This window comes from Musca autumnalis, unplaced genomic scaffold (assembly GCF_047663935.1).
Source record: "Musca autumnalis isolate F117 unplaced genomic scaffold, ASM4766393v1 scaffold_5, whole genome shotgun sequence".
NCBI classification, from domain to species: Eukaryota; Metazoa; Arthropoda; class Insecta; order Diptera; family Muscidae; genus Musca; species Musca autumnalis.
In genome coordinates this window covers 155,410,936-155,555,114 of record NW_027412088.1, presented here as the reverse complement: position 1 = coordinate 155,555,114, position 144,179 = coordinate 155,410,936, and the positions used below count along the sequence as shown (strand labels likewise).

Genomic DNA, 144,179 nt, shown 5'->3' with positions numbered 1-144,179 from the left:
AAACCTGTCACCGGTCCCATCGTGCATTGGTCCGTTCAATAGTTATCGTTCGCAATAGAATGGTGGACGGACAGGACTAAATCTAAAGTCGAGGGACATTATTTCGAGGGAGCACATTATTGTCGTATCAAATTGTATATGTATATCCTCGTTATCCTAAAGGTTGAGAGTGATCAGTGTCAGCATGAGCCTTTTAAGCTAATAATAGATCTTTCCTAGTATCTACCACGTCCTACTTCCAATATCCCTGTGCAACAATGTTGTTTAGGATATAAAAACCCCATCACATTCAATCACTCCATACCTAGACAGTCAGTCTCACCTTATCCTTCTACAGAATTTATTGGCGAATGGATTTTTTTTATTTTACCACAGTCATAAATAAACATGTGGACATTAAACTTTACAAAGGTTAAAAAAGAAGAACTGCAACAAAAAATTTTATTTTGTTTCAAAATTGATATCATTTTAACACCCCAACAACATTCGTTAACCCGAAATAAAATTTAATCCTAAAATGGCAAACATCAGCCAAGGCAATGAATTTGTGTTGTGGGTGATGGCATTGCGATTGTTATTGGTTAATAGAATTCATCAGACATGTAAGATAGATAACACATTCATACATACTCGTATACACCTTCATACATACATACGTACATTGATGTGATGGATATGAAATGTGGCAATAGTAGGTGGTGGGAGTGACTGACTGTTCGTTAGCCTCATAAATGGCACCTTAAGTAACACGCGTTTAAGTCGTAAAGTTAAGTCCTTCACAAATATTCCCGACAATCCCTGGAGTTCGTTTTTCCTTTTGGTGAATCGTAAAAATAAAAACCTCGCAAAAACAGCCACAAAGGAAGATAGACGTCTGTCCGTCCATTCACTTTGATGTTTGTTTGTCCGAATTGCACGAATAAATGTTTCTATTTCGGGAAGTGCGTTGAATATCTTGGGTTATTTTTGATAGCTTCTTCTTATTTTTTGGCGAAACCACCAATGGTCATAAAATGTTTAGCCATAAAACAATGTCAATTATGTTTTGCGACCACATTTAATAAATTATTTAAAGCCGAATTTGTTGTCGTTCAAATTGATCTCATAAAATTTGTTGCTCACAAACATGTAGACATAAATAAAAAGTGTTACTTTGGAGGAAAATGGTTTTAAAAGAGTTACCATTAATTTATAAAAATGATAGATTAAGGAGAGGGTTTAAATCCTAAGGGGTGGTAGTAAATGGTTTATTTATATAATAGGTGAAGTTGGGGATGTTAAGTATAAAGCAACCTTGGATTTGATTTTTGGACAATTGTACGATCTTTAATTCTGTTGTCCAAGGTAATCATTATCTTCTTGGTCTATGATTTGAAGACAGTTGCATTATTGAGCAGTCGTGTACATATGACACAAGTTTAAATTCAGATACCTTGCTTGACCCTACCATCTTAATCTTACGACTCTTGGATTTAAATAATTACACAACCGACCCTAGGATTTGTGAGTCAGCATGGACTTAAGAGATTGTCGTCCAGTAGAATGGCGTAATAGCAGAGATTCCAAAACAGTTGGGCAATATGGGAGTCTACCATCGCACTGTGGGACCAAAGCCAAGGTTTTGAGGCAACAAATCACAGGGCAAGCAGGGCAAAATTCCGTGTAGATGTTTATAATGTATCTAGAAACTAATTTGTAAAATCTAATATTTTTTACAAAATACAAAAATATATGACAGTCGGATTATTAGTTTTCGAGCTAGAGTTGGTACCGCAAAACGCATTAATGGAAACAGCCTGTTTATGTATTTCGAAAAAAATGTTTACGCATGAAACACACCCAAACTTTAGTTTTCGAAATTTTATTTCCTTTGCTATTGCTTCAAAACAAAAAAACGAATTTGAACAAGTAAAAAAGTATCAGTCGGCTTTGCCGTATGAACCGACAGAAATATGGATTGGATTAAAGCTCAAAAATTTGCGGGGGGTATCGATAAATAGGGCTTTTGTACCATACTAGCCTACGAAAAGCATAATATCGGGGTACTAGGAAAGCCTTCGGTAAAAATGTCCAAAGGATCCTCGAACAGACCCTTAAGTACACAAATATGTTGAACATTTGTATGGGTGGTACCCCACAAATATGTTCAACATTTGTATGGGTGGTACCCCAAGGATTGGACCGATAGGACCCAAATTTGAACATAAACTAAGCATGGACAAACAAATTTCGAGATCGAAAATTTGGACCAAATCGGTTGCTACATTTGTGAGATATTGCGCTTATCATTTTAGAGAATGATTCACTTTGGCAGTTTTGTTGAGATGTGTACTTTACATACTATTTGTATGTAAGTCAAGCTTAATCTTATATTTGTTGTTATCAAATTTAAAAACAAAAAGTTTAAAGTGGGATGTAGTTAAAATTGATTACTTTAGGAAATGGCAGAGAAGATTAGTTTCGTCCAACGACTCATCAGTTCTCTCAGTTCTTTGTATTGAAACAAAGAACCCTTCCCCCATTTTATGACGATTCGAGCTCAAGAATAAGTGTGACTGATGAATTCGTTTAAATGCGAATTCAACCGAAACACCTAAAAACACCTCGTAGCCGCATATGTAAACCAAATTAACTACTCCCACTGTCATGTGTCTCCACATTGTAGAGAATGCACATAACTATTTTGATAGTTGTCGAAAAATAACAACAATCAATCGTCCTCGGTGCTTTGTGTCTAGTTTTAGATTCACTTTACTTACTATTTGTATGTAAGTTAAGCTTAATTTCATATTTGTTGTTTTCAAATTTAAAAACAACAAGTTTAAAGTGCCATCCCCAAAAGTAATCAATTTTACCTACATCCCACTTTAAACTTGTTTTTTTTTAAATTTGAAAACAACAAATATGAAATTAAGCTTGACTTACATACAAATATAACATTTTAGAGAATGTTTTCGAAATTTTGTGGGAGAGGTACCGGAAGCAGTGGACCTAAAAGCACTACCTAATATTCGAAGAAATATTACGATATCCAAAGTGTGCACGAACGCAGTATTCGGTTCGAGCTCTACAGCCACTACATATGGTGCCATAGGTGTTTTATTACTCCTTTCGGGCTGTTTTCTTAAGAAGTATGGAATTGCCCCTGAAAAAACTTTTACTGTCGTAATTGAGGCAGAGAATGCAAGATGCTTCAACAAAAATCAATATGATTTGAGAGCAGGTCTTAAGTGAATTTATCCAAAATTTTGTGTGGGAGGTACCCGAAGGGGTGAACAAAACAAATATAGTCCATATTCGAACCTGATCTATATCTGGTAAATATATTAGGATGTGTAAAGTATGGACCAAATCGGTCACTCCCATCCAGAGTTATAGTTTGCACATTTTTGAACTTTTTTGGGGAGGTACCTGAAGGAGTGGACCGATATGGCTTATCTTCGAACTTAAACTAAGTTTGCACAAAATATTACGAAGGCCACATTTTGGTAGATCCGTTCGAGCGTTATCTTGCGCTCATAGGGGGTTTTTTGCACCTTTAACATGCACATGGTTAAATCAACTCCAAATTGTCTGAAACACATTTCGTCCAAACATACTTGTGGTCTAACATCATTATTTCGATGAGGCAAATTTTGCCCGTATGAATGTGTATAAGCATAAATATATACCATAAATGCTGAGGGTATAAATAAAACACACTCAAATTTGGTAGTTTTTCTTACTCATTCATTTTCTTATCAACTTACATAAACAGCCCCTCAATATTTTTCAACAAAAAATTCAGAAAGCAGATTAAGTTAGTAAGTATTTCAGATGAAGGAAAATATCTATCACAAAATCTTAGTGGTTTTCTTCGAAAAAAAAAAAAAAAAACAAAAATCATGAAAAAGGGTTTATATAATTTTCTTTTTTAGGCTGGGTGTCACCTCTTAAGGCTCTCGAAGAACTCTAAAATGTTGGCTTGTATCCATTTTAAAACCTGGTCATGAATTGCTTATAATTTTATTGCGGGTAGTCCCTATGATTTGTATTAACCCCATCATATTCACATATTTTCTGACGGATAAAAGTTCCTTCCAGAATATTGTCCTGCCAAAAACGGACAAAACCAACAAATACTCGAAGGACTCCCTTTTAAATCCTGGTCATAAATTGCTTATAATTTTTACTGTCTCTAGTCCTTATGATTTGTATTGCCCCTTCATTTTCTCATATTTTCTGGCGGATAAAAGCTGGGCTTTGGAGTCGGAGTCTAGCAAATTTTGCTGGAGTCGGAATCGGAGTCTGGAGTCGTGAAAAAAGCTCGACTCCGACTCCGGGCAAAATGTTTTTTTCTACATTTATCAAAAGAGTTTTTATATTTTTTATGATAGAGAGATGGACTTTTATAAAATTTTGATAAATCGTTTATTCATTTTATAGTAAATCTATGAGTAAAGTTGTAAGCAAAGGATTTATTATACATATTTAGTAATGTTCCATGACAATAGAATTATAATTGCATCTTTCAATATGAATCGATTTCTTAATATACCATCACATTTATGACAATACTTATATACACTCTGGAATACTAGTTTTAGATTCCACATACTTCACAATATAATGTGGAAAAAGTATTATATGTTTATTTTCTCCACAATTAGGGGGTTATGGTCAGTTATTGTGCACGAAAAATGAAATTTTCATGAATTTTGCAAGGAATCTACCATTTTTTCCAAAAGATATTTTTTTCATCTGATTGATAATACCTTGAGCTACTTTCGCAATTTTTTTTTGTTGAAAACTATTGCACTGTTTTCTGACAAATGGCCGTCTACGAAACACTGTTTTTACTAAAGCAGTTGGGGGTGACCGCTGTAGGTCGAAAACGAATAAACCGATCAGCATATGTTTTTGTGGGATCATTAAGAACATAATAATCTTGTACCTAAGCCGAAACGGATTAAAAAATATCCATTTTTGAAAAAAATGTGAACTATAGAAGTCAACATTTAAATTTTACCTAAAAAGTTGATAGTTTTTTCGCCATAAATCCGACAAAATTTTTTTAAAAAAGTCTCTTGCTTAAGTACAATCTTTTTATACGTATAATAATCCCTAAATGCCATTTTGAGAAAACCGTGTTTCAAACTTCTATGTTACATACAAATCACAATGAATTTTCTCTTTCTAACGCTCATATCTCAGCTAATTTTTATCCGATCGACATATTCTATTCTACATGTACTTTAAAATGAGTCAGCAAAAAATTTTCGCTTTCGTAAAATCTGTAAGTAACAAATTAATGTAGACCCCCCTTTTGGCATACCAATCCAAAAAATCCAAAAAAAAAATTAATCAAACTCGTCAGTTCAACTTGTTTTTGTTTTAAATTGATAATCTGAGGGTATACTCGTACATATATTTCGGCAAAATCTACTGAAACTTTCTAAATTCTTTCTGTTGTTTCTTTTCGATATAAGATACAGCAGATTCAATACGGAACATCAATTTTACATCGCATTGCATTACAAAATGCCTTAGAGAAAACAACAGATAAGCATATAGGGTCCTAGTATAGGAAAATTTGAAAAATTTAGCATATTTTATTAATTTTTAGGAAATTACCCTCGGAGTCGACTCCGGAGTCGGAGTCGAAGGAAAAATGGATCGACTCCGAAGCCCTAAATAAAAGTTCCTTCCAAAATATTCTCGGCCAAAAAAGGGGCAACACCGACAAATACTTTCTAGCTTGTATTTTGTTGCTTTATTTTCCAATGTAAGATTCAGCAGAAACAATATACACGGTGCTCTTGAAACAATTTTAAATGGAAGGAGCTTACACCTTGGAAGTTTTTGCGGATTCTGAAAGTACAATGTTCATAGATGAGAAAAATCACAAAACAAAAAAATCGCCGGAGCGCTTTTTCAATAAATCGCGATGTAAGTTGACATTTTTAGGGGTTGTTTAGGTTTTCACGATTCTGCTTAGAAACCGCATGTCGTATCAAAATGGGACTAAGGAAAATTTTGTAGCTATGAAAATTTTCTACAAGATCGGCCTTTATGGCATTTTCGTAGTTTTTACCATTTTTGAGATATAGAAGTTCAGATTGGGACAATGCACTGACTGTATCGCCGCCTTGTAAAACAATGTCATGAAGGGTGCGCCTTAACTAACTTTTGGTGAAAACCGCTCACACAGGGAAAGTTTTTGTGAATTCTGAAACAGCAGTGTTCGTAGATGAGAAAAGTACAAAAACAATAAAAAATCGCTGTAGGGATTTTTAAATAAATCGCGGTCAAAATTCACATTTTTAGGTCCAATCGAAAAGGAGCTAAAGAAAATGTTGTAGCTGTGAAAATTCTCTAGCGGAGTGACGTTTATTATTTGTTCCCAGCGTGTACCATTTTTGAGATAAAGAAGTTCAGTTTACATTTTTAGGTTTTTTTGTTAGGGATTCGCGATTTTGCTTGAATACGGTAAGTCTTATCGATATGGGACCTGAGAAAACCTTAAAGCTGTGAAAATTCTCTACAAGACTGTCTTTAGTAACTTATCCTAAGTTGTAACATTTTTTTAGATATATAAGATTAAGTTGGGAATTTGCAGTCATGTCATTGTTTTATAAGGGGGCGATACAGAATTGAATTGAATTTGAATTGTCTCAATTTGAACTTCTATATCTCAATCTTGTCGAAAAATTTCATAGCTACAACATTTTCTTTAGTCCGATTTTGATAGGACTTGCGGTTTCTAAGCAAAATCGTGAAAACCTAAACAACCCCTAAAATCGTCAACTTAAATCGCGATTTATTTAAAAAGCGGTCCGGCGATTTTTTTGTTTTTTTGATTTTTCTCATCTATAAACATTGTAGTTTCAGAATCCGCAAAACCTTCCGAGGTGTAAGCACCTTTCATTTAAAATTGTTTCAAGAGCACCGTGTATAGATATGAATTTTACTTCATTTTTATACCCTACACAACTATGTGGAAAGTTTATTTTGGTAAAAATTCATGTAACACCGCAAAATATTCGTCGGAGACCCCCAATGTGGTATACCAATCTTTATATCTCGGCGAGATAAAGCTATTTTGAGATGTGTGTCCGTACGTCCGTCCGTGTGTCCGTCTGTCCATTATAAATTGTAATCAAACTTCTGGCCGCAATTATGGACCGATCGTCACGAAATTTGGTATGGAGGTCTGTTTCACATCAGAATAGATCGCAATTTTAATTGGCGATGATCGTGAAATATTTAGCGGTTGAAATGGACCAAAAACATAATTTTTATCCGATTTTGTAGCTGCTGTGTAGGTAATAGTCCGATCGCCTCGAAATTTTAAATAAGGTAAGAGTATATGACAAAGAAGAAGTTTGCTATTTGGGATGGCGATCAGATAATATTTAGAGGGTTAAATGCACCACAACTTTTGTAAGTTGTAACATTTTTTTAGATATATAAGATTAAGTTGGGAATTTGCAGTCATGTCATTGTTTTATAAGGGGGCGATACAGAATTGAATTGAATTTGAATTGTCTCAATTTGAACTTCTATATCTCAAAAACGTTAAAACCTACGTGAATACCATAAAGGTCAATATTGTAGAAAATTTTCATAGCTACAACATTTTCTTCAGTCCGATTTTGATAGGACTTGCGGTTTCTAAGCAAAATCGTGAAAACCTAAACAACCCCTAAAATCGTCAACTTAAATCGCGATTTATTTAAAAAGCGCTCCGGCGATTTTTTTTGTTTTTTTGATTTTTCTCATCTATAAACATTGTAGTTTCAGAATCCGCAAAACCTTCCGAGGTGTAAGCACCTTTCATTTAAAATTGTTTCAAGAGCACCTTGTATAGATATGAATTTTACTTCATTTTTATAACCTACACAACTATGTGGAAAGTTTATTTTGGTAAAAATTCATGTAACACCGCAAAATATTCGTCGGAGACCCCCAATGTGGTATACCAATCTTTATATCTCGGCGAGATAAAGCTATTTTGAGATGTGTGTCCGTACGTCCGTCAGTGTGTCCGTCTGTCCATTATAAATTGTAATCAAACTCCTGGCCACAATTATGGACCGATCGTCACGAAATTTGGTATGGAGGTCGGTTTCACATCAGAATAGATCGCAATTTTAATTGGCGATGATCGTGAAATATTTAGCGGTTGAAATGGACCAAAAACATAATTTTTATCCGATTTTGTAGCTGCTGTGTAGGTCACAATAATAGTCCGATCGCCTCGAAATAGTAAATAAGGTAAGAGTATATGACAAAGAAGAAGTTTGCTATTTGAGATGGCGATCAGATAATATTTAGAGGGTTAAATGCACCACAACTTTTGTTAGTTGTAACATTTTTTTAGATATATAAGATTAAGTTGGGAATTTGCAGTCATGTCATTGTTTTATAAGGGGGCGATACAGAATTGAATTGAATTTGAATTGTCTCAACTTCTATATCTCAAAAACGGTAAAACCTACGTGAATACCATAAAGGTCAATCTTGTAGAAATTGTGAAAATTTTTAATATACAGCTTTTATTTTTTTTTTTCCTGGAAGAGACATTCCGGGCAAGCAAGCTACACTTGGAAGAGAAACGCTTGACCTTTCTATTGATTTCAATTGTGTTGGTGTACATGATAAGATAACAGAGTTACAGCCTAATATACCCACTTATTTGTTTGTATAGTTATCATAAACACGCTATAGTTCGCAATTATAGTTCAATAATCACGAAAATTTGCACGAGGTAAAAGTTTAGGAAGAAGATGCTTAAAATTTTGGATGAGGATCTGATATTATTTAGCGGGAGAAATGTCCCATTATTTTTGTATGAAAAATACAAAAAAAATATTTTTGGTCTATATTTTATTTCCTGGAGGGAATATGTCGGCAAAGTAAACTACATATGGAAATAGAACTACTGATCTTCCCCCTGATGCAAATTGCAATCACGTGTCTGCTACATAACGGGCATACTGCTTAATATATAATGTGTTTTGTGTAGAGAACCACATTTTCATATTCCCAGTTTTTGCATTGTTGCAAATTACATGGTGCCCTAACGTTTAAATTGTCCAATTGGATTTTTATACATACATTGCAGCCAGGCAAAATCAAATTTTCAACGGTGGCAAAATATCTTTCAGTAACGTTTGCGACATTTTCTGAGTATTTCAGCCATATAAAACTTCTCTACAAGTGGAGTCTTAGGGCACGCCGTTCGGACTCGCAGATAAGCTGTGGGTCCCATATCATTGAGCGAATATGAATCGGGGTACACTCACTCATTGATATGTGAGAAGTCTCTCTTGTCCCTTCTGAAACAATTATTATATTATTATTTATGCTTGGTGTGATACAGTATCAGAATCCACAAAGTTATTTCTTAAGCTGGGCACTCAGCTATCAGTCTGCCCGACAGCATTTGTGATAGTATGTGTGAATTTTCAAAAATTTGAGAATGTATGTGTGATCTTTTTTCTGATGAAAATCAAAATAGTTTTGATTTCAAAATGAACCCCCATCAGTCTGGGTGAATTGTGTTTATTTTAAAATTTTAAATTAATTCATTTCTGGAGGAAAATTTCAAGATTTCGAGAACTGAGTGAAGGCTCGGCTACACACTTGTCATGCACACATATACAAAAAGGGTTCATCGGCCCGACAGCATGACTGATAGGTTAGTGTCCAGCTTTTCAATAAGTTTATTTTTTCCATAAAGAAATTTTGATTTGTGAAAAGCTACTTCCTAATGGTAAAGGTGTAGAGTATCACATGGCCAGCCCCGTCCGACTATAGTCTTGGCTTACTTGTTATGTTCTGTATTTGAGTATTATATTCGAACGGATGCCCTTTCTAAATACTATGTTAGTAAAAATCAATATATTAGCCTATATGGGCACAAATATAAGAAAAAGTTAAAAATTGGTGCACATTTTATTAATTTTAGCGGTATAGGAATTTACCCTCGGAGTTGGAGTCGAAGCCGGAGTCTTAAAGAAAATTGAGCCAAAAATACAAAATAGCTTGCGCAGAAAATAGCAAATACAAAGCATGCGGAAAGGACTAGGAAACTGTGGATCGCTTCCTCTGTCCTTGCCTGGGAAGCTACACAATTCAGCAACTTAATCGAATTAGGGGAAAAGATAATTGGAATAAAATTTAAAGGCCTACCGCCTACATTTTTTTTTCGTTTGACCCAAAAACCTTATATATGAAATTTGGTGGCATGTCATAACGTCCAGGGTCATAATGTCCATGGACGCTATGACACCAAAAAAAGTGTCGTAGCGTCCATGGACATAATGACACATTTGGGAGTGTCATAAAGTCTAAAAATTTGCGACACTACGTCCATGGACATTATGACACTTTTAGAGTGACATAATGTCCAAAAATATCAAAACATAAAATTTCGATGAAAAGAACCGTTATTTAGTGAGTAGTCTACTCAGAAGCTGTTTTGTGATGTGCTATTGAATTGGAGATTCATTCTGAAAGTGTCAATTGAATAGTGCGGTAGAAAATTGGAAAAAAAAATAAAAAAGAAATGGAAGTTGAAAAATTAAATTTGAAGTTCGAATTCATGTCGGGATTTCGCAAGAATTCCAAATTACTTGTACTAACCGACGAAAATCAAATTTTTAGGCAAAAAAATGTATACACATGTTATACTCGCTATAAATGTTATTTTGAAAAATGCAGCGTGACTGTGGCATTAAAAAATAATATTTCTGAGCATCTGAGTGTTGACACCCACCATAACCATGCCCCGCCTGGGGACTTAATTAAAAAGTTCAAAATGATGAACAAAGTGAAAGCTGAATGCGGAAAGAGAGCTGCAAATAAAGAAAAGGTGTACGGGACATTTTTGATGAAGAGTGTTCAAAGGATGTGGAGCTTTGCTTCATCAGTGTCGTCCGTCTTTATTCGTCATAAACAAAGGGAATGAACAATCGGCGGCCGATTTTTCATTCCCTTTGTTTATGACGAATAAAGACGGACGACACTGGGAAGAAGTCGGTGGGGAAAACCGTATATGCAAATGTAATGAAAAATCGGCCGCCGATCAGTTGTTTTACCGAAATACTCAACAAAGGCGTTATGACTCTATCTGAGTTCTTCGAAGCTATTATAAACAAGGAAAACAACATTGTTAATAATGACATCATAGAGGATGCTGATAACCATGATATTTCTGAATCGGAGACTCAGGAGGATGCAGAAACATCTCCGAGTCAACCTACAGAGGTCCTTAAATGTGTTATTTGTGTGCAGGAACCGACAAATATTTTGCTTCAACCATGTAAACATTTCAAGATTTGTTCGAATTGTTTTGAAAAGTTGGATGCAAAGTCCAAAACAAATCGATCACCTTTGCTTTGCCCTTATTGCAGACAAATTGTTGAAACAAATTTAAAAATTTATCAATAAAATTATGAATTACGAATAAAACTTTTATACCATATTTTTTTTATTTTTAAAGTGTCATATCGTCCATGGACATTATGACCTTTGCAAAAGTGTCACAATGTCCATGGACGATATGACACTTTTTTTGGTGTCATAGCGTCCATGGACATTATGACCCTGGACGTTATGACATGCCACCTGAAATTTTTTGATTCCCATTATTTTTTGGTGTGTTGATACGAGGGCGGTTCGGAAACTTCTTAGCCTATCAATGAAAGAGAATAGTTAGTTTTTCAAAAATATTTTTATTTTTCAATATAATCTCCTGAAACTTCAATACACTTAGTCCAACGCTTTTCTAGCAATTCTATCCCTTGATTAAAATAGTTTTCCTCAAGGTCTTCAAAATAGTGGTTTACAACTGTAATTGCATCTTCATTTGAGGTAAAACGCTTGCCAGCAAGGAATTTTTTTAGATTTGGGAACAAGTAAAAGTCACTGGGAGCTAAATCAGGAGAATAAAGTGGGTGGTCAAGCAACTCGTACTTTAATTCGTTGATTTTAGCCATTGTTAAAACACTCTTGTGCACTGGTGCGTTGTCTTGACGAAAAATTATTTTTTTGTGTTGTAAGCCAGGACGTTTTTCTCGAATTTGTACATTTAATTGATCCAAAAGGTTGCAATAGTACTCTGAATTTATTGTTTTACCCTTTTGCAGATAGTCAATCATTAAAATACCTTTGAAGTCCCAAAAAACCGTTGCCATAACCTTACCAGCCGATTGAATTGTTTTTGCCTTCTTTGGGGCACTTCCTCTAGCTTCAGTCCATTGTTTGGATTGTTCTTTTGTCTCTGGAGTATAGTGGTGGATCCATGTCTCATCAACAGTTATGAAACGACGCTTAAAATCCATTTTATTTCGCTTAAAACGATCCAAACAAGCTTGAAAAATGTTCATTCTTATGCGTTTTTGATCGACTGTTAACAAATGCGGCACCCATCTTGCAGAAAGCTTTTTCATCTGTTGTTCTTCATGCAAAATTAAATGGACTCGATCATTTAAGATGCCCATGATATTAGCAATTTCACGCACTTTTATTCGTCGATCATTTAATACCATATCATGCACTTTGGCTACAATTTCTGTTGTTGTTGCTGTTTTTGGACGTCCACTACGTGGTTCATATTCAATGCTTGTACGACCACGTTTAAATTCAGCAACCCAATTTTTTACTGTTGCATATGAAGGAGCACTTTCACCTAACACATTCATTATATCATTATGAATTTCTTGTCCGGATAAACCTTTTTTATGTAAATATTTAATGACAGCACGCATTTCTAATTTTTCCATTGTAAAAAAATTGCGGATGCGTCTTTTTTGAACACCTGTTTCTATATGAAGGAGTTGTCAGATCGAAACAAAATTTAACATGTGTTCATAACAGAGGTGGAAGTTTCCAAAACACTTAACTTTTTCTGTTTATACCTCGCTTTTTGTGCTAGGCTAACAAGTTTCCGAACTGCCCTCGTACTGCTCATCAGCAAAGCATTTCAGTATATTTTCAGATTACTTTTGAGTAACGGTTCTGCACATATATACAGCAAGCCATACAAGCTTTAATCATTAACAGTGTTTTGACCTTATATTATAGAATTCTACTCTCCTCACATCTTTCTAAAGAATTTGCGGAATTTGAGTTTAGATGTACATACATATGTACATCAATCCATATATCTTATACAGCATAGCTTATCGTTTCAATCAAATCCTAAAATTCCAACTCTCCCCGCCTCTCTTACGCGTTTACAACAATTAGAGGGGTGCGTGTGCGCTATTACCATAAGATGAAATAAAATTTTCAATTTCTTGATGTCTATGTGGCGTCAAAAGTCATAAATTTCCTGTCTTTTTGTGTTCTTATTGCCGTTGTTGTTGTTGTTGTGTAATTTCGATGCCTTGAAGAACATTCAAAAGATAATAAAAACCACCACAATTTAGTTTCACATCGACAAGATGTTGAAAGTCCGTAACGTTATTTGAAAAAGTTCCAACGAATGAGAATTAGTGAAAGATTGTACTGCTGGCTAAGCTGAAAGTCATTTCAAGGCTTGTTAATTCTTTTGGATTTTAGATTTTATTTGCCCCCATCTTAGCAATATTTCAGTTCAGCCATGGAGTAATTGGTGGGTGGAGGTGGTGAAAAGCACAAGATTTTCATAGTCTGGCCTTCCTTTTGGCTGTTTTAATCTTAAAATCAAATGAGCAGCAATTTCTTTTTCTTCCGTTTTTGTAATTTTATTCCTTGTTTGTATTTCATCTAACAAGGATCATTTGTTGTAACGGCTACGGTAGCGCATCCTACAGGAAGTTGGTTTTTACAGCCTTTTAATTATATTTTCATGTTTCATTCTTGGTCATTCATTTGTCGACGTTCACATCAAATCAGTTTATTGTCCGCTTTTCGAAAATATTCACCACCACTTATTCGCCCACTCACTCTTGTAACACAAAACTAAGTGTCCTTTTGCAAGTGCCATTCATTTTAGCATTTTTGTTTTAGACTACTTTAGATATTTCCCTAAGATTTGTGGTGGAGTTCTTCTTTCAGGTATTTATACTTGGTTACTCAATTTAATTCTGTTCAGTTTGTCGACTGGCCATTCACAATTTTTTGTTGAGTTTTTTGTGAAGCCACTTGCCAAAGGCTTCATCACTTGTTGTCTGTCACCTTGCAATGAGAAATCCTTAAGGCTTTATGTCATTAACTTAAGCCCTTTATGCTTAACTATCCTTACCAAATTAATTTGCTGTTAATTAGTATAACATTGTGTCGGAGAGTGTACTTTTTTAATACTCAAACTACACAGTCGCATATTGTTTTGCCGTAATTTGAATTATGGCATTAAGGAAATAAAAGCTTGAATGCAGTTATTAAAGGCTTTGGAGGAATGATAAGAAAATTATGTCAAATGCAGTTATTAGAAAAAACCGTTTATGGGGAAGGTAGAAGAAATAGATGCAGAATCTACCTTAACTTATACAGCGATATATTTGGGTGTAGAAGTCCATACTTTCTATAAAAACATCACTAAAGCTCTTCAACCCCTACCCAGCTCTTCAATTGCTTTGACATTTTTACCGCTTGTAGCACTTATGGTCCGATTACAATGACATATTTATTTAGAGGAGAACACCTGAGAAGGACATACTATCCAAAAATAAAACAAAAATCCTCACAAAAATTGATACTACTTAAACGGAGCATTAATAGTCATTATCCTAAATTCGTCAACATCAATATCTTGAAGATTTATCATTAAATTAAAGTTAATAAATATGATAAACATATTTAGGAAAGAATGATGAAGAGTAACATTTTGTCATCACTCTGCCAAGCAATCAACATAATTTATGAAATCTCATGGTAAACCGAAAAACAAACAGCTCAGGTAAATTCATTTACCTAACTGGACAATATTTGCTGAAGAAATTGACCGAATATTTTATGTGTTGTTTCTTGTCCGGATAAAAAATAAAGATTATTTCAAATAAGATTTGTGAAGAAATTGTGTTGACAAGATGTGTCCAAATTTTAGGGAAATATCATGATTTGTAACAAATGTGATTGGCAACGAAGTTGCTAAGAATGAAGATAAAATTGTAATACGTAAACCCTAATACACCTCATCAAATTTGTTACGTTGGTTAACAGAAATCTGAGGAAGAATGCAGTTGCCCCGAAATTATACAGTCGTAATAGGGGCCGCGATAACTACCTGTTGTAATCATTTCAAAATGATATGAGATCTGCTCATAACCTGGACTTTTTTGAAATATTTTGAAATCAGCCTGCCTTCGAGAGGCGTGCCATTTAGCGAGATGTACCGATGTGATCCATCCCCGAAATTAGATAAAGTATTACGAGAACCAAAGTTTGGACTTAATCCCTGAAAATAATAGTAATAAACCCCATGGAACGGTACCATTCAATTTTTGTAATTTTAAAGTTTTTAGCTACATTATCCAACTGAAATAGCTATTTAATCTCATTTTGAGGTATAAAACATTCCCGCAGAAAATGGTCGGTGCAGGGCCATGTTTTGATATAGCTCCAATAGAACGGAAACTTCTGACATTCGGTATTTTGAAGTTTTCAGCCTCAATATCTCACCACAACGGCTGGAATTTGGTATTCGCTGGAGGTATTGAACATTCATGAAGAGAATTGTCGGCATAGGTTTGCGTTTTAGTGTAGCCGCCATTCAACGGTACTTCCCGATTTTGGTCATTTTAACAAAATAGCTGAAATTTGGGTATTTAGTCTTCGTTGCGTGTATAAAAATTCTGGCAGATTATTGTCGGTATAAGTCCACGTTTTCATATTTGTTTTTGTTTTGCAGCATGTGGACATACAACCTTACTAACACACTGTCAAAAATTGGTAATATTCAGAATTTTGTGTGCTCTCTTCTTGGTCGGCTATGGTCTAAACACGAGTGTTCCTGTCGACTCGAGACAATCGGGTGGCTGTCGACTCGGCAGTCGTCGGGTGTGTGATTCGGCGGCTCCGTAGCAGGTGGAAGCGATCGGTCGGTTAAAGGGGAGCTGGCTAAGAGTTTTGAGCTGGCTATGAGCTGGGAACTTACTTAGAGCTGAGAGCGTGATATGCGCAGGATCGAATCGTGGCTAACTAGTGGCGAGACTGCGAACGAGCCATACGTCTATTCGTACTTCGTCGGGCAGTTACTCGAAGTAAACGAGAATTATTATTGAATGAGGTTGTCGTTCACTGCATTGAACCTAACATATGCTATACAATATGGACAATATTAAGTATGGGGTAAGTTTGTAAATTTAATACTTACGTTATAATCGAAATATTAAAGTGGGATAGTTATTAATGCGGATCAAAGGAAGGTTTGAAGGTATTATTAGGCATTCCTACCAAAAATTGTTTTTATAGGTCCTCGTTCCCCCATATAACGCGATGCGCGACTTCAATGAATTTTGAAGGTATTGTCGTATTTGACCAGCGAATCGGTTGTAATTTGGGATTTTCTGTTTCCGATGTAAGAGAAAATTTTCACAAAAAAACTGTCTATATGCCACCCCAAATAACGGTTCTACCCAATTTCTGGTATTTTGAAGTTTTTGCCTACTTTTTCGGTATCAATTGGCGTTCATTTGTCATTCAGTGTTCCTAGTAGTTATAAAATGTATCTATTAAAACTGTAGCCATAAGTCCACGTTTTGGTATAGCCCCCATATAACGGTTCCACCCGATTTCAAGTATTTTGAAGTTTTAACTGCACATTGTTACCAAATTATCTATAACTTGGGTAGAGGTTATAACATTTTGTGTAGAGGTTATAGCCATATAGTGGGTTATTATTGGCCACTGCGCTTCCACATAAGGTTAAGATGAGCTTACACGCAGAGAAAAACATATGATTGATCCAACAATATTCGAAGAGCAAAATATGTATTGTAAAGATATTGTTAAATTCCAAATGTAGTATTGTGATTCCAACAATTGGGTTTTGTTAAATCCATAATTAGTTTTTGCCAACTGGACAATAGTTCTCTCTTTTCTTCTTAATGTTATCTCTTCTCTCGCTATTCGATGCCGTGTTGAAAAAACAATTATGGTGAGTTTTGTTTGTATGACATGATGCCATTATCTTTGTTTTTGTGTGTATGTATACCAACAATGAGACTCTTGTTTTTATTTCTTTCTGTTTTGTTTCATTCTTCTATCTTCATAGTGCTTTGAGGTTTGGTGTTATACCCTCAGTTTGTTATGGTGTTTAATTATTCCTTATGTTGTGGTGGGTGCTTGTGGCTTTTTGTTTGTCTTTGTTGTCAGCCAATGCAGCAAACCATGTATTGTGTTCATCAATGATTGCAATATTATACGCGACATTTATATCCAAGTTATGTGAAAAGTGTATATGAGAAGTATATACACTCAAATCAAAAATTTCTGGGCTGGTTTTCTGGGTTGACAATACTTTTTGTAAACAAAATTAGATTATGATAGTTCCTACAATCGGTATTGTTAACGATTTTTACAATATTGCGGAAATCCGAAAGTTGTTTTTGTTTTCTATGTTTGGAACAAAATATGGTATTTTTGGATCTGGATTACAATTTTTGAACAAAACAAATACATTTGTGGAACCAAAACAGATATTTTTGTTCCAACAAAAGCGAAAAATATTTTTTCTCTGCGTGTAGTAGACTTGTACTATATGTTGTGTTTTCAGCTTCCCGACCTTCAGCTTCCGTCCTGTTTTTAGATAAACTTTTGCTTCAACATTAAAGCGAATGTGTACCTTGGCTGCAACAAGGAAATAGTATACTTCTCCAATCGGTCGGACCTCGGACCTTCTCTAGGCGATCGCAGAAAATATAACTGGGCTGTTCATCTTTCTCGTTCGTTGTGGAGTGAACTCTGATCAGATAAATGTTTAAGAATTTTTCTTTTACATGGATTGTGGCAATTCTCTTAAATTGAGAACCTATGTATAGTTTCATGGCAGCTATGTCGACCCGATGCCATCGCACTTCCTGTAAGTCCAGCTTTGTACATTCCACGCACATTCACCAGAGTGCAAACTACACTTACTATTTAAAGATTACGAACATTCCAGGTGCAGATTCGAAGATCATGGTTCTTAAAACGATTTCGTCAACTTTAGAGGGTTTTGTTATAAACTACATCACTATTTGGGAAATACTTATAACATGGTTTTGGCTCAAATGTAACGCATAGAAATAATGGCCGTAGACTCCTTTATGTGGGTGTCACCGTAGTGCAATGGTATGCACACTTGCCTTACACGCTGAATGTCCTGAAACGATTGCCAGGCTAGGCAACATACAATTTTCAACGGTGGCAAAATACCCCCCTGCTTAATGTTTGGTGACACTTCCTGAGTATCTTAGCCATGTCAAACTTCTCTACAAGTGGTGTCTTAGGACACGCTTATGTGAATCGGTGTGCACTCAGTGATATCAGAGAAGTCTCCTTTGTCTCCTTTATATCCCCTTTATGTATACCAAAATGAATGTATCGACGAGCTGTCACGAAAATTTTAGAGGAGATGGGTATCCCGAAAAAGAGGGATTCCATTCAATTTGGTCAGATAACATTCAGGTCGGAATGGGCACAACACTTATGTGGAGAAAAAATATTCCATGAAAGAAATAAAATCTCACATTTAGATTGACGTAAAGTGGTAAAAATTCCGACTTACTGCCTTTTATTAGGATAGCATTAATTTTGTTTTCTTTTAATAATTTTATATTCTTTTCTAAGTCGATCCATCTGTCTAGCTGACTTCCTGGTCAAAAACATAAATCTCAAAGGGAGTAAGCGGTTTGTTCCAAATGTTGTACATAGTAATATGCATTTCCAATTTAGATGAACTGCTCAATAAAATTTCAATTTCAATTGAGCTCAGTTTAAGGACTCGTTTTGGAAGTTTTCCCGAAGGTAATTCTTGTGGTCTTGACTAAATGATATAAATTTTTTCTGAACAAGTCCACACCTCCGGAGATAATGATCCGAAAGCTCGAAGAAATCGTACCGGTAACAACAAAAATTATTGATGAACACGTTTATGAATTGTACAAATTGTTCAACCCATTTTTTAAAATTTTGATTTTGTCTTCGATTTAGTCCGCGCTGTTTGAAAACAAATTGCATCTCTCTCCTTCCAATTGAAAACTCGACCCGTTTCAAAATCGGGCTTTTGTCTTTAAACAAATACCACTGTACAACAAAATTGATTTTTTTTTAAGTTACAAGAAACCCCACACAGATTATGAAAGAGGACCGAAAAAAAGAAGACACGTGTATCGGCGTTTTGAAAGTTTACGTCGAGAAGTAACCTAAATAGGCGTGGCAAGTTCCGCCCATTTCTTTCTACTGGTTTTGAAATACAGTCGAAATCGCGTATAACTTCGTCGTTTATAACGTCATATCGCTTATAACGACGAAATCCCAAAGTCCCGAATTTCTACCCTTTATATTCCACACAAATAAATATCGCTTATAACGTCATCGCTTATAACGTCATATCGGTTGTAACGTCGGTTTTTTGTGAAATATTTGAATTTTGCTATCGGTTATAACGTCAAACCGTACAAACAAAAAACTTTTCTCTAAATATTTTTTGTATGTTTTATTTTCAAACTCAAAAAACAAGAAAATACTAAACATATGCACAACATGTCCAAAGGTGGGATTGGACAGCTGAATTACGACTTACATGTAGGTGGTATCAAGTCAATTAAGGATTGTTGCCACCCAATGACACATCTGTTTTACAACCCATGGACCAAGGTGTAATAAAATCATTAAAATCGCATTGCCGGAAACCGTTAGTGCCAGTGCAGTGGCGTGTTTAGCTGAAGAAACTCTTCAAAAATGTATTTACTCAGAAGATGTTACAAGCTATGAATGTGTTTTGGAAACCCTTTCAAAACTCAGGTCTGTGTTAAATTCAAAACTTATGTTGAAATTCAAAAGACCAAACTAAAATAACAGACCATTTTATATAGAACCATATCCTACATATATTAACGTAATATATGTGCTGCAGAATTAATTTAATATCGTTATTTTTATTATTTTGTTTTTAAAACATTTGAATTGAATTTTATATTTACTTAATAAAACAACGTATTTATACCCAAAAGTCACTATACATAATATAATTTCACCTCTTTTATAAATATCGTTTATAACGACTATCGCTTATAGCGCCCAATTTTTGTCGGTCCCTTGGCCGACGCTATAAGCGTTTTCGACTGTATTCGACATCAGATTCCTTGAAATCCTTTCATTTTAGGTGTAAACTGTCTTTGGCAATATTACTGACAACAATACGCGGTATCTTTTTATGAAAAAATTAACCCTCATGCAAGTCACTAAAGGGGTCTTTTTGGTCCATTTTTTAGAAAAGTTTAAAAACTCCTTTAAAATGAGATCGCATCAAATCAATATATTCCACAAAATTATTTGTCATAAAATTTTACTATAGGTCCCCGAATACACCAAAACTCTAAATCGTACCTAAACGCCAGGAATCTGCCAAAAGTAAAATCACGTTTTAGGGTTAATGTTGTACTTTATCTGAGTTTATTACGTTTTGTCCCACAAAGCTTCATTCTAGATAGAAGACGTCAAAGACAAAAATATTCTCCATCAAATTTCAATATAAGTCGCCAAATAAATGAAATATGTATTTACAATATATATCAAGAAAATATACACATCAAGTTTGCCAACAAAACACCCAAATATTTTTTCAATAAGTTTGTTTTGTTCTTTTTTCGCGTTGATGCATGGAAGTAACATGAAATTTAGTTTTAGACGAAAGTTGTTAAAAGAAAAAATATTCTACACAAAATTTCACTATAAGTCCCAGAACAAACTATATATCTAAGTAAAATACTTTGTTAAGAAAATTACGTTACAATATTAGATACTAGTAGACCCGGCGAACTTCGTCTCGCAGTCTGTTGTACACTGAAATTAAAGATTTTAATTCTATTAATGAATAGAATTGCAATTAAGTATCAGATTTCTTGTTATGAAAAAAAGTTGCTCCCTTCGAGGATTCCTTTTATTTAGACGTAGATCGTGGTAAAACTGGTATAATTGTCTCAAATTCATCGTACATAGATCTTTTGTAATTCGCTTCAATTGGGTTAATCGCAAGCTTATGCGACATTAGATATTCGTAACAAATAATAATTTGGCTAACACTCAAAGCGTTGACAGCTCCTGAATGTTCCGACATGTGTGTTTTAACACGGATTAGTCATTAGGCAAGTTTCACTATTTTTCCCGTTGAAGCGTATTATGTGCTAACCCTTTAAGAACTCTAGACAAACAATCATATGAACAAAGTATTATCAGCGCTCCCAACCTATGAAATGTATGTACTATAGACATTTGATCATGAACTTCTGTAGAAATCACAATCAGGATTATTTATGGTTCGTGAAATAGGTGCCTTCGACTATGCATGGTGATTATGGGTCGACGACGCCACACGCTCTGTGAATCTAATTTACAATTTCAACTAAATGTTGGTCTTCATCAGGTTCGGGATCAGGGATTTCGGCAAAACAACTTAGTTTGATATTATTTTACAGACATACCTAATAATAATGTTGGCATGTGTCAAGCTCTTTTCTACGTCCAAATTAGTACACTCAATATGGTGTATTCTCCCAGACGCGATCCCCAGAACCGAAACAATAACTTGGTATTTGCGAAACAATTTACATACATACATATATTTTCCTCTGTATTTATTGTTCTTCATTGATCAAGCTGAATCCACTGTTTCGCTGAATCCAGTTCATATTCCAACAACGGAAGTCATTCTGATGCATGCTATATCGCTGAGTATTAGAAAGAAAGTGGCGTGGCATTGGTGTTCTACAACGTAGTAAAGAATACAATGGCTTTGGTGGTATGAACAATTGTGTTAATTTTACCAAGAAAACTAAAAAACACCATGGGTGAGAGAATCATCCATTAGCCCAATGTAAGTGTTGTGCTCATTTGAGCAATCATAATAAAATACTAAAGCGTTGATTAAGATTTCAGCGTGGTCTTTGGGCATTGATCCAAATTTTGACGCTGTTAATAAACTCTACGATGTTTCATTCCTTAATGAATTCATTCGCCTGTCTTTGTTCTTGATTGTGATCCACGAATTCTGTCAATTCCCGTGCAGTTTCGTGATCATCACTTTTCAACTGATGTGCAATATTGCGATAGTGTGCATTTCTGGTCGGACGTCTACATTTCATATTTTGATTAGCGCAACTGTAAGGAATAATGGTAAATTACTTGAAGCATACCGCAACTACATACATAAAAAACATTACCACTTATTACTTAATTAAATAATCACAATAAGTCTTGGGGTTTCCACCAAATGTATCAATCAGAATGAAATGAACGACGAATAACTCTTGACTTCACAAACAAACAAAAATCCAATACCGTAAGTCAAACTGAAAAAATATTTTATACAACATTGAATATTGACAAAAAAAGAAAACAGGAAAAATCAAAAATACCCATTTTCTTCAAGAATTTTTTCGCGGATTTTTCACGATTTTTTTTCGGTTTTATCCTTTTCTGCCATGAGACCATTCCGAATTGGTGCGAATTATACAAATCTGTTCAGCCGTTCTTGAGTTATAAGCGTAGTAACTAACATCATCCTTTTTTATATATATAGATTATAAGTAGAAATTATTTGCTAACCTTTAAGAATCTTAATTGAAATTTATTCCATTCTTAGTCAAAATCTCCTAAAGTATTTCACTTATTGGGGATTGTGTCAAAAGAAGAAATGTCAGAGCAGGATTAGCTGCCATCATTATAGTATTTAGGACCATGCCAAAATCATGGATGTTAGGACCCATATGTAAGATATATATTCACTGGACAATATCTGTAGACTATCCCCGCATTTTCACATACAATATCAGGAAGCTATGACTTATCCTGATGACGTTATTTTAGTTTATAGTAATAAAATACGTAATTTTTCAAAGTCCGATCTGGGTTATCAATATTTTTCCTATATATATATTCACCATAGATATTTCAGAAAGAGTTTGGATCGAGCACGCATAATCTTTTGAAGGAATTTATTATGAATAAACATCAATAAAATATATTTTGTGACCGCAGATAACGAAAATGTGAATAAAAACGGTAGAATATAGTCCTAAATCATATATGAAAAGCGAAAGCTTCTGGAGATGTTAAATATTATAGCTACTAATTTCTTTTATTCAGAGACTCATAATGAAATTTGATTTGGAACATTTTTATCTTTTGACACAATCCCCAAAAAGTGAAGTACTTTAGGAGATTTTGACTAAGAATTGAATAAATTTCAATTAAGATTCTTAAAGGTTAGCAAATAATTTCTACTTATAATATCTAATTTTGTAACGTAATTTTCTTAACAAAGTGTTTTACCTAGATATATAGTTTGTTCGGGGACTTATAGTGAAATTTTGTGTAGAATATTTCTTCTCTTAACAACTTTCGTCTAAAACTAAATTTCATGTTACTTTCATGCATCAACCCGAAAAAAGAACAAAACAAATTTATTCAAAAAATATTTGGGTGTTTTGTTGGCAAATTTGATGTATATATTTTCTTGATATATATTGTAAATACATATTTCATTTATTTGGCGACTTATATTGAAATTTGATGGAGAATATTTTTGTCTTTGACGTCTTCTATCTAGAATTAAGTTTTGTGGGACAAAACGTAATAAACTCAGATAAAGTACAACATTAACCCTAAAACGTGATTTTACTTTTGGCAGATTCCTGGCGTTTAGGTACGATTTAGAGTTTTGGTGTATTCGGGGACCCATAGTAACATTTTATGACAAATAATTTCATTTTAAAGGAGTTTTTAAACTTTTCTAAAAAAATGGACCAAAAAGACCCCTTTTTTGACTCGCATGAGGGTTAATTTTTGACATAAAAAGATACCCCGTATTGCTGTGAGTAATATTGCCAAAGACTCTTTATACCTACAATGCAAGGATTCCAAGGAATATGATGTCGAATATTTCAAAACCTGTAGAAATGGGCGGAATTTGCCACGCCTATTTAGGTTACTTCTCGGCGTAAACTTTCAAAACCCCGATACACGTGTCTTCTTTTTTTCGATCCTCTTTCATAATCTGGCCGAATTATCTTGTAATTATTTTTGTGTTGTACAGTGTAATTATAAACTAGGATGGCTAATAATTTTAGTACCTCCTAAAATGATATGTTGATCCGTGAAAACGAAGGCTATCACATGGTCGGCTTTGTCTCTACTATAGACTTTGCTTACTTATTTGTAGTTGTTTTTGATTGGGAAGGCCTTCTGTAGTGCGATTCTGTAACTCGTTTTATGAGTTACAAATGTCGGTAAAATTAAAACGCAAAATTATAAGTGAAAAGTTCAAATAAATGTTGACAACACTGTTGCTATCGCTAGAATTTTGCGTTTTTTTTTTTGTCGCTAACTTACCGAAAATGATCGTTAAGTACCGAATTTATAAGCATTTTAAATTTACCGATTTTTATCGCTATAGCCTTATACAGACGGCAGCGTTAATTTGCATATAGAACTGTATTTAATTTTACCGTGACAGACGGCAGTTCCTGCATTTACGAAACATTTGATTGCTGGCAAACAACTGTTTTGTTGTTGTTTGCTGTGTAAATTGTGTCTCAGAGCATGAATATGCTCTCTCCTACATGAATATGGGCTCTATTTTACAGAATTGCCATATTGAAATACCTAAATTCAGTTTAAATTCCCTTTGATTTTGTGCATTACGAATGTGGATAATGCACGAATTAATTTGAATTAAGCCAGTTAATGCAAATTAACGCTGCCGTCTGTCTAGTGTATAACACAATAAATGTGTTAGATAATCGCACTACTGCCATTTCGAATGTCTCTTTCAATTATGTCCCACATAAGTGAATCCCTCAAAATATTTTCCCATAACTAAGACCACAAATTGTTGTATCTTTTCATGTTTCTGCAAAAAATCTCTCATGTTTATCTATTAAACGTGTTTAAAATGTCAAAAATCATATTTAAACCTTTTATCCGAAGAGAATAAAACAATTCACCTTTGTGGCCCTCAGCATTTAAACAAACAAAATAATCATCCAGATCCCGATATCTTTGGGTATGTAGCTGAGCAACATGAGCAAAATATGTGACATATTTATATATTCAGCTGCAGTAAACGAATTAGTGGGGATTTTTCGGTGGCTCTTTGTGTAACAAAAGGAACGGGAGGGTGCGATTTATGTTGTCGTTGCAAAAGATTTGGAAAATTTTGTTATTGTTGTTGTTGTTGATGAATATGTTATTGCTTGGGGTTTTTGTCGGTTTTAAACATGTTTTGTCAAATAATAAATCAATTTAATACCTTGACTTTGCTTATGGTAATTTCTTTATTCAGTGATCCCCCATGCCGCCACCATTGCATGGAGAAGTGAGACGTGAGCGGTAGAATGTTGGGAATATTCATTTATCTTCGTATAATAGGTGTGTTTTTTGATAAATTGAATCTGAAATTGTATTGTTAGTACGTTAGTGGGTTAGACGATTAAGACTTGTGGTAAGATAGACCAAGAATAATAAGAAGATTTGCCTCAATAGCCTATGTATGTATTTCCCAAGAACTTTCTCATACGAAAGACTACAGCTAGATTCCTTAAGCTCAATGTTGTGGAAATAATAGCCCAAATAATAAAACGCATCGAATCTACCTTACCTTAGAATCCCCTTACACTTCTTTAAGACTGAATATGTGTTTAAGTGTGTGTGTGTGATGCTCCTATGAATGCGTGATATATGGCATTATCTTGTCTTACATCAAGAAAATGTTAAACACAATTTTATTTTGTCATTTGTCAACAAAATATTCTATGAACAACAGTGGCTGTGTATGGAATGAATGTGTGTGCGTTTTGCTTGCATATCCTTTGTTTGTATGAAAGTGTGTGTGTCAGTGTCTTGATTAGTGATATATAATCATCATAAGGATTTTTAACAATAGACGCAACATCATAAGTCTTCACGTATGTTTGTATGTGTGTATGAAATTTAACATTCCTGACTCTGTTGCATGCAACATGCCATCAGGTTGACGGTATGAGGGATGACTTTGTGCAAAAAAATTGAGATAAATTGTCTTAAGGTTTGTTTTTGCCAAATGTAAATCAAGATGTTCATTATTAAAGATAGATTTGTAGATTTGAATGAATTTCTTAGGCAGTAAATCATTCTTCAATTTGACAAAGATAACACACAGTCACATAGACATCGAGACAAATGAATGAATCAAAAATAATTAAGTGTTTATTGTCATAAAATTATATGATCACATTTAAGATAATAGTAGTATTCGTTTCCAAAATCGAAGTGGAAGGGTTTTTGTGGTATGTTGAGAGAAGTATAGAATAAATACAGAGTGTTACCAGTTGTGGTTATTTCCAAAACATGGACCAATATTTACAATTTTCGTTTGTACCTGTAATAATGTGTTGTACTAGCGAAGAGGAATAATTTGGCTAAAACTTTCAAAATACCGAAAATCGGGGGTACCGTTCTATACCGACAAATTTCTGGTGGAATAATGTATGTCCCCAACTAAGACCAAATTTCAGCCATTTCGGCGGGATGTTGGAGCCAAAATCTTCAAAACGCAGAAAATTGGGAGTGACCGTTCGAAGAGGGCAATATGAAGACATGGAGCAATAACGGAACATTTTAGGTGGACAATTTAATACTACAAACTAAGGCTAAATACTAAATTTCAGCCGTTTCGATGGGATATTGAGGGCACTATCTTCCAAATAACGAAAATCGGGAAGCACCTTTCTATGGGGGCTATGTGAAGGCGCGGACATTAGGGTTATGACTTTTCGACATTTTTTCTTAAAAAATTATTTCCTGTAGCACTGATGAATGAACTTTCCCTAGTAATACTAAAATAACGTTTATTCCGTTGAAATATAAAAAAGTTCACGCACAGATTGATTTAAAAAAAATTGTTTACAAAATGTATGTAGTCCTCCTTGAAACTTTGGAAGAATGTTTGGAAGACATATAACGATTTGCAAAGTGTCGTCCAAATCGGATACGCAATTCGTAAAATTGCCTTCTCATCACTCATTTAAGGTGTTATCGGCAGGATTTTTTTAGTTTTTTACCATTATCTCAGGATGTATGGACAACGAAAAAATTATATATGAAGGACTACCTTCGGTGAAAATTTCAAGATTAGGTTAGGTTGAAAAGAGAGGCGAGTAATCGCCACATACCCTGGTGAACATACACTTAAGTCAGAAGTAGGCCTGTTGTGCACTCTTGACTAGGTTTTTTTGAAGATGGCGACTCTACTGTATTTTATTTAAGAAACTCTGTGCCCTTAACAAAATCTGTGCCCTTAACAAATTGTTTCAGGTCGTCTACAATCACCTGATTAAGATCTGGTATTGTGTCGTTCTCTAAAAACTGGGATCTGATGTTTGCAAAAGCGGGGCATTGGTAGAGAAAATGCTCCAGTGTTTGCCAAAACGACAATCTAATTGAAAAATATTCATAATAATGATTTCAAGATAACTTCATAATCACATCAATAAGGCGAGAAGTTTATCTGGGCCATTAGGTTCATTAGGCAGGATTGTAGCCCGTTCAAGGTTATATCGCATTTTTCCCAATTAGTTGGGCATCTCAAGTTAATGTAGTCCTAAGGGCAAAGGTATAGTTACACCCTAAGCCTTTATGTTTTGTCAAAATCCATCAGTCCAAGTCTGTCTGGCTCTCAAAGGGATCAACTCATTTGGGCCCAACGTTGCACATTTTTATAGTTTGTCCAAACATAAATCAAGTTCAAAGTCCACTACTTTGGGTACCTCACACACAGCATTTTAAAATATTTCACAAAAGTCCGGACAGATCTCGGTTCGTTTTAAAATTTTTGCAGCAGATTGTCATTGTGGTCCCTAAAAATGCTGACTCCAACTAAAATGACTGATAAGCAAAATAACTTACGAATTGAGTATCCGATTTGGTCAAAAAAATTCACATCGTAAAAGTTCTTTAAAGGCTGTTTGAGGAACGTTTTGGAATTTTTACCGAAGATACTCCTTGTGGTCCTGTTTACAACGATATCAAGGTCCAACCTGTGCACATTGCAATTTTTATCAAACTTAAATTAAGTTCGAAGATGAACTATATCGGACAACTCCTTCCTGTAGCTCCATCACAAAATTTCAAAGTGTTCGCTTAAAAGGGTATGATAAGGATCCAAACCAATATGTATTTTACCTATATTAATTTGATCCATGAGGTTGCCGTCCCGTTCCGATGGAGGTTTATTTGGATGATTTCGACTATTGGTCCTTCAGTAAACGGGCAACTCCCAAGAAGCCCGTTTACTGAAGGACCAATAGTCGATTTCTGTTTCAGTTCCCTGTTTTTTATTGCTTGGAGGTAATACCTCCTGGCTGTTTTTATTGGCTTTGTCGTTTAGGCCTTTCTCACTTTGAAGCAGACAGCGTTTGAAACGAAGAAAGTCCGGCCTTTTTTGTCAGACTAGCATGGGTGATGATCAATTCCAATCACAAGGAGAATACCCTCCACTTGCTCCTCCGTGTTCAAGACTTTCCATCTCTTCACGTCTAAAATCCTGTTTTGGCGTCCAAAGACTTCGAGCATGCGTTCTGCTCTGCTTCTGGATCAAGTGTTAAGTAATTTTGTCATTTCATTAATACATTTTCTAATTTCCGTGAATTGACTTGAAGTCAAACAATTGAAATTGGGATTTGCAGAAAATTAAAAAAAAACACATATTGCAAGTTAAAACTGCCGTCACCTCCACGTGTTTGAGCCAAGCATCCATGATAAGCAGCCACAACAAGAAGAAAACCACCATAAGCTCGTCCTCAGTCGCCACGGAAGCTGCTGAAATCAGTGCATTTCTTTCGAATAACATCCCCTCGACTCTCTTGGAACTCGCAAACGAACCTGTGCGGCCACAATTAATTTGTCTGTTGGGGTATAAAACGGACTTTGGGTCTTGCTAGTGGCAATGTTTCTTTCGCCGATCATCATGAGGATACCAGAAGAATGATAATTTCTTATCACCAAGTACCATAGCCCAGAAATAAGAACCGTCCATTTATCGCCATATCGTCCGCTCTACATAAATAAGTCCGCCCCATGCATTGTCCGTACATCATAACAAATTAAAGAAAGAATACACCATCATCAATATGAAAACCTGCTCCGGCAAATCAGTCCGTATCATGAACAATTGCCACCGTCATCCATAGTCATACCAGCCACCCAAGTACGCTAATAATCATCATCAAGCAACCATCTCATCATGAAGTTTTCAATCGGATTTAAACATCAGTTCAGCTTTTAAACCATATTGTATCACATTCACCACACCATTGTGCATAAACATCATCAGCGCCATAGACCATAATCATTTTTTTCCCACAACGTTAAAAAGTACATCATCATCAAGCCGTTCAACACCTCGTGTAGCCACCATTTCATCATCCCCTTCAGCAGTAGCAGCAGTTGTGATCGTAAGTTAACCACCAGCCTATCATGTAAACAACATTCCAGCAGACCAACGTCACCATAGAACATCATCATCATCATAAGTACTCATCATCATTGTTGAAGACGACCATATATGCATAACATCGTCAGACACCGACAGCAGTCTACATCAACCACCGTCATCACCACTAAACCTAACTCACGTCATCAGTGGAACAGACTACACACCAGCAACGAGATCATTCATTCGTCATTGAACAGAGGATTTGGATAATATTGATTTAGTAAGGTAGTTGGTAGCAGAATGGTAACAAACTGTGGGAAGACTGTAAGTTAAAATATGTATGTAGAAAATCGATGTGATAGTATTTACGTATTATCTTAGTAATTATTATTAATGCTATTTTGTCTAAATCGGTATTGTTTACATTTTCTTATTTTGAATTATTATGATTTTTCTTCAATTTATTGTGATTGACTATTTTGGCCTTCTGCAACAACATAATTAATTCTAGTTTTCCATTCCCATGTCTGTTCAGTGGGAACAGATACATCAATTCCCAATAGAATCTTGTTTTTCGAGTACATACATAAAAATCTAGCATACCTTGAGGCGTTTGCATAAAACAATTAACATTTAAGGAATTATCTATAAGATTATTGATTTATTATGCTATTATTGGTTGCCCAATGATATCCCATTTCCTTCTTTTTAAACCGTTGTCGTATTGGCAAATATTACACTGCATTCCTTTCTAATCGAGCTCGAATAGGTAAGGGGGTAAATAATAATAATAGTGCAAAGTGGCGCTGGTAAATGGGATCACCATTAGGGTGAACATTATTTAAAGTCGTTTTCTATCGTTATAAGAGAAATTATTCTGAAATTTGTTTTTATCACTGATCATTCACGATAGTGACTATTAAAACCAAATCCATATTATTAGCCAGTTGTATGTAAATTTTATTTAAGTTTAAGGACACAATGTCCATTACCTTTATTAACAATAAATATTGTCATTTATGAATTTTTGAAATCTAAACATGAATATGTTGAACTGAATCAATTTTTAAGGTGAAGTAAAGGTGAGATTTCGGTCATGTAACGATTAGGGAGCACTCATATGAATGAGGCTCGTAAGGGGATTCCAAGCAGAATCCATAGGGTGGGCAGAGATAGGTGCACAACAACACCAGTGTATCCTACTATAGCAACAACAACATTTATTAGAAAAAGCGAAACAAAACGTTTTTTTTTTATTTATTCTACTCATTAGCATAATATGTTTGTACAGTCTCGAGTGTGACATGAGCAAAGCCGGAGCAACATGAACAATAAGAAAACGAGTACCAACGTTATCCAGGTACAAAAATGCGCCGATCACACATTGAGGGCTGTTACAAAATGGCGCCCAACGTAGAAGCAAATTTTGATTTTGTTTAGATAGATTGGTTTCGGAGTCCTGATTTATTGTTCGATTACATTAGTCAGTAGCTTCGCAGCTGAATCGGAGAAGGGAGTTAAGCATATACAACATCGTTTGCATATTATTTTGTACGTCTTGAACAATTGTCTTTATAACAGTTTTCAACTATTGCGACAGAATAAAGGTCAAAATTTCTACTTTTCATATTGATTATATACACTTTAGTTACAAATTTGTTTTAGTTACGTGTCTTGGTTTGTTATTATACTATAAGGAACCAACAGCAACGTAATGTGAAACAAGATAAATTTATTCCTAAACTTCTATCGTCAAGGAAAAGCAGTTTGTTGCCTTGTATAGTTCGTTTTTGTGCGACGAAGTTCAATGGTGCGACAACATGCTAGTATAAAAATTCAGTATAGGTATTGAAATTATATAGTCATTCGCGGATGATAGCTTATGTTCACCGCAGAATTAGCGATAATGGATATATCTTTTTTATGCTGTGCTTTTGAGGTAGAATTTATCTTGATAAATTGTAGGATTATACAGTTTTATATGAATGATGTTGTTGCTTAGTTACATTGACCGAATCAAACTTTTACCTATAACCTTAACCATATTTATACATCTTTGATTTTGGAAATTTATTTAAGCAAATATTTCGATAGAATTGCACTCATTTTTGTCAATTTAATAACTATTGAATTCCGGTTTAAAAATTTTGGATTCAAAGTTTCTGTGAAAAATAATTTTGATTCTGGGGGATGCTAATTAAACCAACGTTAGTTGAAAGCTTCTACTTACTACTTCCTAAACCTTTTTGACCTACAATTATTTGGAATTTTCCTGCGAATGATTGAAAATAAATCTTGACGTTGATTCTTTTTGATTGACGTTGATTTGCTGGATTTTCTACCGTGGTACTAATTATCATTCTTTTTCCGATTGCGTGAGGCATAGGGTCGTCGCCCTCAAGACTTTTGTTTTTCCTTTTTTTTTTTGTATTAAAAGAGGGGTTTGATAGGCTCAAACTACCAATTGCTAGTTCTTACTTTTAAAATATATAAGCTTTAAGTAGTAATATATTTTTGTTTTGGTTTCACGTACACACAGGGTGTACACAGAACTGGACTAACTGTAACCGAAGACTGGTTTTCAGCCTGACTCGAGGTCAACTGAAGTACCTTAAGGTTGTAGGAGCGGTTAGTCTGGAGAGCCTTCGGACGGCAGCGCTCAACCTTGAGTTGGAGCATTTTCCGTAGAACTGGTTGTTGTCTGGTTGTCGATTTCTCAGTGTATCTTTAGAAAGCCGTTCTATGCTTAACTAAAGATACACTGAAGAGACCTCGAGAAACTATTTGAGGAAATTCTAACCGGCAACAATCACTCCTACGTTTCAAACAGTTTACCTCATAGAACAATAGGGGTAGGCGAAGAGGACTGAAGAGCCTATCGAAGTCCTATTTTTTTTTCTTCACCAGCTAAGACCTTTCTTTTTCTGATTCGAATATTATTCGAACTAATTTTACCCGGACTTACGTACATTTATACTGATCTACCACAGCCTAGAGAAAAATAATTTATTGCCTCGATTTATTCTGTTATACAGAATTTCTGAGCATTTGTTCTGGTTTCGAGATACTTTGCAAGATTTATTGATTTTTTGGTTCGATTCTTTTCGAAAATACCTGACCTGTTGGAACCATTTAAATTTTCATATTGAGTTTTGTTGCGTATGAGATTTTCTATATTGGACTTTTCGGAACCTTAAGGCAGTAACCGTGATTGACTGTTTCATCTATATATCTTTGGTATTTTTGTTGAATTTATGGTATCATACCTACCTTTTTGGAAACCTGTCGGTCATTAGAGAAGACATTTTTGGATTTTGAGCTTTTTATTGAAATTTCTTGTTGGACTGAGTAGTACAAGGACTTTTTTTTGTAACTTTTGTTGATTTGTGGGACATCATGCAGCCTGCTACAGGTGCTAAGCCAAAAACTTACAGCATTATTACCAGGTCGACAAGTCAAGCAGTGGGAGAAGCTGCTGGAACTGAACCAGGTACCGGATCAGGTATCCCAGCTAGCGCTGATGGCAATGATCCGCCTACACCAAACGAATTTGCAAGTCCACCTACTCTTTCGCAAGTAAATGAGCAACCAAGCACAATTGCTAGACCTTCTTTTAGCCCTTTGACTATTCGTGGCAATGATGAAGATCAGGTTGATAGGCTTAGTAGCACAGGAGTTCTTGAGGTAGTTCAGTCCGCCTTAGAGGCCACCCAAGCATCAATGGTTGAAACCATGAAAAAGGAAATGCAGAAAGCGGTTGCTGCTGCAGTTCAAGCTGCTTTTTCTCAATCTTCCGTTCCTCCAGCTAATCCTATTAACAGACAAGAACCACATTCTCAAAGCATTGATTGGCCTCATGATTTGCCACCACTACAAACCGATACCAGACATGCAGGATCGGGTAGTAGAAACCAGGAAGTTCCAAATCGAAATAGGGAAGATTTTAGCAGGCCCAAGTATCCATATCTCAGTAAGTGGGGCATTAAGTTTGATGCCACCCCAAAGACACCAAATGTCGAAGATTTCATCTTTCGAGTAGAAAGGCTTCGAAATAGTTATGGCTGTCCAGAACAAGAATTGGTTGATGAATTTCATCATTTACTGGAAGGCCGTCCTTGTCAGTGGTACTGGGGTCTGATCCGTCAATATCCAAATTTGAACTGGGAGATGTTAAAGCTGTGTATAGTTAGGGAATTCCAGCGTTTTCAATCAAATCTTGATGTAATGAGGCAGATTATGGACAGGAAGCAGGGGAGAGATGAGTCTGCTACACAATATATAGACGCTATAAATAATCTGCGTACTCAATTAAGGGAACCTTTGAAAGATTTTGAAGTTATAGACATCCTCAAAGCTGGATTGAAACCCAAACTTGCCCATTTAACATTTAGTGGCACTTTTTATTCGGTGGAACAATTCCGAAATGAAGTTAGGAAAGCTGAGGAATTTCTGGAAAGGGAATCATCACTGAGATTTAGGACCAACCAACCCCCTCGAATGATAAATGAAATTAACGATTCTGATTTTGATGATTTAGTCCATGATGTTGAGGAGTTGCGTTTACGGCAGAAGCCAACTGGTGTTTCCAAAAATGAGCCTTCACGGTGTTGGAATTGCGGCAGCAATGGCCACATTTTTAAGAATTGCTCCAGTTCTCATCGTTCAGTATTTTGTTTCCGCTGCGGATCACCAGGGGTTACCACCCCACAATGCAATAACTGCAAACAAATTAGTCGTTCTAATGTTTCTAAGTCCGAATCCATAGCTACTCAGACAGTGGATTGACTAGCCTCTACTGATGTTTCCACGTCTACAGATCCAATTCTTTCTGATCCATGTAGAGTATTACCCAGACCTTCCAATAACTTAGCTAGATCCAAACCAGATTTGACACAACCATTACATATTCGCATGGCGAATTACCTGAAGGTCCGTAACAGAATTTTCAATTCCGAGATTTCAATTAAACCTGTTGTATCCAAAAGAATTTTAAAGGCTCGAGAACGATACCGACTTCGACGCTTAAGACGATTATCTATTTCTTCTGCTCATATTTCTGATTTTAAGAATGATCCTCGACCATTCCGAGAAGTTTTGGTAAACGGCATACCTGTTTTAGCATTGTTTGACAGCGGTGCAACCGTTACGTGTTTAGGCAAAGACTGTTTTTCTCTCGTTGATGAATTAAAGGTGAACGTTGTTCCTGTTTTCAAATGCAGTGTTGGCACTGCTAGTGGTCAACGTGTTCATTGTACCGGTAAAGTTAGAGTTGATATTTCCTTTAATGGCGAAACGAAAACCATGGACGTTTATTTGATTCCAGGGTTGGAAAATGCAATGTATTGCGGTGTCGATTTTTGGAAATTATTTAGTATTGCTCCCAAATTAATCGGTAGTCTCGAGTTAAGCCCAAATGTTGTTGATCCTGACATGCATACTTTGTCTCCAGACCAAATTGAAGCGCTTGAGAAAGCCAAAACTAGTTTTCGAGATTTCGGAACGTATGGTCTTGGGAAGACGAGTGTTGAGGAGCACATAATCGATACGGGCAATGCGGCCCCTGTGAAACAGCGCCACTATCCGGTGTCTCCTGCCGTGGAGTCTTTAATATACCAAGAGCTGGATAGGATGTTGAGTTTAGGCGTAATCGAACCTAGCACCAGTCCGTGGAACTCACCGGTCACATTAGTTCGCAGAGGCGAGAAAAACAGGCTATGCTTAGACGCGCGTAAGCTTAATGAGGTTACGGTTAAAGACGCTTACCCTTTGCCATTTATTGATGCTTTATTAGGGCGATTGCAAGAGACATATTTCATTTCGAGCATCGATTTAAAAGATGCGTTTGGCAGGTGCCCCTAGCGACTGAGAGCCGTCCGAAAACTGCGTTCACAGTGCCGGGGAGACCACATTATCAGTTTACCGTCATGCCGTTTGGGTTGTGTAATGCTGCCCAACGGCTATGTCGGTTAATGGATAAAGTGATCTCACCGGACCTGAAGAACAAAGTTTTCGTATACCTTGACGACTTATTAGTGGTCTCACCGGATTTTGAGTCTCACGTCGAACTCCTTCGCAAGGTAGGCGAATCGTTGTCTAGGGCAAACCTGACCATCAATTTGAATAAATCGAAATTTTGTCGTCGCGAACTGAAGTATTTGGGCTACATCGTGGGCGAGGGTAAGTTGAAGCCGGATCCTTCAAAAATTAATTCCATTACTGATTTGCCGATTCCAAAGAACACTCGGGATGTTCGTCGATTTCTTGGCATGGCCTCATGGTTCAGACGTTTTATTAAGGACTATGCAGAAATCACAGCGCCAATGACAAGCACCTTAAAAAAGGGCAAACCGTTTTCTTTTGATGAAAAAGCAATCGAGGCTTTCGAAAAAGTTAAAGTCGCTTTAACGACTAGTCCTGTTTTACACCATCCGGTATTCGATAAGCGATTTTATGTCCAATGTGACGCCTCTAATCTGGGCATCGGTGCGGTCTTGTTCCAGCTGGACGCTGCGGGTCTGGAACGTCCCATCGCCTTTCATTCTGCGCAGCTCTCGAAGGCTGAGCAGAATTATAGTGTGACGGAGCGGGAGTGTTTGGCAGTCATTAGTGCGATAAAAAAGTTTCGGCCTTTTATCGAGATGATGCCATTCACTGTCGTGACGGATCACAGCGCTCTGAAATGGTTGATGGGACAGAAGGATCTCAGCGGTCGGTTGGCAAGATGGAGTCTGAAACTCCAGGCATTTAACTTCGACATCCAGCACCGAAAAGGGTCACAAAATGTAGTCGCGGACACTTTATCCCGTTTACATATGGATGAAGTAAATATGTTTTTGGATGATAAGCCTTTGATTGATTTGGATTCACCAGAATTTAAGAGTGAAGAATATTCACAACTTGTCTCTTTGGTTCTCGAAAACCAGGATAGTCTTCCGGACTTAAAAGTTTCTGATCACTTTGTTTATAAGAAAACACTTCCGTCGGATGGACAACCGGTCCACGAAAATTTTATTTGGAAACTCTGGGTTCCAACCGGGTTAACCGAAACACTTATCGAAAACGTACACACTTCAAGTAAATGTCATTGCGGTATTGGAAAAACTATAGCGACGCTTCGGCAATATTTCTTTTGGCCAAAAATGGCACGACAAATTCAAAACTTCATCAATCGTTGTATCGTTTGTAAGGAGACTAAAGCTCCAAATAAAATATTAAGAGGTAAAATGGGTAATGAGACAGTCACTGATAGACCTTGGCAAAAGATCTTCATCGATTTTATAGGCCCTTTTCCGCGGTCGAAGTCAGGCAATTCATTTATACTCATTGTTTTGGATCACATGTCAAAATTCATATTGTTAAAACCACTCGCGAAAGCCAACTCAAAAAGTGTTGTAAAATTTTTAGAATCGGAAGTCTTTCACAAATTCGGCGTGCCTCAGTTAGTCCATTCGGACAATGGGAAACAATTTGTTTCTCATGATTTCACTTCGTTCTTGCAGAGGTACGGTTGCAAACAAATCCGAAACGCGGTTTACTCGCCTCAAGCGAATGCTTCCGAGAGGGTCAATCGGAGCATTATCGCGGCGATTCGATCGTACGTTTCGGAAGACCAAAAAGATTGGGATAAACATTTATCCGCGATTGAATGTTCTTTAAGGTCCACGCGACACACAACACTTGGCTGCTCGCCATATTTTTCACTGTTTGGCACTCACATGATCACGCACGCGAGTGAATATGAATTGGCGGGAAAACTTGGCGTTTTAGAAGACGGCACAATAGAGGTAATTCCGAAACAGGATATTTTGAGTTTGGTCAGAGATAATATTAAAAAGAAGATGCACGATTGTTATGAAAAAACGGCGACTCGTTACAACATCCGATCACGCGACATTAGCTATAAACCGGGACAGGAAATATTAAGACGTAACTTTGTTTTAAGTGACGCTTCGCGCCATCTTAACTCGAAACTGTGTCCGAAGTTTGTCAAATGTCGAGTTGTCAAAAAGGTAGGGACCTCACTCTATGAAATCGAAGACCTTCAGGGTAGAAGTATAGGGGTCTATCATACGAAGGATTTACAACATATGGTACCGACGAAATAGATGCCCGGCTTTTGATATTCCTTTTTCTTTTTCTCTTGGATGTTTGCAATCTCAGGGTCGCGGTTCTTCCCCACGTTCTCAAAGACAGGTTGACTTCCCGAATCAGCATTACTTCGACTGGTCTCCGTAGACTGTTCGGGTTTGTTGTGTCACCCTTCATGCACGCAACGAAAGCACGTTACGTCGTGCTATAATTGCCCAATATTGATTTGACATTTTTTTTTGTTAGTGCTGGCAATACTCAGGGGATGGTGACGTGGCACTGAACTACAACCAACTTCAGGTAGCACACGAAGAGAAAAATGATCCTTTTCCTTGTGGTTGCGCAAGCAGAGGAGCAGCAGAGAAAAATTTGCAATCTGCAAAACGAGGTGGGAAAGTTCTTTTTGGTTGAAGCTGCACACGAAGCAAGTCGCGCAATAGCCCCCGAGTTCCAGGTAAATACAAGTGCCTGTCAGCTGGGCCAACAACGAGCAACTTTGCAAACTCCCTGTAAGGCAGCAGCGTATAACATCTTGCTGGAATAAAAGTGTTGGCAAAAATTTATTGCAACAGGCAGTTTATTGGCAAACCACCCGTATTTCATATTGGTGCAAATTATACGACGAAAGTGGAGCCTCAAAATTTCCGGATCGAGACAGGAGACCACTCTCTCAGCAGTGATTTGTGGTTTTTGACGCTGTTGTTTTTTTTTAACATGCTTTCTGCCTGGCCGAAATGATGAAGTCAAACAATTGAAATTGGGATTTGCAGAAAATTAAAAAAAAACACCTATTGCAAGTTAAAACTGCCGTCACCTCCACGTGTTTGAGCCAAGCATCCATGATAAGCAGCCACAACAAGAAGAAAACCACCATAAGCTCGTCCTCAGTCGCCACGGAAGCTGCTGAAATCAGTGCATTTCTTTCGAATAACATCCCCTCGACTCTCTTGGAACTCGCAAACGAACCTGTGCGGCCACAATTAATTTGTCTGTTGGGGTATAAAACGGACTTTGGGTCTTGCTAGTGGCAATGTTTCTTTCGCCGATCATCATGAGGATACCAGAAGAATGATAATTTCTTATCACCAAGTACCATAGCCCAGAAATAAGAACCGTCCATTTATCGCCATATCGTCCGCTCTACATAAATAAGTCCGCCCCATGCATTGTCCGTACATCATAACAAATTAAAGAAAGAATACACCATCATCAATATGAAAACCTGCTCCGGCAAATCAGTCCGTATCATGAACAATTGCCACCGTCATCCATAGTCATACCAGCCACCCAAGTACGCTAATAATCATCATCAAGCAACCATCTCATCATGAAGTTTTCAATCGGATTTAAACATCAGTTCAGCTTTTAAACCATATTGTATCACATTCACCACACCATTGTGCATAAACATCATCAGCGCCATAGACCATAATCATTTTTTTCCCACAACGTTAAAAAGTACATCATCATCAAGCCGTTCAACACCTCGTGTAGCCACCATTTCATCATCCCCTTCAGCAGTAGCAGCAGTTGTGATCGTAAGTTAACCACCAGCCTATCATGTAAACAACATTCCAGCAGACCAACGTCACCATAGAACATCATCATCATCATAAGTACTCATCATCATTGTTGAAGACGACCATATATGCATAACATCGTCAGACACCGACAGCAGTCTACATCAACCACCGTCATCACCACTAAACCTAACTCACGTCATCAGTGGAACAGACTACACACCAGCAACGAGATCATTCATTCGTCATTGAACAGAGGATTTGGATAATATTGATTTAGTAAGGTAGTTGGTAGCAGAATGGTAACAAACTGTGGGAAGACTGTAAGTTAAAATATGTATGTAGAAAATCGATGTGATAGTATTTACGTATTATCTTAGTAATTATTATTAATGCTATTTTGTCTAAATCGGTATTGTTTACATTTTCTTATTTTGAATTATTATGATTTTTCTTCAATTTATTGTGATTGACTATTTTGGCCTTCTGCAACAACATAATTAATTCTAGTTTTCCATTCCCATGTCTGTTCAGTGGGAACAGATACATCAATTCCCAATAGAATCTTGTTTTTCGAGTACATACATAAAAATCTAGCATACCTTGAGGCGTTTGCATAAAACAATTAACATTTAAGGAATTATCTATAAGATTATTGATTTATTATGCTATTATTGGTTGCCCAATGATATCCCATTTCCTTCTTTTTAAACCGTTGTCGTATTGGCAAATATTACACTGCATTCCTTTCTAATCGAGCTCGAATAGGTAAGGGGGTAAATAATAATAATAGTGCAAAGTGGCGCTGGTAAATGGGATCACCATTAGGGTGAACATTATTTAAAGTCGTTTTCTATCGTTATAAGAGAAATTATTCTGAAATTTGTTTTTATCACTGATCATTCACGATAGTGACTATTAAAACCAAATCCATATTATTAGCCAGTTGTATGTAAATTTTATTTAAGTTTAAGGACACAATGTCCATTACCTTTATTAACAATAAATATTGTCATTTATGAATTTTTGAAATCTAAACATGAATATGTTGAACTGAATCAATTTTTAAGGTGAAGTAAAGGTGAGATTTCGGTCATGTAACGATTAGGGAGCACTCATATGAATGAGGCTCGTAAGGGGATTCCAAGCAGAATCCATAGGGTGGGCAGAGATAGGTGCACAACAACACCAGTGTATCCTACTATAGCAACAACAACATTTATTAGAAAAAGCGAAACAAAACGTTTTTTTTTTATTTATTCTACTCATTAGCATAATATGTTTGTACAGTCTCGAGTGTGACATGAGCAAAGCCGGAGCAACATGAACAATAAGAAAACGAGTACCAACGTTATCCAGGTACAAAAATGCGCCGATCACACATTGAGGGCTGTTACAGACTCTATTTTATTGCATACTGTGCAAACGATGACTGCATTTTCTTTATCGGATTTTTTTTAATCGCTACATTCTTAAAGTCAATTTGACCTGCAGTTTTATATCCTTCACCATAATATGGAGCAAAATAAATTGGAAGTAGTGCAATGTGGACTAGTTCTTTCACGGCATGTTTTGATGCAATTCAAACGGAGTCGTGAAAAAGGCACTCCATTCCTCACATTTTAACCGCATTTGGATGCAATCCAAAGAATCACATCCATTGTCACATTTTAACAACATCCGGATGCAGTTCAACGGAGTCGTGAAAAAGGCACTCCAATTCCTCACAATTGAACAGCATTCGGATGCAGTTCAACGGAGTCGTGAAAAAGGCACTCCAATTCCCCACAATTTAACAGCATCCGGATGCAGTCCAAACGGAGTCGTGAAAAAGGCACTCCGTTCGCTACATTTTATTAGCAGTTGTTAGAGATCCATACATGTACATAAATCAGTTTGTACATCTCTACAGTCAGCGGCATACATTTTCCAAAAAGAGACAAGCGTGTTAACATTTCCAAAAAATTGTTAATATAAAAAATATTTAATTTGTGAGCTAGAAGAAAATTTCCCAATGGAGTGCTGTTGGAGTACATGTCGAAATCTTAACTGTTGATGGGAAGACAATATCAAACCCATTTAGCAGATGCAAAAACAGTTCAGCTTGGATTAAATGGAGAGCTGAGTAAACACGCATGGTTGCGATTGAATTCAATGGAGAATTTTCATAATTTGTGTTAATGTAATAAAGTTCTTAATATTTTTGTTTTACACAAATAATAAATGCATTTTATTTGTTCTGGGATATTTTGTAATGGCTTGCAGAATGTCTGTATCAAAACACGTACTTTGGACTGCATCCTATTCTACCCCAAAGGTTAAAATGCAATGCTAAAGGGTCAGTTAAAATGCAGTGCCAAAAGGTCAGTTAAAATGCAATGCAATGGAGTCCCTCTTTCAGTAGTCACGCTCTTGTAAAAATCATGAGTGAAAATGCATAATTTGATGCACTTCCAGATCACTTTTACATATGATGACTCTTTGAAGGCAAACTTTTTGCTGCGTATAATTAAATTTGTCATTCCGTTTGTAACAGATCGAAATGTTCATCGGAGACCCTATAAAGTATGCATATTCTTAATCAGAGGCAAAATTCTTAGTCGATTGAACCATGCTCGCAATTTTTAAGATAAATCTTTGTATGTAGGTATAGAAGTTTCTATTACTCCTAGGATGTTTGGTATTGGAAATGGGCAATATCGGTCCACGTTTTAATATAGCCCCCATAGAACGGTACCACCCGATTTTCGGTGTTTTGAAGGGTTAAGCATCATTATCACACCGAAATGGCTGAAATTTGTTACTAAGTCTTCGTTGTGGTAACAAAACTTTCCCCCAGAATTCTGTCGGAATAGGTCCACTTCTTCATATAGCCCCCAAAGAATGGTACCTCCGAATTTCCGGTATTTTGAAGTTTGTAGCATCAATATTCCATTAAAATTGTTGAAATTTGGTATTTATTATTCATGTGGGGTATAAAATTTCCCATATGAAATTTGTTGATATAGGTCCGCGCCTTCGTATAGCCTCCATAGAACAATACCTCCCGATTTTCGGTATTTTGAAGGTTGTGGCATTGATATTCCTCCGAAATAGCTGAAATTTGCTACTAAGTCTTCGTTGGGCGTATAAAACTTTCCTCCAGAATTTTGTCGGTATAGGTCCACGTCTTCATATAGCCCCCAATAGAACGGTACCTTCGGATTTCCGGCATTTTAAAGGTTGTGAGCACAATAATCCATCGAAAAGGCTGAAATTTGGTATTTAGTCTCAGTTGGGGGTATTCAACTTTCCCCTCTAAATTTGTCGGTATAGGTCCACGCCTTCATATAGCCCCATATTTTGAAGGTAGTGGCCTCAATATTCCGCCGAAATGGCTGAAATTTGGCATTTAGTCTTCGTTTGGGGGTACAAAACTTTCCACCTGAAATGTTTAGGTACGTATAGGTCCACGACTTCATATTGCCCTTATAGAACGGTACATCTCGATTTTGTGACCACAAACATTCAAAATGCCGAAAATCAGCCACTGAAATGGCTGAAATTTAGTATTTAATCTACGTTGGAGGTAAAAACCTTTCCGACTAAAATTCGTCGGTATAGGTCCACGTTTCGATATAGCCCCCATAAAACTGTACCTTCTGATTTTCGTAACTCTGAGGGTTGTGACGTCAATATCCCAACGAAATGACTGAAATTTGTTATTTAGTCTTTCTTGGGGTTATAAAATATTCCAGAGGAGAATTATCAGTATAGGTCCACGTCTTCCTATATTCCCCATAAAAGCGTACCTCTTGATTTTCGGTATTTTGAAGATTTTAGCCACATTATCTTACCCAAATATCGGAAGTTTGGTATTTAGTCTTCTTTGAGTCTAAAAACTTTCAGCCAGAAATTTGTCGGTATAGATCGAAGATTTGATATAGCCTCCATAGAACGGTACCTCCAGAATTTCGGTATTTTGAAATTGATGAAATTTGGTTTTTAGTCTTCTTCATAAACGGAAGGAAACTAATTGTTCCATTTTACTTCAATACTACTCGTGCTGGAGGGTATAACAAGTTCGGCCCGGCCGAACGTAACGCCGTTCTTACTTGTTCTTATGGTCGGTTAGGAAAAAAACCAGACATATTGAGATGAGTTGAATGGTTTTTAGTAGCACTCACAATGTTTGACCGATCTTCATGTAATTTTGCATGGAGTGTAAGTTCTTGTTCAGCACAACAACAACTGTCTGTTTTATTTATTGGAAGACGAACTGCTTGAAGCTCAAAGAATGGTCTAAACATATGTATGTATGTTCCCTTGTATATCGAACATATTGTATATTCATATATAAACTAAAAAATTGTTTTCGACATCAAAGGCTACAATATTTGCTTTGTCTTAAAGTCATGTCCGCTTGACTTAGTCAAATCTGTCTATCACTTTAGGCCTTTTTGTGTTGAACGTTTTTACGCACGTTTTTTAAATTACTCGCACATCAACATACTATAAATTATCAAATTTTCTGGGCATTATATACTACACATACCACAGACACACACAAGCATATCGGCGTGTACTTTTGCTGTAGCTGTTACACGCTTTTTATACATTTCCGTTTCCTGGTTGTATCACCGCCATTGCCTCCCCACCACAAACATTACATATGTTGCGTATCGCCGAAAGTGTTTTCTAGTGGCTTAATGTGGTATAAAAGTGGGTGCGAGAAATATCCCATTTCTTCACGTTACATTCCTGTTACTTGTAAATATATGGATATGTGTGAATGCTTGTGTGTGGGTGTGTCTGTATATTTATCAAGTACATTTCCTTTTGTTTTATATTCGACAAATATTGCCATGCTGGAAAAATACCATTTATCTGATAAAACATTTACTCTTAAAATGTTCCCTTTCTTTGCAGTAAGAAAAGGTCTTTGCCAAAAAACAAAAATTGGAAAATTTTTTCTTGTTGCTGTTTCTTTTTTCTGTTTTCATGTATTCAATCTCCCCCCTTGTTAACCTTTAGGCCTCAATTGTGCGCTGAGCTTCTGGGTATTTTGTTTTCTCTCTACAATATCCATTAGCCATAGATTGAAGAAGATGAAATCATGCATAAGGTTAAGAGAGGTTAGTTGAGGGGCGCAACCAACAATCTGATTATTTTATTACAACCTATGCGATTCACATGCTTTTCGTATTACACATCTTACACAAGAAATTGAGAGTAAATTTATGTAAATACTTCGTTTACATCTATGTCAAAGTATTTTATTTGCAAAAACAACAAAATCGGAGACCAAATCTACCTAAATTGAGGATAATAAATATTCGTTGCTGGTTTTAGGTTTAAACGTTTTAAACGATTTCGAGTTGATCGGCCTAATATTGTGAATTGTAGAACGAAGACAAAAATAGGAAAATGTTTCAATCTTGGTCCATTTCACTCGATCATCGCCAAAAACTATGGGTTTCGGTTAATCCACTATGGCCGGTCCAGATTCACTTGGACGAATGTTCGACCAGGGGCATCCCGACAATTATACACTCCCGATCATCTGAATAGGTTTGAACATTCCGATAAATCCTACAAAAAATTTGACCCGTTTTTGTAGGATTTCATGCCCCTTTGTGTTAAATTTGAATTACAATTTTCTAAATTTTTTCTACATTTTTCGAACATTTATAATAAATGTGGACAACTATGGTGGAGTTGTGAGCATGATACTACTTAAATTTGTACTGCAAGGATAGTTAAAAAATGAAACTTGAGTTAAATACCAAATATTTTCAATGACCTTTATAATTTATCGATCCTAATATTATGGTTAACACTTGATATTTGCTTTCAGACAATTTTCAAAGTTCAGGAGGGGTCTTACGAAATCAAAAAGTCTTTTAAAGCATTTTTAAGAAACGTTTTTGTTGGAATATTTCTTGAATTTATCTGAAAGTTCTTGGTAACTTTTCCTGTTTGAGAATTGAACCCACGTTCCAAATAGGGCGGGTCAAATTTGTTGTAGGATTTATCGGAATGTCCCATTTTACAATTTTTAAAATTTATTTGATTCAAATCTATTCTGATGATCGCAAAAATTTAACACTTTTTTGTGCATTCTTTATTATAATTGGTATATTGTCCGTAAATATGGCAACACCGTTATGTTTTTCTTGTGAATATTAGCATAGTATAGGACTTTCAAAAAATAAATAGTTTGGATCTGCAATACAAACACATCAGAAGAAACCTTAACATATAAAATGAAAAAGAAAAATCTAACCTATTCAGATGATCGGGAGTGTATGTTTGTGTATTTGTTTACCATGAAAGTTACAATATAGCGCGAAATGCCTGCTCCGAGCTATTTTAGTCCGTGCCGGAATAAAGAAAAGCTTACGGCCTTGGATATATTGCATTTGGCAGATCCGCTTTCAACACATGTCCATATAGTCAGATGTAATGGATGTAGAAAATTGGTGCACATCCGAGGTAGCTCCGATCTTAGCCGACTCAAGGATTACTGTGATAGAAGTTATGTTACTGCATGCTACTTGCTGCGCCCGAACATCTCCCAGCGTGTCACCAACTTTGCCGTCAGAATCATCGTCATCGTTGAAACAATAGATATTCTCTCAGACTCACTAACAGCAACAAGCGCAGTACCTTATATCCTAAGTTGTTGTCCAGCGCCCCAGAAATTCATAATTTCTGCAACTCAATTTCAACGGTCTCCGCGAAAAAGTCAGTGAGATTGTAAACCTTATGAGTCGGAAAAAATCATGGTCGCAGCGATCCTGAATACAAGGCTCTATGTTACCTGTAGCTTGCAACGTTGCGATGGTTATAACGTTTTGTGGATAGATCGTAAAATTTTAACGGTCTCCGCGAAAAAGTCAGTGAGATTGTAAACCTTATGAGTCGGGAAAAAATCATGGTGGCAGCGATCCAGGATACAAGGCTCTATGTTACCTGTAGCTTGCAACGTAGCGATGGTTATAACGTTTTGTGGATAGATCGTAAAAGAAAGCGGAGTATGAGGACAAGCCTTCCTTATACACCATTCTGTCCAGTACAGAAGTTATGTTGCTGCATGCTACTTGCTGCGCCAGAACATCCGCCAGCGTGTCTCCAACTTTGCCGTCAGAATCATCATCGTCGTCGGAACAATAGATATTCCCGCAGACTCGCTAACAGCAACAAGCACAGTACCTTATATCCTAAGTCCCAGAAATTCATAATTTCTGCAATTCCATTTCAACGGTCTCCGTCAGTGAGATTGTAAACCTTATGAGTCGGAAAAAATCATGGTCGCAGCGATCCAGGATACAAGGCTCTATGTTACCTGTGGCTTGCAACGTTGCGATGGTTATAACGTTTTGTGGATAGATCGTAAAAGAAAGCGGAGTATGAGGACTAGTCTTCCTTATACATCATTCTGCCCAGTACAGATCCATCTTGCATGAGGTTAACTTTAATGACCAATACATGGAATATGTACATGGGGTAGAAGTAAAGTGTGAGGCAGCCGATGTAGAATCGCTCAATTTGTACACAACGCCAATGATTTGATGTACCTTGCGTTATATGCCTAACATTAGTTAGCGTTTGGAGAGAAAAACCGTTTGGTGCTAGGGAGATTCAACTTATTATGAGCTTTAGCGTTCAGTTCTAGGCAATTGGCAGAGAGGTACAAAGCTTCACTAGCAAATTGATAGCTCTGCTTTTTGAACTGTGATCGAAAACACTCCTACGAGGATAAGAGGAGATTTTCACAGCTCACCAGTAGTGGGATTCTCTAACGCATTTTTTGGTTAGCGACAAAAATCGGTCAAATTGAAACCCAAATATATGAATGAAAAGTACAAATAAAAGTTGACAACGTTTTTGCTATCGGTAGGACTTAGCGACAACTTTATTTTAGTGGCTAACTACCGACAAATTTCGTTAATTACCGAAATTACAATAATTTTAATTTGTCCGATTTTTTTCGGTAACCAGAAAATGCGTTAGGGAATCCCACTACAGTCATTCCCATTTTATCTAAAAAATTACATGTTCCGATAACCCGCCATTTCGCTTGGCTCAGACCACCTTCCTTCACTTCATAACCTCTGATCCCCGTACTTTTGGGAATCATGGGAAAGCTTATTGGCAGGGGTTCAGGGAATTTGCCAATCACATCTTCAGATGGCAGTCCATTCTCTCAGATCCTCGGGTAGCTTAGAGAATTTCCCGGCACTTCATAACAGCTGGATCCGCTAGCCACATACGTGCTGGTCGAATAGCCGAAACTATACCAAAATTCCCAGCAGAAGCGACGTTACTAGCAAATGAGATTGATGACCTTCTTCGTACGAGCTTTGAAGACCCAAGAGTTAAGGAATAACAGGCTTGTAGGCGGCAGATGCGGAAATAATGGCTAGATCACCTGAAGAAAATGAAACTTTGGAACAGGATTGACTAAATTGTGAGCCGGTTAAAGCACACTCGAATCCGGGAAAGAAGGATGATAAAATGACTCTTTCAAAGTCGTGACAGTGGAAGATCCGAGGGAGTGTTATTTTAATAGACAGTTTATAGTTCACCCCTAGAGTTATAGGACGAAAAGGAGTGTAAGGTTGCTGTCGATGTCCAAGGTCGAGAGGGTTTTCAGAAGTTCAGCAGCAGCTTTGCAATGATGTAGATTTATCTGGACAAAGCTCATCCTGCTTCCCTCCTATTGGTGTTTCGGAGGGATTCGGAAGCGTAACCTTCCTAGCCCGAAGCTTAGTTTTCGATGTCTTATAAGGTTTCGACGAAGATCCACTAACTGAAGAGATTTTAGTCTCTTCAGTAGTGATCTTTTCACTAACCTTCTTCGTCATACGACGTAGGCGAATGGACCGGCAGGAGGCTGTTTTTCGGACGACCTCAACCACTGGTTGTGATTTTTGATTGGTCGATTGAGGATCACGGGCCTTTGAAGTAGTTTAGGCTGTCACACCCCTATCGTCTGTTCGCATTTCAACATAAGTCGGGTGGTTTCCCTTTCTTCATCAGCTAGCTCACTTCCATCACCCTTTTGTGGGTTTCTGGAGTTGAGGTAGATGAGGAGCCAAGTATAACAGTTCCTGAGGATTTTCTTTTTCTCAGTATTTTTAAAGCTCTGACTGTCTTGGGCGAATATGTAAGGGAACTCAATAGAGGTACAACCTGTTCGCGAAGTGGGAACTAACCTCTATATTTTATCAGATAATAGTGTCCTGGTCTTTATTTGCATACCTATTGCAATATGTAATTGGCCTTTAGTATGAGGCGAACAGGTATAAAGCGTTGGACCCACACGGAATCTCAATGAGCTCTAAGCAAGTGGATGAATTCGGAGTTGAGTATTTGACAACTGTTCTCAATATACCCTCAGCCACCCATATCATATGGTTCCGCTGCTGAAGCCAGGCAAGGATGCCAGCAGAGGAGAATCGTACAGACCGATTTCTTTTCTGTCGCCAGTAGGGAATATTCTAGAGGCACTCTTCCCAACACGCCATACCAACAAACATCTGAACCAGAGCAGGCCGCGCCACCGAGCTCTTGACATATCGAAAGACTTCGATACCATCACCCATGCCAAACTAGTAAAGAACGTTTGTGGAATTCAGGAATAAGAAATCAAAGACCCGTAGAGTTAAACAGGGAGATTCTCGCGGCTGCACCGACGTAGAAAAGGGTAATTTCTTAGACATTTTTTATAGTTTACTTGCAAAATTCAAATATTGTCCATTGCGAAACCCGAAATTATATCGAAATGGATTTTTGGCTTGGTTATATATTCTTTCTGAAATGTCATACCTTCCGGACGACATATAGATAGTAATGTATGTGGGTGATTGTACGATTCTGAAGAATATGAAAATATCAGCCGCTAAATGTACTACCATACACTTCACCACCTGGATGGCTGCAATGAGGTTCCCCTGAACATGTTGTTCGATGGTGTCCTGATTACGGCCACTAAATATCCCAAGATATTGGGTATAACGTTCGATAAAATGTTTAATTCATCCTAGTTGATAAAATTATAAGTGGGAGATCAAGATCCATAAGCCCGGCCGGCATAACTGACGATGCTTACAACATCTCATAAAACAATAGGTCGTTCTGAAGTAAGCTTTGTTGCCCAGTGTGTTATGTAAATATTGGCGCAACGCTATGAACGCAACTGCGCATGTGCCTCCTCATGACACCAATGAACCAGCTTCAAGAGAATGCCACAGCACTTATGGTGCTGAAAAATATACCATGTCAACCTCTTATAAAGCAATAGGTCGATCTGTATGATATTGCCCAGTGTGGTATGGAAAAGATACCGAAACGCAATGGAAGAATATTGCAACCTGTCAGAATACCGATTTAGGACTCCAGCAGGATGTCTCCCCATGACACCAGTGAACCATCCGCAAGAGGATCCCACAGCACATGGGGAGCTAACAAAGAAACTGTGCTTACTTCTTTTAGAATAATAGACCAGTCTGTGGTAAACTGCGCGGCGTCAGTGTGGTACGCAAATGTAAGCGCTACGCACTGTAAGAGGAGGCAAAGATTTAATCTGTGCATCAGCACAACAAGATATTGTCGATGAAGTACCTACTCTGATGTTACTACCATGAGCATCCCTGCCACAATCTTGTAGCTTGCTTCCCCGACGAAGACACGCCAGGAAAAGTCTTCATAATGTAGAAAGTGTGGTTTAAAGATATAACGGTTGGGCTGGCAGTACCAAACTTGTCGATTTGCGGAACCATTGACCATCTACGAACCCTTAACCAAAATCACGTAGTGATACATGACAGCTATAATACATTGCGTCAGCTTTAGAAGTGACGGATCCGTTAGTCATTAAGTAACCCATTACAAAGTAATGTAACTACTTACTAGGTAATGGGTACGGTGTCACAGAGCCTGTGTATTCGACTACAAATCCTAGGGTTGTGTATTCAACGCTCACCGTCGCACGCGAGTTTTTTTAACAATAACAATATAGAAGACAGTTGGTGGTGCAAATGTAAGCGTTTAAACAACCTTTAATAGTATTTTCGGCTACAAGTCAGAAGTTCGCATGATCAAATCCAGCAGAGAGCAAAATAAAATAAAAATATCATGCGTGTTTCAATTGAGAACAAATTCCACCTCAACTGTTCCAAAAATAGATCATATGTTTTTTTTGGTTATTCTTCAACTTCATGTGGCCATAGAATAATTAGTTATTCAATGCGACATGTCCTTGTAAAAATAATGGGTTAGTAGGGGGTTTTGTATTTGGTAATGATTTTTTGCTGGGTACCATCGCACTTGCTGTATGGTGATGATATCACTTATGCACTTCTAAACTTCATCCACCAGTTCTTAATTTCAGATGCAGATTCGGAGGTCGTGGTATGTTTAAGAGGAACGTATCCCAGAAAGGGAAGTTCAAAACCCCGATGGAGAGCCTACATCATTATTACGAATAACACTAATGGATTAAAAAAATGTTCACTAATTTATGTAAAATAATAATCCACATTAAAAATTCCCTACAACAACATATAATACAATTACCATTCCGAGGACGTAACTAACACAAGAAAAAACAGGTAAAAAAGAGTTAAGTTCGGCCGGGCCGAACTTTTCATACCCTCCACCATAAAATATTCTGAACTGAAATGGAATAATTAGTTTTCATTCCTTAAAATGTCAGTTTTTGGTGAGAGCCTTTAATGTCAAATAACTCCTAATTCGGTTATTAGAAGCCTCAAAATACCGAAAATCGGTACATAACGTGGGAACTTCAAATGTCATTAACAGCTAGTTCGGAGGTATGTGGGCTATACGAAAATATGAACTTAAATGAAAAATTTTTGTTGCAGAATTTTTGTTGGCTTTTAAATTTCAAATTACAGAAAGTTCGTCCAAAAAATAAAGCTAAGGTACGGAAAATCGGGAGGTTTGTTTTGGGGCTATACCAAAACATGGACCTACGTTGGTTAAACATTTTAAGTAAAATCCTCAAAGGACCGAAAATCGGGAAGTATCTATATATTGGGGCTATGTTGAAAATTGTTGATGCAGATGTGTGGTGACCACTACAACCTTCAAATGTCAAATTACAGTTAGTTCGGTTAAAAATTGTAGCTAAAATTGCAAAATTACTGAAAATTGGGAGGTACCGTTATATGGGAGCTATATCCGAACATGGGCCTATGTCGACAATTTTTGATGGAGAGGTGTTGTGACCACTGAGAACTTCAAATGTCAAATTACTGCTAGTTCGGTTTAATATTGTCGCTAAAATCATCAAATTACTGAAAATCGGGAGGTAAAGTTATATGGGGGCTTTATCAATACATCGACCTTTCTTGACAATTTTTGGTGGATAGCTGCGGTGACCACTTGGAATATAAAATGTCAAATGTTCAAATTACAGATAATCCGGTTAAAACTTGTAGGTAAAATTCTCAAAATACCGAAAATCGGGAGGTACCGTCATATGGGGCTATACCAAAACATGAACCTATGTTCATAATTTTTTCGAATATAAGTTTTTTTGTCACTAAGAACCCTAAATATCAGATTATAGCTAATTCGGTCTAGAAATGTGACTTAAAACGTCAAAATACCTGAAATCAAGCGGTAACGTTATATGGGGGCTATACCAAAACGTGGAACTATGTCCACGACTTTTGTTATATAAGTTTATTGACACTTAAGAACCCTAAATGTCAAATTATAGCTAAATCGGTCTGAAAATGTAGCTAAAAACGTCAAAATACCGTAAATCGGGGGTACCGTTATATGGGGGCTATACCAAAATATGGAACTATGTCCACGACTTTTGTTATATAAGTTTATTGACACTTAAGAACCCTAAATGTCAAATTATAGCTAAATCGGTCTGAAAATGTAGCTAAAAACGTCAAAATACCGTAAATCGGGGGGTACCGTTATATGGGGGCTATACCAAAACGTGGAACTATGTCCACGACTTTTGTTATATAAGTTTATTGACACTTAAGAACCCTAAATGTCAAATTATAGCTACATCGCTCTGAAAATGTAGCTAAAACGTCAAAATACCGTAAATCGGGGGGTACCGTTATATGGGGGCTATACCAAAACGTGGACCTATGTCCACAAGTTTTGTTATATAAGTTTATTGACACTTAAAGACCCTAAATGTCAAATTATAGCTAAATCGGTCTGAAAATGTAGCTAAAAACGTCAAAATACCGTACATCGGGGGGTACCGTTATATGGGGGCTATACCAAAACGTGGACCTATGTCCACAAGTTTTGTTATATTCGTTTATTGACACTTAAGAACCCTAAATGTCAAATTATAGCTAAATCGGTCTGAAAATGTAGCTAAAAACTTCAAAATACCGTAAATCGGGGGGTACCGTTATATGGGGGCTATACCAAAACGTCGACCTATGTCCACAAGTTTTGTTATATTAGTTTATTGACACTTAAGAACCCTAAATGTCAAATTATAGCTAAATCGGTCTGAAAATGTAGCTAAAAACGTCAAAATACCGTAAATCGGGGGGTACCGTTATATGGGGGCTATACCAAAACGTGGACCTATGTCCACAAGTTTTGTTATATTAGTTTATTGACACTTATGAACCCTAAATGTAAAATTATAGCTAAATCGTTCTGAAGATGTAGCTAAAAACTTCAAAATACCGTAAATCCGGGGGTGCCGTTATATGGGGGCTATACCAAACCGTGGACCTATGTCCACAATTTTTGTTATATAAGTTTATTGACACTTATGAACCCTAAATGTCAAATTATAGCTAAATCGGTCCGAAAATGTAGCTAAAAACGTCAAAATACCGTAAATCAGGGGGTACCGTTATATGGGGGCTATACCAAAACGTGGACCTATGTCACAAGTTTTGTTATATAAGTTTATTGACACTTAAGAGCCGTAATTGTCAAATTATAGCTAAATCGGTCTGAAAATGTAGCTAAAAACGTCAAAATACCGTAAATCGGGGGTACCGTTATATGGGGGCTATACCAAAACGTGGACCTATGTCCACAAGTTTTGTTATATAAGTTTGCTGACACTTGAGAACCCTAAATGTCATATTATAGCTAAATCGGTCTGAAAATGTAGCTAAAAACGTCAAAATACCGTAAATCGGGGGGTACCGTTATATGGGGGCTATACCAAAACGTGGACCGATATAGCCCATCATCGAACTTGACCTGCCTACAAACAAAAGACGCATTTTCCCATAATTTCAGCGTCCTATCTCTATTTTTGTGGATGCTAGAGTGATTACCACAGACGGACGGACGGACGGACGGACGTGCACAGATCGACTCAGAATTTTACCCTGATCAAGAATATATATACTTTATAGGGTCGCAAATGAGTAGTTCAATGCGTTACAAACGGAAAAACAAACTTAATATACCCTCCATACTATGGTGGAGGGTATAAAAAAAAACAGAACGTTTGGCATTTGACACCCAATTTCAAATCTGCTACTCATTACGAGTAAAGAAAGTAAAAGAACAATTGTCGTTCTCATGCAGAAAAGAATGAAATGTCTTTTAACAAATCCATCCAACACACATCCTACGAATACAGACACATATGCACACAGAAAACAATCACTCTGTAGGAGGAAACACAAATGGAAATGCAGAAAATTGTGGAAAATATCTTTCCATTAAAAAACACACGACAATAAATGTTTTTAGGAGAAGGGAAGTAGTTCTCAAAAAAAAAAAACGGAATTGAGAAGAAAAGACTGTCAAGCCTTCCGGTAAACAGTAGCAGCAGCAAAAACATCGCCATAAGAATATTTTGGGTTTAGGCTAAAGACGATTGAATGCGAAGAAGCAAACCCCAAGAAATGTGAAAATATTCTTTGGGCCTAATACAGATGCCAATATACCGACGATTTCAAATGCTGACACAGGCGACTGGGATAAGAACATGCTACAAGGCGTTGAATATTCCAGAGATGATTACGATATTTCAACAGCCTTGATATGCTTCATTCAACATTCTTTCGCTTGACAACAATGACAACAAGAAAGTTTAAATCACGTATGATAAAATGCCGAAAAGAATAAAAATAAGAACAAGACAATTTATAAACGATGTACGAAAAAGAATTTTCCTCTTTATTTGCCTATGTATGTGAATGTATGTATGTATGTGTGCAATTGAAGCCCTTCGGGCTGCAAAGCATTTCCATAGAGTTGTAAGAAAATTCAAGGAACTTTTTTGTCATATTGAAAAAAAAAACAACTGTTCTTCAACATATGTTCATGTGTCGAATGAATTTAAAAAGGACAACAAAATTCAGGGGACATACGAAATAAATAAATGGTTTGTATGTTGGATAAATAGCTGAGAGGATGAAATATTAAATATTTAAATGAAATGTTTTAAAAAATAAAACAATAAATAACCCAGATGAAGAAATTTCAACTGCACATATTGGGTACTTGAAAATGAAAAAAATCAATCGCAAACAGTTGAGCGGATCCGGGGAAGTCTCAGAGTAAATATGTTGCGATGTTCCGTTATTGTTGTTAAACTGATGCAGTGTATCACGCGGTACCAATCCACATTCAAGGCATGTGTTGGGTATCGTACTGACAATTCGAGTCCAATACGAATTGAGGCGGCTGTAATCGTCCGGATCATAATTGGACTAAAAGCGCTCTTGTTTGCCCTGGCAAACTGGCGATCTTCTGCTCCAATGGTTGTGATGGTCTCTCAGTACGGTATTTACGCTATTCCTTTGAACTCTTTGTGCAACTGCGTCAGTGTAAATGCTATATAAACCTGCCTGATAGGCTCGTTAATTTAGAGGTTCTCGCTTATACCTCTCTCTATATCATGAAGATATATTCTGACGTGCCTGAGTGGGGGAAGCCTGTGCACAAGATTATGGCGTGGATACTCACGGCAATAACACCCAAAGGGGTACTACATCAGTTGTGTTCCTTTACTTACCATTTGTACCATTTTTAACCTGCAAAGCGTTCCTTAACCCCTAAAAGTGGTGAAACTGGAAGCAATTTTTAAGAGAGAGAGAGAGCAAGAATGCCTTTCTCTTCTACCACAGGCTACCGACAAATTTCTTCGGGTAAAAAATTGTAGAACTGATTTTTCGACATTTGTTTGACGATTATTTGACAATGAAGAAAAAATGAACAAAAAAAAAACAAAGCAAAAAGCGAACGCCGACAAAACAAAATTTAAAACTGCGAAATAAAAGAAGAAAAGTGAATTTTTATGTTTCTTTTTGACATTGCTACCAGATCTACTATTTTTTCGTTCCTTTACTTTTCTGGTAAAACTGTTCATAAGAGAGAGCAATTATTAAAGTTTTCTCTTTTACCACTTTTACCGTTAAAAAGTAAAGAAACAAAGCTTTCGATAACATCTGAGTGCTCATGCACTGGTAAAATATTCTACTCTTCATGAGGATGGTCCACAGATGTTATAAGGAGGCTCCCTGTTGCAGTCCTCAGTACGGCATTCTGGCAGATTTGCATAGCACACTGGCGCCGCACCGTTTTCCACAGACTATTGCTTTATAAGTGGTCGCCGGCCGAGAGAGAGCAATTTGTGTGGAAGGAAAAAATCTTAATAGGCCCTTCGCGTTTCTGATTCCTGGGATTGAACTGAGCAAAAAAGTCTACTGGACCATATGTCTACAATGAAAATCGAGCCTCCCGATTTTGACTTTAAGTTTTTTTTAGATTCACTTTTGGCAGTATTGTTGATATGTGTATTATTTTATTGTTGTAAAAGTTTTTTATCTACGTTTTTTGACATATTGGCATATAACAGCCAAACCATTGAGATTTTAGAGCCAACACAAAGACAATTGTAGCCAAGACAGTAATTAAGAACTCTCTAATACATTTAAGAACCCCGTTCCTACTTCGCAAATAGCTGTGGTTTTCTCAGACAACTGTGGTTTTCGAGTTCGTACTCGGGACACCATTTCAGGCGTCTAGGTGGTAAACTGTGTGTCAGTAGATTAAGCGGCGGATTTTTTCATATTCTTCAGATGAAAAAACTGCACTAAGTCAGCTATGTAGATTAACGTATAATATCGTCATTGACGTATTATCATACATCATCCCTATACGTAACGTTATCTATGCCGTCTGGATAAGAGAGGAGGAGGTTAAGCACTTAATAAGATATCATCCCAGGGAACTCCCTGTTTCACTCTACGCGTCTTCGAATTCTTATTGCTGACTGGAGTCTCAAACACGGCTGCAGGGAAATCTTGCCGTTGCACACTTGTACACTTGTCAAATGCTCCACTCCGGATTCACTCAGTTGCTTAGACATTACAATTAAGATTCCTGTAGGCCCAACGCTGTGGATGATTTAACGTATCGGATGATATCTACAACATCGCTCATAGTAAATTGTGGAGGTACCTCCTCGGCTAAAAGGACTCTCATAAGGCGTAGCACACTCCTCTTCGCCCTATCACTCTCGGGATGCTCTATAAAATGCTGGTTAAAATAACACTAGCACCTATTCGAATCTGTCACTGTCACGCCGGTGAAAGTAACAGCTGTTCTATCATCCTACTTTCTCGGATTCGAGAGTGATTTAACCGTTGCCCACAATTTGCTGAATCGACTACGAAGGTGGCATTGCTTCAGGTGGCCTAGACACTTTTCCCGCTTATGTTCGTCTACTAGCCTGATGACTTCAAGAGTAAGTTCTCCAAATCTTGGGTCTTCAGGGTTCGTACGACAAAGTTCATTGCGCTCATTTGCTAGGTATGTAGCGATCGGCTGCTGCAATGATGATGTCCCGGAAAGTTCTATCATCTACCCGAGGATTTGAGGGAGTGGGCAGCTCTCTGAAGCGGTGATTGGTAAATTCTCTGAATCCTTGCCAATAAGCTTTCCCATGGTTCCGAAAATTACTGTTTTCAGAGGTTATAAAGTCGGGTGGTCCACTAACGGAAACTATGATAGTAGGATGATGGTCTGACGGGTTGCCAAGATAGTTATTTATTAGACTGGGTGCGGCAATGGTGACGACTGGCGAGCTGTGGCAGTCTCCTCTCATCGTAGGAGCATCTTCATTCACCGTGCCAAATGTGGAGCTATCAATTTGCTCGGCCAGCACTGCACCCCTCTGGTAATTGCCTAGAACAGAATGCCAAGGCTCATGATGAGTATTAATGACTTCAATACTCATCATGAGCTCTCTGAAAGCGAACAAATATCAGGCATACAAAGCAGGGCACAACTATTCATCGGCAGTATGTACACATTAAGCAACTCTACTTCGGCAGTCCCACTCTTTAATTCTATCCCCATACATTCCGTTTATGTGCCACTAAAGTCAAGCGAAATAGGTCTGTGCTGGAAGACTGGTGTACAAGTAAGGCGGACCTCATGTCCTTCTGTTTCCTGGATCGCCGCGACCATGATGATTCTCAGACCCATAAAGTCCACAATATTTGTTGTTTTTATTTATTTTCAGAAACAAGCTCGTTGTGGCAGTATGCGTTTTTTTGGGTGGATTTTTTATACCCTCAGCCTTTAGGCTAGAAAGGGTATTCGCACTTTGATACGACCAAAAATGTGCCTCATCGAAATAACGGTTTTAAATCCCAATTATGTTTGGACGAAATTCGTTTCAGACAATCATCTCCACGAGAGTGGCAAAGTTCGCATGCGGGCCCAAATAGAAAAAATAGGTCGCCCTGTAGCTCACTGCAAATTATTTCAATTGGCTCACGCCTCTATCAGCGCATAACATAGCTCGCCCTTGTATTGCCTTTGAGATACTTTGACGTAAGTTAATGGCTGCTCCTTTCCACTGTCATCTTCTTCTTGTGAAGTTCCTTTCGCAATTCCCAGGAGTTACATTCTTCATGACCGAGCTCACTGGGTTTCTTTTGTCTCTTCTGTGTGGGTCTTGACCAGATTTACTGGGAGCAGTTGTTTCACACTGTTCTGCTCTTTGGTAGATTTTATCCTCTTCGTTTATTCCGAGGAAGTAGAGGGAGTGTTTTTGATCTCCTTGGAAACATACTGCCGCTTTTTTTGTTTCAATGACTTGAAGTTCTTCTCAAAATTGCATCGTTGTGCCTCGCTTCTTCTTTGTTTTTTTTTTTAGAAACAAACTCGTTGTAGCGGTTGGGCGGGGAATGTTTCGAATGTCTCCGATGAGATTGAAAGGGTTGTTCGATTCTCCTTCCTTTCCTTCATTGTTTGTGTTGTTGGTATTAATTGTAATTGGGTCCAAACTTGACCCAGGACCCTTATGAGAAAATGCGTTCAGAGTCAGACCTGTATAATCCAAACCAGACCTTCACATCCACCAATTGCTCAGGTTTCAGAATACCACAACTGTCATTCGGAGGCAAACCATCAAGTAGCCCACTGTGAGTCAGACGCTTTTGGACTTTTTTAAACCAGCAAGCCGACCCTCCCGAAGAGAACTATGCTATGGGCATTTGCGAACGCGGACGGTATATGACATCAAGATGTTATACATGATTTTTGCCTTGACAGATTTATTCATCGTGCATCATTGCACGGGAGAGTTTGGGGTGTTTTCTTGGGTTTATCATTGCTGGCGAACGGCAACCTATTTATGTGTGAAAGTGCCCTCGACAAGACTGTAAACATTTGTGATTATATATATAAATAACTGTTGTCTCATATCAATGAGTCCACCCCGACTCATATTAGCTCAATGATATGGGACCTACTGTTTTGTTGTAAAGTTTTATATGGCTGAAATACTCAAGAAATGTCGCCAACATTACTGAGGGGTATTTTGCCACCCATTAAAATTTGATGTTGACAGGCCGGGGAATCGAACCCACGCCCTTCTGTGTGCAAGGCGGGTGTGCATATCATTGTATCACGGTAGCACCCAGAGAATATCTGTGATTTAGATTCCCTAATTCTCTGCTGCACCAGGAGAGGGACCTCTGGTTGGATCTCGTATCTGAGTTACCGGGAACCAACTGCTAGACTGAGGTGCGAGATCTTAGAACCAGTTGCCCTTTTTAGAGAATGCCCTTGTGTAGCTGCTGCTGTCGGATTCAGAAATTGAGTCCCTACCTGTCCGTAGATTGTACGCTTGTAGCAATACCTTTGTCCATATATGCTAAGGCCCCACATCTGCGGGAGAGATTTGCTAGCGATCCCTGGACGACAACGAGGTTTGATTCGCTGGCAGATTACTCATCCCCGCCGGTTTTGGGCCATATAGACCTTCCACCATGATTGTATATATATAAGGTTTCCAGAGGCAGATGATCATATTATTCTTTTCCTAGTCAGGTCGTATCACAAGTGATTTCCTAGTTCGGTAGAGGTGCAAGTCCACCTGCTGTGGGGATGTAAACCCGTTAAGTGAACTCACAAACACCCAGAATTTAAGATTTAAGATGAGACTTTGTGATTCTCAAAACCATTATCGTTTTCCTTTAAACACCTATAATCATATTTAATGCCTATATAAATATACTTAACCAGTTTATGGTATTTTTATTCTCAATAGCGCACAATAACACTGCAAAAAATTACCTGTCATTGTCCTCTCTCTGATTATGTGAAAAAATAATAGCCAAGATAAAATACCACCCGATTGCTGCAGTAACAATCTATTACTTTGACATTAGATGGACACATAACTTACAAAGCTGTCAACATATCGTCGGTGTCATGCTTAAGTGTTCCATACGCCATTTTTGACATTTTGAGATAAAGGTACCTTGCAAGGTTTTCAACCATGCTCTTTCAGATTTTTTGGTCGGTATTTTTCTATCTCTTATAGTTTCTGAGATATTCAGATGCCAGTATGTTCCATATCCGCTTTGTGACCCAAAAAATCTTGTCGTTTTGTTCCATATCCATCAAGCCTGGCGTATAGAACAAAACAACTTTGAACTTTTTAGTTCCATATCCATGTCGTTTGGCGTATGGAACAAAAAGAGACAAAAACGAATTGTTCCGCACCAAAAATGATGGCGTTTGGAACAAAAAATTGCCCATTTTTGCCAAGTTACAGAAAAGTGTGGCGTATGGAACAAATTGTTTTAAAGGACTTGGTTTAAAAACTGAAGAATTATAGTTTCTAAATCCAAATATTTTTGAATATTGCTTTGTTATATGAAAACGAAAATTTATCAATCGTTTAAACCAAAAATCCCTAGTTTAAAGACAACATTTTGATGTAAGTCCACAAGAATATACGCAAAAACGTCCATTCGACTTGAAGCTAACCGACTACAAAAATGGTATTATAAGAAAATCGCGTTTTAAATGTTTCATGTTACCTTAGAAATGCAAAATATCAATCCGTTTTGTCCGATCGAAATTTTTACAAAAAAAAAAAAAAATAGTGATAAGTGGAGGAAATCCCTTAAATAAATGTTAAGGAAACCTATAATAATGGTCCTTATTGTATTTATATGAGAAAAATAAATGTTTCATTTAAAGTCCTGATTTTTAAACTCCACCGTAGCACTTCATATAAGGGAGGTGGAACACGATTGATAAAAAGTGTTTTGGTTGAAATGTGACAAAACGTGTTCCATGTCACACAAACTGCCAAAAACATGAAAAAAAGATTCCATGGAACAATTCAGCAACTTTTTGCAATTATAAAAATTGGCCATAACTTCTAGACTATCACAGATATCTGACTAAAATAAACTACTGATATATTCTATGAGTTTAGTTAAGTTGAACTGAGCTCTTAAAGTATTGGATTATAGCACCATTTTTATCCTGTATGACCTCAAACATTAACTTGAGTTTTTCTCGAATCAGGCAAATGGCGTATGGAACACTTAAGCATGACACCGACGATATGGCAATGGCAAAGTCATCATTATAAATACCAAAGCCATAAGTCTGACTGACTGCCAGAGAACACATCTGCCACCTACGAAAATCTTCTACCACTATTGAATCTAAAAGTGAACATGAAAATAATATTCCTTTCAATAAATTGATGAGAAAATCGAAGGCAATGAATTCTATGGCTGCTCTAAGTTATTCTTACTTGAAGAGACATTTGTGTCTGTCGTCTACTAAAAGAAAGGCACATTACAATTTAACATCGTTTCTTCGAAGACGAAAGGGCATTAGTTTTATGCGAATATTATTCTTGAGGCTGCGTACTTTCACATATGGCTGAGTGTGTGTTTGGCCTCAGTAAATTGCATTTGTGCACTGTCGTTAAAGTAATTTGTACGATTGTCATCCACATAGCTCTCTCCCGCACAATATCTACATTTGAAAACATTAGTTTTTCGTTATACGGAACATGGCATCTTGGCATGTGTGCCACAATGCAACAAAGCCTTCAGGGCAGAATAAGTTCGTTTTCTACAGGGTGATGTGCCAGTGTTTTGGGTAAAACTCTTTCGTTGTATTACATTTTGGCTTCTTTATGCGTTTTTCCAAAGGCGTCACCTTCCTAAGAAGGCCTTCAAGATATTCCACCTGTTTCAATTCAACCTTTCTCCCCTCTCTCTTACTCTCTCCTTGATCTGCAAAACATTAGGCGATGCTGTTAAATAAGATATATGATCTCTGTCATTACCTATTCCGTGACATTTACCCAGGACCCCAATACTAATCCAACATAAAATAAAGTAAAAAAACATCCCCAAATAGCGGCGCAAGCAGCATGGCTTCGTTGCCCTGTTGGCGACAAATGCCATTCAACGAAATGCGAATTGTAAAAGGATCCAAAATGACTTTGGCAAACATATGCATGTTGAAAGGCAATTCATATGGGAGCAACACCTGTACATTACTTGAAGGACTATCGTTTTTTTTTTCTTTCGACTCTTTGCCTTTTATTTGAATCCCTTTCTCTCAATTTTGTGGAAAAAGGATTTATTATCCATTCTTCAACATAACAGTTAAATACAATTTAAATTTCATGTTATACCATTGACTTTTTTCTTGCCCTTCCATTGTCCCTCCCTTTCTCCCAGCATATGAACATCTCTTCTCCTTTATCACTTGTAATGTGGCAATAACAATTGTTGCTGCTGACGCTCCTGTTATGGCCTGGGTTTGAGTTGAATGAAGAAAAAATCATTAGTTTGGTTGTCTACAAATATCGTTTGGTTTTAACTGAACTGTCAACGACTGACAGTTGTTTATCTTTGTTGTTATACTTGTGAAAACATCGTGTTTCTTTCGTAGACACTGTCATCGCTGCATTTTAAATGAAATGAAATTTAATTTTCAATAAATCCTTTTGACTTTTTATTAATTGTGTAGAGAAAATGAATGGTATTGTGAGAAAAGTAACTGGTAGATTTATGTTAATTTCGACGAATTTCTGTTAATTTAAAAATTTGAACTGTAACGTAAATTTTCATTAAGCATTTAGTTTCTTTAAGTCAAATTTACAACAACAATTACTGTATAGAATTCCAATCACTACTTTTCCATGTTTGTTTTGCTTTTGTTCTTGTTATACGCTTTCAATTCTCTCGCTCTATTTTCATTTGTTTTGAGCATTCAGTTGTAGCATGCATTGTGACGACATTCACCCTTGCTCCTATCCCTTTTTTACTACCTCTGCCACCATTATTTGCCCAGCTAACAATTTTTTCTAAGGGCTCTGATTTCCGACTCTTTCCCCGAAATTTTCTGAATAGCTTTTAGAAACATGCCTATTTCTCTAATATTTTTCAGAATTTTTTTTTCAGAATTCGGACGGTTTTGTGTCAGAAAATATAATTTTTTCTCCGAATTTTCCAAGAATTTACTTCCGAATTCGGACCGAATTCGTCGCGAAACTCTAATATTTTATTTAGAATTTCCTTAGAAAATTCCTTCCGAATTCGGTGACCATGTCCATACAACTTTCATACCGAACTCGGCATCAGAATCGGAAATTTTTTCAGAGATTCTGTCCGAATTCGAAGCAGCAGTGTTAGCTGAGTGTTTACATTAATTCGTCTGTTTGTATACGAGTATGTGCGTATGTGTATTTGCGAATCCACTAGCATGCTGCGTGATCTTTGTGGAACATTCTACGTTCAGGAGACTAGAACAGTCTACGTATCAGCGGCCACGTATAAATAAGGGAAAGGCACGACTTAAAACCGTCAGTGTTAATAATGAAGTAAAGAGTAAGCTGAATAGAATAAAGCTGTGTGCTTACTAGAGTTAACTTTGTGATTAGTAGTGAAATAAAATCCTTCCGGAATAAGAGAATAACGTCAATAAAGCATTGAAATAAGCATTAATAAAACAACGTTTACACGGAATTAGGTTAAACCCTAATTCCGTAACAGTATTTTGTACTGAGATACGTTGTAATATTGATGGCGTTATGGGATGTAGTTAGTAAATGTAAACTCGGCGCAGGGACCGAGGAAGAGACTAAAACAATCGAACACGTTCTCTGTTGTTATTCTAGTCTGGTGAACAAAAACACACAATAGATTGCATTTCTCTTGTAATTGTCTTCTAAAGAATCTGCGGCTTTGATAAGTCGCTGCAGAAGCATTAAATGGATGTATGCGGGGTCGGCTTGATGTTATTGCGTTAGGTTAATTTCTCCTCCCTTGATCTGTAAGGAGAATGGATGGGGACGTGACAATGATAGATCCGAAGAGGTGATCGTGTCATTTTTACAAGCAATTTATAGAGCACCCCGGAGTGATAGGATGGTGTACTATACCACCAACAAAATTTAAGGATGTCCGATGTTGCAGATGTCATCCGGAACGTCTAAGCATTCAAAGCGTAGGACCAACACGAAATCGCAATGGTAATGCTTTAAGATCTAGATGAACCCATATTATACAAGAAGCCTGGATAGTTTGCAGGGGCAGCAGAGGCAATCGTACAGACCGAATTGACTTTTGTCGCCGGTAGCGATTATTCTAGAGGCACTGCTCCTCCCCATGATAAGAAGCTGTCGAAGAGTGAAACAACGAGTTCCCTAAGGCAGGAAGCTCCAGAAGGCATGGATATCGTAATATATGCACGATTGCACAATCTTTGCATCGGTTCCTATCGTCGATGACTTATGATATAACTGACTTAGTACAGTTCTTCCATTTTAGGACTATGATAATATTCACCGCTAAACGTACTTCCACACTGTTCACCTAGACAACCGATTCCGACCACTAACCCCATTATATTGGGTCTAACGTTCGATAGCATGTTCAAATCGTCTGCGCAAGCCATCGTTATTTACGACGAGCTCAGAGGTAGGAACAAAGTTCGCAAGTCTATGTCCGCCAGCAAATGGTGTGCTGACGAAGAAACCTTGTTGAAATCTTATAGAGGCAATAGGCAGGTATGTGGTTATATATGCGACGCAAGTGTGATAAGCTAATTCTAGCCCTATGCTATGGAAGAATATTCAAACTTATCAGAATGCTGACGTGAGAACTGCAGCAGGGTGCCACATCATATGGATTTAAGATGGACCATCTTCATCAGGAGGCAAAGGTTTAAGGGTCCATAAGCGCAAACAATTTTGTGGACGACCTAACGATGTAGATGTCTGGGGAGCTAGTCCAATTATCCACTTTTCCTTTGGGGAAGCATTTTTTGATTGCAACGAATTCAGAATCGTCTATCTGTTCTCTGATGCTTTGTCCTCGGCGGGCTTGGTCTAGTTGTGAAAACCAAGTTTCCTGATGACCGTTGAAGTTGTCGCTGAGCATTCGATTACCACTAACAAGCAGATGTCGGCTAGGGGGTTTATAATTGGACCCAATGCAGTTCACAGGCGGAATATAGACTTTTGACGATCTCAAGTTCATTGCAGTTTAAATTAAGATGCCTATGGCCGTACTCGTCATTGGGATAAAGCGGAATGGTTAAAGTAAGTAGCATCACAATTGATGATGAAAGCTAGGTCTTAACTATAGGACCTTAATAGTGTGAATATCGTCCGATTTATGCTGTTGTTGCTGCTTCTTGTTCGTTCAATGGAGGTATGAAGCTGCTATACCTGGATGGTGTGGATAGAGGATTTGGCGCAATTGAAGATGTTGAAACTAATGTAGATGTGCACAAAATACTGCTAAAGGTAGTGTTTGGTTGCTGAGTTTGTAGTGCTTTGTGTAAAGTTAATGCAACAATCAGCCACTAGTTGTGTTGATCAATCTTTAAGTGGCATATTCCATTTCTTCTGATGATATAACTGCAAACTGAACAGTGCCAAACATGTGACACAATCTATGACACTAGTTGGAACGCATCTGGACAATATTGCGCGTAATCTAATTGTGACCCACTGAAGAGAACGTGAGCTCGATCTAAGTCGATACAACCATTTTCGTCAGTCCATCCGTCCGCCTGTCTGTCTGTTGAAATCAAGATACAGCTCGCAATTTTAATGATATAGTGTTACATATAGTTACAAAAGTTTATATCACTCCAAGGATGTTTGGTATTGAAAATGGGGTATATCGGACGACGCCTTTATATAGCCCCATAGAACGGTACCTCCCGATTTTCAGTATTTTAAAGATTGTGGCCCCAATATTCCACCGAAAAGGCTGAAATTTGCCAGTTTGTCTTCGGTGGGAGTATAAAACTTACCACCAGACATTTATCGGTACAGATCCACACCTTTACATAGCCCCCATAAAACGGTACCTTCCAATTTTCGGTATTTTGAAGATTGTGGCCTCAATCTCCCATCGAAATGACTGAAATTTTGTATTTATTCTTCGTTGGGGTACAAAACTTTCCACTTGAAATTAATCGGTACAGGTCGACGCCTTCACATAGACCCCATAGAACGTTACCTCCCGATTTTCGGTATTTTGAAGGTTGTGGCCTCAATCTCACATCGAAATGGCTGAAATTTGATATTTAGTCTTCGTTGGGGGTATCAAACTTTCCACATGAAATTCGTCGGTATAGGTCCACATCTTTATATAGCCCCAGTAGGGAGGTACCTTCCGATTTTCAGTATGTTGAAGGTTGTGTCCTCAGTATCCCACCGAAATGGCAGCAATTTGGTATTTATTCTTCGTTGGGGGTATAAAACTTCCCTCCAGAAATTTCTCGAACCAAATTTGCAGTAATTTTATATTGTGTCTTGCCAGAGGATTCGAAAATTGTAGATATTGCCTATCTTAAAGGATTATTATCAGTTAAGATATTCTGCTCCTGCAAGGAATAAGGAAGAGCTTAGTACTTTCATAAACGATGAAAATGAAAATAATTGTTCCTATTTACTTCAATACAGTTCCTGGTGAAGGGTATAACAAGTTCGGCCAAGCCGTTCTTACTTGTTTTAAAGCAGAAGCAATGCCTAAAATGAATATTTTTATTCGTGACAAACGACACAAGCTCCACACTAATCGCAAACTGCTATTGATGTTCCCCATCTAGATTCTGCATGGAGTAATGAAAGGCACTGAATTTATTGGTAGCAAAATTCGACCTAAAGATGCATAGCCTGAGCCTACTATATTGGTCAATCCCACGGCAGCGGGTTCTTTCGTGTCCGAATGACCCGAAACCATAGCGTTTCGGTGTTTCAAACCTATGCTCCTACGTAGGTTTCTATGCTGCTACAACAACAACTATATTAGTGATGTTGCAAAAAGGTCCCTTCTGATATCCAAACATTTCAAATTTAAGGTTTCCTCTAAAGCTGTGAGTAAAAAGCTCAGTGAAGCAAGGCGTTAAATTTATATGTTCACATTTTGTTGCCAATTGGTAAGCACTTCTTGTAAATCAAAGCCGGTAGGAAAACAAACACTAATTGCATAGAAGCTATTTGCAACAATGTAGATGATTGCATACGCTATCATATGTGTAATGTCCTGTTTTTGTTTAAATTTATATTTATTTTAATACTCCACAAAAAAGAAACAGCAAAACAAATATGGCCAAGTGTATTTTCTTTTCATTTTCTTGAATAATAAAGCCTTAAGGAAAATATTGGATCGGGTAACTAACAAAGGGGATAAACAAACTCGGCACAAAAATAAAGAACTCAAAGTGAAATATCCTTTTATTCCCACGTACCCTACCTCCTTTACTCTACAAAATAGGCCCAGCGGGCAGGGATGTGGCTTTCCAGTGTATGTTTTGTGTGAGTGTGGCTCCGCACATGCATGCAAATGCTGTTTAGACATTTTCGTATGCAAAAAGGACATCCACTTCTTTATTATTTTTTCTTTGTATTTTTCGGTTGTTTGTTTTCCTTGGCTTAGAGGATGCTTTTTCGTTTGCTTCGTTGAATTTTTGCAAAGAGCGAGAACAAGCAGCTTCTGTGACTTGGCCATTTTAACTGCTAATTCTAAGAAGAAGGCAATTTATCATAGGAAAATATTTGACAATAAAGACAAGTAAAGATAATGATGTTATATAAACTTCTCATACTTAACGTTTTGGCAGTCAGTCCTTCGGAGTCAAGTCCTTTGCAAGGCATATATGAAGCCTTGGCAGCCAACATATACGTATGTGAAAACAACAAGGAACAACCATTAGGATAGGATGTTTATTTTTGTCTAACACACTCGCAAACACACACATTCATATACACATGCATCATCCACACGCACATTTCCTTGTCCAAGATTTTTCTATAGCAGACGACAAGAAGCTTATTTTACGCTTCAAATACCATATGTAAGCATCATCAGCTACTCGTTTCATATAAATGCAATCTGGACGGAAGTGCAGCTGGGAATATAAATAATAATGAAGCTGCCAGCAACATTTCACCCCACCGCACCGCCAGCACCATCATCAGCATCACTTGAATAAATCCAATGCAATGAGCGATGATCACGCTGCCATAAAAAGGACATTTCTAACGACATCAACTATCCAGCCAAAGCTTATTTGAGGACAAACGGACAAAATTGAAGAAAACAAATAACCTCTGAAAGATTTTATATGAAATTTTTTGCAATCAGAATTGTTGCCAAATCATAATGATGCATAACCGGCTAAGAAGCGTAAACGAAAATGTACACATATTTTTTGTTGTATAAGAACTCAGGAGGGAAGCAGTGGTAATCAGGGTCATAACATCTTGCTTGATAAAACGATTTTTGACAGTAATCCTAATGGGACTATAAGAGCACCCTTTATTTCAGAAAGGGTCTATAAGAGCAGCTTTTCTTTCAGTGAGGGTATATAAGTGCACCATTTATTTCACAAAGGGTCTATAACAGCACCCTTTCTTTCAGTGAGGGTATATTAGAACACCATTTCTTTTAGGAAGGGTCTATAAGAGCACCCTTTCTTTCAGAAAGGATCGGTAAGAGCAACCTTCCTTTCAGAAAGGATCTGTAAGAGCAACCTTTTTTCAGAAAGGGTCTATAAGAGCACCCTTTCTTTCAAAAAGGGTCTATAAGAGCACTCTTTCTTTCATAAAGGGTCTACAGAAGGATAGGAGCACCCTTTCTTTCATAAAGGGTCTACAGAAGCATTCTTTCTTTTAGAAAGGGTCTATAAGAGCACCCTTTCTTTCAGAAATGGTCTATAAGAGCACTCTTTCTTTCAGAAAGGGTCTATAAGAGAGGAAGAAGGGGTCTATAAGAGCACCCTTCCTTTCAGAAAGTGCCTAAAAGAGCACCCTTTTTATTCAGAAAGTGCCTAAAAGAGCACCCTTTTTATTCAGAAAGTGCCTAAAAGAGCACCCTTTTTATTCAGAAAGGGTCTATAGGAGCACCCTTTCTTTCAGAAAGGTTCTATAAGAGCACCTTTTCTTTCATAAAGGGTCTACTAGAGCACCCTTTCTTTCAGAAAGGTTCTATAAGAGCACCTTTTCTTTCATAAAGGGTCTACTAGAGCAACCTTTCTATCAGAAAGGGACTAAAATAGCACCCTTTCTTTCAGAAAGGATCTGTAAGAGCAACCTTTTTTCAGAAAGGGTCTATAAGAGCACCCTTTCTTTCAGAAGGGGTCTATAGGAGCACCCTTTCTTTCAAAAAGGGTCTATAAGAGCACTCTTTCTTTCAGAAAGGTTCGATAGGAGCACCCTTTTTTCAGAGAGGGGATATAGAAGTAGCCTTTCTTACAGAAAGGTTCCATGGAAGCACCCTTTTTTCAGAGAGGGTCTATAAAAGTAACTTTTTTTGGAGAGGGTCTATAAAAGTACCCTTTTTTGGAGAGGGTCTATAAAAGTACCCTTTTTTGGAGAGGGTTTATAGAATCACCCATTCTTTCAGAAAGGTTCCATAAAAGCAGCCTTTCTTTAAGTGAGGGTATATAAGTGCACCATTTATTTCAGAAAGGGTCTATAAGAGCACCCTTTCTTTCGGTGAGGGTATATAAGAGCACCATTTCTTTAGAAAGGGTAGATAGGAGCACCCTTTCTTTCATAAAGGGTCTATAGAAGCATTCTTTCTTTCAGAAAGGGTCTATAAGAGCACCCTTCCTTTCAGAAAGGGCCTATAAGAGCACCATTTTCTTTCAGAAAGGGTCTATAAGAGCACCCTTCCTTTCAGAAAAGGGCCTATAAGAGCACCATTTTCTTTCAGAAAGGGTCTATAGGAGCACCCTTTATTTGAGAAAGGGTCTATAGGAGCACCCTTTATTTGAGAAAGGGTCTACAAGAGCACCCTTTCTTTCAGAAAGGTTCTATAAGAGCACCGTTTCTTTCATAAAGGGTCTACAAGAGCACCCTTACTATCAGAAAGGGACTAAAAGAGCACCCTTTCTTTCAGAAAGGGTCTATAAGAGCACCGTTTAATTCAGAAAGGGTCTATAAGGTCAACCTTTATTTCAGAAAGGGTCTATAAGAACACCCTTTCTCTCAGAAAGGGTCTATAAGAGCACCCATTCTTTCAGAAAGGATCTGTAAGAGCAACCTTTCTTTCAGAAAGGATCTGTAAAAGCAACCTTTTTTCAGAAAGGGTCTATAAGAGCACCCTTTCTTTCAGAAAGGTTCGATAGGAGCACCCTTTTTTCAGAGATGGTCTATAGAAGTATCCTTTCTTACAGAAAGGTTCCATGGAAGCACCCTTTTTTCAGAGAGGGTCTATAGAAGCAACCTATTTTTCAGAGAGGGTCTATAAAAGTACATTTTTTTTGGAGAGGGTCTATAAAAGTACCCTTTTTTGGAGAGGGTTTATAGAATCACCCATTCTTTCAGAAAGGTTCCATAAAAGCACCCTTTTTTCACAGAATGTCTACAGAAGCACCCTTTTTCAGAGAGGGTCTATAGTAGCACCCTTTCTTTCAGAAAGGTTCCATAGAAGCACCCTTTCTTTCAGAAAGGTTCCATAGAAGCACCTTTTTTTCAGGGAGGGTCTATAGAAGCACCCTTTCTTTCAGAAAGGTTCCATAGAAGCACCCTTCTTTCAGAAAGGGTTCATAAGAGCACCCTTTCTTTTACAAAGGTCCCATACAAGCACCCTTTTTCAGAGAGGGCATATAGAAGCACCATTTCCTTCAAAAGGTTTCCATAGAAGCACCCTTTTTCCAGAGAGGGTCTATAGAAGCATCCTTTTTCAGAGAGGGTCTATAGAAGCACCCTTTCTTTCAAAAAAGTTCCACAGAAGCACCCTTTTTTCAGAAAGGATCCATAAGAGCACCATTTCCTTCAGAAAGGTTCCATACAAGCACCCTTTTTTCAGGGAGGGTATATAGAAGCACATTTTTGTTTAGAAAGGTTCTATATAAGCACTTTTTTGTTTAGAAATGTTCCATATAAGCACCCTTTTTCCAGAAAGGGTCTATAGAAACACCCTTTCTTTCAGAAAGTGTCTGAAGAAGCACCCTTTCATTTAGAATGCGTCTATGGAAGCACTTTTTTTCAGAAAGGGTCCATAAGAGCACCCTTTCTTTCAGAAAGGTTGGAACCTTTTTTTAGAGAGGGTATATAGAAGCACCATTTCTTTCAGAAAGGTCCCATAGAAGAACCCTTTTTTCAGAAAGATTCCATAGAAACACCCTTTTTCTGAGAGGGTCTATAGAAGCACTCTTTTTCAGAGAGGGTCTATAGTAGCACCCTTTCTTTCAGAAAGTGTCTAAAGAAGCGCCCTTTCGTTTAGAAAGGTTCCATAGAAGCAACCTTTCCTTATGAAATTTAAATATTTTAAAGACCTTTGACATTGATATACCACCCATTCGATTTTTTAAGCAAAGGCCAATATATGCCTTGTCCGACAACCATCCTTGGCGTCCTGTTATATAATAACAAATCTCTGACTTCAAATTGCTTTAACAAATCAAAAAGATAATAGTAATCACATCATCCACTCATAAGCAAAAATAACTCAATATACCGTTGCTGTTTTTATCCTTACACAATAAGTATTTAATTTCAAAAAATAATTTAATATAAATTTAAGACACATTTCAAAAAAAAAGTAAAGAATAAAACACTAAAATTACAAAAACCAAACATTAAAATTAATACAAATAATGCCAAATTAACCAAATGGCAAAAGCGGCACCCAATACCAAATCCATGGGTAAGGAGAATTTCCCTCTTTGTGATTCTTCAATGCGGGCATTTTCAAATATTTTACGAGCGCAACGCAACCATTGCGTTACCGATATGGCTTCGGGAGCTGAGAATTCATATTCCTCTTTAATGGAATTATCGCGGGAACTTTTACCACTACCACCACCATTTGCTGCGGCCGTGGGTGTTGGACTGCCACCATTGGAGCCAGCTCCGTGGGCAGATTTCATAAGCAGAGAAACACTTTTGGAAGAATTCAATTTCAATTCGATGCTACCCCACGAATAGTGATTGCGGTAGGCTAGGCGGCGTTTGCGTATTTCAACACATAGCAAGTACTGGTCGAAGAGAAAAACCTTGGCTTTGAACTTTTTCCGAGAACGACAACTGTAGGCCTCAAATTCTGTGGAACGGCGGAAGGCGCCAAAGTGGCCAATGGTAAGCTGTAATGAAGAAGGAAATTTTTAAGGTAAAAAATAATTGGAAATCATGTAATTTCCGTCCTCATACCTCTGATGGCAATTCTTCTATGTTAAGCACTTCTTCGGATTGGTTAACTACTTCCAGTAGTCTACGCATGCGTGTTTCTAATTTACACACCGATACCAATACTGGTTTACAATTTATACCACTTTTATAGAATTCCTGGGGATAAGAAAGAGATTGAAGATACGATTAGTTATTGATGGATGTCATTTATATGGGCATATTTTACTCACCGATATAAATTGTGATAGTAGTAGTGGATATCTTGTCAGTCTTTGTATGGGTTGTACCAGAAAACTATCAATGCCTAGGCGATCATTGATTTCGTTTTGATAGTTCTAAAAAAGAGACAAATTTTACTTGAAACCAAAATACATGCATTTTTGAAATTCAATTCAAAGTTACCTGAAACCATTCACGATGATCTTTTCGTAGCTGCATTGATGTCTGTTTGTGCATCGTAAATGTAACATAACAATAAAAATGATTTTTCTGTAAGAGAGAGATAGAGAAAAATGGAAAGAATTAGAAAAAAACCCACAAGATCATATTATATTATAGTCTAGATCGACTTCTTCTTTGAAATTATTCTATACATTGATCAAGTAAAAGCCACACAATTCCATATTAAGAGGCATAACATCCAACACTGCTACATCCGACAATTCATTTAAATAAACCCAGAAGTTTCTTGCAACGAAATGTACTGGATGGAATTAGCTTATCAATATCTTAGTGAGTGAGACGTGCTTTTGTCATCCACAATTAGAATGAACTCCGATGATGGGGTCAAAGATAATATCAGGATGAAGAGTCTTTTTATATTGTGCAAACTCTTTAACAATAGCTCGAAATTTCCAGCCATTTTTTTCCAGCAGTGGAATAAAGCTGAAAATTTCAAATTCAGCGTTTCGTTGTAATTGAGAAAATAATGGTGTTCGGAAGTTAGAACTAACATTATGTATGTATACTAGGGCTACATAAAAAACATTTTTTTTTTTTTTTGATTTTACACTGTGCTCTTGAAGCAACTTTAAATGGAAGGTGCTTACCCCTGGGAAGTTTTTGTGGATTCTGAAACTACAATGTTCATAGATGAGAAAAATCAAAAAACAAAAAAAAAAAAAAATAACAGGATTGCTTTTTAAATAAATCACGATTCAAGTTTACTTTTTTAGATGGTTTTCAGATTTGCATGATTTTGCTTGGAAACCGCAATTCCTATCGAAATGGGACTAAATTTGTAGCTATGAAAATTCTGTACATGATTGACCTTTATGATAATTTCGTAGGTTTTACCGTTATTGAGATATAGAAGTTCAAATTGGGACAATGCATTGACTGCATCGCCTGCTTATAAAACAATGTCATGACTGCAATTTCGCAACTTAAACTTTTATATCTCAAAAATGGCACAACCTAGTAAAAAATACGAAAGCAAATCTTGTAGATAATTTTCACAGCTAAAAGATTCTTTCTAGTCCCATTTTGATAAGACTTACCGTTTTCAAGCAAATCGTGAAAACCTAACAAAAAACCTAAAAATGTGACCTGAACATCTATATATCTCAAAAATGGTAAAACCTATGAACAAATCATAATGGTCAATCTTTAGAGAATTTTCACAGCTATATCATTTTTTTAGCCTTATTTCGATCGGACTTTCAGTTTCCAACTAAAATCGCGAAACCTAAAATTAACCTAAAAATCTGTATTTTGACCGCCATTTATTTAAAAATCCCTCCAGCGATTTTTTCTTGTTTTTGGATTTTTCTCACCTATGAACATTGCTGTTTCAAAACCCGCAAAAAACTTCCCAAGTGTAAGCGGTTTTCACTTAAAGTTAGTTAAGGCGCACCATGTATGAACTTGTTTTATAAGGTAGCGATACAGTCAACGCATTGTCCCTATTAGAACTTCTATATCTCAATAACGGTAAAACCTACGAAATTATTATAAAGGCCAATCATATACAGAATTTTCATAGCTACAACATTTTCTTTAGTCCCATTTCGATAGGACTTGCGGTTTCCAAGCAAAATCGTGCAAACCTAAAAACCCCCTTAACATGTCAACTTAAATCGCGATATATTTAAAAAGCGCTCCGGCGATTGTTTTTTTTTTTTGATTTTTCTCATCTATGAACATTGTAGTTTCAGAATCCGCAAAAAATTCCCAGGTGTAAGCACCTTCCATTTAAAGTTGCTTCAAGAGCACTGTGTTTATCCATTTGATACAATGACCTTACATATGACATTTTAAGGCAATCGAATAACGTTAATCCCTGCCACCAGAACGCTCATTGTTTCCATAGTAATTTATACGGGACCAAAGGTGCACTTTCACAAAAGTTCTTTAAATGCCCCAATTATGGTCCAGTCGATGAAAAAACTTTACCAGTTCACTGTTGTGCCTAAAAAGCTATTTCTCCAAAAATTTATGCATATTGAATGAAAGTTCTGGTCAATGGTGGACTTGCCAGGTCTAAAGCCGCATTGGTATGGTCAAATTATTTTATTGACCATAGGCTTAAGTCGTATAATATCCCTGACACTATCTTGTAGGCAATAGGGAGAAGATTTTTGCCCCTATAGTAGAGCATACAGTCTTGTCTCCTTTCTTGTAGATGGGACACAGGATACTCAGGTTCCAATTGTCGGGTGCGCGTTCTTCCTGCCACATGGTGCTAACTAGCTGATGCATACAACTTATCAGCGTAACGCCTCCTGTTTTGAACAGCTCGACTGGTAAGCCATTGGCTCCTGCCTCCTTATTGTTCTTTAGGCGGTTTATTGCTGACATTACCTCATCTTGGCTGGGCGGTATACATTCAATGCCATCTTCTGGGATTGGATCTGTGGTATCTTCGTCGTCTTCGATACTATTGGACAACAACAGTTTGGAAAAATGCTGTTTCCATATCCTGAGCACACTATCAGTAACAGTTACCAAATTTCTTTGCTGGTCTCTACAGGAGGATGTACCTGTACCAAAGCCATCAGTTCGATGTTTGACTCTTTGGTCGTATGTTTCTTCTAAGCGCTCATAGAATATATCTTTGGTCCGTTCGTCTTTCTCTTCGGTTGGAGAATGAGCGCAGATAAGGCTCATGTTGAAGATTTTTGCTTTTATCCGTATCGTAGCAAGCCTGCATTCCATGAAATGAAGCTGGAGACCAGATGTTTTAACTTCCGACTAACTACAAATCCGCAGGCAAACTCATGTTTGGCATGGCAGCTATAATACAGTGCGTCACCTTTAGATGTTGTTGTGACGCTTTTCCCAATCCATCGTATTTCCTGTATGACAGTAATGTCGGCCTTGTACTTTTCAAGTACATCTGCCTTCCTTCCAGGTGCAGATTCGCAGATCATGACCCTTAAAACGTTTGCGGGGGTCATCAACTTCAGAGGGGTTTGTTTTTCTTTTCTTTCGTTCATATAATGTTTTTCTAGGGAGGGGAGACGCCCAAACCCAAGTTTTTAACGTTCTTATGGTGAACCCGCGTCACATGTTTGCTCACTACCTTTAACGGGTGTTAAAGGTAGCTCCCCAGGTGACACCAAGGGAGGTCAGTGTCCGCTTGAGATGAAAGTGGGACCAAGATAGATCCTGGACTTTGCCATGTGAAAGTTGGTCAGGACCGTTTCTTGGTATCTTTCATCCTCTACGTCACCCTCCTGATTTTACCTACTTTATTTTCCAATCGATTTGCCTGAAGATTTGTGTTTTTTATTAATTTTCTCGTTTAGAGTTAAGCTTGATGATCGGAAATTATTTGCAAGTGAAAAAGGAAAGCCAAGGACTCGAACCCACATAGTCACCAAATTACGTTATCTGGTTTCACTGGTGGTAAAGCAGATCTTCGGACGTATCGACTATGTAGTAGCTTCTCTGTCCTAGAACTTTTCGTTTTTTCAAATGCAAATGTGTTTTATACATATTTGGCCGCTGAAATGTATTTTCTTCACGACAAACGCTATTTTGCGCTGCCTTTGAAGTTATGAGTTTTGGCTTTGAACGCTAACACGCCGTGACAACATTTTTTGATATGTTTTCAAGGACGTGGGTTCCAATCCCAGCAGGGCTCAGCCTGTTTTTTATTTTTTGAAATTTTGCCTTTTAGGGCGAAGATCATTTTTAATGATTTTTTTTTTTTTGTTTCATTGAGAGTAGAAACCCCTCCCTCAAAAGAGTTTCAGTATTTGTATACAGGACCGTTCCTTGGTATCTCTCATCCCCTACGTCACCCTCCTGATTTTACCTACTTCATTTTCCAATCGATTTGCCTGAAGATTTGTATTTTTGTTTCATTGAGAGTAGAAACACCCCCCTTAAAAGAGTTTCAGTATTTGTATATATGTACCTCCCTAGTTCATTATCCCAACCGATAATGTCTGGGGGATAAAAAATTCCAAAGGGAGTTCATGGTATTAGGTCAGAAGAGCAAAACCCCCAATGATGGCACATCGATCCACTCCTTGCACCAACCAAAATGACTGGTGAACACCATAACTGACGAATTGAGTATTCGATCTGGCGCTACAGGTCGCAATTTTAATGCGATCGTCAAGTTTTGGGTATTGATGAAGGTCCCGGAGGGGAAGAAGCCTATTGATTTTGGTGATGGTCCGATAATATTCAGGGGTCGGAATGGGCAAAAAACTCATTTGAAGAAAAAGTCAACATTTTATTTCAAAGCGAATATCAAAATCAAAACCTGCTAATGAAAATATCACCTTTGCAACGATGTAACGTTGGTTGTCGTAGATGGTCAAGCAACGAAGATATCGCAGTAGTCGCTAATAGCACACGAGTTTTCATTTTTGCGATTTTAATAATAATGACGAATATCACAGCCTTGGGTTAGGGACCTTCCAAAAACAAAGTCTGACTATGAAAAAAGAAAATCCCATCTTAACAATGATGCAAAGTAGGTTGGCGTAGGTGGCCAAATAACGGAGATATCGCAATAGTCGGTAATACATCACATTTTTCCATTTTTTTGTAATCACGCTGCAGGTCGCAATTTTGATCGGATCGTCACGAATGGGGGTCCTACAGAGGAAGAAGCCTATTGATTTTGCTGATGCTCGGATAATATTCAGGGGTCGGAATGGGCAAAAAACTTATTTGGAGAAAAAGTCAACGTTTTATTTCAAAGCAAATATCTCCGCTTCTATAAGGGTGGTCAAAGGTGGTCAAACAACAGAGATATGACAATAGTCGGTAATGCATCCCTTTTTCCGTTTTTTGTGTAATCACACGTCACGAAATTTTGGCGGTTGATGGGGTCTCGATGAGAAAGAAGCCTATTGATGGTAGGCGTACATCCCACTTTTCCATTTTTTTATTTTAGTTGTACTGACGATGCACTTAAATGCGTTTCAACAAAATTTACCTGTATTAATGAAGACATTCAGAGAAAAGGCGTTAAGCTATCCCATTCAGAGAAAAGGCGTTAAGCTAATAGCACACGAGTTTTCATTTTTGCGATTTTAATAATAATGACGAATATCACAGCCTTGGGTTAGGGACCTTCCAAAAACAAAGTCTGACTATGAAAAAAGAAAATCCCATCTTAACAATGATGCAAAGTAGGTTGGCGTAGGTGGCCAAATAACGGAGATATCGCAATAGTCGGTAATACATCACATTTTTCCATTTTTTTGTAATCACGCTGCAGGTCGCAATTTTGATCGGATCGTCACGAATGGGGGTCCTACAGAGGAAGAAGCCTATTGATTTTGCTGATGCTCGGATAATATTCAGGGGTCGGAATGGGCAAAAAACTTATTTGGAGAAAAAGTCAACGTTTTATTTCAAAGCAAATATCTCCGCTTCTATAAGGGTGGTCAAAGGTGGTCAAACAACAGAGATATGACAATAGTCGGTAATGCATCCCTTTTTCCGTTTTTTGTGTAATCACACGTCACGAAATTTTGGCGGTTGATGGGGTCTCGATGAGAAAGAAGCCTATTGATGGTAGGCGTACATCCCACTTTTCCATTTTTTTATTTTAGTTGTACTGACGATGCACTTAAATGCGTTTCAACAAAATTTACCTGTATTAATGAAGACATTCAGAGAAAAGGCGTTAAGCTATCCCAATTTTAATATTTTGAATTTTACCAGTCAAAAGCTTATGAACGGGGTAGTGGTGTAGGGTATAACATACTCGGCCCGACCCGACTATAGCCTTGGCTCACTTGTTAGTATAATTTTTGGAACATATTTAAATTTCTGGGGGACATATTTCGACAATCTCCCTTGATGCAAATTACATCAATGTAGCGTTAAGATAACTGAACTACTGTCTAAGATATATGTAAATGGTTTACTTTATTGTTTTGGCTTGTTTATAAGAAAATACATGTACATACCTTGCATGCTACAAAATGTCACAATCATGATAGAGGTCCCCTTTGAGCAAAAGTAATATAATACCACGAAATATTGGTCGTTTTTGTATTAGTCGGTTTCGTAATAATCGCCGAAAGCTATTACAAAGGTCTTTTGATATTTTATAAAAATTTTATTTTTATAAGAAGCAAAAAAAATTATAAAATATGGAAAATACCATCTAACGTCTCCAGTAATTACGCTATATCTCTATGTATGTTATCATTAGTGTGCTTTTAAAAAATCGATGTCGGATCTTAATAAGGACACATTTATTGTCCAATCGATGAGAAAATTTTACCAATTCATTGCTGTGGCTATAAAACGAATCCTACAATGATTTTGATATTCCTCCAATAGTATATTTGACCAATTTTAGGTAATTTAGGCCCTATAATATAGCCTTATATAAAAATCCAGCCGATTTTAATATTTTTTTTTTTGTAGGATTACAAATTCGTCTATCCATCGATTGGACAATAATCACGGTCATTAAAGCAATTTCGTGACAATTCACCGTTGCCCCCGTACAAATTACTATTGAAACTTTGAGGCCCCAGTAGGACGTGTTAACATATTCTAATTGTGCTCAAACTTTGGTAATCTTCAATTGCAATAAAACTAATAATTTTATAGGGCTGCCGCCTAAAAAATCCGAATTCGATTTTTCCTTTTCTGTTAAAACCAGCCAGTTATCATATATGTATGTATGTCAACTTATGTATGTACGTATGCACAATGGTCCCAAATCCAAATTTTCTGGCCAAAACTATTTCAACGTCCATTTTGTATTGAAATTAATTATTATTTATAATAAATGTGCACAAACAGCAATTCTTACGTTTTAACGACCAAAATGACCAAAAACTGTGGGGTCTAAATCAAAACATTGACCTATGTTAATAATTTTTGGTACGAAGGATTCATATCTTCCAAGAGGTCAAAATACCAAATTTCAGCCGAATCGGTCATAAAGTGTCGCTAAAATCCACAAATATCTAAAATCGGACAGTAATTTTATGTGGGGGCTACGACAAAAAATTGACCTATTTTCAAAAAAATATACATACTTGTTTTCTACACTCTGAAACCCTCAAATATGAATTTTAAGGGAACTCGGTTGATAGATGTGCGTATTACCGTTCTATTTTAATTGGATACTACGTACAGTCACAACAGATATTTACAAAAAATTCTCCCATCTTAAAATAGAAAAATCCACTTTATTTTAACTGTGGCAAATTTGAGCACGATTTTACTTCTGAATTTATTAGTACAGACCCCCTGCTATCTTCCAAATTCGATTTGGAGGTGGACAAATTTGGACATTTTTTTAAAAGTTTAAATATATTTAAAAAATATATGTAAAAAATAATTTTCAATATATATATAAACATTGATTTTATTACGCTAATTTTACAAATTTCATCGTTCTTTTTGTAAATATTATGAAAGTACTCATTAACAGCTTCCCGATTCATAGTAACTGTGGTCTCACTTCTGTATATTTATGCAGCAACGCAATACAACAAAAATTGTATATTTTACAGCACAAAGTCTGTTTTATTTTTACATAAAAAAGTGTCAACTTTGGTACTGCGCCAATCAACGAATACTAACGTTATTTACAAAAACTAATTATTTTCAGATGACTTGATGTGTTTTTTATTATTCTGTGCAAAAACAAATTAAAATTTCGAAACTTCAAAAATAGGGTTTTGGCCAAAAATTTCCTGATTGAAACCTATGTGGTATGGCTAGAAAACTAGTACCCAGAGTTAGTGGTGTAAGGTTTCACATAGTCGGCCCCGTCCGACTATCGCCCTCTCTTACTTGTTATACCCTCCACCATAGTATGGAGGGTATATTAAGTTTGTTTTTCCGTTTGTAACCTATTGAAATAATCATTTGCGACCCTATAAAGTATATATATTCTTGATCAGGATAAAATTCTGAGTCGATCTAGACATGTCCGTCTTTTGTAATCACTCTAGCGTCCTCAAAAATCGAGCTAGGGGGCTGGATTTTTGTACCCGATTATCTTTTTTCCATATGCAGGTTAAGTTCGAAGATGGTATAGCCCCCATATAACGGTACCTCCCGATTTTAGACATTTTGATGGTTTTATCTACAATTTTTAACCGATCTAGCTGTAATTTGACATTTAAGGTTCTTCGGAATCATAACACTATTCCACCAAAATTTGTCGACCTATGTCCATGTTTAGGTATAGCCCTCATATAACGGTATCTCTTGATTTTGGGTACTTTGAGAGTTTTTGCTACAATTTTTAACCGAAGTAGCTGTAATAGGTCCATATTTAGCTATAGCCCCCCTATAACGATACCTCACGATTTTCGGTATTTTGAGGGTTTAACTACAGTTTTTAACCAAACTAGCTGTAATTTGGCATTTAAGGTTCTTAGGGGTCACAATATTACTCCACCAAAAACTGTCAACATAGGTCCATGTTTAGGTATAGCCCCATATAATGGTACCTCCCGATTTGCAGTATATTTAGGGTTTTGCCTGCATTTTTTGACCTAATTTGATATTTGATGTTCCCTGAAGTCACGGAACTTCTCCACAGAAAATTGTCGACATAGGACCATGTTTTGGTATAGCCCTCATATAACGGTACCTCCCGATTTCCGATATTTTGAGGGTTTTAGCTTCGATTTTTAACCGTAATTTGACATTTGAGGTTCTAAGGGGTAACAACATGTAAAGGTACCTTCCAATTTTCGGTATTTTGACGGTTTTGTCTACACTTTTGGACTGAACTACCCCCAATTTGATATTTGTGTTCTCTGCAGTCATGAAACTTCTCCCCAGAAAATTGTCAACACAGGTCTATATTTTGGTAAAGCCCCCATATAACAGTATCCTCCCAATTTTCGGTATTTTGAGGGTTTTAGCTACATTTATTGACGGAACTACCCTAATTTAACATCTTATGTTCCCTGCAGTCACAAAACTTTTCCACCAAAAATTTTGAACATATGTATGTAGGTCAACACGTTGATATAGCCCCAATATAACGGTATCACTTGAGTGATCACATTTTTTAGATTACATTAGAAAATTAAGGCATCTGCGTAATCCGTGGTCGAAAAATATTTGAATTCAACATTTTGGACAGGAAAGGAACCTAATTATTTTATTTTAGTTAAGAATATTTGATGGTGGAGGGTATAAAAAGTAGGGCCCGGACGAACTTAACGACTATTTACTTGTTTTTATTTTCAAATTAATGGTGAGACAAATTAGCGATAATATCGGCTCTAAAGCATGTTTTCAGTTATATGTAAATCTGCTTACCGTGACTTCAAGTGCTGATAAATAAAAGTTTTCAAATGATTTTGGGCGGAGGGTATTTTTTATCGAATCGTTATATAATTAATATTTTTTATCCAATCTTATGTAAAAGCTCATTAAACTATGATACAGGGATATGAGGTTGCAAAAAAGTAATAACCCTAATGTCCATATGTATATATATTTGCAAAATTCTCTGCTGTAGAAAATTATCAAATAATGCTAATATGTGTGTCAAAATAATAGACATGTAACTAAATGTATATAATACATAGGTCCAATCAAATTATCTCTTCTAACCCTTCCTGACCACAATTTCCCACCTCGTAGTGGAATGTTGTAAATTATATTTACAAATAAATGAAATGTACAAAAACAACTGTGGTGACTGACCAGTAATATATGCGTTTCATTATTTAAATAATGACAATATGACAATAGTATATAACTGTATTAAGGTACTCCTGTAATAATAATGATGATGTACACATATTATGCAAGCCAAAAAATATGAATAAATGCATTCATTGTTGCATCATGCACGAATAATGAATATCTGATAATGGATGAACGTAACCCATGGTACATCTTTGATGCATGTAATTCGATAAGAAAGCTGTATAAAAATTAAAAATATCTTGCAAGACACGTATACTTATGTTTGATAAAAAAAATCTTCTTTATATCGACAAGCGATTCTAAAAACAATTTTAACAAATAAGTGAGCTATGATAGAAATAAATAATTACAAATAGCCAATAATAATAAACAATTTCTCGTCAATTGTGCTAAACTTTGCCACTTAGCCTATGTAACCACAACACTGACGACGTCACCTTGAACATTTGTTAAATTTGTAATTTTTGTGCAATACGAATCTGTTAAAAACGCTGAAGAAAATAAGGCAAATTGGTCGTTAAACAAGACTCCTACGAAATAATTGTCGCTTTTTGTACGCTGGGTAATTGAAATTCCGAAAGCATTATATCAGGTAGCTAGCTGTTTGAGGGCAAAAACGAACACAAGTTTTTTTTTTTTGCTCCAATCTAAATGCATTGAAAATATTCAAATTTTAAACAAAATGTTACGTTTTTATTAAAGGCAAATTGGCAGAGAAGCAAATACTGATGTAACTTTAAATGCGATTTTTTTGCTTTCGATTAATGGGAAACTTGGCTGGGAAAAAGTCAATTGTTGGATGAGTATTGTTATTTTTTTCACAGTTAAAATTGTATAATGTGGCAAATTGTTGCTTTTCATTTGAATGTGTGTATGTGTCTTTTTTAACACTCTTTTATTGTTTTTAATTAACTCGATTAATGCGTAATCACGTAGCATACAAACAATTGATACCTGTAGGTGATTTATATGTACCCTACATCAGGTACTGCGTACGCAAGTTGGCGAAAGATATCAAATCAACAAAGATATCATTCGCCATAATTCGATAACTCATAGGATTGCCTATAGGCCATCTGACCAATGTTCTGTCAATAGAAAATCTATATTCTCTCTAAAAGGGGTCTTCAGTATATATACTACAAAGCGGGTAAAGTAACTATAATGTAAAAATAATGCCTTACGGCTACATATGATCGTTACCACCAGCTGTAGTCATATTTCACTTAACTCGCTTTTTTGTATGGGAAATATTGTTTTAATAAATAAATATCATAAACATTGTCATCATCATCGGAGTCTCCATTACTATATGCTTTAAATCAGTATACAAAGTTATTTTGTCTACAATAAAGTAAAGTTGCAAATTTTCCCAGATTTTTATGAATATGCAGTGACACTCCTCTTCTTCCACCTTCGCATGTGATTGGCATATTTAATATGTTTCTTTATTGTCCGCAGTAATAAAACATTTGAAATTTATCAATTTTTTACACAATTTTGACAAATTTATGATCTGACCTGTTTTGTGACAGACGACATTCATAGTTCCATTACCATTGAAGTGACATCTTGGAAATAAACGAAACATACGCCTATTGAATACAAATTTTAAAACAGTGGTAACTGAAAAAAATTAGAAATGGAAAGCCTGGCTGAATAAGGTTTTCCATAGGAAAACTTCAGCCTGGCTGAATAAGGTTTTCCATAATTCAGCGAGGCTGAATAAGGTTTTCCATAGGAAAACTGGCTGGCTGAATTATGGAAAACCCCTATTCAGCCAGGCTGAATAAGGTTTTCCATAGGAAAACTTTAATTTAAGTTTTTCCATAGGAAAACTTTAATTCAGCCAGGCTGAATAAGGTTTTCCATAGGAAAACTTTAATTCAGCCAGGCTGAATAAGGTTTTCCATAGGAAAACTTTAATTCAGCCAGGCTGAATAAGGTTTTCCATAGGAAAACTTTAATTCAGCCAGGCTGAATAAGGTTTTCCATAGGAAAACTTTAATTCAGCCAGGCTGAATAAGGTTTTCCATAGGAAAACTTTAATTCAGCCAGGCAGAATAAGGTTTTCCATAGGAAAACTTTAATTCAGCCAGGCTGAATAAGGTTTTCCATAGGAAAACTTTGATTCAGCCTGGCTGAATAAGGATTTCCATAGGAAAACTTTAATTCAGCCTGGCTGAATAAGGATTTCCATAGGAAAACTTTAATTCAGCCTGGCTGAATAAGGTTTTCCATAGGAAAACTTTAATTCAGCCTGGCTGAATAAGGTTTTCCATAGGAAAACTTTAATTCAGCCTGGCTGAATAAGGTTTTCCATAGGAAAACTTTAATTCAGCCTGGCTGAATAAGGTTTTCCATAGGAAAACTTTAATTCAGCCTGGCTGAATAAGGCTATCCATAGGAAAACTTTAATTCAGCCTGGCTGAATAAGGCTATCCATAGGAAAACTTTAATTCAGCCTGGCTGAATAAGGTTTTCCATAGGAAAACTTTAATTCAGCCTGGCTGAATAAGGTTTTCCATAGGAAAACTTTAATTCAGCCTGGCTGAATAAGGTTTTCCATTGGAAAACTTTAATTCAGCCTGGCTGAATAAGGTTTTCCATAGGAAAACTTTAATTCAGCCAGGCTGAATAAGGTTTTCCATAGGAAAACTTTAATTTAAGTTTTTCCATAGGAAAACTTTAATTCAGCCTGGCTGAATAAGGTTTTCCATAGGAAAACTTTAATTCAGCCTGGCTGAATAAGGTTTTCCATAGGAAAACTTTAATTCAGCCTGGCTGAATAAGGTTTTCCATAGGCTGAATAAGGTTTTCCATAGGAAAACTTTAATTCAGCCTGGCTGAATAAGGTTTTCCATAGGAAAACTTTAATTCAGCCTGGCTGAATAAGGTTTTCCATAGGAAAACTTTAATTCAGCCTGGCTGAATAAGGTTTTCCATAGGAAAACTTTAATTCAGCCTGGCTGAATAAGGTTTTCCATAGGAAAACTTTAATTCAGCCTGGCTGAATAAGGTTTTCCATAGGAAAACTTTAATTCAGCCTGGCTGAATAAGGTTTTCCATAGGAAAACTTTAATTCAGCCTGGCTGAATAAGGTTTTCCATAGGAAAACTTTAATTCAGCCTGGCTGAATAAGGTTTTCCATAGGAAAACTTTAATTCAGCCTGGCTGAATAAGGTTTTCCATAGGAAAACTTTAATTCAGCCTGGCTGAATAAGGTTTTCCATAGGAAAACTTTAATTCAGCCTGGCTGAATAAGGTTTTCCATAGGAAAACTTTAATTCAGCCTGGCTGAATAAGGTTTTCCATAGGAAAACTTTAATTCAGCCTGGCTGAATAAGGTTTTCCATAGGAAAACTTTAATTCAGCCTGGCTGAATAAGGTTTTCCATAGGAAAACTTTAATTCAGCCTGGCTGAATAAGGTTTTCCATAGGAAAACTTTAATTCAGCCTGGCTGAATAAGGTTTTCCATAGGAAAACTTTAATTCAGCCTGGCAGAATAAGGTTTTCCATAGGAAAACTTTAATTCAGCCAGGCTGAATAAGGTTTTCCATAGGAAAACTTTAATTCAGCCAGGCTGAATAAGGTTTTCCATAGGAAAACTTTAATTCAGCTAGGCTGAATAAGGTTTTCCATAGGTAAACTTAAATTCGGTAACGGGCCACCTAATAAACCCTGTTTTTTTCTTATATTCACAATATTTTTAAGACCTTCTCAAAACACAGTCCGAATTAATTCAAATACATCCCAAAATCTCATGTCTCAATTTCCACCCTCTCTCTTAATTGACCTCGAATTGAGGGCATTTTCGTTATAAATAAAAATTTATAATAATAACATGATTTTGTTATTCAAGTGTCATTTTTGAGAATTCTATCCATGAATTGCTTGGTTGCTGGCTTCATTCGAATATTCGTGAACGTGATATTTATTCAAAGCAAGAAAAGTCACTGAGTGAATGACTGGCTGAGTGACAAAGTGCACAAAAAACTATCAGAACAATGATAACAGCAACAACAATCAAAAAATAATAAAATTAATTATAAAGAAAAATAAAATTATGAGACAACAAAGACTTTGTGGGCAATTATCTCAAAAAATATTTTTTGGATGAAAAAGCCCAGAAAAAAACACAAAATTTGATTTCCCATAAAACGACTAATTGCCACAAAAGAAACAATGGAAATAAAATTATAATTTTTTATTAGCAGCACATAGCGCATATGTAAGGAGTGTTTTTGTTTTGGTTTCATTTAAACGCCAAATTCTTTGTTTTGCATAAATATGGACTTAATGCTTTTTGCCTTTATATGGGCGTACGAGTTATTACGTTTCATTACTAACCTAATAACATGGCCTGTGTCTGGCGCTGTTGACATGGTGTTGTTGTTCGTTGGCATATCTTAATATTAAAGTTTGTTTTTTTATTACCGATATTGTTGTTGTTCTTGTTCTACAATAAACAGTACTACATCACTCTCAGTTTGTCATTTCAATTAGTGCCGTATTTCATGCGGCATTTTGTTAATGTTCCCCCCAAACTGACGTCATTTTTGTGTTTAGTGATTATATGGTTCGGATCAGAACTGGAAAGAAAAACCCTCAAATTTTTTCGAGATCGTATTTTTATCAACAGATATTTGTTTAATGATCGGTTTTCATTGGGATCGTGTTGTTGTTTTATGCTATTTTGTTTAGAATACAAAACACGGAATACATTCTGTTTTACTTAGAAATAATTATTAATTTTTTATTTGCATTCCATTTCATTGGGTTGCTGCATTAAATGGAGTGGCTATTGATTTATTAGACCGTGACAAGGGTCAACAAAATAAAGGCTACGCGTCTTAGGTGCGGTTATATCTTTATAAATAAAAATCAAACGACGCGTCGTTCGTAGGTAATGGCATCAGTTGAGAACGGCTGGACCGATATTGATAATTCTTTTTTGAAATGTTCGTCATAACGCAACTTAGGTCTATATTTGCAAAAATTACACATGTATCGGTTTAAAAATTTACGGATTAATCTACAATCTAGGTAATTCGTTGGGCCATGAACACCCGACCATGCCTGTTTTTTAAATATGTTACATCTCCAATACTACTGTACCGATTTCCATCAAATTTGCAGCAAAAGCTCAATGTTTGCCGTTGTTATGTGTATTTTATGAATTTCGGAGGAGGTGGTTTACCTTCCCTACGGCTTTCTCTTAAAAACTGTATGTATAAGCCAAACTTATTGATCATATCGGTTTCAGCACAAATTTGCAGAGGCAATGGGGTTGTGGGTGCCCTAGGTACATATTTGGAGGCAAAATACCGGACCACGCCCAAAGTTCAGGTCCAAAATGCTATATATTTGTAGACCAATTTCGGCGGCCTATTGTTTTATAATTTCTATATTTGATAAACTTATGAGTGCATCGGCTTGCAAATTAATTTTCGAGGCAACGGCCGATCAAGAAAAACGATATACTTAAAAATACACAAACATATAAATTTCAATAAGCGGGAGAATTCGACCAATTTTCAAACATCTATAATTAGATATAATTAGATCGCATAATGATAAGGACATGGACTATAATAAATTCTAAATATCATCCCCCTGTTTTTACAATGGACCGAAGAAGTGAGGTAGAAATACCTATTTTTGAATTGTAAAAAGTTTTTATTAAAATGTTTATTTTGTTTTGGTTGAAGTTTCAATCTCATTTGATTGTTTTTAAGTCTGGAGTATTACCCCAATGGCTTAAACTTCATCATTACTTTCTGTTACAGAGAGCAATGTTTTTCATAACAAACTGACAGTGTTGCAAAATTTTACTGATCACTACCAATATCATAACTTCATCCCGGCGAAGGAAGTTATCAATTGGCTTTTCAACTTTTGGAAATGATGCCTTTTTTTAGCGAAAAACCAAACTCTTTAAGTGTCTAGTATTCTCAAATAAATGAGAAGCACTCTCACTTTTCGGTTTTCCCAAAAATCATAAGAACAAAAATATTTTTTGATTAAAACTCATTACGACGGTCCAGCAACGCGGGCGCGGGGTCTGCTAGTTAAATAAATAAAATTATGATATTCATATAATAAAAAATAAAAATCCAACATCCTTATAGGTTATATGAAGACATATAATTAGCATTAGCTCATTTTGTCTACCACAGCCCGACTCGGTCGAGATATCAATACCAACTTTTAACCCCTAAATATTTGATCCTCTCTGATGGACGATCTAAAAAACGGTAAAAAGTCTGTATAGTTGTTGTCCAATAATGTTGGGTTGATACGATGTTAAGACCAAATCCGGAGTCGATTTAGCCATGTCCATCCGTCTGGGTGGCTATTGAACACGATAATTGTCTCTTGTACGTCGTCATATTAGGTCTAGTTGGATATGGACCTAATCGATCCACTCATTGGGATACCTCCTCCACAGTTTTCATGCTGTTAGAGAATCCGATGTAGTACTTGTAACGTTTATTTTACAATGATATATTTTTTTGTGGAAATTTCCATACTATCTACCTAAGATAATAGCACTAAAGCTCTACAAACCCGTGCGGCCACAACTAATCTGACTGGCGAGCACAATAAGTCTCTAAGGGAGTGACCGACATTTGTACATTCTACTATCACTGATGGGCAGAAATGCTCTGCCTCACACACAAAAGTGTAAAAAATACATGAGTCTCTCGCAATTTGCCCATCAGTGTTCTACTATATATGTAAATTCTAAACATAAATCAGTGTTAATCACCTCTGGGCTCGCGAGCCGTGTCTGTGTGAACCGGTGGTGCTCAAAATATTTTGTGCATTAGTCTCTCTGAGCGAGTATTTCCTATGCTAAACCACAACAGATGAGAATAAAGAGAAAATATGTTGTTGTTGGAGTCACGTTAACGTATATGGGTGATCTTGGCTGGTGTGAACACACACAATCTAAATTGTGGCGAGTTTCTTCGTTACTCTCACCACCGATCATCTTCTTTGTTTTAGCCAGCCAAGATCATCCATATACGTTAACGTATGTATGTGAGAATAACAATCAGTCGTCGTTGAGCAGCCGACAATTAAACATGTGCATGGATATACGCATAATTTTAGTGGGGACACTGAACAAAACCGCACACACCTGCCACATGTTTACTGGTCACAGGTCTAGCAACCACTGAATGCTGATACAAACTTTCTTGTGATTCTCTCACTACTTTACTCTCTTTTTTATTTTGAATATCAATGGTTTTAGCAATGAATTAACGCACACGATGTTTATCTAGAGCAAGCATGGTCACATTTGGCACGGTAGTGCCGATGATTTTCGGCAATTTACACGCACACGACCCGAATGCACAGAAAGAGAGTACAAAAAAGAACAAATGTTTTGATTTGTTATTATTTTACAGCTTGCGTGAATACAAACTTACTAACACACTGTTAAAAGTTGCCAATATTTTGAATACATTCACATTTTCTCCGTTCTCTTTTTGGTCATGCCTGATCTAGAGCAGTGTTCACCAGCAACAACAAATTCAACCGCTGCGTTTGTGTTGGGCACACACACTAGATTATCTATCCCTCTCTAGATAAACATCGTGTGCGTTAATTCATTGCTAAAACAAAGAAGATGATCGGTGGTGAGAACAACGTTCAAACTCACCACAATTGAGATTGTGTGTGTTCACACAGACACGGCTCGCGAGCCCAGTGGTGATTAACATTGATCTAGAGAGGGAAAGATAATCTCCTGTGTGTGCCCAACACAAACGCAGCGGTTGAATTTGTTGTTGCTGGTGAACACTGACATAAATCAAGTTCGGAGTACCTTCCTAAATAAAAGCTGTTGGAGCATCGTTTTGAGCATGGCCGATCAAACAGTATACTCAGCGATCCCACTGAGTTGTCTTTGCATTTGTTTTTCTCCCTCACGTACACTATGCGTGAACGAAAACAAACAAAAACATCATTTGGTTGTTGCTTTTTCCACTCATACATTCACACATGCATTTGTTTTGTTTGTATTTTTACAGAAGTGGTCCTTGTGACCGTGATTGCAACGATATATGTTTATTATGGGCAAATCCACACTTTCTTAGGTTAGGTTGGGTTAGGTTGAAAAGAGGGGCGAGTAATCGCCACATGCCCTGGCGAACATACACATAAGCCATGAAGTAGGACTGTTGTGCGCTCTAGACCAGGTTTTTTGAAGAAGGGGACTCTATTGTATTTTATTTAAGGAACTCTGTTCCCTTAACAAAATCCCGTAATTGTTTCAGGTCGTCTACAATTACCTGATTAAGATCTGGTATTGTGTCGTTCCATAAAAACTGGGATCTGATGTTTGCGAAAGCGGGGCATTGGCAGAGAAAATGCTCCAATGTTTCGTCATCTTCTCCGCATGCCCTGCATTAATTAATAATTAATTAATCAATTAATTTTGTGCAGATGACCTTGTAAACACAGGTGACCTCTTAGGACACCTGTAAGTCTACTCAACTCTGCCTTACCTTGCAGTAATAGGTTTTTAGTTTTTTCCTTATTTGGGTCTCCCCATAGGATTTTTGCGGTTTTCCCTAATTCATATCTATTCCATAGGGATAAGTGGGCATTTTTCATTTCATTTTATTATAAATATCAATACATAGGAAGCCTTATAAGGCCAATTAATAATGCATTGTACAGAAAATTCTATGCTAAAGTTGTAATTAAATAACTAAATAATCCATATATTTCATAAGAATTTATATAAACTCATTTTATATATTAGGCTCCCCAGCCAGATGAACATTGCTAAAAAGACAAGACAATATGATGGTCCAATGGCAGCTAGCTAGCTCAAAATGTGAAAAAACTTCTTATCAATTTATTGGGATCAAACGACCATTAATGTAACCTAAGAGTTTGTCTCTGAACGAGTTATATGAGTACGAAAATAATTTAAGAGGGGTAGGCAAATAATTCCAAAAACGATAAACTCGAACAAAGAATGATTGTTCATAGATAACCGAATGAACCAAAGGGATACGATTTGAATATTGCGAGTCGAGGTGATGAATGAAAATTTATTAACAAGAACTGCAGTAGAAGACGTTTTCATAATTTTATAGAATTGTAGAACCAAGCGGAGGTTAATATAATCACGAAATGAACACCCCAGAAGAGTATATGCACATTGCAATACACGGGTATGTCCATGCAATTTAATACCAAACACATAGCGTATAACTTTTCTGAAAATTCTTTCTATTCTATCAATACAAAATGACCATGTTCCAGAATAAATTTCAATTCCATAATTCATAAGGGACATTAATAGGGACTGAGCTAAATGGCATCTCACATGTCTCGGAGTATATACCCTTAAGCAATACAGCCTTCTTAAAATGAGACATACCTTATTACCAAGGTGGTCAATATGATCTTCAAAATAAAGATATGAATCAATAATAACACCCAAACAAACATTTTAATAAGAACTTCTATCGGCTGGTCATTTATAAACAACTGATGGCACGGAAAACATCGATTTCGGAGATGAAAAATAATGGCCTTAGTTTTAAAATGATTAATTACAAGACTATTAGTAGTCATAAAGTTTGCAATAAAACCAAGGTGATCATTAATACAATTTTGAGTAGTGTGCGATGTAAACAGGAGATAAATGTCATCAGCATAGACATATGGTTGACAATGGGTATTTTGCATACTCGAAATAACGTCGTTAAGATATACTAAATAAAGAATAGGCCCCAATACGGACCCTTGAGGAACTCCCGAAGTAACCTCTCGAATTGATGAATTAATACCATTAAGAGAAACATATAGAGATCTGTCAGATAGGTAAGAATAAACCAGTCTGCAGGCGGTTTTGGAAAAATTAAAACCACTCTGAAGTTTTGATACGAGAGAGCAATGATTCAGGCTATCAAACGCCTTAGACAAATCCAGTGAAACCAAAGTGCAGCTATTATGAGTATTTAATTGTTTTCTAACTGAGTCTGTCAAAGCCAATAACGCTGATATGGTGCTGTGGTTTCGTCGAAAGGCAAATTGGTTCGGATGAAAAAGAGAGAATTTATCACAATGTTCCAGAATTTGTGCTTTCATCAGATTTTCCAAAACTTTTGACATAACGGGAAGTATTGTTATAGGCCTCATTTCATTGCTATTATGATCATTTTTTGAAATAGGTGTGATCCGCCCTAATTTCCAAGCATCTGGAAAAGTGGATACCATGAAAATTGTGTTAATTAAATGTAACAAATAAGGGGATATAAGAGGAAAAAATCATTTTTAAAAAATTTACCGGAATATTATCATACCCGGAAGCATTGGATTTAATTGAATAGATAGCAAAAGCAAGATCATTTTCATTGATCATATGAAACGAAAAAGAATCAGATTTTTCTACAAAATTATCAAAGCAAAAGGTAGCATTATCTTGATTCATAGTACTTGAGAATGTATCAGCTAATAATTCTACATCAGCCATATTGGCATACATATTAGTTTTCCCTATACAACCAAGTTTACGAATATTTTTCCACATCTGGGCATTATTGCAACCCGTAAACATACGCGTTCCATATTTAAACCTTTCTCTTCTAAATTTTCCAGTTGTCATTCGTACGACTTCGTAGATAATTTGCATATGCTTTATCTCTATTTCTCCTTGCTTGAATTGTCAGAGTCGAGTTCATCCATTTATTATAATCAGCATCAAATCTTCTGGCTCTTGACATTGGAACTAAAGAATGCAATTTATCAACAACTCCGTTGAGCAAATTTAATTGAAAGTTAACATCACTTGACTCCAACAACGGGGAAATATTGATGTTACTGAAACATTCATATAGATCATCAAAACACACTCTTCCATAATCTTTGAAGGTTACCCAGTCCTGTTGTACAACAAAATCAAACTCCAACGAAATAAAAATAAAGCAATAGTGAGATGAAAAAAAAGGAAAATTTAACTGTGCCTTTACTGCAAGACGATATGGTTCGCTCAACAAAAAATAATCAATTAAAGAAGTAAGTTTGCAAAAGTTTTTAACTCTAGCCGAGACGCGTTTAGTGGCTTTGCGTTCTCTAAGTTTACTGTTGCTAATACCCTTCCATTTTTGTCCCCGGTACCCATGTTATACGCAACGAGCCATTTATCAAAGTGTATATACCCTCCTTAGCCTAAAGGCTGAGGGTATAAAAAACGGCAGTTGTGAGAGAATTGGAACCGGCACAATTTGACAATCGCTCACAAAAAGGCCCGTGTCGATTGGTGCTAAGAAATTTTGAAACAAGTTAGAAAGACGTAAAGTTCTGCCGAGCCGAACTTTTTACCCTCCACCATGAATTGTATTGAATTCAAATAGAACAATTTCTTTCGTTTATGAAAGTACTAAGCACTTTTGCCACGATTTAATACCAATGAGACATCGATGTTTTCTACCCATTCAGAATCCGAAATACCATGTTACAGTTGTTCTATTTGGGCGATGTGTGTACAATAGGGTGACTTTTTGACCTTTTTGACATTTAGTGTCAAAATTTTTTTCCTGTAGCAAAAACAAATGAATGCCTATTAATTACACGCAGAGAAAAAATATTTTTCGCTTTTGTTGGAACAAAAATATCTGTTTTGGTTCCAAAAATGTATTTGTTTTGTTTAAACATTGTAATCCAAATCCAAAAATACCATCTTTTGTTCCAAACATAGAAAACAAAAACAACTTTCGAATTTCCGCAATATTGTAAAAATCGTTAACAATACCGATTGTAGGAACTATCATAATCTAATTTTGTTTACAAAAAGTATTGTCAACCCAGTAAACCAGCCCAGAAATTTTCGATTTGAGTGTACATACTTCTCATATACACTTTTCGCAAAACTTGGATATAAATGTCGCGTATAATATTGCAATCATTGATGAACACAATACATGGTTTGCTGCATTGGCTCACAACAAAGACAAACAAAAAGCAACAAGCACCCACCACAACATAAGGAATAATTAAACACCATAACAAACTCCGGTATAACACCAAACCTCAAAGCACAATGAAGATAGAAGAATGAAAAAAAAAAACAGAAACAAATAAAAACAAGAGTCTCCTTGTTGGTATGCATACACACAAAAACAAAGATAAAGGCATCATGTCATACAAACAAAACTCACCATAATTGTTTTTTTCAACACGGCATCGAATAGCGAGAGAAGAGAAAAAATTGTCGAATAAAAGAGAGATCTATTGTCCAGTTGACAAAAACAATTTTTGGATTTAACAAAACCCAATTGTTGGAATCACAATACTACATTTGGAATTTAACAATATCTTTACAATACATATTTTGCTCTTCGAATATTGTTGGATCAATCATATTTTTTCTCTGCGTGTACTAAAATAACGTTTATTATATTAAAGTATTAAAAAAGGTCTCGCACAAACCCATTTTTTATTAATATGATATACATATAAATAAAATTATATATCGTCACCATAAATGCCCAAAGACGTAGCCGACACGCAAATCGATATTAGTTTTTTTAATGGGATCTGATACATAAAGCTAAAATACATGCTCTGGCAAAATTTCAAGCTTCTACGTTAAAAAATAACAATCCTATGAAGAAACGGATCCAAAAACCAAGCGTTTCCGCGGTTTTGGTTTCATTAATTACTACCATTCGTGTAGGATTGATAATATCCCAAATACTCGCCGTCATAAGATTATTATTCCATAAAACAGTTTTTCATTTTATAACGTTTTTTGCTTCTCCTGTAAAGTTTTGATTTTGTGGGCTACGTCTTCAGGAATTTATGGTGACGATATCTATGTGTAATGATATTTTAATAAATTTAGTAAGAAAGAAAGGGTTGTGCCATTTGGGTTAAGTCGTGTGGCTCCAAGGCTTATTTTCAGCTATATATGTACAGTATAGTCTCGATAATCCGGACACTCGTTAATCCCGACAACGCGGTAATCCGGACACTAAAATTTTTTACATTGTAGACTCTGTAATCCGGAAACCACATATTTTTCTTACCTCGATAATCCGGACATCAACATTTTTTTTATCGTGAGTATTAGGTTCTTATTTATTTAAGTAATGTTTTCGTTCTTAGCAATAACAATTGGAGCATCATAAATAAGAAAAAAATAGTTTTTCAAAGTTTTCGATCCAAATCTCGACTATTTAGCTAGCCACTGTTGACTTAGTCATACATTCAATACGGAATTAATAATCTGAATATGCCGAATGTTTTTTCTACTGTTAAAATAAGAAAAAAATAGTTTTTCAAAGTTTTCGGTCCAAATCTCGACTTTTTAGCTAGCCACTGTTGACTTAGTCATACATTCAATACGGAATTAATAACCTGAATATGTCGAATGATTTTTCTACTCTTCAACCATGGATGACAGACTATGATAAGCAACAGTATACAAAACCTAGTATCGGGTAGTCTAGTTCCCTCAAAAATTAATGATGAGTCTTCCTTTCCTCTAAAGGAATTAGTTCATTAGCCTTCCGATTAGTGAGAATGTCCATTGGGAGCACGTAATATATTCCAAGAATGTTTTACCTACAAATTTTTAAAACATTTAACGATTTGGAATTAATAGCTTAGTTTATTGGGATTTAAACCTGCCCCCCTATTCAGTAACTTTTTAACAACTTTACTCATTGTTTATTTTACAACAATTTCATTTGTTTGTTTTGTATTTGTTACAAAAACAAAAGAAATTTTAACAACTTTTAAATCGATAAAAGTTACAGAATAGGCCTACTGGACGTGGAAACGAGTAGAGACCTAGTATAGAATTTCAATAAATTATTAAAAAATGCTTATGCTTCTCTTATTTTCTTTCATTGACATTCAAAATCACAGGTAGAGCTAGGGATTGTTATATTTCGAAACAAAAATGTGTGCGCATGAAACACACCCAAACCTTAGTTTTTGAAATATGATTTCCTTTCCTTTTGCTTAAAAACAAAAAACAAATTTGAAAAGCACACTCAAATTTGGTAGTTTTTCTTGCGTATTCATTTTCTTATCGACATACATAAACAGGCCCTAAGTTTATCAAAAAAGCTCATATAGAAAAAATTCAAATGACTTTGTGCCTAAACTTTTTTTTATCGAATCACCTTATAATTGAGATTTTATCTAATCTTATGTAAAACTCATCAAAATATGATACAGGGATACGAGGTTGTATAAAAGTCATAACCCTAGTATAGTATGCATACGATAAGTACTAAATAGTACTGTTCCATAGTGGTCCCAAACATTGGCCAAAAATAAAAAAAACTGAATGTCGAATTTTTGGTACAACATCTTTCAACTTTGACAGCTATGACATTACAAGTACATGCACTCCCAATCATATGAATAGGTTTGAAAGTTGTTCTTCTTATATGTTAAGGTATCTTCTGATGTGTTTGTATTACAGATCATACTATTTATTTTTTGAGAGTCCTATACTATGCCAACATTCACAAGAAAAAACATAACGGTGTTGCCATATTTTCGAACAATATCCCAATTATAATAAGAAATGTACAAAAAAGTGTTCAATTTTTGCGATCATCAGAATAGGTTTGAATCAAATAAAATTGAAAAATTGTACTACCCATGCAAATATTGTGCAGTTTTTTGCTTTAATTTAGTTAAATGGAATATTCCGATAAATCCTACAACAAATTTGACCCGCTTTATTAGGAATGTGGGTTCAATTCTCAACCTGGAAAAGTTACCAAGAACTTTCCGATAAATTCAAGAAATATTCCAACAAAAACGTTTTTAATCATGCTTTAAATGACTTTTTGATTTCGTAAGACCCCTTCTGAGCCTGAAATTAAATATCAGGTGTTAGCCATAATATTAGGATCGATAAAGTAAAAAGGTCATTGAACATATTTGGTATCTTAGCTCAAGTTTCATTTTTTAACTATCCTTGCAGTACAAATTTAAGTATTATCATGCTCACAACTCCACCATAGTTGACCACATGTATCGTAGATGTTCGAAAATTGGTCTGGAAGAAAGTCTCTTCGACGACAAAAACGTAGAGCCTGAGGATATTTGTATCTCGCTTAGCAAAATCGTTTCTGTTTAATATTTAATGTTTCCGTAGACAACAATATTTAAAATGCTTGCTTTTAACATTGACATCATTTTTGTCAATTCCAGGAAATTAATTTTTTAAATTGGTTCAATGGTATGAAATTGGTGGAGGTTTAAGTCATTTGACTTTTGTGCCACAGACAGATATGTTCGCAAAAAAGCAAATAAATTTGAGGATCATATTTCAGCATACATACATGTATACAAATATATTTGCCATGCACAGTGGCATAACAATTTTATATTACCATATTTTTCTTTCGAAAAATAACTATAGAGTTCCAAGACATGCTTGAAAGATATTTTGGGAGTGACAATCAGAAGGAAGTCTGTGCAGAAGATCAAAGAGAAATCCCTTAATATCACCATGGTCCATTTTATAAATTAATAGAAGTGAGTCATTTGAGACCTAACAGACTTAATAGACTACGAAGCATCACTTCACTACGTGGTTAACAATGAATATTAGTCCCATACATATACCTTTAATCAAGCTATTCTTATACCACTGTATGAAAATAATGCTGGTTGTCAATAACTTTTAAGCCATTGGACTTCAGGTAACATTCTTTTGAGGGCGATGATGAGCCAGTTTTTAGTGTATATTAGGGTAAGCCGGTCAATAATAAAAAGTAATATCAATTAATCAATTACATAATACTATAAAACTATGTCTATAAAATTGTATTAAAACTATTTCTACTCTCTTCATTTAATACTTGATCCTCCCTAATATAACAAAGAAATAAACGTCTAGGTAAACATTTCTTTTTTAAAATGCTTACTCTCGATATCTTTAACGGACGTTGATCCACCAACCACAACCTAACTAACCGCTCGCTGTCAACATGTCATATAATAAGACGTACCCACATTGTCTATATGCATGTGTTTGTATGTTAATTTATAAAAATGACTATAAATTGCAAAAATTGCCAAACAAAAAAAGTAACGACAACAATACTCAAAAATACAAACAAAAACGTAAGAATGCCATTTATCAAAATTATAGCCTACCATCAGCAGCAGCAACAGCAACCACCTAAAAACACTACAAGCCACGTTCATTTGCCTCAAAAATATTTCTTGTTCTTGTTGTTCTTAACACAAGCATTTTGAAATGTGTGGCTGATATGAGTCATATGAAAAGAACGAACGAACAAACAAATGGCCAAGATCACAAATTTGGCTAAAAGTTGAAAACAACCACAACAACAATTGGATGTTTGAATTACATTTGTTGGGAAATAATAACAAATCGTATAAACAAATTGTTTAATAATGTGCCGCGATTTTTTGTTATTAATAAATTATTTCAGAAATTGTAAAATTATAAATAAAGGGAAAGTGGTATTCAGAAAATAAAATGGAATTCGAAAATATTAAACAAAATTCGTAACAGAATTGTGGGGATACCATGCCATAACCTACTCCAAGAATTGGCAAGTTTGTAGTATTTATAGACGAACGAAAGTGAGACTCTATAGACATGACCAGAGGGCCATAAGCAGGATTTATCGATGTTCTGAAGACGACCAGGTTTCATAATCCTATTTTTTTGCCTTCTCCCTTTATTAGGATTTCCACAATCATCCGCGAAGATACAAGGGAGACTTCTCTTATATATATGAGTGTAAGCATTCGATTCATATTCGTTCAATGATTGGACCTTCTTTTTTGGCGGAGTTGAAAGAGTCTATAAAACAAATAAAAAAGTATCAGTCGGTTTTGCCGACAGAGGTATACCCTCAGACTGGGTGAATATAAAAACATTTTTCTGAAAAACGTATGTCACGGTGCTCTTGAAACAACTTTAAATGCGAAGTTTTTGCGCATTCTGAAACTACAATGTTCATAAATGGGAAAAATCAAAAAACAAATAAAAATCGCCGAAGCGCTTTTTAAATAAAACGCGATTCAAGTTGACACTTTTAGGGGGTTTTTAAGTTATTCACGATTTTGCTTGGAAACCACAAGTTCTATCGAAATGGGACTAAAGCAAATATTGAGATATATAAGTTTAAGTTGGGAAATTGCAGTCATGACATTGTTTTATACGGAAGCGATACAGTCAATGCATTGTCCCAATTTGAACTTCTATATCTTAATAACCGTAAAACCTACGAAAATACCATGATAGTCAATCTTGTAGAGAATTGTCATAGCTACAATATTTTTTTTTTTTAGTCCCACTTCGATAGAGCTTGCGGTTTCCAAGAAAAACCGTGAAAACCTAAAAATCCCATAAAAATGTTAACTAAAATTAAAACCAGTATCAGTCGGCTTTGCCGACAGAGATATACCCTCAGCCTATGTGAATTGAAACTTTCATCTATGGTATGATCGAATGTATTTAGAGTCTTTTCTGTATTTTGTGGCCTTTTTGGACATTTGAACTTGCCGACGAAAATATGGATTAAAACTAAAGTTCAAAAGGGTTGCAGAGGAGGCACTTAAAGGAATGGACACACGTAGTCCATTATGGAAATGGATCTTATTTTGGGAGTCATATCTTTTCGATAGATATCGCGCCCACTAGTCATTTCATTGGGTCATCGTATAAATTTTGGACCAGTACACCAGGAAGTATGTACATGTCCACGGATAACATTATATCGCTGTAAACAGGAACACAACGAACAGCATCGGATCTTTGAACAGACCATAAACTGCACTTAGAGACAAATGTTGTACCCTAAAGTACTTCCATTTTAGAAGTTAAACAAAATTTGAACATAATATTAGGAGATCCAAAGTTTGGACCAAATTTGTTCAATAGATATCGTGCGTACAATTTAAGTGACATTTTTGAAATATTTTGGGGAAGACCGGAAGTTGTGGACCGGTTTTGTGTTTCTTTGAACTGAAACTATGACAACTTATGACGAAGGCCAAATTTTGGACCAAATCGGTTGATCAGTTCGAGAGATATCATGCTCTCCAACCGCTACACTTGGTGTCATAGGGGTTTTTACAACTTCTGATTATTTTCACAAGAAGTATGGACTTGCCCCTGATAAAATATGTACTGCCGTAATGGGGGCAGCATATACAAGTTGTTACAACTAAAATCGAAGCGTTTAGAGAGCAGCTCCTAAACTTGTGTGGGAGGTACTCAAAGGAGTGGACCGATAGAGTCTATATTGGAACCTCATCTATGTCTGGTAGATATTTCACGATGTGCAAATTATGGACCAAATCGGTCACTGTCTTTAAGAGTTATCGTGCGAAAAATTTTTTCCGAACATTTTTCTGGGGGAGGTACCTAAAGTAGTGGACCGATATGGCTCATCTTCGAACTTAAACTATGTTTGGCCAATATATTACGAAGGTCAAATTTTGGACCAAGCGCACCAGCCTGCCAGACAGACAGACGGACGGACATTGCTAAATCGACTCCAAATTCTCTGAAACACATTTCGTCCAAATATATTTGGGGTCTAAAACCATTATTTCGATGAGGCACATTTTGCCCGTATGAAAGTGTATATACCCTCGTTAGCTCCGGTAATTTTTTGTTTTTTTGATTTTTCCCATCTATGAACATTGTTGTTTCAGAATCCGCAAAAACTTACCAGGTGTAAGCACAGTCCATTTAAATTTTATTCAAGAGCACCGTGAAGTATTTAGGAGGGGTCTTCAGAACTTTGGGCGTATGAACTTGCCGACAAAGATGTGGGTTAGGATAAAATCTTTAAAGTTTCCTAAATTAATGGACCGACAAAATCCATTTTGGAAATGTGTCTTATTATGAGAGTTATTCCTCTCGATAAGACTATTATATCAGGAAACATGGATTTGCCCACGAAAAGCATCATACCGCAGTAAACAGGGCTACTAGGAGTATCTTCGATAAAAATTTCCAAAGGATTCACGCATAGACCCCTAACCGCACTTAAACAAAAATGCTGATCATTTGTGTGGGTGGTACCCTAAGGAATGGACAAATAGGGCCCACTTTTGAACATAAATTAAGTTTGGACAACATATTACGGGATTCGTAGCTTTGACCAAATCGGTTGCTACTTTTTGAACTTTTGTGGGGGATGTACCGGAAGCAGTAGACCTATAGGAACCATCTTCGAATTTCATCTAATATTCGAAGAAATATTAATAATTGTTCCACAAACATCCACGAAAGGACAAGGAAGACTTCTCTCATATCAATGAGTGCACCCCGATTCATATTGGCTCAATGATGTGGGACCTACAGTTTATCGCAGGGTCCGAACGGCGTGTCCTAAAACACCACTTGTAGAGAAGTTTTACATGGCTGGAATACTCGGAAAATGTCGCCAACATTACGGATGAAATATTACGATATGCAAAGTGTGCCCCAACGCAGTATTCGGTTCGGGATTTGTCGTGCGCACCAGCCACTACACATGCTGGCCGTAGGGATGTGTTTTTACAGTTTTCGGCTCATTTTCTCAAGAAGTATGAACTTGCCACTGAAAAACTTGCACCATCGTAATAGTGGCCTTTAGTGCAACCTGCTGTAAGAAAAATCAAAACGATTCGAGAGGAGGTCTTAAACTGCACTTTTCCAAAATTTTGTGTGGTAGGTATCCGAAGGAGTGAACCGATATAGTCTATATTCAAACTTTATCTATGTCCCGTAGAAATATAACGATGTCAAAAGTATGGACCAAATGGGTCACTGTCTTCGAGAGGTATCATGCGCACCATTTTAGCGAAAAGTTTTGAACTTTTGTGGGGGAGGTACCCAAAGAAGTGGACCGATAAGGCCCATCTTTGAACTTGATTTAATTTGGGTTAAATATTACGATTGCCAAATTTTTGATCGATACCCTTAACCACACAAAAATGTTGAACATTTGTGTGGGTCGTACCATAAGGATTGGACAAATAGGGCCGAAATTTGAACATAAACTAAGTTTCGACAATATTTAGAAATACAAAGTTTGGACCAAATCAGTTGCTACGTCTAATATTCGAAGAAATATTATAATATCTAATGTGTGTACGAACGCAGTATTCGGTTCGAGCTCTCCACTCATTACATATGGGCTTTTTACAACTTTCGGGCTGATTTCTCAAGAAGTATGGACTTGCCCCTGAAAAAACTTTTACTGTCGTAATTGAGGCAGCGAATGCAAGTTGCTTCAACAAAAATCAATATGATTCGAGAGCAGGTCTTAAAGTGAACTTATCCGAAAATTTGTGTGGGAGGTACCAAAAGGAGAGGACAAATATAGTCCATATTCGAACCTGATCTATTTCTGGTAGATATATTAGGATGTGTAAAGTATGGACCAAATCAGTCACTTCCTTCAATTGTTATCGTGCGCACAATTTTTCCGAAAAATTTTGAACTTTTGCGGGGGAGGTGCTTGAAGGAGTGGACCGATATGGCTTATCTTCGAACTTAAACTTAGTTTGGACAAAATATTACGAAGGCCACATTTTGGACCGAATCGGCAGATCCGTTCGAGAGTTATTTTGCGCTGCAACCACTACACACGGTGTCAGAGGGTTTTTTTGTACATTTCAGGCTATTTTCTCAGGAAGTATGGACTTCAGTCCATTGTCAACCCGAGGAGGATTTTAAATTTATCAACAGATTTTGTCTGTAACCTTTATTTTCCCTTACGACTTTGTCGGATTTTTTCGCCCATTGGTGCTGTTTAGGATTTTTTATCATTCATATTCCCTGTCTTTATCCTAAAACGATCTAATTATAAAAGTTGAAAAAATGTTTGCCCTGAAAAAACTTGCACCATCGTAAGGGGGGCCGTGAATATAAGTTGTCACAAAAAAATCAAAACGATTCGAGAGAAGGTTCTAAACTGCACTTCTCAAAAAATTTGTGTGGTAGGTACCCGAAGGTGTGAACCGATATAGTCCATTCGAACTTTATCTACGATATGTATGTCTGTTAGAAATATAGAGAGTTATCGTGCGCATCATTTTTGCGAAAAAATTTTTTGGGGGAGGTACCGACCCGAGGGATTGGGCCGGTAATTTTGGACCAAATCGGTTAATCCTTTCGAGAGAATTATCGTGCTCAGCCCGCCAGACAGATGGACGGACATTGCTAAATCGACTCTAAATTGTCTGAAACGGATTTCGTCCAAACATACTTGGGGTCTAAAACCATTATTTTTGCCCGTATCAAATTGTATATTAGAGTGACCCAAAAAATTTTTTTTGGATTTCCTTCCCCCAAATTTGGTCCAAAACCATATGAAATTTTATGGCGATCGGTGAAGGTTAAACCGCGCCAACCTAGCGATCTTTGTTTCCCCGTAATTTGTATGGGGTCAAAGGTGAATTTTCAAGAAAAATTCCTAAAAACCGCATTTATGGTCAAATTAAAAAAATATATTTTGGGGGTAGGAATTGCAAAAAAAATTGTTTTTTTTTTGGTCACTCTGGTGTATATACCCTCGTTTGCAAAAACGTTGATGGTATAACCAGCTTTTCTTCCAGAAAGGGTCTATAGAAATAATCTGAAATATTTTTTTTTCAATAGCTGAAAGTGCGATGATATTATTAAAAAATTTATTTCTTACACATTGACGCTATGTTAACCACTACACCGTAGCTACTTATTGAATATAATAATTTTATTAAATTGTTTTCTACTACAATTTCCTAACCATCAACAAAGTAAAATCCTAAGTATGTGGCCTATTTTCCTCACCGTTTTTTGTTTTTCTTCGCCCGCTACACTTCTGTCAACAAAACTATAATTCTTTTTTATAACAAATTTTGTGCAGGTGTTTAATATCACTTAAAATCCAATAATTGAATTTTTATAGCACGTTTTGTGAAATAATAATCATAAAAAACCTGCGTACAATTAAACAAAAGTAGCTCTTGGCCACAAAAACAACTTTATATTAAAAATTCAAAACAAATCGAATTTGAATATTCAGGGCAAATAGTTGAATTGAATTGTGTGTGCGTGTGTTTCTTACACATGGCCTATATGCCCATCTTAAGGTCAGTGTAATTTCAAAATTATTATTCCACCTAAGAATAAATCCATCAACGCTAACGTGGCAGATAGGAAATAACAAACAAACATCCAAAGCATTTTTTGACAGTTAAGCGAGACCAGAATAAATGACACCTTATAAAAGCCATTGTCTTTTGGACAAAATATTTTGGTTTCTTTGTGATATTTTTAAGGTGCGTCTGAAATTCATCAACTTCGCAGACAAGCATCTGAAAACAATGGAGAAGCAATAACCAAAAATAGGAAGAATTAATGGCTTATTATCAAATTGACTGTAACGCATTAACCACAAACGGTTTTTTTCTTACGAAGAAATTTGAGGAATGTTCAATAATTTTGGAATTTAATATGCCAAGGTTTGTATTGTAAACGAATTGATGAAATATGTAGATTCAAAGTTTTGTTTATACCAACGATCGAAAATAGCAAGCCGTATCAAATATTCTTATTTGTTTTATTCAGAAACATCTTCCGCTTCGTTTCCAAATAAATATCCATTAAATTCCAATTAGGCAAAAAAGTTGGCAAATAGTAATAGTAGTTTCGAAAATCTAGTTCAGTTGAATGATTGATAATAAGTATCCCAGTGAACTATTAGAGGATCAATAAAGGCAACATTTATTTCAGAACGGGTCAATACAAGCACTCTTTCGTAAAGGGCCAATAGGGTATACAGAAGAAACTATTCTTTCATAATGGGTCCATCGAATCACTCTTCCGTTCAGAGAGGGTCTCAGAAGGGCTTTCTTTCAGAAAGGGACTACAACAGAACACATTCTTTCAGAAAGGGTCTATAGTATCAGCCTTTCTCTGCAAAAGGGTTTATATAAGCACACTTTCTTTGAGAAAGAGTTCACAGGAGCGCCCTTCTGTTAAAAGGGTCCACAGGTGAGTCATTTCCTTCAGAAAGGGCCTACAACAGCGAGCCCGCTTTCAGAAAGGGTTCACAGGAGCGACACTTTCTAAAAGAAAGAAAGAAAGAAAGGATGCTTCTATACCCTTCTGAAAGGAAGGGTGCTTCTATAGAACATTTCTGAAATAAAGGCTGCTTTTATAGTCCCTTTCTGAAAGGAATGGTGCTTCTATAGACCATTTCTTCTAGAAAGGGTGCTTCTTTAGATCCTTTCACCCAGACGGGGTGCTTCTTTAGATCCTTTCACCCAGACGGGGTGCTTCTTTAGATCCTTTCACCCAGACGGGGGATTCTTCTTTAGATCCTTTGTTTCAAAAAGGGTACTTCTTCTGCTTGTGCTTCGTTAGTTCCTTTCCTCCAGAATGGGTGCTACTTTAGATATTTTCTTCCATAGAGGGTGCTACTTTAGACCCTTCCTTCCAGAAAGGGTGCTTCTTTAGAACCTTTATTCCTGAAATAATGCCTCTTTAGATCCTTTCTTTCAAAAAGGGTGCTTCTTTTGATCCTTTCTTCCGGAGAGGGTCCTTCTCTAGACACTTCCTTTTAGAAAGGGTGCTTCTCTAGACCCTTCCTTCCAGAAAGGGTGCTTCTTTAGATCCTTTCCTCCAGAAAGGGTACTTCTGTAGTCCCTTTCTACCAGAAAGCCTGCTTCTGTAGTCCCTTCTTCCAAAAAGGGAGCTTCTTTAGAACTTTTCTTCCTGAAAGAGTGCTTATTTTGATCCTTTCTTCCAGAATGGGTTTTTCTTTTGATCCTTTCTTCCCGAATGGATGCTTCTATAGCCCCTTTTTGACGAATGGGTGTTTTTATACTCCCTTTCTGAAAGGAATTGTGCTTCTATAGACCATTTCTGAAATAAAGGCTACTTCTGTAGTCCCTTTTTTCCAGAAAGGTGCTTCTCTAGACCCTTCCTTCCAAAAAGGGTGTTTCTCTAGACCCTTCCTTCCAAAAAGGGTGCTTCTCTAGACCCTTTCCTCCAGAAAGGGTGCTTCTCTAGACCCTTTCTTCTAGAAAGGGTGCTTCTTTAGATCCTTTCACCCAGACGGGGTGCTTCTCTAGACCCTTTCCTCCAGAAAGGGTGCTTCTCTAGACCCTTTCCTCCAGAAAGGGCGCTCCTCTAGACCCTTTCTTCTACGAAGGGTCCTTCTCTAGACCCTTTCTTCTAGAAAGGGTGCTTCTTTAGATCCTTTCACCCAGACGGGGTGCTTCTTTAGATCCTTTCACCCAGACGGGGTGCTTCTTTAGATCCTTTCACCCAGACGGGGTGCTTCTTTAGATCCTTTCACCCAGACGGGGTGTTTCTTTAGATCCTTTCACCCAGAGAGGGTGCTTCTTTAAACCCTTCCGTCCAGAGAGGGTGCTGCTTTAGACCCTTCCTCCCAGAAAGCCTGCTTCTGTAATCACTTTCTTCCAAAAAGGGTGATTCTTTAGATCCTTTATTACAGAAATGTGCTTCTTTAGATCCTTTCTTCCAGGAAGAATGCTTCTTTTGATGCTTTTTTCCAGAAAGGGTGCTTCTCTAGACCCTTCCTTCCATAAAGGGTGCTTCGTTAGATCCTTTTTTCAGAAAGGGTGCTTCTTTTGATCCTTTCTTCCACAAAGGTTGCTTCTTTTAATCCTTTCTTCCACAAAAGGTGCTTCTTTTGATCCTTTCTTCCAGAAAGGCTGCTTATTTTGATCCTTTCTTCCAGAAAGGCTGCTTATTTTGATCCTTTCTTCCAGAAAGGCTGCTTATTTTGATCCTTTCTTCCAGAAAGGCTGCTTATTTTGATCCTTTCTTCCAGAAAGGCTGCTTATTTTGATCCTTTCTTCAGAAAGGGTGCTTCTTTTCATCCTTTCATCCAGAAAGGTTGTTTCTCTAGACCTTTTTCCAGAAAGGGTGCTTCTTTACACCCTTCGTTCCAGAAAGGGTGCTTCTTTAGACCATTCGTTCCAGAAAGGGTGCTTCTTTAGACCATTCGTTCCAGAAAGGGTGCTTCGTTAGATCCTTTTTCAGAAAGGGTGCTTCTTTTGATCCTTTCTTCCACAAAGGTTGCTTCTTTTAATCCTTTCTTCCACAAAGGGTGCTTCTTTTGATCCTTTCTTCCAGAAAGGCTGCTTATTTTGATCCTTTCTTCCAGAAAGGCTGCTTATTTTGATCCTTTCTTCCAGAAAGAGTGCTTGTCTAGATCCTTTCTTCCAGAAAGGGTGCTTCTTTTCATCCTTTCTTCCAGAAAGGGTGCTTCTTTTCATCCTTTCTTCCAGAAAGGGTGCTTCTTTTCATCCTTTCTTCCAGAAAGGGTGCTTCTTTTCATCCTTTCTTCCAGAAAGGGTGCTTCTTTTCATCCTTTCTTCCAGAAAGGGTGCTTCTTTTCATCCTTTCTTCCAGAAAGGGTGCTTCTTTTCATCCTTTCTTCCAGAAAGGGTGCTTCTTTTCATCCTTTCTTCCAGAAAGGGTGCTTCTTTTCATCCTTTCTTCCAGAAAGGGTGCTTCTTTTCATCCTTTCTTCCAGAAAGGGTGCTTCTTTTCATCCTTTCTTCCAGAAAGGGTGCTTCTTTTCATCCTTTCTTCCAGAAAGGGTGCTTCTTTTCATCCTTTCTTCCAGAAAGGGTGCTTCTTTTCATCCTTTCTTCCAGAAAGGGTGCTTCTTTTCATCCTTTCTTCCAGAAAGGGTGCTTCTTTTCATCCTTTCTTCCAGAAAGGGTGCTTCTTTTCATCCTTTCTTCCAGAAAGGGTGCTTCTTTTCATCCTTTCTTCCAGAAAGGGTGCTTCTTTTCATCCTTTCTTCCAGAAAGGGTGCTTCTTTTCATCCTTTCTTCCAGAAAGGGTGCTTCTTTTCATCCTTTCTTCCAGAAAGGTTGCTTCTTTTCATCCTTTCTTCCAGAAAGGTTGCTTCTTTTCATCCTTTCTTCCAGAAAGGTTGTTTCTCTAGACCTTTTTCCAGAAGGAGTGCTTCTTTAGATCCTTTTTTCCAGAAAGGGTGCTTCTTTACACCCTTCGTTCCAGAAAGGGTGCTTCTTTAGACCATTCGTTTCAGAAAGGGTGCTTTTTTAGACCATTCGTTCCAGAAAGGGTGCTTCTTTAGACCATTCGTTCAAGAAAGGGTGCTTCTTTAGGCAATTCGTTCCAGAAAGGGTGCTTCTTTCAACCCTTGGTTCCTGAAAAGAAGGGTGCTTCTTTAGACCCTTACTTCCAGAATGGAGGGGTGCTTCTTTAGAGCCTTCCTTCCACAAAGGAAGAGTGCTTCTTTAGACCCTTACTTCCAGAATGGAGGGGTGCTTCTTTAGAGCCTTCCTTCCACAAAGGAAGAGTGCTTCTTTAGACCCTTCCTTCCAGAAAAGAAGTGTTCTTCTTTGGACCCTTCCTTCCAGAACGGAAGGGTGCTTCTTAGTCTCTTTCTGAAAGAAAAGTTGCTTCGATATTTAGCAAAAATTCGGATCCGTTAGTCATTATGTAACCCATTACAAAGTATCAAGGTAAAACTACTTACTTCACTGCATAGTTAGTAATAAGTACGGTGGCATAGAGCGTGTGTGTCCGACTACAGATCCTAGGGTTGTGTGTTCAACGCACGCCGTCGGCACAAGAGTTTTTGTTAAAAATATAAAAAAACTGTTGGTGAAGCACATGTAAGCGTTTAAATAACTTTAAATCTTCGTAATCGTAGCACAGTGTGTAATGTGTTCCGCTACAAATTAGAAGTTCGCATGATCAAATCCAGCATAGAGCAAAATAAAATAAAAATATGAAGTCTGTTGAAGTTGAAAACAAATTCCACCTCAACTTTTCTAAAAATAGAACATATGGTTTTTAGCTTATTTTTCAACTTCTAGTGGCAATGGAATAACTAGTTATTCTAGTGATTATAGAATAACTAGTTATTCAGTGCGGCATTCTCTTAAAATTGTGAGTTAGTAGGGAATTTTGTAAGTAGTTACCACTACCACCAAAAAGTACTCATAAAACCCATTATTTAGTAATTTTTTTTTTGTGCTGGGTAGTCCCTCTCTGAAAGAAAGGCTACTTCAATAGTCCCTTTCTGAAAGAAAGCCTGCTTCAATAGCCCCTTTCTGAAGAGAGGGTATTTCGAGTAGTTCCTAGCAATGCCTTAACCACAATTTCCCGTATATATAGAAAATCAATCACATTCTTATTTGCCTTATCTATATTGGTAAATATAAATTGCGTGCTGCGGTACTCCGTTTGTTTAGTTAGTGATTAACACAATTGAATCCCCATAATTCCCTCAGAGTATCCATATAATAGTAGCACTTCGTCATTTTACTATTTTTAGCTTAAAATCGAAAGCGTCATTGTTTTCCATGACGATAATGTTGCAATCGACTTGACTCGACTGACTGTCCGATGATAAGCGGCAGCAACAGTTCCCGTAATTTAGCGATAATATAATTAATATTCATTAGCAGTTGTTCGCCAAAGACGGTAACAATAGAAGCAAAATAAAAACACAATAAATTTTCGTTTTAATGAATTCTTTAGAGAGAATTCAATTGCTGCTGCTACTTAGCTAAGACCGATAAAGGAAATCAAGACGTAGCTTCTTATTTTGAAGTGTTAGTGGCTAAAGATGATTTCAATAAACCATTATCATGGTCATTAAGTTGAGACAAGTCAGGTGGTTTATGAGATAGTTATGTTTGACGATAATGATTTGCATAAAAAAGCAACAGGGTTACCATTTTGAATGAAACTTAAATCGAAATCAGTTTAAATTAAAAAAAAGAATTCTGTTTCAATGTCTACGGTGGTTAAGATACTCCTCAGAGTAATGCTGGTGATATCTACTGAGTAGGTCAGCCGTGGAAAGCTTCTCTACCAGTCGCAGAGTGGCCATAAGACACACCGTTCGAACTTGGCAACAAAAAGCACGTCCCGGTTGCACTCTTTAATATAATTCTTCTGGGATGTTTGTGAGATCATATTTAATAGGTCGGATTTCAATAACATTTTTGGTACCAACATTTCTAGCTGAAATCTTTTCAGATGCAAATGTATTCTCGCTAAAATATTTAGAAGCAACAAAATATTTACATATATTTTAAATTTAGATAATTTAATGACATAAAACACACATATGTATTTTTCTTCAATAATTTTTCACAGGTTTTGTTTCTGATGAGCAGAGGAAATTATAAACAGGTGTTTGACACGCACACATCCAAATTCCCATATATACGATACAGCAGAATATAAACACATTATTTAAATAAAAAAATAGAAAAAAAATAAAAATAATATTTGTTCTTCTATAAACATCAGCAGCAGCTTTAAACACCGGCGAATAAAAAAACAAATATTATTTTCTCATAAAAACAAACAAACAAAGCACAAACTTACATCGATATATGATGTCATCTCATCAAACATTGTCTTCAAATCCCGTTGATTGCCCAGCATCAGCGGTAGTATTTGCTTCTCATGCAAATCCAAGATCTCTTTAATATTGCCCAGCAATTGATGTTTCTTATCTTCGCCTTTCAGCGTCTCAGGTAGTTTATCATATTTATCCAAGTTACCATAGTTTTGTAAACCTTTCTTCAAATTGTTAATATAATTGCCTTCGGTCTGTAGTAGTTCATCAATGATATAACTGATTTTACGTGACGAATAGATTTCAGTGTGATCACAGGGCAATAAATTCTCCAGCGATATGGTGTCCTCATCTTCGTGACTGTTGAAGGGATAAAAATTATTTCGAACAACGAAGAAAGAGAAAAGGAGAAGAGAAAATGTTTGGTTATGATATGATAATAAGGATGAATGGTGATTGTACACATGCAATATGTGATTTAAAGGAAATAAGGTGACCAGACTTGTGTTTTTATTTTCGGCATTCACACAAATTTCTGTGTACGTTGGTGCCTCCCATAGAAGATTTTTAATAAATTTGCTACCAACATATGCACAGTGGATGCGCCCAACGACAAAAATCAAAAAACTCACTTGAAATTGCCTGATATCGGGTGCTACCGTTGTATGGGGGCTCACCAAAATCTGACCCATGTACAAAATTTTTGGTGTGGGAGTTTCCGCACAATTGGTAACTCCAAATGCCAAGTTACAGTTACAAAATGGGCTAGCTTTATAATTTTTGTAATATTTTTAAGTAATTTTATTATTATTTCTTACATTAATGTTCAATATAATGTTTTTTTTTTGTGCTAGTAGCGATTTCTATTGTCATGGTAACTTAGGTTTTGGGTGCATACACTTTAATAAATATGTTTCTTGTTTAAGACATCCTAATGTTGCAACACGTCAAAACGTAGAAATTTTCCCCGCACTGAGAACCAGAAATACGTTATTACAGGTAATTCTGCAGAAAAAGGTGATTAAATCTTATAAAGTACCGAAATGAATGGTAGCCCTATATGGAGGCTGTGGTCAAAAGTGGACCGATATCATTATTAAAACCCATTGGGGTTGAATATTTGGTTAAAATCTGCCGAAATAAATCGAGATATCAATCATATATGAAGTATACCAAATCATGGACCAATACTGACAATTTTTCGCGGAGAGGTTTACTATGCAAAAAAAAACTCCTGGCACCGGATTATAGCAAATTCGATTGAACAATGTGTTGGTAAGAGTAAAGTACTTTAATTCAGGATGATTCGTTACATGGGAACAACGCGAAAACTTGGACCTAGAACTACAATATTTTTGTTAGAGTGTTTTTAGGACACTTGGACTCATTGATAAAAATTTCAGTTCGATATATTATATAGAAGTATTTTTGTCACACCTTCCCATGTAAGTGCCACCACTGTGCAACGCCGACTGATAATTATGTATACCCTCCACCATAATATGGAGGGCATAATTAAATTTGTCATTTCGTTTGGAACACATCGAAATATTCGTCGGAGACCCTATAAAGTACAGATATATCCATGGCCGTCCGTCTGTTGAAATCAACATGCAGATCGCAATTTTTAAAATAGAGATTTGTGATTTGGTATAGATGTTTCTATTACTCCTAGGATGTTTGTTATTGAAAACGGGCTATATCGGTCTACATTTTGATAGAAAGGTACCTCCCGATTTACCGAAATGGCTAAAATTTGGTATTTAGCCCTCGTTGGTGGTACAAAAATTCCCACCTGAAATTTGTCGGTATAGGCCAACGTCTTCACATAGCCCCCATAGAAATGTACCTCCCGATTTCCGGTATATTGAAGGTTGTGGCCTCAATATAGCACCGAAATGACTGAAATTTGGTATTTGGTGTCAGTTGGAGGTATACAACTTTCCACCTGAAATTTGTCGGTATAGGTCCACGTCTTTATATAGCCCCTATAGAACGGTACCTCCCGATTTCCGGTGTTTTGAAGTTTTCAATATCCACCGTAGTGCAATGGTATGCACACCCGCCTTGCACGCAGAAGGTCGTGGGTTTGATTCCCCGGCCAGGCAACATCAAAATTTTCAACGGTAGCAAAATACCCCTCAGTAATGTTGGCGACATTTCCTGAGTATTTCAGCCATGTAAAACTTCTTTATAAAGTGGTGTCGTAAGACACGCTGTTCGGACTCGGCGATAAACAGTTCCATATCATTGAGCTAATATGAATCGGGGTGCACTCATTGATATGAGAGAAGTCTCCCTTGTCCCGTCTGGGTCTGATTGTGGAACAATTATTAATATCCCACCGAAATGGCTAAATTTTGGTATTTAGTCTTCGTTGGGGGTATACAACTTTTCCTCAGAAATTTATCGGTAGAGGTCCACGCCTTAATATAGCCCACATAGAACTGTACCACCCGATTTCCGGTATGTATTTTGAATTGTGACCTCAATACCAAAACGGCTGAAATTTGGCATTTAGTCGTCGTTAGGAGTATACAACTTTCCACCTGAAATTGTTCGGTATTGCTCCACGTCTTCACATAGCCGCCGTAGAACTGTCACACCAAATTTTTAATATTTTGAAGGTTGTGGGCTCGTATCCTATCTAAATGGTTTAAATTTGGTATTTATTCTTCGATGTGGGCATACAATTTTCCACCAGAAATTTGTCGGTATAGGCCCACATTTTCATATAGCCCTCATGAAATTTGAAATTTTTATCCACATTACTCAACCGGAATAACTGAAATTTGGTATTAAGTGTTCGTTAAAGGTACAAAACATTTATTCTATATATATAAAAGAGCAGTGAGGTGAGGTATTCACTGACTGACTGACTGACTGATTCATCAGCGCCCAGACGAAACCGCTGAAGCTAGAAAGTTGAAATTTTTGGTGTAGGTTGCTGTTGGTGTGTAGGGGTGAGATAAGACTGGGTTTTTGAAAATTCGACCTAGAAGGGTACGAAAAGTACTAAAAGGTACTAAATATGGTACCCTTTGTATTGGGCAAACGGTAAGAGCTAGAATTCTGAAATTTGGAATGAGGGTCACTGATGGAGAGTTAGAAAGATGTACCAAAGGGTTTTTGGAAATTCGAACTATAAGTTCGTTTGTATATTTTGAACGGATATAGCTAGAATCATGGAATTTGGTACGGAAATCAAGGTTGGGAAGTGGTGCTGATGTAATTAAATGGTTTTGGAAAATCGTACTAATGTGTACGAAAAGTACTAAATGGTACTAAATTAAGTACAACTTGGATTTGGGTGAACGGATAGAGCTCGAATCCTGAAATTTGGAATTAGGGCCACTGATGAAGAGTAACAATGAAAGGTTTTTGGAAATTCCAACCATAAGGGTACGAAAAGTACTAAATGGTACTAAATTTAGTACAATTAGAATTTGGGTGAACGGATTGAGTTGGAATCCTGAAATTTGGAATGAGGGTCACTAATGGAAAGTAACAAAGAAAAGTTTTTGGAAATTCGAACTATTAGTGCACAAACATTAATAAATGGTACTAAATTTAGTACAAATTGGATTTGGGTGAACAGATAGAGCTGGAATCCCGAAATTTGGAATAAGGGTCACTGATGAAGAGTAACTATGATAGGTTTTTGGAAATTCGAACTATAAGTGCACGAACAATAATAAATGGTACTAAATTTAGTACAAATTGGATTTGGGTGAACAGATAGAGCTGGAATCCCGAAATTTGGAATAAGGGTCACTGATGAAGAGTAACTATGAAAGGTTTTTGGAAATTCGAACTATAAGTGCACGAAAAGTACTAAATGGTACTAAATTAAGTACAATTTGGATTTGGTCGAACGGATAGAGCTGGAATCCTGAAATTTTGAATGAGGGCCACTGATGAAGAGTAACAATGAAAGGTTTTTGGAAATTCGAACTATAAGTGCACGAAAAGTACTAAATGGTACTAAATTAAGTACAATTTGGATTTGGTCGAACGGATAGAGCTGGAATCCTGAAATTTTGAATGAGGGCCACTGATGAAGAGTAACAATGAAAGGTTTTTGGAAATTCGAACTATAAGTGCACGAAAAGTACTAAATGGTACTAAATTAAGTACAATTTGGATTTGGTCGAACGGATAGAGCTGGAATCCTGAAATTTTGAATGAGGGCCACTGATGAAGAGTAACAATGAAAGGTTTTTGGAAATTCGAACTATAAGGGTACGAAATGGTACTAAATTTAGTACAATTTGAAATTGGGTGAACGGATTGGGTTGGAATCCTGAAATTTGGAATGAGGGTCACAAATGTAAAGTAACAAAGAAAAGTTTTTGGAAATTCTAACTATAAGCACACGAAACGTACTAAATTTAGTACACTTTGGATTTGGGTGAACGGATAGAGCTGGACTCCGGAAATTTAGAATTAAGATTACTGTTGGAATCTAGAATTGAGATATGGAGGTAGCTTTGGAAAATCGTACTAATGTGCACGAAGCAGTACTAAATGGTACTAAATTCGATACAATTTGTATCTGCGTGAACAGATTACTGTTGGAGTGTGGGATTGAGGTAGTTTTGGAAATGCGTACTTATAGAAAAGTGCTAAATGGAACTACATTGGCTATAATTTGGAGTTAGGTGAACTGATAGAGCAGATATATGAAAGTAGTTATAGGAAATCCTGGAATCCTGAAATTTTGAATAAGGGCAACTGATGAAGAGTAACAATGAACGGTTTTTGGAAATTCAAACTATAAGGGTACGAAAAGTACGAAATGGTACTAAATTTAGTACAATTTGAATTTTGGTGAACGGATTGAGTTGGAATCCTGAAATTTGGAATGAAGGTCACTTATGGAAAGTAACAAAGAAAAGTTTTCGGAAATTCGAACTATAAGCACACGATACGTACGAAATTTAGTACACTTTGGATTTGGGTGAACGGATAGAGCTGGAATCCTGAAATTTAGAATTAAGATTACTGTTGGAATCTAGAATTGAGATATGGAGGTAGCTTTGGAAAATCGTACTAATGTGCACGAAGTAGTACTAAATGGTACTAAATTCGATACAATTTGTATCTGCGTGAACAGATTACTGTTGGAGTGTGGGGTTGAGGTAGTTTTGGAAATGCGTACTTATAGAAAAGTGCTAAATGGAACTAATGTAGTTCCTATTATTTGGAGTTAGGTGAACTGATAGAGCAGATATATGAAAGTAGTTATAGGAAAGTCGTGTACGAAAAGTGCTAAATGGCACAAAATTTGGTACATTTTGGTATTTGCTATATGGTACAGAATTTTGTTTAATTTGTGATTTTGTAAAGGGGTAGAACTGGAATTTTGAAATTCGGTATTAGATTAGTAATCGGTGTTTAGAGAGGAGGTAGAAAGGAGGTTTTGAAAATGCTTACTTATTTATACAAAAAGTACTAAATAGTATTATAATTGGTTTCAGAGGAAGAGATAATGCTGGAAAAGTGAATTGCGGTTGGTATTTATGTTGAATATTAGGGAGTAATTTTTGAAACGTTTACCTACATATGTGTACGAAAAGTTTGGTAACATGTTGGTACCAAAACCATTTTGGTATTGTGTAAACGGTTAAAGTGAGAAATACATACTATAGGGGAACGAAAAGTACTAAATGGTACTAAATTTGGCGTTTGGTGTAGGAACAAAGCTTGGATTATATAATTTGGACAAAAAACTACGAAAGGGAAAAATATTTGCTAAGAAGATCATTCTGATATTTGAGATAAAGTTCGGAGTTTGAAAAATTGTACTGAATATTGTTCTATTGATTTTATGTTAACGCGAAGGCGTTTCTAAATAATGTACTGGAATTATGTAGTCAAACGTGAAGTATCTTTTCAAAAAAATTTTTTTATGTTATTTTTAAAACGTGGTCCAATGCGACAATTTTGAAAACTAGCAGTTTTTTAACCCCTGATAATAAGAATGCCTAAATTTAAATGCCTCAAAAAAATTTACCGTTATATACGGTTAACATACCCGTGCACATTAAGTAAAGATTTTTGTAAAATAGTTTAGGTTAGAAAAACCTTTCATGCCACAAATTCCGAATTTCGGTCGGAAAATGTGCATAAAATCTTCAAAATACTCTAAGTCTTCAAAATATCTCTTCTTATAAACGTGGATTGAAGTGGACATTTTTTAAATTATACTTTTATATCCTCTGAGTATTCAAGGTCCAAATATAAAGAAAATTAGACAATATAGATTTGTTCTTCTTTTAAAATACACTAAGTCGAGAGGTACCGTTATATAGGGATATACGAAAACGTGGATTTTTATGGCCATTTGGAATGCCGAAAATTAGGTTCGTAGAATTTTCGGCATTCGTACAATTTTCGGGTTCTTGGCCGCTGAAGCTAGAACTTTGAATTGTTGTGAAGGAGTGAGATAAAGTTTAATGTTTGGAAATTCGTACTGGGAGGGAATGCTGTGTTAGTGAAGGGGTAAAACCAGAAGTCAAGTCTGAAATTAGCAATATGAGTCGCTGTTGGTGTATGTCTGTGATATGAGGTCGTAGTTTTGGTAATTCGAAATAAAAAATATGGTAGGAGTGCGATACGGCAGATATTTTTTTTGGGAAATTCCAATTTCAATGTACAGTATTAAAAGGAATTAAATCGATTAAATGTTGATATTTAAAATAGGTTTTAGTACAACAGATTCGCCAGTGTTCACCTCTTCTATGTTAAATATTGTTCATATATATTTTATTCCCTTTCCGCATACGAAGTAGCGGGCATTTGCTAGTATAGATATAAAACATCCCTTGCAAAAAAAATCAGACAGTATAAAGCCACGTTTTGGTCCCCACGCTTTGGTTTATAGCCCCCATATAACTACGCTTATATTTAAGGTTTTTTGTTAAGATTTTAGTTACAATTTTCTACCGAATTGGTCGATAATTAGATGTTTGTGTTTCCAGAAGATTGAAAACTTCCTGATGATTTTTTTAAAGAGAGTATTTATTATCAGTTAAGATATTCTGCTCTATATTCTTTTATAAACAAAAGGAAACTAATTGTTCTTATTAACTTTAATATACTTCTTAGTGGAGGGTATAAAAAGTTAAGCCCGGCCGAACTTAACACCGTTCTTACTTGTTTTTTGTTTTTTCAGGTCACTGTAAATAACAAAACGCATGATCTTATATCGAACTGTCCTGAGGCTAATAACTGTCAAACGTTCAAAAAAATTGTCAAATGCCATCTGGGAACACTACGTGTCGCTTAGGCCAGAAATGTATCGTACAGCCCTCTTAGGATCATTGATAGCATTAGAAATGCGTGCTATAAATGATACTAAATTTGGTCTTGGGTGAGGGTCAGTGATCCTAATATAAAGTTTGATAGGCTAAGATAATATATTTTTTTAATTCAAAGTATACGAAAAGTACTATTGGGACTGTTAGAGATGGAAATCTGAATTTCAAAAACTTTTTTTAAATTTTCTAAACACGAACGGAGTGAATTTAAATTCTGCATAAATCCTCTTTTCTATTTTCGCTAAGAAAGTAGCGGACACATGGTAGTACTTTATATAAACCAGGTTGCAGTATTTCTCATAAGTTTATCGAGCGTTTTCTAATTTGGTTAATGATTTAAAAAAATTATCAAATACCACAAGGTAAATGTGAACTGTGAAGCATATTTATTGGTAAACAGTTCATGTAATTTTTTTTTGCCATCTGGTCACCTTATTTTCCTTGCAATGCACATAAATCACATAAAATATTCATAAAATATTTAAACCATAATAAATGCACGATAAACACAGCCAATTTTGGAAACGCGAATCAATTTCAATTAAAATAACATTAATAAAACACATGTGAGGTGATAATAAATAAAATGAATTTTTATAATAAATAATAAAAATTAATGCAGCACACAAATAAATATAAATAAATTATATATAACAAAAACAAATCAAATGCAACTTACTATTCATCACTCAAGTTATCGGGGTAACAGGATGTGATGGCTGTGGCAAAGTTTGGCAGTGAATATCCGGTATTGCCATTGAAGAGATTACCCATAGAATGGCGTATTGATAATGTTGGTGGTGTTTGTGATGAAGATGACGATTGGGTAGACGAAGACGATGGGGTCGGAGACGAGGACGACTGTGTTGAAGTGGCAAATGCTGCTGATGATGAAGATGAATATGTTGACGATGCATTTGGTATTGAAGACGAAGAAGAAAAATATGAAAGGCTGAGGCGTAGATCAAATCAAAACGAGCATGCAGGTGGGGACAGACATTGGAACGTAAACGAACGATCATAGCAAAAATCACAAAAAGAAAAAAAAACATAAACATAACTTTAGAATGGAAGCTATTAACGTATCGTATATTATTTTTTAATAGAAACATCATAATAAATAAGCATAATAAAAACGAACGAGTTTTGTATCGCCACACGAGTTTAAAACTGGTCGTCACGGTTAGGTTATCTAATCGAAATAAGACGGTGGTATAATGTTAAAATGACGTAGTTTTTAATACAGACACTAATGTTCCATTCTTCAAATTCTCATATCAAATGTTCTTTTCAAGCATGGCACTTCGCAAATTTAACTATGGCACTGGCCGTTTTATATACAATATCAGAAAAAACGAAATTTAAACTGTCACACGAGTTTTGAATTCCAGTTGTTTTTTAACCACAAAGTATATAAAAAGGAATCAAAATTTTTCCGCATAACAAATTCCAAAACATGCAATAATAGAACGAACGGCGTAGCGTGACAAAACCAAAACAAAAATTCCAAAATATCTTATCTCAAAAACAGATGTTTTCAATTAAAACAAAAAAATAACAACAACAAATTATTTCCATTTCATTTTCGATTTGAAAAAATTTGACACATACTTTTCACATTGTTCACTTTGTTGTTTTTGTAATTTGCCATTTTTGGTGGGAGACGCAATGGCCCCGACGGATGTCGTAGTTGTTGTCACCGGTGATGATGGTGATCTTTTATGCAAAAGAATAGGCGTCGTCGCTGTTTCGGCACTACCGCCGACGACCTCAGACACATTTTCATTTATTTTTAATGATTTTGTCACTGTAACATCACTGCTGATGCTGTGGCTTTTATCCGTACAATCAACACCTTCCTTAGTATCCTTTAGAGACCACAAAGCATTTAAAACTTGTACCGCTATCAAAACCGAGAAGGTAAAACCAACGGTGACTAAATCGAAATAAGTCACATTTACTAAACCGTAAAACATTTTGTTGTCGCTTAATTATTCGTTATCTTTCAAAAAGGGGACTTATTTTGTATTAATATTTTTTTTTAATTTTTATTAAAATTGTAACTTTAATTATTTGTCAAATCATATTATCTTCTCTTTGTCGTTATTGGCGTATAAAATTATTTTATGATATTTTGCCATTAACAACAATTTTATATTTTATTTTTGATTATCAACACAATTTTTTATTTTAATATTTTTCTATTGATTTTTTAACACCCGCGCCATGTTATGTTTATCAATCGAATCGAAAATATCAACTGAGCTAACGATCAAACATTTGTTTTAGAAAGCTTTTTTTACCCGGCATAGCACTCACCAAACCATTGGCGTTTGTTTTGATAATAATGAGATTTACAGTGGAGAGTGAGTATCATACAAAGCAAGAGAGGGTTGCCACACAATTCTGGGGAATTTTTGGCGACTTTTTGTGTGATTTGAAAAAATTAAATTATAGTGCGATTTAATTTTTCAAATTATTTAAATCCTTTATCTCTTCCGAAAATTAGTTGATATAACAGATCCAGAAAATTGAGTCTTAATATAGCCTTAACATATAACGGGTTTCAGTAAAATGCGTTATTCAAGTTATCAATTCTATTTGAGATCATTCATTCCCAAAACTTTTGTTTATGGGGACATAAGAAAAATTTGTTTTGAAAAAAAAATAGACAAAAACAAGTAAGAAAGGCGTTAATTTCGGCTGTTCCGAACTTTTTATACCCTCTGCCACAAGATACTAAGATCTTTCGCCATTCAGAAGGATCCGAAATATCATGTTTCAGTCATTATATTTGGCCAATGGGTGTAGAACCTTCAAAAATATTTAACAAGTAAAAAAGTGTCAGTCGGCTTTGCCGACAGATATATACCCTCAGTCAATGTGAAGTGAAACTTTCACCTACCGACAGATCGAATGTATTTAAGGTCTCTTTAGAATTTTGTGGCCCTTTTTGGACATTTGTACTTGCCGACAAAAATGTGGATTAGAAATTAACTGCACTAAGACAAAAATGTGGAACCTTTGTGGGGAAGGTACCCTTAGGGAGTACCGATATGGGCCGTTTTAAAAGTTAAACTAAATTTTGACAAAATATTAGGAGATTCAAAGTTTGGACCAAATTGGTTGCCCCATTCAAGTGGTATCGTCCTAGCATTTTAGTGACATTTTTTAAATATTGGGAAGAAGTACCGGAAGTTGTGGACCGGTTTTGCCCCATGAAACTATGTTTGGATATAATATGACGGAGACCAAATGTTGGACCAAATCGGTTGAACAGTTCAAGAGATATCGCGCTCTCCGACAGCCACATAAATAATAAGGACTTGCCCCTGAAAAATCTTTTACCGTCGTAATGGAGGTAGCGAATGCAAATCGCTTCAACAAAAATCAAAGTGATTCGAGAGCAGGTCTTTAAGTGAACTTATTCGAAATTGTGTGTGAGAGGTACCAGAAGAAGTAGACAAATATAGTCCATGTTTGAACCTGATCTACATCTGGTAGATATATTAGGATGTGCAAAGTATGGATTACATCGAACACTCCCTTCAAGAGTTTTCGTGCGCACAATATTTCCGAACATTTTTGAACTTTTGTGTGGGGGGGGGGGGGGGGTTCTACCTGAAGCGGTCCACTTCTTCAGGTATGGTTTATCTTGGAATTTATACTATGTTTGGACAAAATATTACGAAGGCCAAATTTTGGACCGAATCGGCAGATCCGGTGTTATAGGGGCTTTTTGCATCTTTCAGGCTATTATCTCACGAAGTATGGACTTGCCTCTGATGAAACTTGTACCGTCATATGTGGGGCAATGAATGCAAGTTGTTGCAACAAAAATCGAGAGCAGGTCCTAATCTGAACTTATCCGAAATTTTGTGTGGGAGTTACCCGAAGGAGTGGACCGATTGAGTCCATTTTGTAACCTCATCTAAGTTTAGTAGAAATTACACGATGTGCAAAGTATGGGTCAAATCGGTTACTTCCTTCAAGAGTTATCGTGCGCACAAATTTTCCGAACTTTTATGGGGGAGGTACCGGAAGGAGCGGACCGACATAGCCCATCTTCGAACTAAAACTAAGTTTGGGCAAAATATTACGAAAGCCAAAATTTGAACCGAATCGGTTCATCCGTTCGAGAGTTATCGTGCGCTCCAGCCAGCAGGACAGACAGACGGACGGACATGGCTAGATCGACTCCAAATTGTCTGAAAAACATTTCGTGCAAACATACTTGGGGTCTAAAACAATTATTTCGATGAGGCACATATATTCCCTCTTTAGCCTAAAAGCTGAGGGTATAAAAATTGGAGGTACCTATATATTGGAAATATACTAAAACTTGAACATATATAATCATTTTTTTCGTAGGAGCTTTCCTAACCGAAAATCGGCAGGTTCCGTTCTATGTCGGCTATATGAAGACGTGGACCTATACCGATAGACCTACAACCAAAATTCAGTGTATACCCCCAGCGAAGACTAAATACCAAATTTCGATGGGATATTGAGGCCATACCCTTTAAAATACCGAAAATCTGGAGGTATGGGGGCTATTTGAAGGCGTGAACCTTTACTGACAAATTTCAGTTTTATACCCCCAACGATGACTAAATGTCAAATTTCAACCATTTCTATGGGATATTGAGGCCACAACCTTTAAAATACCGAAAATCAGGAGCTACCGTTTTATGGGGGACATATCAAAACTTGGACCTGTAACCACGAATTATAGGTGGAAAGTTTTCTACTCCCAATGTAGACTAAATACCAAATTTCAGTCAGTTTGGTAGAATTTTGAGGCCACAACCTTCAAAATACCGAAAATCGGCAGGTACCGTTCTATGGGACGTGGACCTAACAAAAAAAAACATTATTCCACAACATCCCATACGGGACAAGGGAGACTTCTCTCATATCAATGAGTGCACCCCGATTCATATTAAGCTCAATGATATGGGACCTACTGTTTATCGCCGAGTCCGAACGGCGTGCCTTAAGACACCACTTGTAGAGAAGTTTTTCAAGGCTGAAATACTCAGGAAATGTCGCCATCATTACTGAGGGGTATTTTGCCACCGTTGAAAAATGTTTGATGTTGCCTGGCCGGGGAATCGAACCACTGACCTTCTGCGTGCAAGGCGGGCGTGCATACCATTGCACCACGGTGGCACCCTATACCGACAAATTTCAGGTGGAAAGCTTTATACCCCCAACGAAGAATATATACCAAATTTCGGTCTTTTCGGTGGGATATTGAGGCCACAACTTCAAAAAACCAAAAATCGGGAGGTGCTATGGGGGCAATTTGAAGGTGTGGACCTATACCGACAAATTTCGTTTAGAAACGATGACTAGATGCCAAATTTCAGCCAGTTCGGTATAATATTAAGGCCACAAGCTTCAAAATACCGAAAATCGGCAGGTACCGTTCTTTAGGGGCTATATGAAGACGATGACCTGTACCTACAATGTTTTATACGCTCAACGAAAAATATTACCAAATTTCAATCTTTTCGTAGGGATATTGAGTCCACAAACTTAAAAAACCCGCAAATCGGGAGGTATCGTTCTATGGGGGCTATTAGAAGGCGTGGACCAATACCGACAAATTTCAGGTGGAAAGTTTTATACCCCCAACGAAGAATATATACCAAATTTCAGTCTTTTCGGAGTGATAGGTCACAATCTTCAAAATACCGAAAATCGGGAGGTACCGTTCTATGGGGGGCAATATGAAGGCGAGGATCTGTACCGACAAATTTTAGGTGGAAAGTTGTGTACCCGCAGCGAAGACTAAATACCAAGTTTCAGCTTATTCGGTGAGATATTCAGGCCACAACCTGCAAAATACCGAAAATCGAGAGATACCGTTCTATGGAGGCTATATTAAAACCAGGGCCGATATAGTCCATTTTCAATACCTAACATCCTAGGAGTAATAGAAACTTCTACATCAAATTATAAAGCCCTATAACAGACGGACGGACATCGTTATATCGACTTAGAATTAGGATCTCTGACGAATATTTTTATGTGTTACAAACGGAATGAGACATTTAATTGTACCCTCCATATTATGGTTTAGGGTATAAAAATATATTTTACGACCTTTCGGAGGCAACAGAAGACCTTTGAGGTTTCTTATAATCAATAGACGATCTTTTGAGGTCTACTTTAGATAGCAGAAGACCTCTTGAAGCATTTTAAAGGCAGTACATATCCTCTTGTTATCTTCTACATACCCAGCAAAAAAAGTCGTCCCAAAATCATGGGTTTTGTAAGGGATTTTTGGCAGCCGTAACTACTCGCAAACCCCCTTTCTTCCCCATTATTTTTACAAAGCCATGTCGCACTCAGTTTGTAGTTATTTGAGGACCACTAGAATAACTAGTTATTCTGTGGCCACTAGAAGTAGTTATTTGAGGACCACTAGAATAACTAGTTATTCTGTGGCCACTAGAAGTTGAAAAGTAAGTTGAAAAAAATTCTATTTTTAGAACAGTTGATGTAGAGATTTTGTTTAATTTCATCATACTTCTTACTTTTATTTTACTTTATTTTATTTCGCTCGCTGTGCGAGTTGAACACACGAACCCACTGATTTCTAGCCAAAGACACTACATACTATGCCACGCACACGGACATTAAGGGTTGCTTAAGAACTTAAATGTGCAGTGCACATGTGCAACACGAACTGTTATTTTTTAATTAAAAAAACTCGCGTGCCGACTGTGAGCGTTGAACACACAACCCTAGGATTTATAGTCGGACACACACTCACTGTGCCACCGTCCTCATTACTTAGTGAGGAGCAAAGTAAGTAGGTTTGCCTTGTAATTTTTTTAAGAAGTATCCCATTACTTTTCAGATTACTTGTAATCTGAAAATAAGCTTGTTTACATTACTTTGTAATGGGTTACGTAATGACTAATGGATCCGAATTTTTGCTGGGTAGGGTCACTTAAGATCAACTAAGGTCTCTTGAAACCTTTTATAGACAACAGAAGACCTCTTGAGGTATTTTATAGATAACAGAAGACATCTTGGGGACTTTTATAGATAACAGAAGAACTCTTGAGGTATTCTGCAGAATACAGAAGAGTCTTGGGGCCTTCTGTAGACAAAATAATACCTCTTGAAGTCTTCTAAAAACAAATGAATACCCCTTGAGGTATTCTACAGACAACAGCAGGCCTCTTGAGGCCATCTACAGGAAGGGGGTGGGCAGATACGAGTGGTTGGTTTACATGGTGGCTATTCATAGTCTGACATTCTGCCGTTATATGTTGGAAATTATATCCAGCCTGAAAAATTGAGAAATCCCAGAAGATCTACCAAATCTAGTTCGGTAGTCTCAAGGAGGAACTGCCATCCTAGAGCTTTCAACTAACGGACAAAATTCGAATATTTGCTAGTAAAATTTTTAAAAAAATATCGAAAATTGACCATTTCTGGTAGAGACCGGGCCCCCGTGCCACCCCTGGCTACGTCGGTGATATATATAACTGAAGATACACATACCCTCTAATTATTGCCATTGGTGTTACCACTGACGCCTTTGGAAGTTCCTGCTCTGGCTACTTCGTCTGCTTTTTCGTTACCAAGAAGTTTTCTAAATCTTTTTTATAACCTCCACCACAATATGGAGGGTATAATTAAATTTGTCATTCCGTTTGTAACACAACGAAATATTCATTAGAGACCCTATAAAGTATATATATTCTTAAGTAGATATAACGATGTCCGTCAATCCGTCCGTCGTCCGTCTGTTGAAGGTTCTGGGCTCATTATCACACCGAAATAGCACAAATTTGGTATTTGGTATTCGTTGGGAGTATACAACTTTTCACCTGAAATTTGTCGGTATGGGTTTACGCCTTCATATAGCCCCCATAGAGCGGTATTTCCCGGTTTTCGGTGTTTTGAAGGTTGTGGCCTCAGTATTCCACCGAAATGTCTGAAATTTGGTACTTAGTCTACGTTGGGGGTGTGCAACTTTCTACCGGAAATTTATCGGTATCTCCCGATTTTCGGTATTTTAAAGGTTTTTGCCTCATAATTACACCAAAATGTCTGAAATTTAATACTTAGTCTTCGCTGGGAGTATATAAAAATCAGATAGTGTAGGTACACGATTTTGTATAGCCCTCATACAGAGGCAGGCCCAGGGATATATAAGCTAAATTCGGAAAGTTGTAAATATTGGTCTAAGTTTTGGAAAGAGCAGCGATGACGATCAGTTAAGATATTCTGGTCCTGCAAGGAATAGGAGGAAGTGCTTAGTTCATGCTTTTATAAGCGAAAGGAAACTAATTGTTCCTAGCAGAAAGGAATTTTCGAGACATCACTGTATAGTAACTTGTCATATTCCACCTCATCGATCATACGATCAAATTTCATAGCAGAGTTGACGAGATTAGCGAATGAGTATGATAAGCTTAGACGTAACAGCCCTAGCGACCCAAGAATCAAAGAGCTGACATTTGGAGTCAATAGATTAGTCGGTGAACACAAACTGGCTTAGTGGCTAGAGCATATAAATTGCGGACAATGACTAAGGCGTTATCGAACCCTGGGAAAAAAAGATGATCAGACATCTGTCACGTTTAACGTCGTGGTTTATTTTAACACACAATTTATTGAAAACGAACATAGCGACCAGGCCAGTATATGAATTTTACGCCGTTTACGATATTTTCCAGAAGAGAAAGAAGCACCAAAGTTTACGATGGGTGACATTGCAGATGTTATCCGAGGAGCAAAATCATCCAAAGCGCTTGGATCTCGCGGAATTTAAATGATGATTCTAAAGCAGCGGTATAAACCAGGGGCCAATTATGTGAGCAAAGTTATCAATTTGTCTTTAGCTACCCTGAAGTCCTCGGTAAATAAGCAGCATGGCATTTTGGCTTAAAACATTTCTGGCTAAGGAATAAAGGACGGCCGAGCCAAAGTCGAACTACGCTGCCCTTTGCCTTTTAGTCCTCTACCAGAAATAACCTAAACAAAAAAGCCAGCCGCTTATGTAGCAAGGCCTTTATAGTTCCCAAAGTCTGGAAAATTTGCAGGGTTGTTCTCCTACTAAAGACTGACAATGGCATTACTCGGAGCGGATAGCATTGGACCTGCCTAAAGCATTTTATACTGTCGGCCATGCGACAATTTCGAAAATTATACACTCGTGGCCCAAACACATTTATCCGCTGAGTTTCGCGTTAGTGATTCCAAGTTTTTTTCTTGAAGTTTTCATGTAGTTATTTTAAAGCGACACTCTGCGGACCCGTTTTGGTTTGTCCTCTTGGCCTTGTTTGAAGCTTTAAGACACCAATTATATGTGTATTCGCCAGTCGTACGTAGAAATCAGGAACAAGAGGGGTTTTTGCTTATTCTAGTGTGAAACAGGGAGTTCCCCAAGGAGGGGTGATATATACGAAGTCGTGAAAGATCCGATCTTTTCATTAGCATTTGAACCAATGCAAAGGAAGTCGTGAAAGATCCGATCTTTTCACCAGCATTTGAACTCATGCAAAGGAAGTCGTGAAAGATCCAATCTTTTCATCAGCATTTGAACCCATTCCATCTATCCAATAGAGATGAATTTAGTGTTTTTGTTTATACAATTTTTTCTAAATACATAAGATTAATTGTCGGAGACTCTTGATGTTGTCGGAGATTCGAAATCACAACCAACGTTGTTAAAACTCTCGTCGTAATGATAATGTCATTGCAAAGGGTTGGTGAAAAGGACATGCCAAAGCATTTGTGAAAAATACATGTCAAAGCATTGGTGTAAATGACATGCTTTGGATCCAAAAATGAATAGCATCTTTTGGGGTCCACGCTCATATAAAATTCATCGATGAAGATGCTAAAAAGATGGCATGCCAGCTCACTTGCACCCATGATTGAATGGCATCTTTGGCATCGAACATTTTGCTGGGTAAGCTATGCGGCGCCAGTGGTTTTTCATCGTAAGTGATACGCAATGGAAAAACATACAAAATTGTCTTGTGACTTCGGAGGATGACTTACATGAGGAGGCTAAGATCTTGCCGGTGCGTCGGCACAACAGGATGTAATCACCATCGTGTGAAAAGTTCTTATTAATCTAGAGAGAGAGGTCCAAAGTTAAAAAAGAACCTCTAAATCAACAGGCATATCAAACAGGTTTGAGTAGTATTCATACTGATAGTCGTGGAGGCTATAAAAGCCTGTCGTATGAATACCATCTTCGTCCATTGTTTTAGGAAGCCCATGAAAAACATTATATCGCTGTAAACAGGACCGCGAGGAGTACGTTCGGTAAAAAATTTAAGATGGTCTCGAACAGGCCTTAAACTGCATTAAGCGAAAATTTTGAACTTTTATGAAGGAGCTACCCGTAGGTGTTTGAAGAACATTTTACCATGTCCAAATTTCAACCAAATCGGAACTCAATCCGCAAAAAATAGTGCTCATGAGTCATTTTAGTAGGGACCGGCAGGGATTTTAGAGCTTTTGGGCCGTTATCTCAGGAAGTTTGAATTTCAAAATGATCCGGAAAATGCCTTCTATCTGCACCTTTGCGAATTTTTTGTGGACCAATATAGTTCATGTTCGAACCTGATCTATGTATTGAATATTACGTTGTGGAAAGTATGAACCAAATCGGTTACTAGTGCGTGCAATTTAAGCGAATAATTTTGAACTTTTGTGGGGGAAATACACGAAGAAGTGGACCGATATGGTCCACCTTTGAACGGATTTCGTACAAACATACTTGGGGTCATACACGATTATTACGATGAAGAACATTATGGGCTGCCAAAATTTTTTCTACATTTTGAATTTACCTCATGCTTAAAACTTACAAAATTCGGTGCGATCGAACTTAATTAAGTCTTATGCCAGACTAATTTAAATTTTCATTGAAAACTCTTTGTCATTATACCCTCAGCCTTTAGGCTAAGGAGGGTATATACACTTTGATACGATGAAAATGTGCCTCATCGAAATAATGGTTTTAGACCCCAAGTATGTTTGGACGAAATGTGTTTCAGACAATTTGGAGCCGATCTAGCCATGTCCGTCCGTCTGTCTGTCTGTCCTGCTGGCTGGAGCGCACGATAACTCTCGAACGGATGAACCGATTCGGTTCCAATTTTGGCTTTCGCAATATTTTGCCCAAACTTAGTTTAAGTTCGAAGATGAGCTACATCGGTCCACTCCTTCCGATACCTCCCCCACAAAAGTTCGAAAATGTTCGGAAAGTTTGTGCGCACGATAACTCTTGAAGGGAGTGACCGATTTGGTCCATACTTTGTATAGCGTAAACTTTCTACCAGAGTAATATGAGGTTCCAATATGGTCCCAATAGGTCCACTCCTTCGGGTACCTCCCACACAAAATTTCGGAAAAGTTCAGTTAAGGGCCATCTCTCGAATCGCTTTGATTTTTGTTTTAGCAACTTGTATTCACTGCCCTTCATACGACGGTACAAGTTTCATCAGGGGAAAGTCAATACTTCCTGAGAAAATAGCCTGAAAGTTGCAAAAAAAACCCCTATGACACCGTGTGAGGTGGTTGGAGCGCAAGATAACTCTCGAACGGATCTGCCGATTCGGTCCAAAATATGGCCTTAGTAATATTTTGTCCAAACATAGTTTAAGTTTGAAGATAAGCCATATCGGTCCACTCCTTCAGGTACCTTCCCCACAAAAGTTCAAAAATGTTCGGAAAAATTGTTCGTACGGTAACTCTTGAAGGGAGTGGCCGAATTGGTCTATACTTTACACATCCTAATATATCTACCAGATATAGATCAGGTTCAAATATGGACTATATTTGTCCACTCCATCCGGTACCTCCCACACAAAATTTTCGGATAAGTTCACTTTAAAACCTGATATCGAATCACTTTGAATTTTTTTGAAGCAACTTACATTCGCTGCCTCATTTACGATGGTAAAAGTTTTTTAGGGGCAAGTCCATACTTCTTGAGCAAACAGCCCGATGAGTGTAAAAACCCCCTATGGCACCATATATTGTGCCTGGAGATCCACATCCATAACGGTCAATGTCGATCCATTCCTTTTAGTATCTCCTCCGCAAAACGTTTGATCTTTAATCCTAATCAACATTTTTGTCTGTTCAAACCACCAAACATTTTTAAAACCCCCTAAATACAAACGTATTTTGGGAAAAATATGTTTCAATATACACAGGCTGAGGGTATATCTCTGTCGGCAAAGCCGACTGACACTTTTTTACTTGTTTTCTTCTAAAATTTCATTGACATTTACACACGCATATGAAATCAAATGAAAATGTTGATAATTTCATTGCCTTACATTGGTTTCAGAATTACGAATTTAAACACAAATAATAATTTCAGATTACAGAACCTTGTGTACACAATTTCACCCCTCTTGCCTATAAACTCATTTTCACGTTAATGAAAATTTTCATAGTCTGGCATAAGACTAACCCCCATTATTATAAGTCTTCTTTTGTTATAGTTTGGATTTACCGAAAAGATTTATAGCGTTACGGTTAACTTAAAGTTAAAAGTGATGATTGAATTTCAAGGAAGAGCTTCTTGGCATTAACTTTCAATGTAAAAATTATATTTGTAATGTCTCCAAATTGGTTTATTTTGTGTTTTCAAATCCATCAGATAGTAAAAGAACACATATAATAATGGCCCTAAGTATTTTTATTTCTTTTAATATGAATTTTCCACACAATAAAACACGTCGTCTGATTAATTACAATCATTTCAACACAGTCAATAAAAAATTATCAATTGAGATCAGCAATATTTGAAACAAACGATCGAATTACGTATTACAAATAAAATTTGCATACGAGATTTTATGAAATAAATTAAATTTTTGTCTTTTTCTGCCAATTCATTCAAATAACAAAAGAATGATCATTAAAATAATGTCACATTGGCCAATGTGGTGCATTCATTCATCCATCCATTCGGTCATTATCAACCGAACATCGTGTGTGTGACATCATTTCTTTTTGAGACAGCATGGCAGAAATTTATAAAAATAAATAAAAATGTGGATTTCTTTATAAAAATAATTGTTTAACAAATACAAAATTACAAGCAATGTCAGTTTGTTTGTGTCTGTCTGTCGGTTGTCTGTTGACACTGTTGATGTTTGTTCGGCTGGCCGCCATAAAAGCATGTGTAAACAGTGTTGAATACATATGAGGGTGGGAAACAGGGGGAAACGGTCCGCCAATAAAATGATACAAGTGCGAAAAGCAATGGGATCAATAAGAAACGATCGCTACTACAATCATCATCATTATTAGATATGAATTTTTTGCTTGGCGGGAAACCGCTGCACCCTCTGATCACTATACATACATTGCCTGTCTGCATCTTCTTAGGATCTAATTTGAATTTGAGAATTTGTTTATTTATTTTTTTATTATTTGATTTGTAATTTAAGCGAACAATTATTGGGAATTTTGTGATGGTAATTTGGTTGTTGTTTTATTGTTTTCATTTCAAATGGTTTTTGAAGAAGTTACCGAAAAATACTATGATTTTAAACGAATTAATATACCACAATTGGAAATTGACGTTGCTTATACGGACTGGGATGAGATCTATTGCAAAAGATCTTGTGACGATCAACTCTCGTGCCTACAAAATAAAATATCCTTGCTTTTTGATAAACACGTACAGCTACGAACTGTTAAAACCAAGCAGCGTGAATCATGGTTCAATGACAATATTAAAAAACTTATTGACACAAGAGATAAACTGTATATGCGTTGGAAGCGTTACAAGATATCCTCATTCCACGATGAGTATAAAGCTGCAAGGAAACAAGCTACGAAACAAATTCAACGAGCAAAATCTATTTTTTATCATAAAAAATTTAACTCTGCTATAGATTCCCAGCAGAAATGGAAAATCATCCGGGAAATTGGCATAGGCAAATCGAAAAACCAATCTCTTGGATCGGAAATTGATGTTGAGACATTGAACCAGCAGTTTGTGGACCTCATTCCGACATCAGGTATATCGAGTCCCACTTTTCCTCAATCGGACGATGCTCAAACAATATCACAATCTAGTTGGAATGTGAACAGTGAACTCACTAACGTGCTTGAATTTAACTGCGTCTCTCCACCTGAAGTCCTCTCCTCATGCATATCAGTTAAATCAAATGCTATGGGAACTGACATGTTGCATCCAAAATTTGTCAAACTACTCCTGCCTTATATTCTTAACCACATAACACACATTTTCAATACAATCATCACGACAAGTACATACCCCAATACGTGGAAACATGCCAAAGTTATTCCAATCCTCAAAGCCAACAAAGAATATAGGCCAATTGCTATTTTACCCTTTCTTTCAAAAGTGTTCGAGAAAATTATACACGAGCAAATTACGCACCACATTCAACTTCATAACTTATTGTTTGAACGTCAATCTGGCTTCAGGCCCAACCACAGCTGCATAACAGCACTAATGGATGTGTCTGAATGTATAAGGAATAAGATTGATTCTGGAAATATAACGTTCTTAGTTCTGTTGGATCACTCGAAGGCATTCGATTGTGTAAACCATAATATTCTTTGCTCAAAACTGAAATCACTGTTTCGTTTTTCTGATACCTCTGTTCGACTCATTAGTTCATACCTGCAATACAGAACCCAATCTGTCTACTGCAATCATAAAGTGTCAAATGCTTTGATAATTAAGAGAGGTGTTCCTCAAGGATCGATTCTGGGACCCCTCTTTTTTTCAATGTATATACAAGATCTTCAAGACCACATTTCACACTCAAAGTTCCATGTTTATGCTGATGACGTGCAGCTATACCTAAGTAGCCCCAAATCTGAAATTCAATCGCTAACGGCCATGTTGAACGAGGATTTACTTAATGTTTACGAGTGGGCCAGAAACAATGATTTATTCCTAAATCCTGCTAAGACTAAATGCCTAATACTAAGCAAATCTAAACTTGCACAGTCCCTTGTTTGTCACGATATTATATTAAACAACCAATCAATTAGCATCGTAAATGAAGTGAAAAACCTTGGAGTAATGTTTAACAATCGTCTTAAATGGCACAATCACATACAATTTACCACAGGGAAAGTATTTGGAATGCTAAGAACACTCTACGCCTGCCAACGTTTCACACCACTACACATCAGGACACTTCTTGCCAAAACATATCTTGTGCCACAACTACTGTATGGATGCGAATTATTTGCATCATGCGACAAAAAGAGCCACGACCGCCTAAACGTTGCATATAATGCTATTTTGAGATACGTTTACTGCTTACGGCGGCGCGACAGTACCTCCCCAATCTCACATAAACTGTACGGAGTTACCTTCGACAATCTTCTCAAAATTAAAGTTCTAACATTACTTCACAAGATCATATATACAATGGAACCAAGGTATCTCTTCGACTACTTACAATTCGCTCAGTCACCCAGAGGGAAAAAACTGATTATACCACGGCACCAATCCAAGGTCTCTGACTGGCATTTCTACATATACTCTGCTAAACTTTGGAACCAACTACCAGATAACATCCAACTCCAAGGCAATGCATCAATATTTAAATCAACACTTTACCGAATGTTTGGACCGACATAACTTCATCGTTCACTGTTTTCATCTTCATTTCATTCTAATTATCGTACCCTAATCTATCTGAACGATTTCTTTAATTATTCATTGCAATATTTCCAAATATTTATTTCAGTTATCTCAACAATGTACTTTTGTTCCAATTATTATTACATTTACAGTTTATATTGTAGAGTATAATCTTAAGAAATATATTTTCTGCTTGTAACACATTTATAAAAATACTAACCCACACTGTCAATTATAACACTTCGGTGTTGTTGTGTGGGGTACTAATAAATAAATCAAATCAAATCAATCAAATACATTTCAAATGGGTTTTAGGATTTTGAATGTGAAATGAATTTGAATGAATGAAACCACATAACGACGTGTTAATCGATTTGCCATCATTATCGTTGAAAGTGTTAGAAGAGGTGTCACGGCAGACTAGAGAGTGTTGATAAAAAACACATTTGGTATTTGCCCAGGATATCATACCAATCAATGCCCACACAATAAAATTCATTCATAGAAATTTACTTTTGGTTTTTAGCAATCTATGATATCAGCAAATGTTGATAAGAGATTTTATCGGTGATATCATTCGGATACAAAGTCAGTCTATTAGAAAGAAAAAAGGTTCCACAATACGTTTTCTGCGAACAGGCACATCCAATCGCGTCGTTCAAAATTATACAATTATCAAATGTTGTGGGAAGTGTCCCCCAAATATTGGACTAACGTACAAACAGTGGATATTGCAGTTATTGCACTGCATCCATTACATACAACAAAAAGAATATTCCAGGTATTTTCTTGTGGCAAACAGGTCACATGACACTAGCTGGGGTAGTCTAACTGATGATTTCTTAGCAGATATACTTTTTCTGCTTCGATGTTTACATATGCGGCCGTTTTGTGCTTTTGTGAAATAATCAGTCAGTCCGGAGTCAGGTAACCATTGCAAAGTACGTGTGAGACGTTACGATTTATTTTTATTTGACATAATGAATAGATCGTAATTTCTTTTGAATTAGATTACTTAGAATCAATTGTGCAGTGGTCGAGATGTGGGACAACTGTGCTTGAGAGTGACTGTGCTCGAGAACAAGATTCTCTATTACTGAGCTTAATTGAATAGTTCTTCCACCTGCTGGCTTTGTTACCAAACATGATGCCCCGCTGGAATGTAGCTCTTCGCCGCCTTGAAAATTATTTACCGGAATATCTGGTACAGTCTTCAATAAAGTTCGTAAAGTCATGCCAATTGGTTTTATTACAGTTTACGAATGTGCGTTGATCGGGCTCAACGAAATCGCTAGGTTTCTCCACCATGACCAGAACCGTCATGTCGTCAGAATTTAGCGCGACCGGTGTTTGGCAGCATGTGAATGGAAGTAGTGTTGGACTGACGATGGAAATGTGCGGAAAGCTCGAACATCTGGCTGTAACTCCAGTTCCACGTTTATGAAAACGAAGTCAGATTCGTCTATCTTTTTAAGAAAATCGCGTGGATAATTTTCCAACTGAATGTGCCATGTCTCGTGATGAGTATTTAAATCGCCAAGGAGAATTCTGTTATCCGCTTGGAGCAGATGGATTACACTATGCAACACTGAAAATGCAAACAACTTCTAGTATGAATTTTTTGAAAGTACATATTGAGACTACAAAAACCCTAGTAGGGTTTTGTCGTGGCAGATCCATTTCCGATTTTATGGCCTCATCTAAACCGCCCTAAACTAGTAGAACTTATCTTTTGAACAGACCACATAAGAAAAACTCCATCTAGGGCATCAAAATCGATAAAATATAGAATATTTCACATAATTGCTGAAATTCTGGTCAGTATCAGCTAAACTATTAGAAGTTGAACTAATTCAAACACAGTTCACTAAGAGTTTATTCTCGCATTTCGGATTTATTTTTCCAAAAGAAAACATTAAAAAAATTAACGGCTTTGGAGATATGGAAATTTTCGATATTTTATAAAATTTGAGGAAATAAATGTAGTTTATCGAGTTCATTATTTCCCCAAATATTATATTCTTGCCATCTACAAATTTGCTTCAGAGATCAGATGAAGATTCACATAGGTTTCAGATATATAGCCCAGAATTGCTTTAAAAAGTCAATATTTAACAATGTTGATTAGATTAATGGGGCCACAAAATCCAAGCTGGATCTGACACAACAAAACCCAACAAGTGTTTTTGTCGTTTGGGTCTGTACTTTCAAAAAATCCTCAGCTCAAATTGTTTGCACAAGATTACCTTAAAAATGTTGCACAGTGTCGTGCACAATGTCGATATCAGCATCATCGAAATGAACTGCGATACGCATGACTTCAATGAACTGTCGAACTGGGAGGCAACAGGTGGTGGCATCAGGATATATATGGCATCCCGCTATAATAAATGCGAGACCACCTACGAGCAAAGTTGCCAGAAAAATTTGCTCACCTGTTTAAAAAACTTCCGGCTGATACAGCCATCGCTGAGTTCACAATCACTGGCCGGCATGGGCATGGGTTAACATTCAAACATTTTAAATTTGGACATCGTAATATTAGTTTCAGGCCTAGATCAGGTACAAATATGGACCACATCAGTTCAATCGTTTAGGTACATTCCACATACAATTTTAAAATATTTCCAAAAATGTTGTATAAGGACAGGTATTCGATCGTTGTACTCACGACCCCTATTACGACGGGTCAAGTCCATATTTCCTGACATAGTGGTCCAAAAACCATAACTGTTGAGTACGATTAATTACAAATTGAGTATCCGATTTGGCCACAACTTTATACATCGTAAATTCTCGTCTCAACATATATGAAGTTCCAAGAAGGTCTATATCGGACAATACTTTCGGGTACCTTCCTCACAAAAGTTCAAAAGTTTTGCTTAAATCTAATATGTGGGCTGTTCCTCGTAATTCGGATTGAATCGATTTTAGATTTTATGTGAGCAGCTACTCGCTGTCTGACATAATGACCCAATAGCTCTAAATCCTACGATGACTAATTAAATGTAAATGTACGATATAAACAAGAGGGGAATAAATCTCAAAATAAGATCCACTTTCAAAATGGACTATGTTGACTTATTCCTTCGGTAGGTACCACAAATACTTTTGCGCTTTAATACTAATCAAATTTATTAGTAAAATATATAGGGTTTCGGAGTCGGAGCCGAAGTCGGAGTCTATGAGTAGGAGTTGAGCAATATTGCTGGAGTCGGAATCTGAGTTGAAAAAAATAACTCGACTCATACTCCGGCGATTTTTTTTAAGTTTTTTAATTCACGGTCAATTTTAATTCGTATATGAACAATTTATGAACAAAAAATTTTGTTGATCCGCGTATTCATATTATAGTACGTTTATATATAACCGGATTTAACAAACCCACTGGGTTTCAAATGTCAATTCCATTGCTTATATTTCAAATAAATCCTCATAAAGAAGGTTAACCCTGCAAAAGGCTATAATATAAACATGGCCTTACACTGTGCAGCAGCATTTTTGTGGGGTGGAAAATTCAATTTGAGGATGAAACCCCTGGTGAGTATATTAAGAACCCAAAAGGAAATTTTGGCCATAGGTCAAGCTTCTGAGATATCGTGTGATGACTTTTTTGATGACTTTTTTCCCCTATAATACTTGGGAAAATAGCTTCATATCTCTCATTGACGTTATTGTAGCTTCGTTCTGAGAAAACATGTCTTCAGTCAAATCGATCGGCGAATCTTTTTGTAGAATATGTCATTCTTCTAACTCAATTCCTTTCATATCCTTTTCGTCCTTTATTTCTTGAACCGCAGTAGAAGTACCACAAGATGAGATTATCAACATCCAAATATTCTACAAAAATGTTGCTCAGAAGATTTTAGGTACGGTTCTCTTTGGCAACTAATCAATATTTTCCCGTTTTCATTGTCCTTTTTGATGTTTACTCGGTCTTGGTTCAGAAAAAAAACTGTTTGGTTTTTCAGAAGTTTGACCTACGGTATAACTGTCTTTCCGGCTTCGAAATATTATCTTCATCGACCTTCATCGCCAAAAGGAATGTTTCGGTTTTAATGTCGGAATATCCGGTTCAAAAATTGAGATAATCGGATCTGTCCTCCATGAAAATTTGTTATTAACGTGTTCTTCATTACAGGAGCTTTTTTTGGTAAATATTTCTAAAGCACCCCAGATATCTACATAAGAAATAACCAATTGGTAAGTCTACATACCAATAAACAACCAATATCGAATATACAGAAAAACCAAACATAGTTTTTTTCTGAACCAAGACCGAGTAAACATCAAAAAGGACAATGAAAACGGGAATTTTCCACACCTCAGACTTTGAGTTCCATTTTGTGTCACAGTGTTATAAGAAAACTGTGAAAACATGTAGGCAAAAACTATATTATTCACAGTTAGAGGATGAAGCAGAAGATATTTACTATCATTTGAACTGCACCATAATTAATTTATATGTCGATTTGACCATGGCAGTATGCCTGTTTAATTCGATGCAGAGTTTTAAGGTATATATTTTAAATTCGCACAGAATTCCTATCAAACCGAATTGTTTTAATTTCACATATTGCTTCTTATATAGTTCATCGTATTTATAGCCCCTTCAAGCTAATATTGTTCCAAGCTTAAAGATTTTCTCACAGGGAAGGGTGCCAGTCGAACTTAACATCAGTTTTCTTAGTTTTCATTTCAATGGGATAAGTTCAGCAATTATGTGCATGTTCTGTAGTTGTTCTCTCAAGGAATATATTATGAAAAAGCCAACATATAATACAAATTGAAAACTTGTACATATTTTATTATTTTGAGTGGTATTGAAAATTTCCCTCGTAGTCGACTCCGGAGTCTGGAGTCGTGAAAAAAGTTGAAAAAAGTACGTTTGGATCCAAACATAATTTTTTGAGTCCAAAGAATATATTTTTATGGGTGGAGAGAGGATTTTTGTCGAAAAGCGTAACAACAGGGATCTCACTTGTATTATAATAAAGTGTTGTTTGTATGGTGCAATAGAAGACGCAGAAGCGACGCACATTGGGGCAGGATTCCAAAAACGGAGATTAATTCAGGGAAGCATTGGAGTGATCTAATGTTAATATTTTTCGAATATTTACACCTCAATCAATATAACGGAACACAGTTTTGGTGCAAATAAAGGGATTGGTGAGGTATATTCGAAGCCCTCACAAATGGGTACCATAAAAACTATGAAGTGTTTTTACGGTTTTGCCTATATTTCTTATTTGATTACTCTAAAATCTTCTAATATGATAAATTATTGGTTAAGCTAATATTTGGCAAAAATTATTAGGTCAATATTTTAGCGAAGCTCCCATACAAGGGTATCTACCTATTCTATGTATTTCGAGGGTCTTGACCACATTTTTTAGTATATTTATCTGTAAATTAGAATTTAAAAAATTCTCAATTTTAACACAGTGCAACTAGAAAAGTAAACAACATACGACATTGCTATTTTGGATACTGAGGTTGAATTTTGTACCCTTTAACCCTGTCTAGACAGATTATGAAAAAAATATGTTTTAATTTTTTAATTAAGCGCCGTTTTTTTTTTTTAATTTGACCGCTTTATGCGACGACGAGAGGGTGAAACCCCTGTTTTTGTTTTGGCGGTGTGTATGCGGCCAAACGCTAGAGTTTCGTTCTATTTTTTTGTTGTTGTGATCTATTCTTCAGCAGGTTTTGTTTGTAACTCACAGCCAAAGCGAAGAGAAAAATAAAATATGTAATAATTGTTCCAAAACACATCCCATACGGGACAAGGGAGACTTCTCTCATATCAATGAGTGCACCCCGATTCATATCAGCTCAATGATATGGGAGCTACTGTTTATCGCCGAGTCCGAACGGCGTGTCTTAAGACACCTTTTTGTAGAGAAGTTTTACATGGCTGAAATACTCAGGATATGTCGCCAATATTATGAGGGGTATTTTGCCACCGTTGAAAATTTTGATGTTGACTGGCCGGGAATCGAATCCACGACCTTCAGCGTGCAAGGCGGGTGTACATACCATTGCACCACGGTGGCACCAAAAGAAAATATGTAAAGGGCTATTATTCGTTGTTCTGTTTGTCATTTTTGCGAGAAAGGCAGTTTGATTTATTTTGGCAGTTTCTTCTGGACTACCTTTCAGTGTGGGTCGTTCTAGTCGGTAAAGTGTGTTTTCATAAAGTAATAGTGCTTTTTAGTAAATTACAACCCAATACACATTATAATTGGAAATTTTATAATTGAATCAATAAAGGTAAATAGAAATATGCTGTGAGACAAAGAATGCGATTTCATTTAATATTGGTAATAGCATTAATACATTTTTCATATCCATACATACAGTGACTTTCACTGAAAATGATGCAACCTGAAATAAAAAATGTAAACGTTGATAACTTGGAAACGAGTAGAGATTTTTAACAATTCAAAAACAATTTTTTTTGGCTGAAAAATTGTGTTTATGATGGCATACAAAAATATACCGTTTACAATACCGTTTTACCGGAAAAAAATGGGAATTTTTAAATTGAGCACTGAAAATGATGCAACACAATAATCGATTAATAATTTCCAAATTGGTTACCTATCGTTTTCAGTAGTTTTGTCATTGATTCCGACAGAAAACATATGTCCTGGCGTCATTTTGGCATGATCGTAATTAGTGTCACTTTGTAGGCAATTTGGCTAGAAATTTGCAATTTTGTGAAGGTTTTTTCCAACATATGACTATGAAAAATCATTAACGGTTATGTCTAGAGTACTTAATGATATTTGGAAAGTCCTGTATCAGCCAGGCTTGCCTCATATTAGACTAGCGATTACCGGCATTTCCCTGATAGAGGAAAAAATCGGGGCATACGAGGGCAGTTCGGAAACTTCTTAGCCTAGCACAAAAAGCGCGGTATAAACAGAAAAAATTAAGTGTTTTGGAACCTTCCATCTCTGTTATGAACACATGTTAAATTTTGTTTCGATCTGGCAACTCCTTCATATAGAAACAGGTGTTCAAAAAAGACGCATCCGCAATTTTTTTACAATGGAAAAGATAGAAATCCGTGCTGTCATTAAATATTTACATAAAAAAGGTTTATCGGGACAAGAAATTCATAATGATATGGTGAATGTGTTAGGTGAAAGTGCTCCTTCATATGTAACAGTAAAAAATTGGGTTGCTGAATTTAAACGTGGTCGTCCAAAAACAGCAACAACAACAGAAATTGTAGCCAAAGTGCATGATATGGTATTAAATGATCGACGAATAAAAGTGCGTGAAATTGCTAATATCATGGGCATCTCAAATGATTGAGTCCATTTAATTTTGCATGAAGAACTACAGATGAAAAAGCTTTCTGCAAGATGGGTGCCGCATTTGTTAACAGTCGATCAAAAACGCATAAGAATGAACATTTCTCAAGCTTGTTTGGATCATTTTAAGAGAAATAAAATGGATTTTAAGCGTCGTTTCATAACTGTTGATGAGACATGGATCCACCACTATACTCCAGAGACAAAAGAACAATCCAAACAATGGGCTGAAGCTGGAGGAAGTGCCCCAAAGAAGGCAAAAACAATTCAATCAGCTGGTAAGGTTATGACAACGGTTTTTTGGGACTTCAAAGGTATTTTATTGATTGACTATCTGCAAAAGGGTAAAACAATAAATTCAGAGTACTATTGCAACCTTTTGATTAATTAAATGTACAAATTCGAGAAAAACGTCCTGGCTTACAACACACAAAAATAATTTTTCATCAAGACAACGCACCAGCGCCCAAGAGTGTTTTAACAATGGCTAAAATCAACGAATTAAAGTACAAATTGCTTGACCACCCACCTTATTCTCCTGATTTAGCCCCCAGTGACTTTTACTTGTTCCCAAATCTAAAAAAATTCCTTGCTGGCAAGCGTTTTACCTCAAATGAAGATGCAATTGCAGTTGTAAACCACTATTTTGAAGACCTTGAGGAAAACTATTTTAATCAAGGGATATAATTGCTAGAAAAGCGTTGGACTAAGTGTATTGAAGTTTCAGGAGATTACATTGAAAAATAAAAATATTTTTGAAAAACTAACTATTCTCTTTCATTGATAGGCTAAGAAGTTTCCGAACCGCCCTCGTAGAACAAACGTTTTTGAACTTTTCTTTGAAGATAGTTTTTAGAAAAATTGTTAACAATGTCGTGATAATGTTTGATGTTATAAAAACAAAATTTCAACCTCCTATTGTTGCCATTCAAGCCAAACAATACTATTCCCCTCGACGAGTTTCAAAGAATCACTCCAATTCTTGTACGTACTCTGGACATTAACCCTTTATCATTTTTCATAGACATTTTTGGAAAATAACTTCAAAAACTAAAAGTGAAGCAAAATTGCATACAAAGCACTATAGGTAATTTGCCCAGTTTTTGAGGCAAAAAGTCGATTTTGCAACTTTTAATAATAATTATAATAATAATAATAATAATAATAATAATAATAATAATAATAATAATAATAATAATAATAATAATAATAATAATAATAATAATAATAATAATAATAATAATAATAATAATAATAATTTTTAGTTGGCATTGAAGAAAGAACATGTCAACATTTATTAATATGAATGCTAATTTTCAAAATAGCGCCATTATCGCGATTTAAATTGCAGTCAAAGTGAGAATTTCAAAGAAAAACTAAAATAAATATATTATAAGGCATATTTCAGTGTATTTGAAACCGCAGAAAAATAAACTAAATATAAATATATGTAAAATGGAATAGATTGGCAATTGCGAAAGGAATTTATTTCATATATAATATAGGTTAAACATTTTGGGTAGAGACCGAAAACACACAAAAAGTAAGAAATATATATTTTTTTCTTAAACTCACTTCATATAGAATTATACTAAATTGGCCGTGTTTGGCCGTGATTTTGACACCTAGAAAGTCTTCTGCGTTGGTATTACTAGGTTTTTCCTTTTTCCCGTTTTTTGACATTTATCAAATTTTATATGGTTACTTTTCAATAAAAAGTCCTAAAATTGTATAAGTTTGGTTTGAGGAAATAAATAATGAATATAAAAAAAATATTGTTGTTTACAATTTCATTGCAAGTAAAATAAGTAATGGCGACAAACTGTTCGTTATATCCGTGGTTTTCTATAAACGTCGCGGCAGTATTAAGCATTATTTTATCTCTCTTTTACATATTAATCATTGATACGTTTTAAATGAGTACAAAACTCGTCTTTAAAAAAATATACAAAATTGTAATAACCATTCGTTTGAAAATCTATTCGCGGGGACAAAATTTTTGTTACTTACTACCGTGATCGTTTTCAACAGTTTGTTGTGTATAAGAAAACTAATGAAAATGGCATTGGAAGAAATAGCTTTGTTCCTTATATACGTAGTTGCTTATAACCGTTGTTCGTTATATCCGAATTCATCTGTAGAAATCTTTGTATTATCTCACTTTTAAACGTAAATAATTTAAAAAGACAAAAAATCCTTTAATTCCGCAATTGTTCATTTTTGCCTCAAAAACAGGGCAAATTACCTATAGTGCAAAGGGACATTATTTTTTTTTGTGTCGGAATCAATGACAAAACTACTGAAAACGATAGGGAACCAATTATTTCACCATTCTGTAGTGGGATTCTCTAACGCATTTTTTGGCTGCCTACAAAAATCGGTAAAAATAAAACGCAAAATTATGAATGAAAAATATGAATAAAAGTTAGCAACATTGTTGATATCGGTAGGACTTAGCGACAACATTATTTTGGTTGCTAACTTACCGAAAAATTTCGTTAATTACCGAAATTATAAGCATTTTAATTTTACCGATTATTGTCGGTAACCAAAAACAAAGACATAGAACTGTAAAGACTGGAAAAGATGCATAATGCAAAAATGTTTATGAAACAAAGTATATAAACATTTTAACAACAACAGGCGTATGTTAATGTTAAAAACTCCATTAAAACGCATTTCGGCTTACACGAATTGTAGAAAAGCAAAAAGTTGGGCTTAGGATTGTATTCCATAGCAGTTTCCAGTTCATTGAATATGAACTAAGCGGGTAAAAACGCTTGAAATTGTTAACTACTTAACAGAATGTTGTTATGATACCGTAACAACAGAGCTTAACTCCATCTATTGACAAATGTTAACAATTGACTTTTCCCATCTTAGTATATTTACATCTTTGCCAAAAAATGGGTTAGGGAATCCCACTTCTGATTCCTTTCCTTTGAATAAAAGGAATTTCGTTTTAATAATATTTGTTCGGGTTATTTATTCGCTTCAAATTTAGGTTTCTTGATCCGTTTTGGAAAGTAGTTAAGGCTAAGACAGGCGTTGAAATTAATCAGGCGTTTTTTGATTCATTTTCTGGAAATTTTATTTAGTATAATTATCATATCCAGTCGATGTTTTTACTTTCGGTTTGGATATTAAACACTAATTTCGTTGAGAAAATCCTGATTCTTGCCCAGCTTTTTTGTAGTTATTATATATTGGCTGTATGCTATTCAAAACCTTGGTATTTGATGGAATATTTTTCACCATTCAAGGTTTGCGCCTCAAAGTGGAATCAACATAGGACGAAAGAAATAGAATATCATTTGATA

The 144,179-nt window shown here is 36.5% G+C and overlaps 1 protein-coding gene across 2 annotated transcripts; it reads right to left on the bottom strand.

Moving 5' to 3' along the window:
- Window positions 1-71,437: 71,437 nt before the first annotated feature.
- LOC141405705 (uncharacterized) lies at window positions 71,438-120,181 on the bottom strand. 2 transcript variants are annotated; one of them, XM_073990357.1, is made up of 7 exons: window positions 119,506-120,168; window positions 118,574-118,846; window positions 110,599-110,932; window positions 72,509-72,595; window positions 72,337-72,441; window positions 72,128-72,262; window positions 71,438-72,060 (listed from the first exon to the last, which is right to left on the bottom strand). In XM_073990357.1, exons 1-7 carry the CDS (start codon window positions 119,868-119,870, stop codon window positions 71,563-71,565), a joined length of 1,797 nt encoding a protein of 598 aa, XP_073846458.1. In that variant the 5' UTR covers window positions 119,871-120,168; the 3' UTR covers window positions 71,438-71,562. The 2 variants fall into 2 exon arrangements, with proteins under 2 accessions (XP_073846458.1, XP_073846459.1); XM_073990358.1 differs by lacking the exon at window positions 118,574-118,846 and having other exon boundaries at window positions 119,506-120,181.
- Window positions 120,182-144,179: the final 23,998 nt, after the last annotated feature.

Excerpts from the sequence above, each read along its gene's own strand:
- LOC141405705 (XM_073990357.1), bottom strand. The coding sequence starts at position 119,870 with ATGTTTTACGGTTTAGTAAATGTGACTTATTTCGATTTAGTCACCGTT. Across the intron at positions 72,596-110,598 it reads AGATGACATCATATATCGAT|AAAAATCATTTTTATTGTTA; the intron begins GTAAGTTTGTGC and ends TCTCTCTTACAG. Across the intron at positions 72,442-72,508 it reads ATCATCGTGAATGGTTTCAG|AACTATCAAAACGAAATCAA; the intron begins GTAACTTTGAAT and ends TCTCTTTTTTAG.